General features: G+C 57.5%; 1 protein-coding gene across 17 annotated transcripts; it reads right to left on the bottom strand.

Moving 5' to 3' along the window:
* Window positions 1–30,581: 30,581 nt before the first annotated feature.
* PTPRS (protein tyrosine phosphatase receptor type S) lies at window positions 30,582–124,482 on the bottom strand. 17 transcript variants are annotated; one of them, XM_013045363.2, is made up of 39 exons: window positions 95,154–95,245; window positions 88,067–88,268; window positions 82,330–82,475; window positions 81,640–81,781; window positions 76,489–76,677; window positions 74,683–74,691; window positions 73,029–73,046; window positions 70,721–70,831; window positions 68,821–68,832; window positions 59,455–59,724; window positions 58,019–58,600; window positions 57,021–57,154; window positions 56,564–56,708; window positions 52,058–52,116; window positions 51,811–51,925; window positions 50,322–50,515; window positions 50,143–50,169; window positions 47,798–47,915; window positions 45,775–46,380; window positions 45,225–45,322; window positions 44,383–44,636; window positions 43,668–43,761; window positions 43,349–43,564; window positions 42,690–42,847; window positions 42,253–42,264; window positions 41,868–41,980; window positions 40,229–40,276; window positions 39,138–39,235; window positions 38,930–39,053; window positions 38,199–38,374; window positions 37,986–38,105; window positions 36,382–36,536; window positions 36,022–36,307; window positions 35,683–35,861; window positions 34,844–34,970; window positions 34,516–34,641; window positions 32,698–32,852; window positions 32,393–32,528; window positions 30,582–31,908 (listed from the first exon to the last, which is right to left on the bottom strand). In XM_013045363.2, the coding sequence occupies exons 2-39, from the start codon at window positions 88,155–88,157 to the stop codon at window positions 31,840–31,842; spliced, it is 5,712 nt and encodes a 1,903-aa protein (XP_012900817.2). In that variant the 5' UTR covers window positions 88,158–88,268; window positions 95,154–95,245; the 3' UTR covers window positions 30,582–31,839. The 17 variants fall into 17 exon arrangements, with proteins under 17 accessions (XP_012900817.2, XP_044941948.1, XP_004771554.2 ...); XM_045086013.1 differs by lacking the exon at window positions 95,154–95,245 and adding an exon at window positions 124,281–124,482 and having other exon boundaries at window positions 51,811–52,116; XM_004771497.3 differs by having other exon boundaries at window positions 51,811–52,116.
* Between the last annotated feature and the right edge of the window lie 15,916 nt (window positions 124,483–140,398).

The raw sequence follows: 140,398 nt of genomic DNA, 5'->3' as shown, positions 1-140,398 counted from the left end.
ATTGGAGGGAAGTTTTTAAATTTCCTGCTGAAAGGGACAGTCAGGGCTGGCTGGTGCTGCCCCCTTTTGCATTCTTCTCTCCTCCTCCCAAACCAAATGTGGGTGTGATGGCTGGAGCCACAGCAGCTCTTTTGCAATCACCAGAGAGAGGCTGAGAGATGTCCCCAACATCATTCACTCATTCGTTGGATTAGTGTTTGCCTAATTCTGTGGTGTGAAAATCCCCCTGTGGCCCATTTCAAGCTACCAACCGGATGTCACTGAATGCAGAGTTGGAAAGAGACGCAGAGTAGCACCCCATTATATAAGGTTTTCATCAAACAGATATAATTATTAAAAAAAACCAACAACCTCCAGAGCATAGATGGTAGCAAAATGCAGTAAAATAATAAGTCTATTGCTTTAGTTTTAATATAACGTATGTCATTGTAAGTTTGTATAATTTTATTTTTCATGGTGGCTGTTCCTGGCAACCCGTTCACGGAATTCCTGAAAATTCACGGATTGACTCTTGCAGGCGGGATGAGCTAGTTCCCCAAAGCACAGGTGACCCCCCGCCAGCTTCTGTGTGGGCCCCACGATGCAGAAAGATGCTTCCCCCCTCCTGTCTCTGGCAACCAAATCTACCAGCTTGATACCAGAACTGCATTATTTTGCCCAAGTTCAAGAGGGGGATAAACACCTCTGGTTAAGCACAGAGTGCCTTAGGACCGCTATGATGGGACACACACCAGGGGGCTTATAAGCAGCACATTTATTTCTCTTGGTTCTGGAGGCCGGAGGGTCCAAGATCAAGGGGCCAAAGAGTCTGGGGCTGGTGAGGGCTGCTTCCTGGTTCGTAGCCCAGTGTCTCTTGCTGTGTCCTCTCCTAGCAAAAGGGGTGCAGGATCTTCTTGGGGTCTCTTTCAGAAAAGCACCAGGCCCATTCAGGGGAGCGGCACCCTCAGGACCTGGTCACCCCCCAAGGCCCCGCCTCCTCACACCACCGCCTTGGGGGTAGGACTGAAACACATTTCGGGAGGACACACACGTTCAGTCCATGGCAAAGCTCCATAGTCTGTGCGATTGGGACGTCATCTGCTTGTCGCTGTTGACCCGACGCTGGACATTTATCATATCATTAAATATTCATAGCCCACATTTTAATATCTATCAAGTATTGTAATGTTTTATTTGGCCATAGCTGACCTTTCCTAGACACTCATGAGGTCGCACAGCTCCATAAGTCCGGCAAATACATACCCTTGAGTAACCACCACCCAGCACTGAACCTTCCAGAATATTCCCTCTCTAACCCTCCATGCTCAGAGGTAACCACTGATCTATTTTCTGTTCCTATAGACTAAGGTTGCCTCTTCTAGAAGCTTCTGAACATGGAATCGTGGAGAACACAAGCTTCTCCCCGCCGCACAAAGCATCCGGGGATTACCCACATTGTCGCATATTCCCGTGGCGCGGTCCTTTTGCACGGCCGTGTCGTACTCCACGGCGTGGCTGGACCACCGTCCGCTTGCAACCCTGGTGGGCGCTTGGCGATGGCCAACGAAGCCATGAAGGCTTTGTGAACTCATTCACACCTGTCGCTATTTGTAGATACTTTGTGAGAATGTATCCTTGGGTTTCGCTCCCTCTCGCTGGAACTTCTCCCGCGGGGGGACACTCAAGGCGGTTCCCAGCATGGGACGCTCCGAAAGAATGTTGCAGAGATGGTCCTTGTGCGTGATCGCAGAGCGGAGAGGGGACAGTGCCGGGGGTGCGCGGTGAGGGGCGCTAATGGCCACCAGGGTCCGGGAGCAGAGGGGGCGACGGGAGCCCACGGCCCAGGGAGAGGGTGGCGTTCGGTGGCCGAGCAGTGGCGCCACTGGGAGGATTCAGAACAAGGAAACGGCAGGACTGGCCCAGGGTCTGTTGCAGGGGACGGGAGTGGAGGTCAGGAGACCCTCGAGCAGCTCCTGAAGGGTCCCCTTTAGGACGGGCTGAAGAACGAATGGGGGCGCGGGCAGCCCTCGAACCCGCGCCTCCGCTGGGAGAAGCGCCGCGGACACCAGGGCCACGACCATCTGATAACAGGATCTGTTCCGAACAGCTGCCTGGTGACAAGTATAATAAAGCGTATTAATGAGGCCATTATTACTCCCTAATTAAAAGCTAATAACTAAGAGTTAATTGCCTTTAAAAGATGAAGCAAGGATGCGCTGGGATTTATCTCTGTTTGCCTTCGCTTGCCTGGATGGGCTGATATTTGGGAACTAATTAATTGAATCAAATCTTAAGAAAACGAATAATCTCCTCGTGCCGTGGGGGCTGTGAATTGAAAGGTATTTGTGGTGTGGTGGAGCGTCGGCCTCTCCAGGAGTCCCCCATCCTCCGTCCCCACAGCGGGGAGCCCAGGGGCTCCCAGGGCCGCTGGTCCTCGCGGTGCTTCTGCGCCCTCAGCCGGTTGGGGCTCCGCGTCCCCGCCGCGGGGAGACCAGGCGGCCCGGCCCAGCCCGCCACCCGCCTCCGGAGCCCGGAGCCCTGACCTTCCCTGTGGAACCAGCTTCCTGCGTCCCAGGAAGGGGCCAAGAGTACTGCACGGACGGACGGACGGACTGTGCCCGCTTCCCCCGGCCGCCACCCCACCCCGAAAATGTCATTTACCCCGACCTCCTGCTTTGTCAGAATCAGGAAGGAAATTAAGAGAATAAGATCAACGTGGACCAACCAGCCTTCTGCAGACCTCGCCAGGCTTCGCTTGTTATTTTGTGTTTTTATTATTTATTTATTTATTTATTTTATTTTTAAAGACTTTATTTATTTATTTGACAGACAGAGATCACAAGTAGGCAGAGAGGCAGGCAGAGAGAGAGGAGGAAGCAGGCTCCCCGCCGAGCAGAGAGCCCGATGCGGGGCTCAATCCCAGGACCCTGAGATCATGACCTGAGCTGAAGGCAGAGGCTTTAACCCACTGAGCCACCCAGGCCCTCCAAGCTTTTACATTTTTAAATAGGGTTGTTTTTTTTTTTTTTTTTTTTTTTTTTAGCTGAAAGAAGATGAGTATCTCACCACACACAATTGCACGAAATTCCAATTTCCGTGCTGCCAGCAGACGTTTTGGGGGACGCAGCCGCGCCCGCTCACCTCCACACTGTCCGGTGCGGGATTCTCGGCGGACGTGGTCTTTTCCTTCCAGGACGCCGCCCGGATCGCTGCCGGCCGGAGGGGGGTCCTTCGTCATCTCGGGGGTCCCCTGCACGTGGCTTGTGTCTCCGGCAGTCAGGGTCCCCCCTAGGGGCGTGGCCTGGGCCGGAGCCCTGGGGTGGGGGAGGGGGCGCTCGCTCCGAGGCAGGTGTGACTGAAGGGCGGGGCCTGCCCGTGGCCGCCCAGGTGCGCCCGCTCGGGCCTGCGGGGCAGGTGGGGCAGGTGGGGCCGGCGCCTCCCTCCGGCCGCCCTCGGGCTGGCGGATCCGCTGCGGCCTCTGGGCTGGGGCACAGGCCGGGCTCCAGGGTCCAGGTCCGGCGGCTCCCTGGCCGTGGGAGCCAGCTGCTGGGCACGACTCCTGCTCCGGGCCAGGTAGGGACTCCTGCCAGGTGGGAACACCGGGCGCTCTCCCTCCTCGGCCACAGTCCTGTTGCCCTGGGTCAAGCCCCAGAGCCCCCCACCCCCCGCACACCCCAAGGGGCGAGACCAGAGCAGGGGCTTCTTACGAAGCGACGAGGGGAGCTGGGTGCGCACCCCGCCTCCCCCCAGGCCGCTGCGGGTGCAGGACGGGCCCTGCTGCTGCCGCTCTGCCAGCCTGGGGAGGGGCAGCGGGGGTCCGTGTGGTGTAGGGGTGCTGCGGCCTCATCCCTGCGTTCTAGGATTTTCTCTGGTGCTGTCTTGTCCGTGAGTCATTGGTCCTTGTTCTTGTGTGGGAGCCAAGTCAGCAATGACCTATGTCCCACCTTTTCATGTTTAGTGGTTTTTTTGTTTTTTTAAAAATTTTCTTTATTTGAGAGGGAGAGCGAGCACGAGCAGGGGGAGCAGCTGAGGGAGAGGGAGAAGCAGACTAACTGCTGGGCAGGGAGCCTGACCCGGGGTTCGGGACTTGATCCCAGGACCCAGGGATCAGGACCTGAGCAGAAAGCAGACGCTTCAGCGACTGAGGCCCCCAGCGCCCCGACCCCTGTCCCATCTTGGTGGCCTCCCCCGTTGGATTCTCGCAGCTTCCCTCACTCCCCTCCCCCAGGGCTCTTTGCCTGCAACACCCGCCCCTTCGCCTCTCCCCCTTCTCTTTACCCGTGGGCTCTCCATTTGGATGTCCCCTCCTCCAGGAAGACTTCCCGCTACCTGAGGACAGCGGAGCCCCATGCCCGGCCCTCGGGCTGTGGGCGTGATTTCGAGGGTGCCCGAGTAGCGTGAACTCACTAGAGTTTCCACGAAGAGAAGGAGATGTGTTTGCAGACTGGGGTGAAATCCCGAAAGGGCGTGGCAGAGTGTGTGTGTTGGGGGGAGGGGGGACGGGCCTAAGCAACGCCCGGAAGCAGGACTTTGCCAGAATCGGCCTCCCGGGGAGGAGTGGGTCCGGCGCCCGTGGACTCATCAGGACGCTTGGGCACCAGTGGGCACCACCTACCAGGTCCCCGAGCGCAGCAAGGACAGTTAGCGAGTGACGGACCGCGCTTCTGTGGGTCTCGCTGTTGTCCAGGCTAATTGTTGAAAGGAAGCTTCTCCCCTGTCACGGGCAGCGAAGGGCGCGGTGTTTCCCGACTCCCGGCCCCACGGAGTTCACGGCGGCCCGTCCCCGCGGGTGCAACGCGAGCCCTGCCGAGTTGTCCCCCCCCCCCCCCCCCGAGCGGGCTCCGTCCTCCCCGGAAATCACGCGATCGGATCTGCGCGTGCGTCTTTGAGGCTGGGCGCTTTGTCCGGTCTGAGACCACAGACTTCGGTCTTTTTTTTTTTCTAACTTTTTATTTTGAAACGATTCTGGAGCGATCGGAAGTGGCAAAGTCAGTACAGAGAGCAGCTCGAGGCGTCCCTCCTCCAGGGACTTACTCTTACCTAACGAGCTGCAGCCACCAGGAAGCTGGCCTGGGTAGGGCGGGTCTCATTCTGGACCCTGCGAGCCCCTCCCCATGCAGGTCGCGGATATGTTCCGTCCCCTCTGCAGCCGGTCCCCGTGCTCCTGACCCCTGCGACCGCTGCCGCCTTCTCCACCTCCACGATCTGGGTTCTTTCAAGACTGTTCCATAAAGAGATCGGCACAAGCACGTTGCCCTCTGAGATCAGCTTTTTTTACGCCAAGGGATGCCCTTGAACTTCCCCGGAGTGTCCTGGGAGTGAGTGGCTTGTCTCTTTTCATTACTGAGTACTATTCCGCGGCACCGAGGCCCGGGGGCCCGGCGGGTCTGTTTAGCTCCTTCCCCCCGTGGCTTCCGCCTGCCGGCACGTAAGCTGCATCAAGCAATCGTGTCCAGGCTTTTTTGCACGGACACACGTCCCCATTTCTCTGGGAGCGATGCCCAGGAGCCCAATTGCTGGACGGTATGGGAAGCGTTGCGTGTTCTAAGAAACTGCCGCGCTGTTTCCCAGAGGGGCTGCACCATTTTACATTCCCACCAGCAAAGCAGGCCAGCACGCTTACCCCCCTCAGGCTTGTCCCGAAAGGCCCACGCCCCTGACTCTTGGAAGGGGGGGGGCATTCCCGGGCCCCTGGGGGAGGCCTTGGAAGAGGAGAAAACGGGGACTGGTGATTCTGCTGTAAGAGGTTGTCTTAGCCTTCGCTCTCCCTGTGCGCCGACTGTGGGCATCACCCTCAGGGCCCCGCACGGGAGGGGTATTAGGAGGTGAGGCCTTTGAGAGGTAGCTGGGTTTGGAGGGGGTCAGGAGGGTGGACCCCCCCAGGAGGGCATTAGTGCCCTTGGAAGGAGATGAGGGGACCAGAGCACTCTCTTTCTGGGCCACGCGGTCATGCAGCAAGAAGGGGCACCTGAAGACCAGGGGGTAGGCAGAGCCCGACCTCGCCGGCACCCCGACCCGGAACGGCTAGGCTCCCTCCAGAACTGGGGGAAAGAACAGCCTGTTGTTAAGCTGCCCAGTGTGGCTGTGGGGTCCGAGCCAGTGACGACAGCTGGGAAGCTCCCGGCCCCGCGGTGCCAGGCATCCCAGATGCTCCCCGACCACCAGACGGGAAACCCACCCAAGTCAGGCGCCGGAATCCCGAGCGAGAGTTGGAGGGTTCGGTGGGATTTCTCCTGAGAGATAAACTCTGAGATTGGCTTTATTTGATTCTGTGAGCCCAACGGTTTTTACAATCGCGACTGTGTGTGAATCCTTGAAATAAACAAACACACGGTCACGTGTTTGCCGCAATCTGGGCGTCTTTTAGGCCTCCCCAGATCACACCCGACGATGACACATCTCTCTCCCTCTCCCTCTGCCCCTTGGAGTCTGCAGCACAGTCACGGGGCCATTTCTGGGGAAGGAAAAAAAATCCGTTAGTTTCTCCAGGAGTCTCTTAATCCTGTGCTAATCGGATGTTTCTCTTTTGGCTCTTTAACCTTTTCTTCGGAAGTAACGGCAGACTTCCAGAAAGTGGCAAAAATAGGACAAGGAGTCCCGTGCCGCCTCCTGCAGCGGTGACCTCTTCGGTGGCCTGGCCGGCGGGGGGTTCCGTGCGGTTCATTCCACGTGTAGATTTGTGGCCCGTCCCCACCAAGACGGAACCGCTGGGCCTCCTGGAGTGACTCCATGGGGCCATCCCTCTGTGGGAGCCCCACCTCCCTCCCCTGCCCTCAGGAAACCGCAGATCCGCTCTCTGCCTCTCTGGCTTTGCCGTGCTTCGAGCGCCGCACATGGGAGGTCAGGCCTGTGTCACCCGAGAGCCGTGGTTCTGCCCCGCCTGCTGCCCTTGCGTCTGTCTGTCCCGGGTGCTGCCTGTCCCGGGGGGCTTTCCTCCTTCTTGTGGTCTCGTAATATCCCAAATATGGCTTTGCCAGTTTGCTCAACCATTCAATCGTCAAAGGACGTTTGGCTCCTAGTATCTTGCTGCGGCGCGCGGAGCCGCCGTGAATATCGGTGTACGCTTTTTTGCATGAACATATGCTTCCCTTTCTCTGGGATGAGCGCCCAGAGACGTATCTGTTGGGTGATGTGGCAGCTACGCGTCTCGTCTTGAACGAAACTGCTGATCTGCCTTCCAGAGTGGCTCTACCCTTCTGTATTCCTGCCAGCGACGTGGGAGACCTTCAGTTTCTCCACATCTGCTCCAGCATTTGGTGTTGTGACGACTTTGCTGTTTTTGCTCTTCTGCTAGGTGCAGAGAGGTAGGTGCATGGCCGTGGGCCTATGTAGCTCGCATCTCCCCGGAGTCTGATGATGCCGGACGTCTCTTTGGTGGTCATTGGGTGTATGATCATTCTCCTTTTTAAAGAATCGAGGCTTGGGGTGCCCAGTGGATTCGGTGGGTGCAATGTGTGAACCTTGGTCTCATGGTCATGAGTTTGGGCTCCGTGTGGGGTATGGTATGGAGCTGAAATGAACAAGTAAGTAAATTGAGGCTTCCCGCGCAGTAGCAAGTGTAAATCTTCAGCGCAGAGCTCAGTCGGTGTTTCCGAGTGCATGGAGCCTTATGACGGCCCCTCAGACCAAGACACAGACATGGCCGGAGGGCCAGCGCCTAGAGGCTTCCCTCCCTTCCCCCTCCTGGCAGATCCAGTGAGCTGATGTGGCTGGCAATGCTCCCCCACTCCACCCACCCCGGAGATGTCTGTGTCTAAGCCCTGGGACCTGGGAATGGGCTAAGTGGCAGAGCAAAGTGAAATTAATTTAAGGTCAAATTAATTAAGGTCAGTTGCCCTTAGAATGCAGGGAATATCGTGGATTTATATAGATAGACACCAGTAACCTCAGAGATTCTTAAAAGCAGAAAAAGGAGAGGGAGAGAGAACTGTGATTTCTCTCTCTGCCTCCAGATCCGGGAGAAGGTGATTGCGGATTCTGCCCTAGAGCCTCGCGGAGGTTCCACGGTTTTCACTTGTGAGAGCCGTGGGGGAACCGCTGACCTCCAGGACGGTGGGGAGGCGGGGCAGAGAGTAAATCCACGCTCGTCGAAGCCGCTCCGTTTGGGGGAGCAGTAACACCCGAGCGCGTGGCAATACATGAGCCCAATCTCGGCTCACGATTTACATCAACGCAACCACGGAGAGTGTGTCGTTCGCATCCAGGCATCACTACACGGCAACGCCGTTCAAAGTCATCCCTGCCGTGTGGGTAATTCATTCGTTTTCACTGAAAAGTGATGCCCGCTTTTTGGGCGGGCCGGCTGGCTCACGGACGGACCGAAGAGCTGTTTCCCGTTTGGGGCTATTAGAAAAAAGGCCGCCGTAAATCCTGGCGCGTGGGTCCCTGTGTGATCAGACGTTTCCGTGTCTCTCAGGGGAGTACCGGGAGCAGGAGGCACGTGTCCTGAATCCTCAGCTTCCTAAGCCTCGTCTTCCAGGATGGTTTGACCACATTCCGCACCCCCGCCCGCCCGAGCTGCGCGTCTCTGATTCTCCGCACCCTCCCGAACTCCCCACGTCAGCCTTTTTCAAGTCTTGCTGCTCCAAAGCCAGACCGTCCCGCACGGCAGCTGCTGGCCTTGTGCGGCGATTTCAGCTCAAATTAATTCAAATGCAATAAAGTGCAGAATCCTGGTCCCATGCCCATGACATTCTGCGTGTTCCTTAGCGGCACCGGCGGAGAGCGGCTCCATCCATCATCCCGGGAAGTTCGATCCAACGGCGCCGCGCGCGTGGATACGAGGAGGCATCTCGTTATGGCTTTGATTTTTCATTTCTCGGTTTCATCTCGTAAGTCTCCTTGTTTCCTCTTAAAAGCCTCCAGTGTGGGATTCTGTCTCTGTCAGTCATTCAGAAGCTCTAGCTCTCTCGGGCACGGTCCTATTTCCCTGTCTCCCCTCACTTTGGGCCACAGCCAGGATCTCGGTCTCTCTCGCCGCCCCCATAAGTCGTTCCTTACCGCATCCCACAGCCCATGACTCTCCATCCCCACAGCCCCCCGGCGCCCGGCCCCCACCTCCTCCAATACTTCCTCTGTGCAAAAGCCAGATGGAGCTTTTAAAATCTAAATCTGATTGAGTTTCTCAGTTGCTACTCTGTCAGCTTCAGGACGGTAAGGATCTTGCTCTGCTTTGATCGCTGTTGAAGGTCAGGGGCCTGGTATGTAGTAGGTCTTCAATAGATGCTCGCCAAATGAATGAATGAACAAAAAGGGCTTACAGTGGTTACCGCAGAGATCACGGCTGGCTCACCCAAAATCCGTTCCCCCTCTCTTGTCTCGTCGCGGAATCCTGTTTTTTTCTGGGGAACCCATGCCTCCTGAACTACATGTAGTCAAAAGGCTACATTTCCCAGGCTCCTTTGCAACTAGATGCAATCTTATGAGTACTTTCTGGCTGCTGAGATCCTAGCGGAGGTTTCACGAGGGATTTCTGGGGTGGGGTTTTTTGTTTTTTTTTTTTTTAAGATTTTATTTATTTATTTGACAGATCACAAGTAGGCAGAGAGGCAGGCAGTGAGAGAGGAGGAAGCAGGCTCCCCGCCGAGCAGAGAGCCCGATGCGGGACTCGATCCCAGGACCCTGGGATCATGACCTAAGCCGAAGGGAGCGGCTTAACCCACTGAGCCACCCAGGTGCCTAGGGAGGCTTTTTTAAAAGAAGCTGATTCAGGTGGAAACTGCTTCATTGTGTCCCTTCTCCCCCTCCCTCCCTCCTTTCTCCCGCCGGGTGCCTGGAATGAAGGCATGATGGCTGGGGCTCTGGCAGCCACTTTGGATTCTGCAGTGACTCTGAGAAGGGTAGAGAGAGAAGAAAGAAGCTTGGGACCTTGATGGCCACAGATATGCTAACCAGCCCAGAGTTGCTCCCCTTCAGATACCCCATTTATCTTGTTTGAGCTGCTAGCACTTCTGCAGTTGTGATCTACCCTGGACTGAACTCACCAGAAGGAGACGCAGAATTTGTGGACAAGTAGTTATCATGGGGGGAGATCCCACGAAGCCCTGGGAACGGGTGGAGAATTGAGATGGGAAAGGAAGGGAGTCAATACACAGTGTGTTTGTGGGTGGGTGACATGTGTGAGGAAACCGGGCTCCGTCCCACCAGAGCCCCTGGAGACCATATAGCGTACAACCTGAGTCGTCCACCAGAGGAGTGTCTTTGCGAGCGAGGGGTGAGTGAGGGCTGAGTGAGAGGTGAGCTTTGGGTGGGACCAGCCTATCCCCAGCGGCCCCCGCTCACCCTGCGCAGGGCTGAGTTTGCTCCCGCAGCTGGTGCAAATCCCAGGAGCAGAGTCCGGAGATTTCCAGTTGGCGGCCTTTGATGTGCTAAGAGGAGAGTGAATGTGAGGCTGGGCTGTGACTCATATCCACGGACCTCACAGTCCCTGAAGCACCTGTGTGGGCTCCCCATTGCTCTTAGGACAGACTCCTGAGCACGGGTCTCTAAGCCCCACACCCCAGGCTGCCATCTCTTGAACCTTGTTCCACGTGATGCTCCCCAATCCCCGAATGTCTGAAATGGGGCCCTTCCACCTTGCAGGCCTTTCCCCAAGCTGCTTCCCGGAGCACTTGTCACCCTTTGGGTCTTCCCTTATGGGACACCTCCTCCAGGGAGGCCGCCATCTAGCTTGAGCTCCCTGCTGCAGGCTTCCATACTTCTTGGGCTTGCCTTTGGAGAAATTCTCAGTCATATTATAGGATGACTCGTAGACGATTTAGGGGTTTGTCTCCTCTGCCCGCTCCCCCAAAAGGTACCCAGTCTAGGACCCGGTATACAGTAGGTGCTCAATATCTACCGGGAAACTCAGGTCTGCCGAGGGAGGGAGGTGTGGCCCGGATCGCACATCTGAGCCTCCTGGTATCCTTTCCTGCTGCCTCCCTGCCCCCCTGGGGGCCCCTTGGCCCTTCACTCCAGAACTCTCGTAATTGAAAGCAAATGTTCCCTCCAGAAGTTTACCGTATCTGTGTTCATCTTCTGTGTGGGCTAATTTTATTAAAGTTCCCCAAAGAGAGAATTGTAAATTCATTAGCGTGCATCTTGGACCAGACCCTCCTGTACGCCGGGTAAAAAAAGATTAGAAGTCAGCTGGGCCCAGTGATAATGAAACAGAAGATGCTCAAACATAATTCTTAATTAAACTGTAATGAGATAAGAAGTTGTCGCCGGCTTGTGGGCCTGGGCTGAGTCGTCCTCATTCTCAGCCTAACGCTGTGATTTATGATTCTCTTCCCTCATTGATGTAATTAGTTTTTCTCCCCTCTTAAAAAAAAAACCCTAAACATTGAGATCATATATATTTATATAATAAAAACAAACCCTGGGCCAAGGCTGGGAGTTGCTTTTACCCTATCGGAATATTTACTTCCACTGAGCAAAAATGAACATGGGGCGGGTGCTCCAGATGTGAAAACGGGGTACAGTAGTGCACCCAGTAGTCCCAACCAGGGGAGCCCTCACATCTCCAAATCAGGGTCACCGTGGGCCCCGTCCGTCCACCGGGGCTCAGAGCTGCCCTGTGTGAGGCGAGGGTCGCCTTGTAGCAGGTCCTAGAGCCGCAGGCAGAGCTGTCTGGTCAGGGGTCTGTCTCCCAGTCACTGAGCTCTGGGATCGGGGGTGGGGCGCTCGGAAATGCCAGGAGAATTTGGGAGCCCAGTGACAGAACCCCTTGCAGCCGTCTTGGAGGGGTTGGACTTCTGTGGCAGGATATGGACATGGGGGGTGTTTACAGAATAGAAATGACGGGACAGTTAGCGCTGTCTCCCTCCCCTCGTGTTATTGGTTCCAAAGTGCTGGGAGAAGGTGACCCAGCCTAAACCCGTGACCACACCTTGGCATGGTGTAGTGAGACGGCATCGTGACACCCTCTACCCCCGCCGCCGAAACCACAAGCAACGAGGACCTCTGTGACCCAGAACCAGGTCTGATTAAGCATGGGGGGCATGAGGCCACGGCAGAGGGCTGTCTGCTGCAGGATCTATGGCCAGCCGTTTGAAGAGGACGGCGTGTGGGGTGTCTGTGTCCCCAGCCAGGACATCTCATCGGCCCGGAGCCCAGGGTCTCGCATCCAGTTCTGCCCCCGGCTATGGTGACGGGCGTCATCAAACCCATGAGCATTTGCCGAGCCCTTTTGATGCACCTGACGCCGGGGTCAACAAGTGTATCAGTCAGTTATTGCCGCATAACAAATAGTACCCAAACTTCACAGCTCAAGGATAGAGCACTTATGGCAGGGGGTCTGCGGGCCAGGGCTGCTTGGGGCAGGGGGGGGTCCCCTGCTGGAGGGTCTCACAGGCTGTAATGAGGTGTGGGTCTGGGGCCGAGGAAAAGAACCTGCTTCCACCCTCACAACCACGGCTGTGGGACGGAGGGCGTCAGCGCCTTGCTGGCGGGTGGCTGGGGCCACACTCTGTTCCTTGCCCTGTGACAATGCCATGCGGTGGTTTGCTTCATCAGAGCGGGTGAGCAGAAGCCAGAGAGCGGGAGCAGGACGGGCGTCCCAGACGCTCACGACCTTACCCCAGCGGTGACATCTCATCACTTTGGCCTTATTCTGTTCGTGCAATGGGAGTCGGGGGTCCTGCCCCCCGCATAGAGGGCCAGGCGGCGGAGGTCCTCGGCGGCCGTGTCAGAGGCCACCTAGCTGTGCTGTGTGTGTCTTCTGTGCCCGTATCATGCACCGCGGCACCGGTCCGCCTGACACAGTGCCCGGCACGCACTAGGCGCTCCGTTAACAAACGTTTGTTGACTCGGTGGCATTTGTGAGGCTTCTGGATTCCTTCCTTCCTTCTTCTGCCTGTCCAACGAGTATGGACCCAGCGACTCCTGGATGCCAGGTCTGGGGGCTGACGCCTGGCGGTTCTCACCAGACCCCTGCCCTGGGGGACCTCACAGTCTGGTGGGGGGAATGTAATGTTTGACGAAGACCCGCACGTGGAAGTCTCGCTGGGGGGGTCAATGCTGAGATGTCCGGGCTCGGGGAGGATGTCTGGGCGGTGGACCTGGTCTGCAGGGCCCGTGACGGCTTCTGGAGGAAGCTTGAGCTGGGGTCTGAACGGCGAGGGGGAGACACAGGAGTGGCCTGGGGCGGGGGGGGAAGGCTCCAGGCAGAGGGAATGGCCTGGGCAGCGCTGTGAGGTAGGGCGGCTGGAGTGGGTGGCGGCGGCTGGAGTGCAGAGTCGGCCTTGGGAGGCCCTGAAGGTTTAAAGAGAAGTTTTCACTGAGGGAAGTTACATCGCGTAAACCCAACACATGAAAGTTTCTAACTCAGTGGTTTTCAGGAGATCCAGAGCTGTGCAAGCGTCACCACCCTCTCGTTCCAGAACATTCCATCACCCCAAGAGAAACCCTGGCCCCATCAGCCATCACCCCGGCCCTCACGAGCCCCCTTCCTGTCCGTGGAGGGGCCTGTTCTGGGCGTGTCATACTCACAGACTCACACCCCGTGTGGCCTCCTGTGTCCGGTTCCCTCCCGGGGCGTCGTGGGCTCGGGGTCCGTCCCCGGGGCCCTGCACCAGGCACCTCGCTGTTCTTGTGGCCGCGTCCTGGTCCAGCGTGTGGACGGGCCGCCTTATGTTATCCATTAGGCCTTCATGGGCATTTGGGTTTTCCGCGTTTCGGCTCTCAGAATCACGCTGTCGTGAACATTGGTGGACAAGAGAATGCCAACGTGTTTGATGGTCCAGTGATTGTGCCAACACGGGTGCCTTCTCTCGGGTGGACCCCGGGGCGCCGAGTTACTGGGTCACGTGCTGGTCCTGACGTCTGGGGACACCCCACGCGCCTCCCTCCCCGGCCGTGGGCGCGTCTAGCCAGCCTGCTGTAGGAGGCGTGGGGTCGCTGCCGGGGCTCTGGGGTAAGAGCCCTGCGGAGACCCTGCCGGACCCTTGTGGGAAGTCACCGGGGCCGGAGCTCCCGGCAGCCTGGTAAAGCCGGGGGCTCTGGGCTCAGCCGCTGCCCCGTGCCACGTCCCCCTCTCCCCCGCGTGAGGGCACCTGTGGGGCGGAAGGGAGGGGGTTAAGCCCATCCAGTCATCCCAGAACCGGGCACCATCCTCACAGGGCCCCAAGACTGGAGGAAGGTCGGCTATTCAAGACGCCCACTCAGCCGAGCCCCTTTCCGAAAGGGCCAGAGCCAGAAGAGGCGGGAAACAAAGCCCCGAGACGCGCGGGGCCTCCTGCCTTCCTTTGTAGGGTCCGGCCCGCGCTCCGGTCTGGGGGGCTGCGGGGGGCGCGGGCAGCCTCGCCTGAAGCCCTCCGGCCGCAGCCGCCCATTGTTTGCCCTCATTGAAATGCAAAGAGAAAATTAGAATTCGCCTGCTTCCTTTCCCCTTTCTTCTGGATTTTAATGAATTCAGCAGTTACAGGCTGAGCTGGAGAAAAAAAACCTGGCTTTTGAGGTTCTTTCTCTCTCTCTCTCTCTTTTTTTTTTTTTTTGGTTAAAAGAACAATTTTCATGTCGAGCCTGGTCCTCACCGTTCATTCATCATCATTCAGCAGGTCGTCCCCCCGGGGCGTTCCAAGGGCTGGGCACCCCTTAGCTGGTTCCCGGCCAGCCTGCCTCACTCGGCTCGCCTCATTTTGATTCACAATCAGACTCTATAGAGTCACAACTGGTGTCGCCTGTGTCCGTGACAGACCATCGTGAGAGTAAATACGTAGGAGAATATATTTGCAAAAGACACTTTTGATACAGGATGGCTACCCTCCCACAAGCACAAATAACTCTTTAAACTTAACCATAAGCTCCCACCAGACTCAAAACTGTGAAGGTAGGAGATCTTCCTCTAAGCTGGGGACAAAGACAATGATGCCCACTCTTCTATTCGACGTCATCCTGGAAGCCCGCGCCAGAGCTGTCAGGCTGGAAAAGAAGAGGAAACGCATCTGATTGGGACAAGAAGCCAAATTGTCTGCTTGTAGACGGCAGGATCATGCCTACAGGACCCCCACAAGCCCACCAGGAACTTGCTAGAACACAGATGGGATTCAGTAAAGATGCAGCACCCGAAGTCCGTATACACAGACCGGGTGCATTTCTGTGCACCAACAATGAACTGCTACCAGAAAGGGGTCACACAGACATCCCATGACGATAGCATCAGAAAGAATAAAATACGTAGGAATCCGTGTTACCGAGGGGGTGAAAACTGTGTGCCCTGAAAATTATATAAGGCACAGATCAAAGACACAAACAAATGGAAAGATATTCCGTATCCCCGTGGATTGCAAGAACTAACATTGTTTCAATGTCCATAGTCCCCAGAGTCATCTGTAGATTCAGTGTAATTGTCACCCAAATTCCAGTGGTGTGTTTTTGGTAGAGATAGAACAATTCGAAAATCCATATGGAGCCACTCAAGTCCCTGAGTAACAACAAAAAAGTCTTGAGGGAGAAGAACAAAGCTGGAGGCATCACCTGTCCCCGATCTCAGACGGTCCTGCAGGGCTGTAGTCCTCAAAACAGTATGGTACCGGCGGAAACACAGACACCCAGGTTGGCAGAACAGAAGAGAGAGCCCAGAAGCAGACCCACGCTTCTGCGATCGACTGGTCTTCGACAAGAGTGCCGAGAACACACAGCGGGAGGGGGAGTCTCTTCAGTAACCGGTCTTGGGGGAACAGAACAGCCAAGTGCAGGACAGGGAAATCAGACCCTTATCTGACCCCATATGCCAAAATCAACTCAAAATTCATTGAAGGTGTAAATGTGAGAACCGAAATTATAAGATGCTAGAAGAAAACAGGCGAAAACCTTCATGACATTGATCCGGGTGATGGTTTTTTCAACACGACGCCGAAAGGAAAAATGGGCAAGTGGGATTTCGCCAAACTTTTAAAAAGCTTCCGCACAGGAAAGGGAGCCATCAACAGAGTGGGGTGACCGCCTAGCGGAGGGGAGAAAATGTTTGCGACCACGACCTCTGATAAGGGGTTCCTCTCCAAAATGTAGAAGGAACACAAACAACTCAGTAACAAAAAACCCAAGTAACCCCATTTTAAAATGAGTAAAGGATCCGAATAAACATTTCTCGGAAGAAGATACACAGGTGACCAAGAGACACATGGAAAGATGTCCAGGGGCAGCCGGGGGCTCAGTCAGCTGAGCGTCTGCCTTCGGCTCAGGACCCTGAGATCCTGGGATCGAGCCCCGTGTGGGGCTCCCTGCTCGGCGGGAAGCCTGCTGCTCCCTCTGCTTGTGCTCACTCATTCTCTCTGACAAATAAGTAAAATCTTTACAAAAAAAATAAATAAATAAAACAAGAGAAGACAACAAAGACCCAGCAGTTCCGCTCCTGGTGTTGGCCCCAAGCCTGGCTCCGCATCACGGCGCCATGATAGCATCTTGCGGAACGTAGTTTTCTGAGCCGTTGTGTAAGAATGTCCGCAGCAGCTTGGGTCCCAAACTAGAAGCAAACCCACATGCTCGTCGACAGCAGGAGAAATGTCCCTGCCACAAATACGGTGGAGCAGCGGGAAAATGGGCATCACAGAAAGGGAGTGGCATGCAGTGCCACACGGCGATGTCCTCGTCCTATCATAGAGTGAATGAGGCCAGACCCTGAAGAGAACAGAGCATGTGATTTTTTTTTTTAAAGATTTTATTCATTTATTTGACACAGAGAGAGAGAGATCACAAGCAGGCAGAGAGGCAGGCAGAGAGAGAGAGGAGGAAGCAGGCTCCCTGCTGAGCAGAGAGCCCAATGCAGGGCTCGATCCCAGGACCCTGAGATCATGCCTTGAGCCGAAGGCAGAGGCTTAACCCACTGAGCCACCCAGGCGCCCCAACGTGATTTCTTTCTAGAAAGCTTGAGAATGGGCAGGACTGATTGACGGTGACAGACATCAGAACAGCGGTTGTCCCTGAGGAGGAGACCCCCCGGGATTCTCTCTCTCACTGTGGCGGGTGCGGGGGTCTGCTGCCCTGGAGCCCAGGGATTACGCAGCTTATAAATAACAGGAATATATTTCCCACAGTCCTGGAGGCTGGAAGCCCAAAATCCGGACGCTGGCAGGTTCATGGCTGGTGGGAACCCACCACCTGGTTCATAGCCAGGTCCTTCTTGCTGTGTTCTCGTGTATCATCGGAAGGACACAAGACTTTATTTTAAGACGTTATTTGTCAGAGAGAACACAAGCAGGGGGAGGGCAGGGGGAGAGGGGGAAGCAGGCTCCCCGCTGCACAGAGAGCCCGATGCAGGACTTGATCCCAGCACCCTGGGGTCATGACCCAAGTTGAAGGCAGGCACTTCTCCCACTGAGCTGCCTGTGTGTCCCTCCCTGGGGTACCGGATACGGGCACGAATTTCGTTTGCGTGGGCTCCACCTCACGCCTCGGCACCTCCCCCAAAGGCCTCCTATACCACCTCTCTGAGGGGCGGGATTTCCACACAGAATTGGCCGGGTGAGGCGGGACACCGTTCAGCCCATACCACCCAGTTTAACCCCATAGAGAGGCAGAAGGCAGATCAGGCTGGCTGGACAGCCAGGGGGAGGCGTTCCCGGGGCGCGTGGGGCGCACCCAGCCTGCCGTGGTCCCTGCCTGCGGCGGGCGCGGACTCTGGCGGGAGGGAGGGGCTGTGCAGGAGGTGGCTGGGACCGCAGGGGTCCCCCGGGCACAGCCGGCAGCCCCCCTGCTCCTCCAGTATCGGCATCCAGCTTCCCCCCTCGGCCCCGTCTGAGCTTGTGGACACAAACGCTGACCTTCAGAGGGGAACGGCCCCCCACAGTAAAAGTGAATGGGCCGGGGGGGCCGGTGACTTTATGTCTGTCCGCACGGTCCCCAGCAGCTGTGGTCCCTTGCTCACCTCTGCACGGCTGAGCCTTCCGCCCTCCACCTCCACGAGGACATTAAAATCTGCTCCCCGCATCCCTGGGGAGCCTTTCCAACCCCCTCCTGCCTACTTCCCAGCTTGCGTTCTCCGTGGCAAAATGGCACAGAAATTTAATTTGTGGGTCTGTTTCCCCCGCTTGGCACCAGACCCCATGGGGGCAGGGGCGTGGTGGTGGTCATGTGTCTTGTGCACTCTTGAATATCCAGGGCCCGACACGAGGTTTATTTGATACCAGGAACACTCTCGTGCCAGAATGTCCGGGTTCAAATCCTGCCTCTTCTATTGCCTGGCTGTGTGTTCTTGGGCAAGCTACTTAACCTCTCTGTGCCTCTGCTTTCTCATCTGCACAATGGGGATGATGACGGTACCTGATCGCAGCAGTCTGAAATACGACAATTATCACTCAAGTGGTAGTCGTTTTTTGTGATAGTGATGGGGCCCCAAGAGGAGACAACATCGTTAGCAAAGTTTTGCAGTGTCTTCAGTCTCCTGGGCTGCTGTGACGTCTTTTTTTTTTTTTTTTTTTAAAGATTATTTATTTATTTATTTATTATTTGACAGAGGGAAATTACAAGTACACTGAGAGGCAGGCAGAGAGAGAGAGAGAAGGAAGCAGGCTCCCTGCTGAGCAGAGAGCCCGATGCGGGACTCGATCCCAGGACCCTGGGATCATGACCTGAGCCGAAGGCAGCGGCTTAACCCACTGAGCCACCCAGGCGCCCCTGTGACGTCTTTAATAGGTGATAATGGTTAGAAGGGCTTTCCTTCACTTTTTGAATTCATTTTTAGTCACATCATCACCATTTTTAGTCACATTTCACCAATCAGAAATCTTGGAGCCCCTGGGTGCCTCAGTCAATGAAGACTCTGACTCGAGTTCTGCTCAGGTCATGATCTCGGGGTCATGAGATCGAGCCCTACATTGGTCTCCACGCTGGGCATGGAGCCTGCTTGAGATTCTCTCTCTCTCTCCCGCCCGCCCCCCCCATCAATAACTAACTAAGCAGAAGTCTGACTGCAAAAAGCAAAGGAACGGTCTCCCCACCTTTCATCCTGGCTGCATTCTTGCCCTCTGCTCTGGTCTGTGTTGCAAACTTCCCACGGGAAGCCCCAAGGACTCCAGAATGTTGCGGGTCGGTCGTCTGGACCACACGGGAGTGGGGGGTGGCTCGTTTCCATGGCCTGATGTTTGGTCCGCATCTAACAGGTCAGGGTTGCAGACCAGGGTGCTCACATGGGGCCTCTCCATGTGGGTGGGACTTCATAACCACATGGCGGGAGCCCAGGGGACCGTGTCCGGAGAAGGAGCTTCCAAATGAACGTCTCCGAGAACCAGGCGGAACCTCATGGTGTTTTAGGATCCCACCCTGGGGACCCCTCAGCACCACTTCCCCTGAATCCCACAAGTCCAGCTGCCGTGAGCCCACCCAGCGGCATCAAGTGTGGTCACTTTATTGTGTGACACCCCACCCCTGTCGCCCACGTCCAGAACCCTGTTTTTCTCACAGATCTGAACCCCTGTGCCTCGTCAACACTGAGGCCCCACGCCCCCCTCCACCCAGGCCCCAGCGCCCATCCCTACCACCCCGGCTCTTTGGTATTTATAACATCTCATTGGCTATTGCTGTTTTACACATAGCTGACTCTAAAAAATGATCCTGACTTTTATTTATTTATTTATTTTTAAACTTTAAAAAAAGATTTATTCATCGGGGAGGGAGTGAGGTAGGGTAGGGGAAGGGGCAGCTGGGGAGAGAGAATCCCAAGCAGACTCTCCACTGAGCACGGAGCCCAACATGGGGCTCAACCCCACAAGCCTGAGATCACGACTCGAGCTGAAACCAAGAGTTGGACCCACAAACGGCTATGCCAACCAGGTGCCCCGATCCTAACTTTTTTTTTTTTTAAAGATTTTATTTATTTATTTGTCAGAGAGAGAGAGAAAGCACAAGCAGGCAGAGTAGGAGGCAGGCTCCCTGCTGAGCAAGGAGCCCAATCTGGGACTCGATCCCAGGACTCTGGAATCATGACCTGAACGGAAGGCAGAGGATTCACCGACTGAGCCACCCAGGCGTCCCTGATCCTAACTTTTTTTTTTTAATTGTTTTTAAAATTTTTTATAAACATATATTTTTATCCCCAGGGGTACAGGTCTGTGAATCGCCAGGTTTACACACTTCACAGCATTCACCAAAGCACATACCCTCCCCAATGTCCATAACCCCACCCCCTTCTCCCAACCCCCCTCCCCCCCAGCAACCCTCAGTTTGTTTTGTGAGATTAAGAGTCACTTACGGTTTGTCTCCCTCCCAATCCCATCTTGTTTCATTGATTCTTCTCCTACCCACTTAAGCCCCCATGTTGCATCATCACTTCCTCCTATCAGGGAGATCATATGATAGTTGTCTTTCTCTGCTTGACTTATTTCGCTAAGCATGATACGCTCTAGTTCCATCCATGTTGTCGCAAATGGCAAGATTTCATTTCTTTTGATGGCTGCATAGTATTCCATTGTGTATATATACCACATCTTCTTGATCCATGCATCTGTTGATGGACATCTAGGTTCTTTCCATAGTTTGGCTATTGTGGACACTGCTGCTATAAACATTCGGGTGCACGTGCCCCTTTGGCTGATCCTAACTTTTAAACCCACATTGATACGGTCGGTTCATCTACAACAAAGGGGACAAAACCTATAGTGGGGAAAGACTCCCTCTTTAACTAATGGGGTTGGGGAGACTGGACCACTTTCCTACACCATACATGAAAATGAACTCAAAGTGGGCTAAAGGCTTGAAAGTAAGACAAGAAACCATCAAAGTCCTCAAAGAAAAGGTAGGCATTGAGCTCTCTGACATCAGCTTAGCCTTATTCTTCTGGATCTGGCCCCTTAGGCAAGGGCCACAACGGCAAAAACAAACGGACTCCATTACACTAAAAGGCTTCTGCACAGCAAAGGAAAGCACAAACGAAACGAAAAGGCAGCCTAGCGCACGGGAGAAGATACTTGTAAGTAGTATATCCGATGCGGGGTTGATACCCAAGCTATATGAAGAACTCCTACAACTTAACACAACAACAACAAAGAAACGACCGGATTAGAAACTGGGCAGAAGATCTGAACAGATGTTTTTCCAAAGAAGACATCCAGATGGCCAGCAGACACATGAAAAGATGCTCGGCGTCCCTCGTCATCAGGGACAGGCAAACCCAAACCACAGTGACATACCACCTCACACCTGTCAGAACAGCTAGAACCAAAATCGCAAGAAACAGCAAGTGTTGGTGAGCGTGTGGGGAAAGGGGAGCATCATGCATGTTGGTGAGGAGGTAAATTGGTGCAGCCTCCGTAGAAAATAGTATGGGGGTTCCTAAAAAATTAAAAATGGAACCACCATGTGACCCAGCAATCCCACTTCTCTGTGTTTGAGAACCACAAACTCTTAAGCTGACAAGAGATACGCGCCCCTGCGTCCACGGCAGTGTTATTGACAAGAGCCAAGGTCTGGGAGCGGCCGAAATGGTCCAGCGACGAGGAATGGCTATTACTCGGCCCTAAAAGGGAATGAAGTCTTGCCATTTGTGACAACGTGGATGGACCCGAGGGTATTATGCGAAGTGAAATAAGTTAGAGAAAGACAAATGCTATATGATGTCACTTATATGGGGGCTCTAAAAAAACAAAAGAGAAATAGACTCATGGAGAAAAAACTGTTGATTGCCAGAGGGGAGAGGGGTTGGGGGGGCGTGATGGGTAAAATAGGTGAAGGAGATTAAGAGGTCCAGAGTTCCAGTTATACAATAATACTGTAATAACTTTATATGGTGGGGGCACCCGGGTGGTTTAGTTGATTGAACATCCGACACTTGACTTGGGCTGAGATCATGATCTCAGGGTCCTGGGATCGAGCCCCGCATCAGGCTCTCTGCTCAGTGTAGCATCTGCTTATTCCTCTCCCTCCCCCTCTGCTCTTCCATTCAATCCCACTCTCTCTCTCTCTCTCAAATAAATAAAATTAAAAAATGTCTTTCTATGGTGATAGATGTTAATTGGACCTATCATGGTGACTATTTCATCATGTATAAAAACATCAAATCACTATTATGTATATTGGAAGCAAACTTAATATTGTATATGAATTATAATTCAGTGAAAATTATAACTGTTTATTTTGAAATGGTTTTATACCCACAAAGAAATTGCTAGAATAGTAGAGATTTCCTCTGTGTTCCTCACTCAGCCTCTCCTAATGTTAGCATCTTACATAAACCCAGAACCTCGACTGAAACCAGGAAATTAACATCGACAGACTACCAGTAACTCATCTACAGACTTTATTCAAATTTCAGTTTTGTCTCTCATGTCCTTTGTCTGGTCTAGAATTCAATCTAGAACCCCAAGTTGCATTTTGTCATGATGCTCCCTTGGTCTCTGGTTTGTGACAGATCTTCATTCTTTGGTCTTTCATAGTCTCAACACTCTACAGGGTACTGGTTGGTTTAACTTGAGTCTGCCTGGTGATTACTCATGATTCAATTGAGAAGGTGCCTTGGGCAGCAAGAATACCACAGAAACAATACCGTGTCCTTCTCAGTGCAGTGTATCAGGAGGCACGTGATGTCAGAATATCTCATTGTTGGGGAGGCGTTGACTTTGATCACTTGGTTAAAGTCTTGTTGGCCAGGCATCCTCACTGTAAAGTTCTTTCTTTTCTCTTGTAATTAAAAAGCATCTTGTGTGTAGATACTTTGAGACTCTGCAAATATCCCTTTTTACAACCATTTTTTTCACCCACTAACTTTATCATTGTTGTTGTCATTATTAATTTCCTCCCTTGCTTCCTTCTTTTTCTGAAGTTTCTATCTCATAGCTAACTTGACACCAGGTAATACTTGTGCACATCACAGTGATACAAAACAATGACTTAAAAAAAAAAAAATCCCTTCTTTCAAATAAGTACCAGAAACCCAGAGAGAGAACGCTAACTGGCTATGCAAAAAGGGTAGAGAAGAACCAGTGAGTTCTGCCTGACTTTGCAGAGAGAGTCAGGCTCAAATGCCACGTGTGGGAGCTGGGTGGACCTCTCTTTTATTTTTATAAAAATCTCTCTTATTATTTTTAAAAGATTTTATTTATTTTCATTTCATATTTTTAAATAGTATTATGCTTTTTTTAAAAAAAGATTTTTTAAAAGATTTATTTATTTGACAGAGAGAGCACAAGTAGGCAGAGAGGCAGGCAGACAGGGTTGGTGGGAAGCAGGCTCCCCGGTTGAGCAGAGAGCCTGATACAGGACTGGATCCCAGGATCCTGAGACCAGAACTTGAGCCAAAGGCAGAGGCTTAACCCACTGAGCCACCCAGGACCCCTGAAGATTTTATTTATTTATTTGAGAAAGAGGGAGGGAGCCAGAGCACAAGCTAGGGGAGAGAGGAGGCTCTTCACTGAGCAGGGAGCCCAACAATGTGGGGCTCGATCCCAAGACCCTGAGATCATGACCTGAGCTGAAGGCAGAGGCTTAACTGACTGAGCCACCCAGGCGCCTCTGGGCCTTTCTTTTGCATGGAAAATTACTTTCTTCTGGCCTGTGGGCAAATGGTCACAAAGGTCTAAATATGAGCATGCTGAGCAGCTGATAAGAAATTGGATCAGAGGGCACCTGCATGGCTCAGTGGGTTAAGCATCTGTCTTCAGCTCAGGCCATGATCCTGGGGTCCTGGGATCGAGCCCTGCATAGGGCTCTCTGCTCAGTGATGAGCTTGCTTCCTCCTATCTCTCTGCCTACTCTCTCTGTCAAATAAATAAAATCCTAAAAAAAAAAAAAAAAAAAAGAAAGAAAGAAAGAAATTGGATCAGAGCTATCCATGGCTGGAATGTTCTTGGTTGAGCAGCATCAGCTTTAGAAATAGGCCAGTGACTTTTTATGGTGGCTTCATAATCGGTATTTTGCTGGATTTCCTTATTACTTCTAATACAATTTAAGATGATTTGTTGGAGTTGTCTAGGTAGGCAATATTCAAAGCTTTGTCTTTGTCTTTTTTACGCATGTACCTCATTTCTTGTTCTTATCTTATTGCATTGGCTGGTGTCTCTAGTATTACATGAAAGGGTTGTTATGATAATAGATATTCCTTGTCTCATTTCTGAATACAATGGACATGTTTGTAAATTAGGGATTGACATGTGTGTAAATCATGGCCTGGGGGCCAAAGCCAAGCTCTTGTCCATTTTTCTAAATCATATTTTATTGGAACACGGCCATGCCCATTTGTTTTATCTGGAACTGCTTCAGTGACATAGCACCCCAGCCGACTGGTTACACCCAGACCTTCTAGTCTGCAAAGGCTGAAATATTTCTAAGTGGTTCTTTTTTTTTTTTTTTTTTAAAGATTTATTTATTTATTTGACAGAGAGAGATTACAAGTAGGCAGAGAGGCAGGCGGAGAGAGAGAGGAGGAAGCAGGCTCCCTGCTGAGCAGAGAGCCCGATGCGGGACTCGATCCCAGGACCCTGAGATCATGACCCGAGCCGAAGGCAGCGGCCCAACCCACTGAGCCACCCAGGCGCCCTCTAAGTGGTTCTTTACCAACATACTTTGCCAACACTTCTTCTAAAATTTCAACATTACCAAGGAATAAAGTTAAAGAAATTGTTTATTTATTTATTTATTGCTTTTTAATGAAGATTATTTATTTGTTTATTTGATAGACAGAGATCACAAGTAGGCAGAGAGGCAGGCGGGGGAGGAGGGAGAAGCAGGCTCCCCGCTGAGCCAAAAGCCTGATACAGGGCTCAATCCCAGGATCCTGAGACCAGGACTTGAGCAGAAGGCAGAGGCTTAACCCACTGAGCCACCCAGGACCCCCAAAGATTTTATTTATTTATTTGAGAAAGAGGGAGGGAGCCAGAGCATGAGCTAGGGGAGAGAGAAGGAGGCTCTTCACTGAGCAGGGAGCCCAACGATGTGGGGCTCAATCCCAGGACTCTGAGATCATGACCCGAGCTGAAGGCAGAGGCTTAACCCACTGAGCCACCCAGGCGTCCAAGTTGTTTATTTTTTAAAATCAGGTGATATCTCTTCCTTTTCCCATTGATAGATTTATTATTCTGTATTCCTGATGCACAAAAATAATATAATAGCATATCCTCACCTCCTAACTTAAAAAAGTAAAACACTATACATAGTTGGATATACCTGTATACCCTTTTCCTGAATTTTTTTTTTTTAGCCAAAAGGGAGCAATTATCCTGAATTTGCTTATCAACGAGATTTTCTTTTCTTTTTTTTTTTTTTTTAAGATTTTATTTATTTATTTGACAGAGAGAGATCACAAGTAGGCAGAGAGGCAGGCAGAGAGACAGAGGAGGAAGCAGGCTCCCTGCTGAGCAGAGAGCCCAATGTGGGACTCGATCCCAGGACCCTGAGATCATGACCTGAGCTGAAGGCAGTGGCTTAACCCACTGAGCCACCCAGGCGCCCCTGAACAAGTTTTTCTAAGAGTTTCATAGTTTACCTCTAAGTAAGGTCTTTGAGCCATTTGAGTTCATTTTTCGATATGGTGTGAGGTAGAGACTCAATTTCATTCTGTTGTATGTGGATTTCCAGTTGTCCCCGCACCATTTGTTTAAGACTGTTCGTTCTTTGGGGCACCTGGGTGGCACGGTTGGTTAAGCGACCGACTCTTGGGTTCGGCTCCAATTGTGAGATCGAGACCCACTTTGGGCTCTGCTCTCACTGCAGAGTCTGCTTCAGATTCTCTCTCCCTCTTCCTCTGCCCTCCGTGCTCCCCCCTTCTCTTTCTCTCTCTAAAAAGATAAATAACAGAGAACTGTTCATTCCTCATTGAATGGCGTTGACACCCCTGTAGAAAATCTATTGGTCATAGATGTATGGGTTTTCTGGATTCTCGGTTCTATTCCGCTGATTTATAGGTCTGTGCTTATGCCAATCTCACGGTATTTTGATTAGTCTAAGTTTTGAAATCAGGAAGCGTGAGTCCTCTGAGTTTATTGCTCTATTTCAAGATTGTGTTGTCTTTTCCAAGCCCTTTGCAATTTCAAAAGAAAATGAGATTTGACGTTGCTATTCCTGCAAAAAAAAGATCTTCAGGATTTTTATACGGATTGCATTGAATCAGTAGATTGTTTGGGGGTAGGTTTGCCATATAGATGAGTTTTTTGGGTTAATATTTTATTTATTCAAGGGAGGGGAGAGGGAGAGCCTAAGGCAGGACTCTGCCCCAGGACCCCGGGATCATGACCTGACCTCAAGCCAGATGCGTAACTGACCAAGCCATGCAGGCATCCCAAGTAAATAAAATCTTTACAAATAAATACACTCTCACTACAGCTGTACCTGTACATGCCTCCTCAGGCCCCCGCTACAGTGTCTGCAAGATACCATCCAGGTTTCTGGGTCGAGGTAATGTCCACCTTCCACTTGATACCGTCAAATTGTTCTCCGAGGCAGCACCGGTACTCGCTGTGGTTGGAGTAGATTTTGTCTTTCCCTGCTGACCCATAACATCCTGTTCTGTTAAAGAGATGCTCAGTTGGCCAGTATTTTCTTAGCATTTTGGCCTCTGGGCACATTGGCAGGATGTCCTGTTGTTTTTCCTTAGGTATTGTTATAGCTTGAGTGCTGTGTTTCTAACAGCTGACGCAGTTTATAAAAGATGCAAGTCTTCTCTTCTTTTTTTTTTTTTTAAAGAATTTATTTATTTATTTGACAGACAGAGATCACAAGTAGGCAGAGAGGCAGGCAGAGAGAGAGAGAGGAGGAAGCAGGCTCCCTGCTGAGCAGAGAGCCCGATGCGGGACTCCATCCCAGGACCCTGGGATCATGACCTGAGCCAAAGGCAGTGGCTCAACCCACTGAGCCCCCCAGGCACCCAAGTCTTCTCTTCCTGAAGATTTGGGAAAACTCACTCACCTGAAGAACCATCTGGGACGGCACCTTGTGAGGGGAATAGATGTTCCACCATCATTTCAGTATTTCCGAAGGTGACTCACTTTTTTGTGGCTTCGTTCTCATTTTGGTGTTTATTAACTTGGGTTCTTTCGACCATTTCATGCATTTAGTGGCATAGAGTTGTACATTCGTGGTGTATGCTCATCCTTTAAAATGTCTCTCCTGCAAGAGGTGTCGGTCCCCTGCCACCCCTAACACCGCCCCTAATGTTTATTTGTACCGTCTTTCTGCCGCAGGTCTGCCTCTTGTTATAGGTGTTTCCAAAGATTCAGCTTTTTATATTATTTTGTGTCTGTTGCTGCTGTAGTTCCCCATTTCTTAATTTGATTTTTTAAAAAGATTTTAGGGAGAGAGAGCTCGTGAGTGGGGGGAGGAGCAGAAGGGGAGGGAGCAGCCCCCCACCCCCGATCCTAGGACCCTGACATCATGACCCGAGCCCAAACCGGGAGTCAGACGCGTACCTGACTGAGCCACCCGGCTGCCCCTAATTCCTGATTTTCTTAATATTTTCCCTAGAATTTCCTTGGGTTGGTCTTTTTTGGGTAGATGCTCGAGGTGAAATCTTAGTTTATTTTCAGTTATCTTCCTTCCTAGTTGAGATAAAGGCTACGTATTTCCCTCTGAGCCCTTCTTTGGCTGCTTATTTCAGTGAGCTCCCTCCCCCCACAAATGCGTTTAAGACGTCAAAATGACCTCAGAGTCCAGTTTGGATTTTCATTAGCAATGGACTTGCCACCCTGCCCTAAACATCTTGTACTTCAGGTACGATTTGCCTTCCAGTCGTGTTTAAGCTCTTCCAACCCCGCGGACCCGAGCAACTTCGGATCGACACCGATTCATCATGTTTATCGTGTTGGGGCTACTGCGTGAAGTCTCAATGTTTGCCGTTATGGCCTCCCACGGGGTCTGGTTCTGGGACGGCTCCAAGCGTTCGGACAGAACGTACCTTCCTGGTTCCGTGCGGCTCTGATCATGTTGGCTGTTGTGTCATCTCCTCAGGATCCTGTTTTGACAGTTTGGTCTTTGCATTCCCAAGTGAGGATCGGTCTCCTGTCCTGCTGTGGTTCGACTGACTTCTTTCTCGGGGGCATCTTTGCTTTAAACACGTTAAGGGGCTGCTGTTTAGGACAGCGTGCATTGTCCCCGGCCCCCCCGAGCCCTAAATGCTTTGGCCCCTCGGTGACGGGCTTGCTGATGGCTCCTGCTCTAGCCTCTGTCCCTTCCAGCCCGCGGCTGCCCTGTGTGGGCGAGGCTGGCCACAGGCAGGTGGACCAGCCTCACGGTGGCTGTGGGAAATGGGCAGACCCGGCTCTTCGTCCAGGTTTCACCACCCGCCGACCCTGGGTGAGGCACCTGATTTGCTGGAGCCTCAGTTTCCTTATCTGTCCGCCGGTGCACCGTTGAAGGATTAAATGAGACTCCATGAGCCGGGCATACGGTACGTGCTCCGTGAAGGGCGGCGGATGCTATGGTAGCCTGTGGGAAGGGCCCAGGCGACTGGAGATGCCGTCTTGGTGATCATGTCTGTGGGTTGAGGCCATCCCCTAAGGTCCTCAGTTGCCCGGAAGCCTTCAGATCCATCGCGCCGTCTCCTACCCCCACAAGCAGGAGCATCTCAAGGGCTGAGCCCACGAGCTGAGGATCATACACATTCACTTCCCCCCCAAAGATGCTCCTTGTGTGGTTCCCAGGAAGGATGGGGAGGCCCAATTTAGACTCTGCTTCAATGGCTCGGGAGACCACAGAAGGGAAGGAGATGCTTCCTTAGAGGGGCTCTGAAGGCTGGGCTTCCTTTGAGGGCACAGCAGTCTCAGTCAAATCCTGCATGATTCAGGTAAGACCAGGCTTGGGTTAGAATCTGACTGTTTGGGGGGCACCTGGGTGGCTCAGTCGGTTAAGCGTCTGCCTCAGCTCAATCCCAGGGTCCTGGGATCGAGCCCCGCATCGGGCTCCCCGCTCAGTGGGGGAGTCTGCTTCCCCCTCTCCTTCTGTTCCCCAACTCGTGTTCTCTCGCTGGCTCACTCTCTCAAATACATAAAATCTTGAAAAAAAGGCATCTGACAGTTCGGTCCCTTTTGTCTCACAACCTGTTACTAGGAAGATCCTCCTTCCCACCCGTCAGAGCTCAGGAACGGCTCCGCGTCCCGCACGCTGCTTCACCTTCCTTCCTTCATGGTCTGTCCTCCCCCCGCCCCCCCATCCTGCAGTCCCGCAGCTGGACAGGGACCCCCCCACGCCGCCTCTGTCACCCCCTCCCCAGCACCTCTGCTTCTCCTTGACTCCCCTGATACGTTTCACAATTAAAAAAAAAAAATGCTGGGCGCCTGGGTGGCTCAGTGGCTTAAGCCACTGCCTTCAGCTCAGGTCATGATCTCAGGATCCTGGGATCGAGTCCCGCATCGGGCTCTCCTGCTCAGCGGGGAGCCTGCTTCCCCCTCTCTCTCTGCCTGCCTCTCTACCTACTTGTGATCTCTCTCTGTCAAATAAATAAATAAAATCTTAAAAAAAAAAAAAAAGCTTCAGTCTGTAGTTAATTCTCAACCTTCCCGGTTCCTCTCATTTCTTGAGTGTACGTGACCTACGACGGATCTCCCTTCGGTGTTTTTAAAAAGTTTTTCGTCTTGTTAATGCAAAAGAAGAAGCATCCCATTTGTCCAGGGTTCGATCCAACTTTTAACTTTCTTTTCTATTTAGATCGATTCTGTTCTTTTCCAGTTATGGGCACTGAAAGCGGCTTCGTTTATTTCTTAAGCTCCCTTCGTTTTTCAGAATTCCTTGTTGCCAGCGTGTCCGAGGCCGCACGTGTTCCTCTGGGGAGCCCTTGCGTGGCCCCGATTTCACGGTGTGCGGTACTCCCGGAACCAGTCACTCAAAGGCTTTGCACTTTCTATGCTGATTCCTGCTCTCCACTTACACCTTATTCAGAAATGCGCTTCCCAGGTGGGGCTAACTTTGTCACGGCATCAACCGACTCCTTGGAGCCAAGGTCTGGTTCCCTGATCTGTTTGTTTCTCGGGATCTGTGGGGATCTCCACTGCTGATCTGCATAAATGTTCCGTGCGTGTTCGAGAATCACGGGGATGGGGGACTGACGACCGGATCAATCTGTTTCATGAAGCTTGTTCATGGCACTGGCCTTAGTGACACCTTTTATATATTCCAACCGCTGGATCCGATGGTTTCTCCAATGGCGCGACCTCCCCTTCCCACGCTGAGTCCCCGCCCTCACAGAGACGTCCCTGTCGTGTCCCCGGAGCTTCTCTGTGACCTCTGGATCCACTCACCGGGTGACCGCCAGCGTGGGAAGACTAGGGGCTCCAACCCCAGGCTCCCCTCCAGGGACCCCACTCCGTCACTGACCCCCGGCCATGGAGGAGACTGACCAGGGCACGACTCCCAGCCCTGCTTCAAACCCACCGTGTGACTGTGGGTTGACGTCCGTCCCTCTCTGAGCTGGTTTCCTTATCTGTAAATCAGGCTGATGACTCCCCCAGTGGACCTCAGAGAGCCCAGCCATGGTCACGATGACCACTGAGGACATGAAGCGGCCGCGGAGGACCAGAGCCTGGGTTCTGGGCTCCAGTCCCACGATGGCCCCTCAGGCCCTGAGTGATCTCGGACAAGCAGCGCTACCTCTCGGGGCTGCCTTCCTTACCAGACTGTTCACGTGACAGAATGAGGACGCATGGGGCCTGCAGGCACCCGACCGCGGGGACAGACGGGGGGCATGACAAACACTCCACCACCGGCCGGGGTCAGACGATCTTCCTTTAATACAAAGTCGATATATCTACATACGCAGAGGTGGGAAAACCACCCGGCTGCTTCCGTTTGAATAAACAGTGTTGAAAGCAACGGCAGATCCGCTCTTGTACAAAGAGAAAAACTCACTTGCTCAGGGGTGGGGGGTGGGGAACCCATCCTTCTGCTTCTGCCCCATAGTCCCAGGGGGAAAGGGTCCCCGATCCAGGCAGAACATGGCCTCTCTCTCCCGGAAGAAGCGGGACCCCCCCCCCCATTTTGTTCAGTCTTCCTCCTCAGGGGCAGGAGACGGGGGAGGGGGTTCAGGCGGCAGGGGTGGGGGTCACTGCCCTCTCCTCGGTGGCAGCACCCACCCCGGTGGGTTTCTGAACCTGACGCTGGTGGGCCGAAGCCCCCTACTCCCCCCACCCCCCCCCATCAGACCGGTCTTTGATATGTTTCAGAATTAAAAAAGAAAAAAAGAAGAAAAATGCAAAAAAAAAAAAAAAAAAAAAAAAGGAAAAAAAGGAAGAAACCAGGAGCACAAGGGCCCCCTGTCCTTGAGCGAGGCACTCCTTCCCGAGGGCAGCGCCGATGGGAGGAGGAAGCCAGGTGCCCCGGGGGCGGGTCTTGGGGGGTCCCCCTCCCCCGCACCTACGAATGGGGTCATCACACAAAAACGTTCTCTACGGTGAAAAAATAGACTAGTCTGTGAATGGAACAGGAATAAGCAAAGTTCTTTTTAAATCTGTTGACTGGCGAGTCTTTTTTTTTCCTTTTTCTGTTTGTTTCTTCTTAAAAAAAAAAAAAAAAAAAAAAAATACACTATTTAAAAAAAGAAATGTCACTGGATACGGTTACACAGAGTCTGAAAAGAAAGCTGAATTTTGCACCCCCCCGGCCCGGCGGCGCCCCCAGGCTGCAGGGCAGGAGGGCCCCCCGGCAGACCAGGGCTCCAGCGCACGGCCCCGCCCGCCTCTGGGTCAGGGGAGAGCCCCTGCTTGCTCCCTGCCCCCCACCCCCCCAGGAATCTCTCGTTCGGAATCGGAAGGAAATGAGGAATGTGCCAAGTATCGGAAGGCGGCGGCCGGTGCCGGGGGGCTGCTGGGCACCGCGCGGGGGGCTGGGGCGCCACGGCACTCCTGGACCGCGCAGACACGTGGCCGCTGCTTCCTCCCGCCCTGGCCGCCGGGGGTCCAGGCCTTCGGGGGCCCACCCGGCGGGGGCGGAGGCATCCAGGCCGTTGGAGTCTGGCCGGCGGCGGCCATGGCTTTAGGTTGCATAGTGGTCAAAGCTCCCGAGGTACTCCAGCGCCGCCTGGTAACAGAACTGGTACTCATCCTGCAGGGGGAGGCGAGGGCGGGCTCGGTCAGGCCCCCAGCTGCGGCTCCCCCATTGCCCTTGGGAGTCAGCCTCCTGCGGGACAGTGTCCCACGGGGCTGGGCTCTGACCCTAGAAGGGCCTCCTTCTACCTGCCTGGAGCCCCTCCCCCTGCAGCAGGGTGCTCGGGGCTGGGGGTCCGACGCTGGGGTTCCGGAACTCCGGCCCGTCTGGGGTTCCCAGCTGAGCCCTGAACCTGCTGTGACTTTGGAACCGGGGCGGACACTTCTCTGCCCACTCTGGGGGCTGCGTCTCGGGTCTGGATTTCAGTCTACTCTTGTGTCATAAGGTCGGACTCCTCCCCTGCGGGCCCCCCCCGGCTGTCGAGGAACTTGTGCCCACAACAATCCAGAGTGAAGACTGACTGTGCGCACCCATCTCATGGAAGAGGACACAAGGCGGGGGGAGGGGCGCTGGCCGCAGAGGCCCTGCCCGCGGTGCTCACCTCCGTCTGCACCATGGCCGGCCTCTGGGTCCGCAGCATCTTCACGGTCTGGAAGATGTCCACGACGCCCTCATACCGCATGCGCTCCAGCACGATGCTGAGCGTGATGAACACACCGGTCCTGCCCACGCCGGCACTGGTGGGGGCGAGCACAGCCGTTCAGGGCCGGGTGCCCCGCGGGCCCACACGCCGCTGCCCGATTCCTGGGGCCCGGAGAGAGCCCCAACCCGCGAGCCCGGGCGAGGCTCGAGGCGGCGCTTGCTGGGCCTCAGTTTCCCCGGTGGGGCGCGCACGGGACGGCTCACCTGCAGTGGACGGAGATGGGACCGTCCTGGCCGAACTGTTCCTTGGTCTTGTGCACTTGGCCGATGAAGTCAATGAAGCCCTCCCCCGACTTTGGCACGCCCTGCTCCGGCCAGTCTGTGAACTGGAACTGCCGGACCGTCCGGGACTGGCCGTCCTGGAATGAGGTCAGCGACCGTGTGGCTGGCTTCCCGCCGGCGGGCCTCCCATGCCCCATCCCGCCGCCTGCGCTGGGGGCTCGCTGTCCGACAGCATCTAAGGATGCCGACGCAGCGCTCCTCGCCATCCGCCGACCCCCCGACGATGTCCTCTCCTATGTCACCGCCCGCCAATCCACAGCTCCGGTGCCATCTGCCCAGCCAAAGTGGCATCCAAGGCCACCGTTGGCTGCCGCCCCCTGGTGCACCCGACACCTGCCTCCCCCAGTCCCGGCCGCCGCCTCCGTGCTCTACGGGGCATCTCCCCCCTTCGCCACCCAGCACCGCGCCACTGTCCGCCCAACACTCCCTCGCGTCTGTCCCTTAAAAAGCATCACCCGGCACCATCACCCCACCTCTTGCCACCCAGGGCTGGTAACTCCTCATCCGTGGCCTCCACCCCCCCTTCCCTGCACTTTCTCTGCCCGCCCCTCCCCCCAACTCTCCAGCAGGGCCAGCCAACACCGTCCCTCTCTGCTGGCCTCCAGCCACGGTGACCCAATGGCCCTTTTTCCCACAGGTCACCATCCGCGGGCGCCATCTTCCGCGGACCTCCTCCGCCTCTCCCTCGCCATCTGCGCTCCCGATCACGTGCTCTCCCCCAAAGGGTGCCGTCCAGCGAGACCCGACCCTGACGGCCTCCGTTCCCACCTTCCTCGCTCTTGTACCGTCAGTGGCAGAGGTGGCGTTGGTCAGCCAGCGTCCATCATTCTTCGCGACCCAACGTCGTTTTCCACGGTTTCCTCCACCCCCGCGGGACCAAGGCTTGCCCTTCTCCCAGCTTCTCTCCCTACCGCGTGGCTGAGAACAGCTCCGCCTCGGCCCACTGGGGGGACCCCGTTCTGGGACCTGCGCTCACTCTCCAACCCGCCTGCCTCCCACCCAACCCCGTCCGAGCTTGTCTCCCTCCGCCACGTCCCCCAGCCCCACCCGCGGGTTCTCCAGCCCCACGTCCCACCGATCCCACGGCACCGGCTCGCACCACCCAAGTGCCATGGGCCGACCACACCGGCCGCTCACTGGGCTTTACCACCCACTGGCAAGGTCGGGACCGACCCGCACCATCACCCCCCCCCCCCACCGCGGAGGAATCCCCCGTCTCCCCACAGGGCTCCCTGCCTCTGCCAGTCTCTACGGGTCTCTACGGGTCTCTACGGGCCGCCGGCAAGCCCCGCTTCCCCACGTCATTCTTACCCACCAACTCCCCCACCCGGCGCAGTGCTGAGACCCAGCCCCGCCGGTCATGACCCTCTTCTGGTCTGGGGCTCCCCGGCCCACCGCCCTGCACCGTCACGTCTCTCCCACCACGCTGGGAGCACTGCCACGCCGTCCTCCAAGGGGAGCAGCCCGCTCTCGCCCCCCTACACCATACCCTTGGGCCCTGCTCCCTGGTGAGTGGCGCTGCGCATGCTCCGAGGGAGACACTGTGGGGTCGGCACCGCGACTCGGCGCTCTCTCCTACCTGTTTGGTGCTGGGACCGACTGGTCTTCTCAGTAGCCCAACCCCCAGGGCCTGGTTCTACCCCCGGGCCTTTGCTTCTACCCTCAACTAGGGAAGCTCCCTCCAGACCTGTGCAGCAGACGGGATTCCAGCGTCTGCCAGCTATTCCTCCCCACACTCACCCGGGCATCCGTGACCTTGAACTCCCGCAGGATATACTGAGGCATGTTGTATTCAGCCATCGGGTCCACTACGAAGTACTGATAGCGGGCGGAGCGCTCGGCTGGCCAGTACTGGTGACATTTTTCCTGTGGAGGGGACGGCAGCTGTGGTCAGCCCGGCCTGAGGCCCGCCCCCAGTCCGTGGTCACCTCCCTCCCCACTCCGGTCTGTGGCTCACCAGGTCCCCCCTGCACTCCCTGTCCGTGGCTCACCCCCCACCCCTGGTCCAGGGCTCACCCCTGGCCCCCGCCCCGCCTGCGGCTCATCCCCGCCCCCATCCGTGGCTCACCCGGCCCATCTCCCGCAGCTTGGTCAGCATCACCACGATGGTAGAGTTGTTCTCCCACAGCATGCGCCAGAAGTCTTCCGTGGTTTCTGCCAGCGGCCCCTGCGTCGCGATGTAGGCCTTCTGCTGCCTGCGGTGTGGGGCGTGTGAGACCAGGGCCAGCGGTGAGATGCAGGCCCAGGCTGGGGACCGGCCTGATGCCCATGCCAGCGGGTCCCACCTGCCACGCCCCTGCCTCCCCAGGAGCTGCCGGCCAGAGCCCCTCCCCCACCCCACCTCCCCAAGCCTCCCCATAACCCTGTTTTGCACCTGGGAAGCCCTCAGCCTCAGGGTAAGTTCTAGTGCCACAAAGAGGCAGCAGGACGCCTGCTAACCTCTCCTGCCCCCCCCTCCACCCCCTGGAGGACCAGCCAACTCCTTCCAGGAGTCTGAATGTGCTAGGATTTCGGTCACCCTGCAGCCTCTGTGTCCGCAGGACCTTCTCCAACACCGTCCCTTAGCCAGGAATTCTCAACCTTGGCACCGACATTCAGGATCATTCTCTGGGATGGGCACTGTGGGGTGCTGAGTAGCGCCCCGGCCTCCCCCCCCCTCCTGTTATGACTAACAAAATGTCACCAGACACAGCCCCATTTCCCTTGGGTGGCAGAACTGCCCAGACCGAGAACCACCGCTGTACAAAGGACACAAAGAACCACATCACAGACAGCAGCCATCCCTTAAATACACAGCTCCAGGCTTCCTCCCCCTCAGCCGCGACCCGCGGAGGCCAGCAGGGTGTCCAGCTCCGTCTCCCACGTGGAGCTGGAGACCCCTGGGCGGAGGGGGCAGAGCGCAGGCACCTGTAGCCGTCGATGAAGCTGGCGTTGATGTAGTCGGAGCCCTCCACCCCGCGGATGGGCTGCAGACAGACCCGCGTGCTCTCGTAGGGCATGATGTTCACCAGGCGGTTCTTGAACTTGTTACAAGGCAGATTGGCACTGATGAAGCGGGACGTGTGGGCTTTGGAGTTGGCCAGGCGCTGTGGGGACGGCGGAGGGCAGGGGTCACCAGCAGCACGCTGGGGCTGCGTGTTTTCCCAGCAGCAGCGCTAGGGTGGAGTGTGGGGCGGGGACGAGACAGCCCCGCCCCTGCCGAGGCCCCGCCCCTGCCGAGGCCCCGCCCCACCCCGCCCCTCTCACCTTGAACTCGAGCTCCATGCCAGTGACGTGCTCGCCGGGCTCCACCTGTGCCAGCTTCTGGATGTAGGCGTAGAGGCTGCGGGCCGGCACCTCCGTGTTGCCGCAGCCCACGGCCTCCAGCAGGGCCTCGTGGATGAAGCTGTACTGGTCCTCCGTCTGCACCATGTAGTTGCGCTGCGAGCGCATGAGCGTCACGTGGCCGTACACGTCCACCGTCTTCTCGGGCTTGATCCGCTCCAGCATGGCGTCGATGACGATGAAGCAGCCGGTGCGGCCCACGCCGGCACTGCGGGGACGGGCACGGCGGTCAGGGCCCCCGCGGGAGGCCCCGGGGCGGGAGCGGGGGGCGGCCAGCGGTACCTGCAGTGCACGACCACGGGGCCCGCGTCCGGCGGGTTACAGGTCTTCACCCTCCGCAGGAAAGCCAGGAACGGCGTCGGGTACTCGGGCACCCCGTGGTCGGGCCATGCCGTGAACTGGAACTGGCGGACCTCCCGTTTCTCGCTGGAGCCGTTCTGGGGGGCCACAGGGACACCGCGGTCACAGCAGCCCTCCGTGCGCGGACAGAGGACGCCAAATTCACACCCGGGGGGCCCAGGTGCCTCATGTACTGGTGGGGGGGAGGACCCCACCGATGTGTCCCAGCATAGCCAACATCATGCCCGACTTTCTCCCCAAATCCACCCCCATCTCAGCTGGGGGTGGCTCCATCCCACCAGGGGTTCTGGCCAGAACCCAGGAGTCCCCCTTGACTCACTGGCCCTCCCACATCCAACTGGCTAGGCCTCCCTCTGTCCCAAACCCGCCTGCTTCTCACCCACTCCGTGGCGCCCTTCCTGGTCCAGACCCCTCTGCCCTGGACCCCCTCCTCTAGCTCTTGCCCGAACAGTCCGCCCTCCCCCACAGTGGCCACCAGGGGGCGCCGGTGAGCACCTGAAGTCACATTTGCCCCACCCCCGCAGAGCATCCACCTGAGAACTCCACCCTGAGTTAACCCATCCACCTGAGGGTTAAAGCCCAAGTCCTCACAGAGACCCTCCCCTCCTCCTCTCTCCCCCTCATACATTCTGCTACAACCATAACACAGGCTGCCTCATGGTTTCTCCATCATGCCAGGCATGGTCCTGCCCCAGGACCTTTGTACAGGCTGAGCCTCTGCCAGAATATTCTTTCCCCGGATCTCATGGCTCCTTTCCTCATCATCTCCAGGTCCCCTGACACAGACTTTTTTTCCCCCTTTCTACATATAAGATTTGTCATTTTACATGTTACTGTCAATGCCTTGTCAACCAGACTAAGCTCTAAAAGGGCAAGACATTTTGTCTGTCTTGGTCTTTGCTGTGTCTTGGTGCCCAAATCAGGGCCTGACGCACAGTGAGTGCTTACTGTTGACAGAGGACCTGGCTGGAGTCTGGGGAACATTGTGGTGTCAGCTGTCCTCTCTGCCCCATAATAACAATGAAAAAATGTCCTCCAGATAGCAAACAGCCTCACAGTTGAGAACCAGTGAAGTAGAAGACACATGGAACCATGTAACTGACAGGAACCATCAGTTAAATGCATGTCTAAAGTTCCCTCTGCCCCAGGCCTGACTGCCCAGGCTAGCAGGGACTCTCTAGCTTTGTCTCCTACCCACCATGGGCCTTGGCTCGGTGAGGCCAGAGGGCAAGCAGGGAGGGAAGGCCTGGGGACATAACTGATGGCAAGGGGACGACAGGCTCACTGCTATGTTGGGTTCTGCTGGTTTTGTCCTCCTACTGTGGCTTGGCACAGCAAGTCCCTCCTCTGAGTCTCACCTTCCCCATCTACGCGACAGGCTTCGAAAGAATGTGGTCAGCCAGGGCCCACACGCTTGCTTTTCTCTGTCTGATGGGAGCTCCCGGGACAGAAGCTGGAGCCTTCTGACTATCTCTTCCCCACCTCCATCACCCCCTCCCAGGCACCAGGCCTAGCCTGGGCTCTACCTTGTGCAAAGAGAATGTCCGGACACAGAACGTGGCCAGCTCGATGGTGTCCAGCAGCGTGACCTGGATGAAACCGTAGGTCTCTGTGCCCCTGTTGGGCCAGTACTGATCGCATTTGATCTGCAGAAGGCGAGAGAATGGAGGTGAGCGCGGGCTCGCGCTGGCCGGGGGGCGCTGGCCGGGGGCACTGGGGCTGCAGGGTCCGGGCCCCACCCGTGATTTCTCCTCTAGCCGTGTCATCATGACGATGGTCGCTGAACGCTGTTCCCACACCATACGCCAGAAGTCGCCGAAGGTCTCCGGCAGCGGCCCCTGCGTGGCGATGTACGCGTTCTGCCGCCGGTAGCCGTCCACGTAGTTGGCGTTGATGTAATCGCTGCCCACGATGCCTACAGCCGGGGCAGAAGCCAGAGATCAGAGGGGGGTCCTGCGGTCTCCTACACGGATTCCGTCTGGCCTACCACCTCCTGGGAGCCCTCCTGGACCGCCCCAAGCTGTCCCCCAAGGAACCGTGCAGCCCAAATGTGGAGGTTTCTCCACCTCCACCCTACTGTCCTGGGGGCCAGACTGTTCTCTGGGGGGGGGGGACTGTCCTGTGCACGGCAGGGTCTGAGCCGCCTCTCAGACCTTTAGATGCCACTAGCTTCCTCTCCCCCGGAACGTGAACACAGAAATGTCCTCGGACCTTCCAAACGTTCCCTGGGCACTGAGAACCGCTGATGCAGAGGGACAGATGGAAACAGCTTACGGACAGCAGCCATCAGTTAACTCCATTCCAAAAACTCCCAGGAGCTTCTGGCTGGAGTTGGACCAGGCCTGCGGCCAGCATCAGGCCTCAGTTTCCCTAATCTGTGCCCGTGTTCGTCCACGTGGCCATGTGGAGGCCCAGTGTCCGCGTGCTGTCCCTGACACGGGCAAGGGCGGGAGGGGGCCCGGGCTGCTACCTTCGATGGGCTGGAGGATGACGCGGGAATGGTCGTACGCGATGACGTTGGCGTAGCGGTTCTTGGGCTTGTTCACTTCCAGGTTGGAATGCTCCCACGTGAACTGCTGGCCGGGGTCGATGGACTGCAGGGGAAGGTGAGTGGGGGAGGCATCAGGGTGCGGCACTGGGGGGCCGGGTGGGGGCGGGAGGCGGGGGCGCCGGCTCACCTCGTACTCCTGGGAGAGTTTGAGGCTGTCGTTGGCCTTGAGGCGCTCCGTGTGCTCGGCCATGTCTGCGATGGGGATCGGGGGGTGGCTGAGCATGCCTGCGAGGGGGGAAAGCAGACCCCGCGGTGCGGGCCGGTCACGAGGCGGCCAGCCTCAGGGTCGGGGGGCGGGGACACTCTACAGTGTGAGTCTGTGATGGACGCGCTGTGGTTAGAGCGAGTGGCGGGGGAGGGAAGGGTTCAGGATGGCCCACGCTGGGGCCGGGAGCCCAGGCCTGCGGGGCTGTCTGCCTGCGGTTGGGGCGTTCAAGGAGCAGCTCCCAGCTGAGCCCGACAACCCAGCTGCAGATGCAGGGGAAGGGTCGCCCTGGAAGATTCCAAGCTCCTTGTGCCTCGTGGCAAGAACCGGGCAAGTGACAGAGAAATGGAGAAGCAGACGCAGCTGGCTGGGCCTCTGGAAACCTCACTCCCCAGGGCACGGGCTGGAGATGGACACCCCTGTCTGCCTCTCTGGGATCAGAATGACTGTGAGGTCTGCTGCCAGGGAGCGCTAAGGCACTGGGGAGGGGAGACGGTGTGCACTGGGCAGGGGGTCCCCATCTCTCTGTGTGCCTGCATGGGGCAGGTGCAGGGAGCCCCTGACCTCTGAGGCCTCTGAGGGCTCCTTTCCCCGTCTGGTGCATGGGACGGTAGGGGGATGGGCTCGGCTCATTCTCCCCAGTGTCTGGGTCTGCAAAACTGGCCTCCGCTCCTGGGGTCTGGCGGGCTGAGCTACGTGCCGGCCCAGAGGTACAACCCAGCCAGGCCGGCTGGTAAACACCAGAATCCCCAGCCCCCCCCCCCCGGGTGCTCTCCAAAAGCCCTTCGCTGAGGAGTAAAGCTGGGGTCCTGCCGCACACCCCCACCTACACGCAGTCACGACCAGCGACCTAAGGGCCCAACAGACCAGACCCCCGACTCCCTGGAGAAGCCAGTGCAGGACAGGTGGACAGAGATCAGGAGGCGGGAGGGAGAACCAAAGATGGAAACGAACAGGGAGTGTGGGGGTGGGGCGCGAAAGGAAGCCGAGAACAGAGAGACACAGGAACTAACTTTCAAAGTGAAACCCCGGATCCCTGAGGGGGCTGCTGAGGCCCGAATCTGCAGAAACAGCAAACAATAAATAAATGAAAACACACGGGGGCCCCCGCCTCCCCCATCCCCCGCTGGAGGCACGCACAATGGCCGGGCCACAGACAAAGGGCAGAGCGACTTCAACAGGGGACGCACGCTGCCCGGCGCCGCCCCCCTCCCCGGCACCCAGGACCTGCGGGAGCTGCTGGGAGTCGCTCCGACCAGACTGCAGCCAGTCCTGGTTCTCAGCCGGGACTTCGGAAAGATCCCAAAGCTCTCGGCCTTTTGTCAACATGTCTGCCCCCAACCCCCCTGACCAACCTGGCCTTAGGTCCCCTGCTGGGGTCAGCTGAGGAGATTTCAGATAAGGTGCAGGATGGTGAGGGTGAAACTTGGGGGCGGGGGAAGGGCCTATGGGCCCATGCCATGAGCTTTAAGAAGGACAGCAACTATCAGTTAAATATGGGTGTTAAAAATCCTCACTTGGATGGAAATAGAACTGACATGACCTAGTCCAGAGACAGAAGAGAGAAAGGAGTACATGAGGGGTGCCACATGGGACCTTTTGTGATCCCTTATGGCAGACTGCAGCCATCAGTTACACTTGATCTTAGGCAGAAGGCAGAGAAGCGACAGTAGCCATCAATTAAATATAAGTGATCAAAATCCTCCTTTGAATAACAACAGAGCTGATGTGAGACAGTTTAACAGCAGAAAAGAGAAAGGAGTATATTAAGAACAGCATGTGAGGTCATGCATGAGCCCTTGAGGAGGACTGCAGCCATCAGTAACACAAATGTTTAAAATCTCTGGTTTGAAACAGTTATGAGACAGAAAATAGACAGGAAGCTCAGAGACAAGAAGTAGAGACTGGGTGCAGGGGGAGGGACAGATGTAACCATGCTGTGACCTCATAAGGAGAACAGCAGCCATCAGTTAAATGGAAATCTCCTTATTTGGTTAGAAGCAGTTGGCATGAGCCTGTTAAGAGGAAAAGGATGAGAATGTGTGGGGATCACAGTACAGAGGATGATCAAGGACAAGACCCTGGTTCATTCAGTTCTCCCTCCAGGCAGGGCAGGTGACCTGAGCAGACCTGTGTGACTCCACAGGGAACTGTGGAGAGCCAGGAGAGCATGAGCATCTGTGGACGAGAGACGTGCAGGGCACACGGGAGGCACAATCTCTGTACCTCGCCAGGGGGACATCCCACAGGAGCGTGGACAAAGGCCAAGGAAAAACCCAAACGCCCACCCGAGTGTCCCTAAGACCAGAATTGGGAGCCAGAAGCAAAGCTCTTTCCGTCAGAAGAAAGGACAGTTCTTGAGCCCATTTAGTTTTTGAGGGGCCCTTTCTGCTCCCAGAGACAACCCCAACCACCAGTGGAACGCAGCTTTGCAAAAGCCACACTTGGTCATGACCGGACCCCATCCCTGAAACCCCCAAGCCCGGATCCACTCAGGATCTGGGAAGCGGGCATCTCACTGCGCCAAACCGCTCGGCCGGGGGCCGAAGGGGCTCCGCCGCGGAAGGGGCTCTGCCGAGGGGCCCACTCCGTCGTCTGTCACGCTACCTCCCCCCGGCAGTGTGGATCCTGGCACCTAGCCCACGCACGTACCTGGCGTCTGGAAGTTAATGCGTCTCATTTCCACAGGGTCCTTGGGGTGGTGGGGGGCCAGGTCGGCGTTGTTCAGGAGGCATTTGGTGCGGGGCTCTGAGTCCTTGCGTTTACTTTGTGGGAGCAAGCAGAAGACTCCCTGAACACCGACCGGCACATGCCCCCAAACGCACGCGAATTCGCGGGAACATCCGGTACCAGGAGCGCAGCGACCCGGCCGGCGGGCAGGGGGCCGCGTACATGCACAGCTGGGGTCCCCAGGACGGCACGTGGACGCGCCTGCAGCCTGCCGGCACCCCCCCTCGCCTCACGGACACAGCACCACCCAGATCCCCCTCCTTGGTCTCTTGCCCAAGGCCTCCCAAGGACGGGGCTCGGTCCTTACCTGTCGGGCTTGCTGCTCCCGAAAGCAGACACGGATTGGAAGGAGGGAAAAGAAGACAGGTGAGGGCTACCAAGCACCTGTTCTGTGATGGTGGGCGGCTTTCCTAACCTCCCAGAGCCTTGGGCTCCTCTGGAACACGGGGTGCATCCTTCCTGCTTGGGGCCCCACCATGACAAGGGACGGCTCAGCCTTCCCTTTCTAAGGCGAGACACGTCCCGCGAGGCCTGGCAGGAATCAAGTCACTGGCCTGGTCTGAACCCAGGCTGTGTGACTTTGATCCAGTGCCTTAACCTCTCTGAGCCAGGGTTTTCTAGCCGTATGGCGGAGGACCTCTGTGATCACTCCGTGCGACTGGCCTTCCCCAGACCTTGCAGATTCTCCTTCCTCTTGCAGGGAGCCCTCCCTCCTGCCCAGTGGGGGAGTGCAAAAGAGCTCACTTCTTGTAGAGCAGGATGGCAATGACGATGCAGATGATGAAGACCACGGCTAGCACGGGCCCGATCACCCAGATGAGCCCCTCCTCGCCGTCCACGATGGGCTGCGGGTCCGGGTTATCCAGCTGGAAGGGATCTGAGAAGGGGCTGGCCGCAAACGTCTGTGGGACCAGGGCAGGAGGGGCCTCCATCAGGGTCTGTCTTACCCGGTGGTCAGAGTGGTCTTCTTCCAACAAACCTACGTCCCTCCCCGACTCCAAACCCTCCTCCGATGCTTCCTAAGAACCCTGACCCCTGGCCTGGCCCTTTGCCAATCTCTGCTCTCCCCATCGCCTCCCTCGGCCTCAGCCACTCCGAAGTCCTTCTCGTTGCTCGTGCCCCTCCAGACCTCCCTCCAACGTGTGCAAATCCTGACGACATCTTGTCTTGGTGGAACTCCTACACAGCCACCGGAGGCCTAGGTCCCAAGTCCCTTCCTCTAAAAAGCCTTCCCCTTGGAGTACCCCCAACCTCAAGTCCTTCCCTCCGCCCAGCCCTGGTTATGGGAAGCCGGAAGGGCCTGTGTCTAGGTCTGAGGTCGGGGCCCTGGGGGCTGAGGCCACGTCGGGGCCTGTGCACTCGGGGGCCGGGGCTGGAGTGGGCAGACACCGTCTGCGACTCACAGGCTCGCTCTTCTGCAGCACGGCAAGCACAAAGAGGACATATCGGTGGCCGGGCTCCAAGCCCCTGTTGTCGAAGCCGCCGTACTGCTTCTGGTCCCCAGGGTGGAATGTGGGCGGCAGCATCGAGAAACGGGCAGCAATGTAGGGGCGCGGCGCATCCAGCTGGCGCGAGTGCCTCAGGCTGCGCCTCTGCAGCCGCGCGATGTCCTGGATGAGCTGTGGGAACAGGGGCGTGGGGTGCTCAGAGGCCGGCCAGCAGCAACAGGGCTTCCAGAGGTCAGGACAGGCCTGGGCCTGGCAGGTCCGAGCCCCACCTCACCTCCTCCAGATCCATGTCTTCTGGGCTCCCCAGAGGGGTCAGGAACTGGCCACCACGAGACTTGCGCAGCGGCACCATCACAATGAAGTAGTTCCTGTAAGGAGACGAAGGGTCGGGGGCCAAGTCCGATGAATGCCTTCTGGCGGTGGGGGGCGGGGGGTGGGGAGTCCCTGCGCTCCGAATCTTCCCTTCTGCTTCTATGCCCCTAGAACCCCAGCCACACAGGACTATATAGTTCCTCATTCAAGCCTCCAGGTTTTTGAGTATGTGGTTCCTTCTGCTTCAGGGAGTCTACCCCAATTCTAGCTCTTGAACTCCTACACATCCTTCAAAGCCCCAGCTTCCATACCCACATCTTCTCATAATCCTTAATTCTTCTCTGCTCCCCAGGCAGAGTCCTCGTCTCTCCACTGGGGACTCTCAACCCTGGTGTCTCTAACACACCATGGGTCTAAAAGTGTCTGCTTCGCAGTTCTGTCTCCCCACCAATCTGGGAAACCAGAAGCCGAAGGTCAGGCACACAGAACTATCAGGAATGATGGAGGAGAAGACATAGGCCACATGTAGCGACAGTGCTCATGAAATGCCTCTGGGCAACCACACGGGCTGGGGCTGACATGACCCACGTGTCAGGGCAGGTGGCTCGGCCCAGTCACAAAGCTGGCTAATGAGGGGGTGAGGAATCCTTGGGGGTAGTGGGCAGTTGTGATCATACTGGACAGGCACGGGGCTCTGGCCGTCGGGCAGGTACACCATGATGAAGCCATCGGAGTCGGGCTTGGGGGCCACGCTGGGCTTGGCACTGAGCAGGTTAAAGGCGGTCCAGGCCGTGACGGTCTGCTGAAGGCCACCCAGGCTGCTGCCACGGTTGGTCAACACAAAGTTGTAGAAGGTGTTGGGCTTGAGGTGCGTGATGAGCTTTTTGGTGGTGCGGCCGTCCACGTCCAGTGTGAGCCCATTGTACTGGATCTGTGGGCCAGGGCCGGCTCAGTGCGGGGGGGTCTGTGCTGAGCCCCCGGCCCTGACTGAGCCTTGATCCCAGGCTCCGCCTCAACCCCACAGATCTGTGATCCCCAAAGGAGCCCCAGCCCCGGTTCTAAGCCCAGTGTTGACTAAAACGTAATTCCAGAATAAGCCTCAACCGTAGGCTAACTCATGACCCTAAGCAGATCCTCAATCCCGGCTGAGTCCCAACTCTAACTGAGCCCTAATCACAGACTGAGTCCCAACCCGGACTGAGCTCCGACCTCAGACTGAGCCTGGATCCTAGGCTATATCGCCTGCAAGGCAGATCCTCAATCCCAGTTGAGCCCGCACCCGACTGCCAACCAACCTCGAATGAGCCCCAATCCTTATTCAGCCCTAATCGCAAACTGAGCCCTGACCCAAACTGAGCCTCAATCCCAGGTTAAGTCTTGACCACAGACTGAGTCTCAGTCTCAGCTGAGCCCTGATCCCACTCAGCCCTGAGTCCAGCTGAATCCCAACCCTGGTCAAGTCCCAGCCCTTAACCTGGCCCGCCTGCTCCCGGGGCTGGGGGCGGCGGGCGGTCTGCACCTTGTAGGGTGTGGGTGAGTTGTAGTTGTCGGGAAACTCCCAGCTGAGCAGAACGGACGTCTTCATGATCATCTTCACCTTGAAGTTCTTGGGTGAGACTGTGCCGGGCAGCGGCCGAGTGGGAGAGAGAAGAGAGGCCCCGTGAGTGCGGGCGGGAGGGCGGGGTGGGCCGGTGGGGTGGGGTGGGGGGGCGGCCCAGGCGCTCCCTGTCATCCGCTGTGCCTGTGCCCACAGCCTTACTGCCTGGCCCTGCCTGGCCCTGTCCCAAGTCCCTGCCGGGGAGGGGGGAGACGGCGCTGCTGCAGAGAGAAGACGGAGCAGGAGGGGGAGAGGGAGGGTGCGGGGGGAGGGGGTCGGTGGGGGCGGCGGTGCCACCTAGGCACGTCCCACCTTTGCCAACGCCGGAGCCTCGGGGTCCGGACTCGCCTCGAGTGTCCACAAGGAAGCAGAAAAGTGATCACTTACCTGGGTGGGGGAGAGGGAGGGGGCTGGGGTGGGGGTGGGCACGAGGCCCGGTCCGGCTCTGGTGCGGGGATCGCCGCGCGCCTACCTTGGTCCCGCAGGAACGTCCGGTAGCGGACGGGGGGGCTGTAGGGGCCGGGGCCCTGGCGCGTGTGGGCCCGCACTTGGAGGTCATACGCCGTGTCGGGCTTGAGGCCCCGCAGCGTGAGCACGTTCTCGGCGCCCGGCTCGGCCGCGGCCGGCAGCTCAGTCTCTCGGGCGGGGCCCAGGGCTCCGGCCTCCCGCACGGCCACCGTGTACTTGATTATGGTCCCGCTGCGCTCGGCGGGCACGGGCGGCAGCCAGCGGAGCAAGACAGTGCCCGTGGAGGCGTTCCCAGCTGCCTCGAGGATCTGTGGGTGGCCGCGGGGAGTGTCCTCGGGGATGCTCAGGACCTCGGCCGCCTCCTCGCCCAGGCCTCCTCGGCTCCGGGCCGCCAGCCGAAACACATACGTGGCCCCCTTATGCACACCCAACGCCGTATAGTGGTCCTCAGTGGGTGGGAACTCCAGCGTGGCCAGGGGCGAGTCCTCACGGCCGAACTGCAGGCGGTAGCCCAGCACCTGGTCCTCGGCGGTGCCGGCTGGGGGCTCCCAGTGTGCCAGCAGGCTGCCCTCGGGGGTCTGCTGCACCGACAGGGTGGGGCGGCCCAGCACTGCAGGGACGGGGAGACAGGGGGCATGTCAGGGCCATGTGGCCCGTCAGAGTCAGGAAGTCTAGAAGTCATGAAGCAAGGGGCAGGGCTGCAAGTTTTAAAAGGGGTCTCAGGGAGGCCCCGCTCTGTTCCAGGCAAGGGAACGGCCTATGCAAAGGCCCTGCGGTGGCACTGAGCTGGGTTAAGTGGAAAGAACAGTGAGGCGGCCGGGAGCTCAGAACCCAACGAAGGAAAACGTCTCCAGATGCCAGAGCAGGCCCGTGTATGTTTACCTCTTCTCGTTCAAAAGTCACTCAGCTCCTGCCTCACTGATGTGCCCCCTGCCTCCCGCCAGCATATGATTAAATACTCATGGGACACAGGAACGTTTCAAAACCTTGCCCTTGCCCCATGGTTCTCATGGTCTCGGTAATAATCAATGTGCCAAGGTTCTCGTAAGTCTGGCAGGAGAGAAGGTCTACAAATAAAACCAGTCTTCTCCTCCTGCAGGACTTATCAGGACCTTTCAGACAGAACATGCAGTGGGTCTGCTTGACAAACACAGCTGTCATGCAAGATCCCTGACAGAAGATGCACAATCAGGGGAGGCTTCTTGAAGGAGGTAATGCGTATGCTGGATACCGCAGGATAGAGACTAGGCAGATGGAGGGAACAGCATGGACACGGACCGGCGGCGGCATGGGGAGGGGCTGTGTCCAGCTAGCCAGGAATGTCGGGCTCTGTGGGCTGAGGGAGGGGCCCTGGCGAAGGGGTGGGTGCAGGATGTGAGGTGGAGGGCCTGGAGCCTAGCATTCCTGAAACACAACAAACTGTTGCCTACGCCACACCTTGGCCTGGGCTGTGCCATCTGCCCACAACCTCCTCCCCTTACATTTTCACGGCAACCTCACCTTCTCCTCCTCAACGTTGGCTGGAGGAAAAAAAATAGTCCCTTGGGAGTGATGGTAGGGGCCTGGTGGGGCCAGAAAGGGAAACTGAGGCAGTGCCGCTAAGAGAAGAGGTTTCACGGTGCAGTGTGGGTGATGGCACACGACCTCTGCACAACCTACCCAGGGTGATCAGAGTTGTGATGAGGGAAGGCGGGGGCGAAGGGGGGCGCCAGGATGCCCACAGGGAGCACTGGACCAAGACTGTGGGCAGGGGGCAGGCCGGGGAAGGGTCTCCAGGCGGAAGGAACAGCCCTGGTGAAGCCGGAATGGGACAGAGGCCTGGCTGTGGTTCCCACCCGTCTGCAGCTAAGCAGGCGGGGAAGCCAGTGAGGAGGAGAAGGTGGGGCTGGCCAGCCTCCTGAGCTGCCCCCGTGTCTCTGCTCTCACTGGCTCGCTGCCCAGTGCTCTCTCCCTGCGTGAGCTCAAGAACACCATGGGGTGCTCTAGGGGGCAACAGGGCCATGGTGGGGGTTGGAGGGCTCTCTCACCTGCTCCCTTGGTCACAACCACCTTGGGTTTGCTGCGAGCACCGTCGCCTTTCATGGTGTAGGCGGCTACGGTGATGGAGTAGGCGGTCTCTGGCTGCAGGTTTGTGATGACCATCTCCTGCGGGCAGGGGTGGCGGTCAGCCGCGCCACCGGGCTTGAGACCGGCCCTGCCCACCCCCCTCCCCGGGCTGGGGTCAAGCAAGGCGGATGTGGGGCCTAGTCTGCGGGTGGAGGCGTGCATCCGAGCTCATGCACAGACCCCAACACACAGCACGTCCATGCGAAATTGGGCACACGCAGCCTGATACCCCAACATCTTCCACCCGGACCAGCGCTCTCCCCACCGCCTTTGCCCCCAGGCTGTCCTCCCTGCACCGGCCACAAGAGGGCGCCTGTGAGCACCACAGTCACGACCTGCCCTCCTACGCCCATAGCCCTCCAGGGCTCCCACCTCCCATAGGGGTAAAAGCCCAAATCCTTCACTGCCTGTCCCGGCCTCCTCCCACTGCCCCCACTCCCCCCCACTCCCCCTGCTCCAGCCACTGGGCGTCCTCACTCCTCCGGGATGCCAGGCTTGCGCCCACCCTAGGGCCTTTGCCTGGGCTGTGCCCGCTGCCTCCACGACACCCACTCGTGCGCTGGAGAGGCACCATCAGGCCACGAGAGCCAACTGTTACATTCTCAGGAATTTTGTAAGCCCGAATTAAACACAGCCATTATCAGAAAGTAACTTACGTACATAAGAACAAAAGTAGTGAATACTCAAAACCCACCCTCTCCTTGTCTTACTACATTTCGCGACCATCAAGGCCCTCGGGGTGATTCTGTCTCGTGTCTGCAGCAGGAAGCTACAGGTGATAAGCTACAGATCGGGACTGCCCACCCCCCAAGCCCAGAGAGTGCCATCAGTAAATCTTTGCAGCCCCTCTAGACCCTGCCCCCACCGGAGCCATCACTAGACACAGACAGTTGACCTTGGACAACGTGGGGATAGGGGTGCTGACCCCCGTGCAGCATAAAATCTGCATGGCACTTCTGACTGCCCCCCGACCCCACCCCCTGAATTCAGCTACTATTACCTTCCTGTTGCGCAGAAGCCTTATAGATAAATGTAACTGACGAAAACATCATTTGCGCATTATACGTATCAGATACCGTATTCTTACGCTAAAGCAGCTAAAGGACAAAGAGGAGGTCACACTGTACTGCGTTTCTCAAAAACAAACTGGCCGGTAAGTGGACCTCCGCAGCTCAAACCCGTTGTGTCCAAGGGCCAAGTGTATTTGTGTCTTGTTACAGTGGGCCGTCCTCTCCCACACTGGACTGGGACCCCCAGGAGGGCGGGCTCAGGTCTGTCCTGGTCACTGCTCAGGAAATTATGGCTTGTCCTGCAAACGTTCGAGCTGCCGCCTGACCTTGCACACATACCCTCACAGTCATACGTGTGTCCACGTCCCCACGCATGCACACCCACAAACACGGTCTAGCATGCCTGGGTGTAGGGGGCGGGTGGCCCCAGGTCAGGTGCATGTGGAGGGGGACAGGGATGGATGAAGAGAGGGTCTCCCACCCCTGGGCCTCACATTCATCCCTCCCAGGGTCTTGGTGGATGGGAGGGGCTGAGGTGGAGGCCTTGGAGGGAACTCACCCCTCCTTGGAGGGAACTCACCCCTCGGCCGGCCTAGGGGTAGGGAAGAGGCAAAGCCTCTGGGCGTGGCGGGGGGGCGGCTGGTGTCAATTTAACACGAGACCTGGGGCTTTCAGAAGACTGTGTCCTGCGGGCCTCTCCCCTCCCCACCCTGCCGGGGCCCACTGACCCTCTCACCACCCAAGGGCCGCAATGAAGCAGATGCTTTGGCCAGATAGAGAAACCCGGAGGTCAGAGAAGGCTGAGCCAGGTGACAAAAGAGTCTGGCTGGGTTGGAAACTGGCCCCCACTTTGGATCTGCCAGCCCTAGGTCCAGCAGGGGAGGCGGTGGGGTGCAGGGGTGAGGCAGGGCTGCAGAAAAAGCTTGAGCAAAGGTGTGGCGGTGAAAAACCACGGCAGGAGCAAGGCTGGGCGCTGTGCAGGAGGGGCACTGTGTGAGTCCGGTGGGTCTAGGGGCCATCCAGGTAAGAGGGCTAACGTATACCCTGAGTCCAGGACCCCAGTAGGGCTCCTAGGGCCATCTGCCTGATTGAAAATTGAGGCTACACACTCCACATTACCAGTAGGCATCTGGGGCCCAGGGGAGAAGATCCTCTTACAAAAGACGTGCAGGGGGAGTGTGTGGGGGGGTGGGGTGTCACATCACTGCACGGCCCGCGGGAGAACACTGCAATGGCCGGGCAGGGGTGCTACTTACATATTCGGCTGTGTCGTCCGTCTCCCACTGAGTGTGGGAGGAGGCGGCAGGGGAGAGAGGAGGAGGTGAGCAGGTGGCCAAAGAGAGAGAAGCAGGGAGAAGGCAGGCGCGCAGGGTCTGGGGGCCGCCCCGCCCACCCAGGCCCCGCCCACCAGAGCCCCGCCCAGAGCCCCGCCCACCTGGGCATCAGCCAGCATGATGTCCTTGATGCGCGGTGGCCCGCGGGCCTCGGCGCCCTCCATGCGTACGTAGTGGACCTGGTAGCCGCGGATCTGGCCGTGCTGCCGGCCGGGCGCGGGCGAGCGCCACAGCACGCGGATGGCCGTGGCGTTGAGCGCCTCCGCCTCCACCTTCCGCGGCGGCGCGCTGGGCACTGGCGGGGGCAGGGGAGGGGCGGGCAGGGCCGTTACTGGGGCGCCTGGCCCTGCCCCGGGGCAGCACTGCTGCCGGATGCCAGGGTGCCAAGTGGCTGCTGGTTAACCTGGTCTGAGCGCTCACCACCAGCTGGGAGGGCATCCCTCCTTCACGGCTCCCACAGCCCGGAGGTGGGGTGGGGAGGGGGCCCAATGGTGTGCCCCACTTACAGATGGGCCACTGAGGTCCCCCAGAGCCTAAGACATCTGCCCAGGGCCACATGACACGAGTGAGCCCTGCACGCCCCGTTCCTCGGTCGTTACCCACCTGCCTCCATCCTAACAGCATCCCTTCTGGGCAGGGGCTCTTACTCCAATTTTATAGATGGGGAAACTGGGACCCGTAAGTCCGGCCCTTGACTGCAGCGTTAGTAAGAAGCAAAGGCCGGGCTGGAACCCAGGCTGTCCAGCTGCAGGCTCCCATGCACCCCAGTACGCAGCCAGCCCCAAGGATCACGGTCCTTCCTATCCAGCCACACCCCATGGTGTGGCAGAAACAACCAACCCGTCCATCTCTTCCCCGCTCTTCCCACCTAATGGCACGGCTGCCGACCGGACCTTTCTGGCCATGGCTCGGAAGCCCGGCCAGGTTCCCAACACCAAGGACCTGCAGCTTTACTGGAGAAGCTGCCTGCTTGCACTTCTCCCCACGCCTCAGCTTCTACCAGTGGACCCCAGACCAGAGCCTCCTCTCACTTTGCAGTCAAAACGTTCTGGCTGGAAAGTCAGCCACGGCACTCGAGAGCCTCACACTGCAGAAAACCGGCCATTGCTAGAAATCAGGCTCTGTGCCCCAGAAACTGTTAACCATCCGCACCCTAGAAGCTGTTAACCAGCCTACCTACTTGCCAGATAGGACGGCTCGGACCGAGGACGCTCCAGATCCCGGCTTATCCCAGGAGTCTAAAAGCTAGGTTTCTGGGGTTACGGACGCTAAGTCTGTCGCAAGTGCTGCTGGCCGTTCCCCACACTGTTTCTGTAACTTTCCACCATCGGACCAAAAAAAACAATACAGGTCTGTCCACTTAACCTCCCAGGCACAAGGCTCGGGAGGAAATACCACCCGGAGGGTCTAGAACGGAGCGTTCCAGGATCAAGGAGCCCAGATGCCGTGGGGAGGCTGCTTGCTTCTGGTCTCGCCCTCAAGACTGTGCCTTCTACCTTTGGACCACCAGCCAGCCCCGTTCTGCAGAGCCCGAAGGTGCCGAGGCGCGGGACGGGCTGGGGCCTGCGGGGGTCCCCGGCCGGTGCTTACCGTCCTCGTCGGTGCGGATGACCACGGGCGAGCTCTCGGGCCCTGGTCCCACCTCTGTGTGAGCGACAGTCGTGATGCGGTACTCGGTCCACTTGTCCAGCGCCTCCAGCAGGATCTGAGTGGTGGTCGGGGGGATGCCGTTCACCTCCTTGGGCTGTGGATCCTCGGAGCCCAGTGGTCGGTAGTGGACGCTATAGCTCACCAGGGCCCCGTTGTGCGTTTCCGGCGGCGGTGGGCGCCAACTTACCAAAATGGCCGTGGAGCGCGTGCTGACACATTTAACGTCTTGAGGGGGGCGGACGGGTTCTATTGGAGGGGGGGGGAGAACGTGGGGGTGGGGAGGGGAGGCGGGATGGGCGGGGAGGGGGCGGGGAAACAAAAGATGGGAAAGAGAAAATAAAACAGAAGATGATAACAAACAAAACAGAACCAAACCAAAGGGAAGTCGAACCCAAAAGAAGCGGGTGTCAACCAAAGGTGAGATGGACAGGTGGGCATGGGGGCCGGGAGGGCTGGCCAAGAACACGGGCTCGGCGCCGGGGGCTGCACCTGCCCGGCATGCAGGGGGGTCCTGGGGAACAGCAGGAACATCCCCCTTCAGGAGAGCTATCGTGGGCTCGGCACGGTGCTAGGGGCGTCACGGACTAACGGAAGAAGCATCCGTTTGCTGAACCCCTACTATGTATGTGCCAAGCACCACGCCAGGTAATTACATGAAAAGCCCCATCTATCAGGCACCTACTGTGTGCTAGGCATGGCACTGAGCTTTATAGGATAACAGTAAATGCATTTATTTGCTGAACACCTACTGTGTGCCAGGGGAGTAGGGCTGCCAGGGTAAAAGCAGCAAAAGTCCCATTTATTGGGCACCTACTGTGTGTCAGACACAGTGTCAGAGCTTTACAGGTTGACAGCAAAAGCATCTGTGTACTCAACACCTGTTCTCTCAGGGGTCCTGGAGGCTACCCCGTGGCTTACTTCAGCTAGGACCACCCTCTCAGGCTCACCTGGGAGAAAAAATAATGTCCACGTCTTGAGCACCTACTGTGTGCCAAGGTCTTTACAGATCATTGTTCTTCCAGCACCACACCATGGCCATCACAGATTAATGGCCAAGTCTTATTTATTAAGGACCTACTATGGGCTGGGCATCGCTAGCCCTTCGAAGAGAAAAACACCAGTTGCCATTTACACAGAACCTTTCCACACTAGGCACTTTATCAGCTAACAGCAGTAGTCCCCACGGAATGAGGACCTACTACGTGCCAGGCCTTACTGAAAAAAGCCCCTACGTAATAAACACCTACCATGTGCTAGGCCCTGTGCTAAGGGCCTTGTAGCACATTAATAGTCCCCACTTCTTAAGCACCTACTGTGTGCCGAGGACTGTGCTAAGGGCCTTCTATGTAAACGGTAACAGTTTTCACTTCTTGGGCACCTACTATTTGCACACGCAGGGCCAAAGGCTTTGCAGATGACGACATCATGTTCTGAGCAAAACCTGTGTATATGAAACCACGCTAGGCCCCCTTAGACGGACAACGGCTCTTATCTGAGCACCTACTATGTGCCTAAAGCCAGGCCGACCTCCTTCAAGAAAGCACCACCTACAGAGCACTTACTGTATACCAGCTGTTCTATCAAGGGCTTCACAGAACAGCCGCAGCCCCCGTGTTCCGGGTACCAGGAAGCTTCTTATAAACAACTGATGGCTTCCGTTCATCGTGTGCCAATTACGTGCTCAGAATTAAAAGAGCATTTATGAAGCACCTACTGTGTGCCAGGCAGTGTGCTAAGTGCTTTGTTAAATAGCAGCGATAGCTCACACACATAAAGCACCTACTGTGCGTATTCGGGGCTTTATGAAAATAACATTAAGCCCCCATCTGCTCCGCACCTACTAGGAGACTGTATTAAAGCCATTCACCCTGTGCACACCCCATAACCTAGCCCTTTACACTCAGCATGTGTCCCCTCATGGTATGTCATTTAATTCTTAAGATGCATAAATGGCCAGAACTATCACCCCTCCAGCCTCACTCCACATTACCCGCGGGGAAATCAATTTCAAAGCCCAGCTGCCTGGTCTTCTATGATCATTGCTTGTAGACCTACTGGTCTACCGGTCTACTGGGTACCAAACCCCATCTACCCTGGGTGCTTTTTGCACATCACCTTCCACTTCACAGAGGAAGAAAACGGAGGCCAGAAACAGCAAAGCTGCCTTGCCAAGGGCATGGGACTAGAGCCAGGATTTGAACCCAAGCTCAGCTGTTGTCCAGGGGCCGTCTTGATTTGAGAATGGGGACTTAGACCTCAGCCTCGGTCCAGCTGAGAATGGCTGGAGCCATGTGACTTCAACTGCCCGTGGCTCCTGAATTTTTCTTGCCTGCAGGGAGGTCCAGGGAGGCCACTGGCTTTGCTTCAAGGCAAGCCACACAGAACACATGTGGCCTATGTCACACATAGTGCCTATGTCAAGGCAGACAGAACCCCTACTACCATGGCAGCCCATTTGTTCAGTGAGCACATGTCTAGAGAGTACTTGTACGTGCATACTGCCTGCCAGGGCCACCAGAGGAGAAACAGAGGGTCCTATTCTATCAGAGACCTCAGACTACCAGACACCTCAGAGGCCTCTCCAACGGCTTACTTCAACTAGAATGACCCTCCGGCCTCACTTAAAGTGAAATGCCGACATCCCCTCCTCTGATACCAGACAAGTGGGGCCCTCTCTCCCATTTCTTGACCAGCCACCCCAACCAAAAGTGCCTGGGGGAATCAGGCAGGAGTGGGAAAACCAACCAAAGAATGTGCCGGAAGGAATGGATTTGCTGAGAAAGGGGGAGAAAAAATAAAATCAAAACCATAATAAAATAAGAAACAACGGTGATGGTGATGATGATGAGAAAAACCATAATAAAAGAAAGAAAGACGCCTTCCAGAAAACTCCCAGTCTGGTTACCTACCTTCCACTCTTCAACTGCTAACTTAAAAGACTTTCTTACGAGGGAGGGAGTGGCTGAGTGTTGAGCTATAAGGCCAGACCGAGCTCTGGGTGGGTCTCTGGACGCAAGCGGGCCCAAGCCCTGCTCCGGCCCCCAGCGTGGGTACGCTGCAGTTCCAGACTGGCGCCGACGAGGCGGGAAGGTGAGACGGTGTGGGGAGACCCACGGCTGAGTGGTCTGGCCTCCACCTACCCTTGAGTTCAGCCTAAGAAGCCCGCCGTCCCCAGGGGGATATGCCTGGCCCTGAGTCTTGCTGCCAGTTCTCTCGGGCCCCACCCGTCCTGGGATGAGAAGTGGGGAGTACCTTCTCCCCCACTCCCTGTCCTGGGCCGCCCCGGAGGTTCACGTGGCTGGGCCAAAGCCGCTTTCTTGACGACCGTGGAGGCCGCCTCCTTCACAATCCGGCCCAACCTGCGTGACATCTTGGGGAGGTGGGGGAGGGTGACAGACCCACGGACAGGCACTGGGGGCCCACCCTGCCAGCTTCCCCACTTCTGGGCAGGCGTGGCTCTTGGCCATGGTGTAGAAAGCTTGCGGAGTGTGGGGGGGCGTCTCGATTTGGGCTCTGGAGTCCGTGTGGCCTAGAGCTACTAGGGCACAGGCTGGTGGTGGGGGGCACGCAGGGTGAGCCGTTTTTGTGAACCTGCTTGAGACCAGCGCGTACTCACCTTCGCGGCACTTGTGCCCATCTCTCTCACGTGGCCGCCCGAGCCACAGGACACCCTCACTGATCGCCTCACGCACAAACACGCCCAGACGCCGGGGAGCTGCAGAGCGCTCCGCTTGGCACAGGGGAGTAGGGAGGAGGGAAGGGGGCTGGGGGTGGCAGAGGTGCTGTGTCTCCGAGGCCCCTGATCCCAGCGGCTCAGACCCCCAGGCCCAAGCTGCCGTCACTCGCAACTGACCCGTGCCCCCCCCCACCGTGTGCACACACCCGGGGGGGGGGATGTGAAGGTCTGAACACCAAGGCTGCTTCCGGAACAAGGCCTGCGCTGTGACTGACTGAGAAGGGGGAGGGGAGGCGGGGAGGGCCACGGCAGTGGAGGCCACACTGGGCTAGGCTGAGCGCAGAAGAGGGACAGAGGGAGGAGGGGAGGCAGGGAGACAGCGGGGTCAGCGGCCTGCCTCGGCCCTGAGCGCAGAGCAGGCAAGCAGGGCGGCGTCGGGGGCCACCATGCGGCCCGGAGCCAGCTGCCGGCTGCAGTGTTCTGGCCAAAAGGTGACTTATCTGTGACAGGGAGGCAGGGTGGGCACAGCAAAGAGCTCCAGGGACTCGAGAGCCTGTCCTGGGACCTGCACCCCCTCCCCTCCTGCTCCTGCGCCTGGCAATGGCGGACCAGGGGGCCAAGCCACCTGGGGAGGCGGCGGGTCTCTGTACACCCATGAGGTCTGGGAATGACCGCGTGTGAGCTGGGACAGCCCCGAGGAGCCCTCCCGAGGCCTAGGAGTGGGCACAGCGTGGCTGTTCCATGAGCCCCAGATATAGGGCAGTAGGGGGGTGGGGGCGGGGAGGAGAGAGAAGGTGCCGTCCACACCTGGCCCCGACGTAGGGGGCGCACCTCGACCCCCCCAGGGCTCTACGCCCTGGGAGCCCGGGTGGGGGGAGGCGGGGCCTGCGGGAACCCCCAGCGCAGCGTGGGCGGGCACGTCGGAGGCCGGGCGCCCCCCACCCGCGGCGGCGCGGCCAGGGTCAGCGTGCGCCGGGGCCCCCCCGCAGGGAAGGGCGGGGTCCGCGAGACACCTACTGGACTGCAGTGTGCGCTGCCGCACCACCGAGGTGAAGGCGCCCAGGCCCTGCACAGAGCGGGCCGCCAGACGGAAGGCGTACTCCGTGTTGGGCTTGAGGTCGTCCACCACGAAGGCCGTGGCCGGGTCGAAGGTCCTCCCCACCTGGGTGCGGGGCGGGGCGATGGAGACAGGCAGAGGCAGAGACAGACCCACGGACAGAGACAGACAGATGGTGAAAGAGACACAAGAGCAGGAGAGACAAACGGAGACACGGAGACAGAGACAGCGAGAAAGGGCCGGAGACACGGGAGGGATGGAGAGATGCGCAGTCCGCCGCAGGCCGGGCAGGGGGAAGAGAGACATCCGGGCACCGAGTCAGCAAGTCCGGAGGGCTGCCGCCCGGCCCCCTCCCGCCCTGCCCCCCCCCCACCCGCACCCCTGTACCGTGTTCTCCCCCAGCCCCCGGCCCCGTACCTCTCTGCCGTGGTCGCCCTCCCGGAACAGGAGCTCGTACTTAATGATGCTCTCCTGCCGCGGGGGGCTCCACGAGAGCCCGATGCTCGTCTCCGACTTGGCCTCGGCCCTGAAGTTCATGGGCTGGCCTGGTACTGTGGGGGAGGGGAGAGGAGGAGAAATGGGGATCGCCGCGGAGAGGTCCCCTCCTGGGGCGCCCAACGTGCCAGGGGTCCCCAGAGCCCCAGGAAGCTCAGCAACTGCCGTGAAGGCGAGGCTGCTCGTTCCCGAATGTTCTCCACTGTGCTTCTCTTCTTTGCCCCGGGGACCCACCGCAACTCCCCTATGCTCTCTGCTTCCCCCAAACTGAACGACAGAGAGACTGCAGGGGTGATGTCTCAAAACACGGAGTCCCCGTCCTGCGTGTCCTCTAGCAGCACAATTCTGACCCTTTCGCCCTTTATTTTGAGCAGCTGCTGAGCCTTCTCGGCTTTGAGGTTCTGAAGCCTGAGCCGGACCAGAAAAGAAGGGAAACCCACAAAGAGCCGGGGCCCCACGCACCTAAATGCCCAACCCTCCAACCCTGCCCCTCGACCTGATCAGCCAGGTGGCCAGCCCACTGCCTTTGGGCGGACACCCTTTCCCTTTATAATTTCAAAGCAGGTGGCATCCGTCTCTCGGATGGGAACAGAGTAGGGTCTCTCAACCTCAGACACAGCCGCCAGGACCCGTCTGCACGTCCCACCGTAGCCCTGTGGCCTTGCCAAATCCAGTTTCCCAAGAGAAGACAGAAATGGGAGACTTCTGGGACAACTTCCTGCGTCCGAAACGCTAGCAGGAAAGTATTTCAAAGCATCCATGCAGGATGAAAAACCCACCTTGGGGCCTGTAGGCAAGATGAGCCCGCTGGAGGCTCGGAGGTACCTGACTGCCCGCCCCCGCCCCGCCCCTGCCCCGCCCCCTCCTCTCTGTTTCCACCACCGGATTCCTGCTGTCTGCCCCTCCCACGGGCACCTCACCTCCCTGCTGTGTCTTGACCTGGATGGGGTCCGAGAGGGGCCCGTCGCCCACAGAGGTAAAGGCCAGCACGCGCACGGTGTACGTCTCGTCCTCCAGCAGGCTGCCCACGGTGGTCAGCAGGCTGTCGTCCACGTTGTGTTTCTGCCAGTTGCCTACGGGGTGCTCGGGCTCCATGGTGTAGTAGATGCGATAACCCCGGATCAGGCCATTGGGCTCCACGGGCTCTTCCCACTGGATGATCATGGTGGTGGCACTGAGCATGCGGGCCTGCACGTTCCGGGGGGCGCTCGCTGGGGCCTGTTCGCCTGTGCGGGTGACCACCGACTCACTGGGGGGCCCCTGGCCAATGGAGTTGACAGCGGACACCCAGATCTCGTACTCCGAGTTGGGGCTCAGGCCACCAATGCTGTAACGCGTCGTGGTGATGTCCTCCTTGATCTGGTAGGGCCCGTCTTGGCTCTTGGATTTATATTCGATGACGTAGTAGGACACCGGGTCTGGGTTGCCGGAGTCCCATGTGATGGTGATGCTGGTGGCTGTGTTCTCGGTCACCACGGGAGTCCCCGGGGCCTTGGGGAGAGCTGTGGGTGGGAAGCACGGTCAGGGACGCGGGCTGCAGACCCCGAAGGCCGCGTGACTTTCAGCCAAACAACCAACCTCGCTGCACCTTGACTTCCTCGGCAGTGACCACAGGCCTCATGACCTGCCCATCCCATCTCCCATAGCGGGGTTTGGTGAACTCTGCCACAAAGGGCCCCACAGTAACTATTTTCAGCTTTGTAGACCAGGGAGTCTTTTGTTGAGACTATTCAGCTCTGCCCTTGTGGCCCCAAAGCTGCCATAGACAAGACACAGGTGAATGGGTGTGACTGTGTGCCAATAAAACTTTATTTATAAAAACAAGTGAAGGGCCAGATGCAGTCTGCAGGCTATCTGTTTGCTGCCCCTGTTCTAAAGCTAGAAGAATATTTGGGTCACCTCCCTCTGAATTTCACCATGAACCCGAGACACCAGGAGAACCTACAGTCCTCCAGCCCAGCCCCACCTCTCTGAGTCAGCACAGTCCATTTCCTTCCCTTAGAAGCATTCTCCATCTTCTCTGGCTTGTTCCTACTCAACTCTAGATCTTTCTCTGACCAACTTTCCTGGGAGGTGAGACCTTTACTCTAGGGGTCTGAACAGTGCCACGGGATCCCCGTCACAAGCCCAGGGAGGCTCCATCACATCTGCCTGACTACGTGGCCGTCTCCCACGCTGGACTCTACGCTCGGCAGAACGAGACCGTGCCTCGCTCCAAAGGGCTGGGCCCAGAAAAACACCCAACCAACAAATATCTGTTCATGAGACAACGGTCCCCTCCACAGCCACGAATGACCACGAATGGGAACTCAGCGCTTTCCCACCTGTTCCGCCCAACCCCACGGGCCCCACTTACATTTCACTGTGATCTGAGCCACGGCCTCAATGACGCCCAGGCTGGACATGGCCACGCACGTGTAGTTGGCGGAGTCCTTGACGTCCGTGAGCTCCAGCACGTTCCGACCCACGGGCATGTCGTCCTCGGGCGTCAGGTCTTCGGCCCCCTGCATCCACTTGACGTACGGCATGGGTGAGCCCACGGCCACGCAGGTGATGTTCACGTTGCCACCTGGCATGATCTCGTGGCTCATGGGCAAGATGGAGAATCGTGGAGCCACGCGACGGACTGGGGGTGGGTGGCGGCGGGGAGTGGGGAGGGGTGTAGGGGGGGGGGTCGGGGAGACAGGATGCAGAGAGGACAAAGAAAGAGAACAGGAAGGAAGAAAGAAAGAAAGGAAGGAAAGAAAGAACAAAAAGGAAAAAAAAAGTGGAAAACAATTTAAATATAAACAGGGCTGTTTCCTTCCCCCCAGCTGAAATTTTTTTTCTTCCAAATGAAAAGGAAACAAAAAACCAAATTAAAAAAATCAAATTCCAACACAAAGAAACCAAAACTTCAAAGGAAGGTACTTCACAAACAATATATAGAGAGATATATCGATATATAATAAAAAGAGACATGAAGCATTATTTCATAGCAACAGGGTTTCAGAGACCAGAGTGGCTGGTCACAGCACAGTTACGAACACAAAAATTTATCAGCTGTTTCTCATCTTTGCTGACAGACGTGGCCTTGGGGAGCAGCCCCTCCGCCCACTCTCCCAAGTGGGGAGCTTCGGAAGATTCTGGCTGCCAGTGTCTGGGGTGGGGGGCGCTGGGGGGGGTGCTCTGGGGAAGCTGGACGGGGAGCATCCCGGAATCCGACGGCACCGGGAGGCAGAGGGGGCCGGGACCTCGGTCCCCCAACCTTGTCCCCTCTGGGGACTCAGGGGGCCCTGCCCACTTCCCGGGGGCCCTCGAGGAAAAGATGAGAAACTCTAATGAAATTTTTGTGGTTTTGGGGTTTAGAAACCCTTCTAAAAGCTTCTGTCGGATCTGACAAGTTTCCATTGATAGATGCAGCTCTCAGAATCACAAACAGCATGCAAGAGAGGTTGGTTGAGAAAGAGAGCGAGGCAGAAGGAGGGAGAGAGAGAGAGAGAGAGAGGGAGAGAGAGAGAGGTAATGCAAGGGAAGAGGCCTGGGTTTCAGGAGCCTTCAGTGCACCCTCGTGGGAGCCAGAGAAGAGAGAGGAGCCACAGGAGAGACAGAACAGGAAGACAGGCCCAGAGAGAGGAGGGAGCAGAGACAGAGGAGGAGGGAGGAGGGGCCCACTTCAGTGCTGCATATTAATTCTAGCGGATGTGACCCAATGTGACACATCACATTGTCACATCACAGCCCTGGCAGAATCATAAATAGGATATCAATTAATAATAACAATAATAATAATAATAATAATAATAATAATAAAACGAGGGAATGAGCTTGAACGTTGAGAAAACAGGGACATGTTCTGTGCATTTCTCAGCGGGGAAGCGGGTGCAGCCTTCTGTCCCAATCTCGCAGACCGTGAAGGCGGCAGGAGGCATTTCGGGGGCTCCCTTTTCGGAAGCTGGATGGGTTTCGGGGTCGGGGGAAGGGGCGGACGCTAACGGCACCTGAACTCCCACAAGGCACGGCTGCCCACTGATGTTTAACTGCAGCAGGAGGGAATTGGGGGGACCTAGTAGATCCTTTGAGCCCGAAAGAGGGTGTCCCTGGCTAAAACCTTGGGGGCCATGAGAAGTCACGTGGGTGGGTCCCCAGCTTTGGGCGGGTCAGGGAGTCTTGTCTCGAACTACAGAGATGAGACTGGAGATTGAACAAGGCTCAAGAGGGCCACAAAATGGCTTGTGGCACCCTGACCTGCCTCGGATTCCACACGGTATGGGTTGGGGGGGGCGTGGCTGTCGGGGGTCTGGCTTGCCTTACAGAGTGGGGGCTCCAGGGGTCAAAGAGAAGCAGCCTGGCTCCTGAGCTAGAAATCCCAACCCCTGCTCCCTGAATCCGGATGGCTGGAGGCAAAGAGGAGGGGGCAGGACCGTGGGGGTTGGGGGGCGCAGGGCAAAGCAGCGGCAGCCCTTCGGAAAAGGAAGCCCCACGAAAAGTCCAGTGTCACGTTGGAGACGGGATGGAGGAAGTGGAAGGTATCGCTGAAGGGGAGGAGTGGGGGTGCGGGGTGGGGGAGACAGAGGGGCCATGCAGACAGACTGGGGGTGAGGGGCAGGGCAGGGCACCGGGATGGGGGGCGGCTCTCTGGCAGGGCTGGGTGGAGGGTGGGGGGAGTTGGGGGAGAATGGGGTCTGGCCAGCCAGCGGACACGGTCCAGGCCAGCCGCCGGCATCCACAGCGAGGCAGGAGTGGGATGCCCGACGCTGCGTTGTCATGGAAACAGAACACGATGGGGATGAGCGTGGGGGAGCTAATTAATCAAGGACAGAAAACGGCATCGACGTCCAAAACAAAACCAGGAGGAACAAATGAAAAAACAAAGTGGAAAAAAAGAGGAAAAATCCGAAAAAAAAACCCCAACCAAACAAAAACCCCCTCTGTAACTCAACACCCAAAAGCAAAAAAAGGGGAAAAAAACCAAACCAAAACCAAAACAAAAACAAAACCGAAAAAAACCAAAACAAAACAAGAAGACATGGAATGTGTGGGGCTGAAAATCGGGGTCTGAAAGGGAGGAGGGCTGTGACTTCCCCAGGGAGGTGCCCCCCCGCCCGCGGCAGAACACAGGGTCCAGCCTCCTTGCCCAGCACTCCAGAACCCAGGCTGCGGGTTCGAGGTGGCCATGGAGGGGAGATCCTCAAAGAAGAACCTTCGGGACAAACCAGCCCAGTCCTCGTCTCAGACAAGCTGAGCACACAGCCAGGCAATTCTTCCCAACCTCAGAGTCTCACAGAAAACCTCTCCAGGCAGAGGTGGGCGAGCTGATGTAGTTGAATAAGCCCGATGGGCCTTGGGGAGGTCCTTCGGGTGCCTCGATTTCTTCATCTGTGAAATGGAGCTAACTGGAGACATGCTCAGAAGGCCATTAAGTCAACTGAGGAAAAGCCCAGCACACAGAGGGTACTCAGCCTGGGCATGGGGCCAGCAACATTTCCTTCTGGCCTTCCAGGGTTGGGCAGAGGGGGAAGAATCAGCTAGATTCTCTACCTTAAGGGAGTCTGGGATGAATTCGTTAAAAAGGAAGCAGAATTCCTGTAGACTCCCCATGTCTCTTTATCCCTTCCGACGTGGTGTGGCAGGAATCTCTAGTGCCCATTTCGTGGATGAGGCAGGGGAGGCTCAGAGAAGTGATAGAGCCGGCTGGCAGACACCAAGAAACTGGTGGGGCCAGAGCTCAAAGCCAGGACTGCCCGGTCCCTGAGTCATCTCTCGCCATGGCAAGTAGCAAGAATTACAGCCAAGTGTCTCTTCTTGGCACCTGGCTCTTGCAAATTCATGTGTCTTTACCTTCTGGGGACAGCAAAGAGTGCAAAAGTACCCCATCATCTATATATAACTATCAACTGAATAATAACCAGGGACCACCAGTTGAATACTATCCAGCAGTCATTACAACAAATGTCCAGAAGCCATTAGTAAGATACTCAGACAGAAAGGGATTATTGGAATATCAAAAAGAGTAAGGGCTAGCTTTAGGATTTGAAGGTTAACGATGAGCCAAATTTATCCCCGTGTAATAAGGCTCAACATCTTGGCCCACAGATCCCAGTCACATCTGAACTTATCTTAAAATATCTGGAATATACCTCTAGCTTTTTTCAGAAGCAGGGACAAGCATCTATCTTGAACACATAAAAGACCTGAGGTATAGGATTGCTAATTCTAAGTCTACTAAATGTGGAAGGGCATCTATCAACAACCGTCATTTTAGTGCTCACAATCCTGAACATGGCCAGCAGCCACCAGTTAAATGGATCTGTCAATAGGATGTAAAAGCTGACAAACTCTGCCTACGGCTTTCTCATTCACCTTATCTGCTTTGAAGGGTAGACTGTAGGAGGAGGGCTGGTTTGCCACAAGTTTGGGGGGATCACGTCCATCGGCACTAGGTGGCTCAGAACCCCCTTGGGGGTTGCATTAAGCCTCCGGGCAACCTTCCAGGCAGCAAGGGCGGGTGGCTGACCGCTGTGTTCTGCCCAGTTTGGTGCTGACACCCACCCACGACATCTTTCCACCCCTGGCTGCAAGCTTGAGGTGCGGGTTAGAAAGTAAGGTGGGCACAGAGCCCACAGGACGGAGTGGCCCCACGGGACCCCCGCCCCCAATTACCGACCTGAATGGAGGGTCCAGGCAGGTTATAAGGGGACCACACCAGCCTTGGTCCTCAGCACGCTCCAGCTGGCTCTCGTTTCCAGCTCTTCTCGTCACCGAGTAGCCGGGGGTCCCAGCGGGGAGGACCCGCATGGGTGAGGGGGTCAGGAGGGTGGGCGGTGGGGGGGTGGCAGGTTGGGGGGGGTGGGTCGCTTCAAACCCCGATTCACATGGAAAAACAACTCAAAAACCGTCAAAGCAACCGGGAGACGACCCCTCCCCCAGGCAGGAAGAGGCAGAAACTCAAAAACCAAAGGGGGTGGGGTTCGGGGGAGACAGGTTGGGGAGGGTGAGGGAAAACTCAAAAGTGAGGTGGTCTGGTGGAAGCACTAGGTAGGGAACCCGACAGTGTCAGACATCTCAACGATTCGGCAAGCCGCAGCTCCAGGGAGGGAGGGGGAGCTCTGCCTGGCATTTTGGGGTGAGGGGAGTTGCGGGTACCCCTCCAAACCCCAAAATGAGGATGCGGGTTGGGAGGGGGAGAGATGCCAAGAAGTTCCGCAGCCCCCACAGGCTCACCGAAGCTTAGATTACACCGGTCCTGGGAAGGGAGGGGGGTCCGGGCCTGATTCCGAAGCCCGGTTCTCAGCCCCTCTGTCGAACCCCAGCCTGTGGCCCGGGGGGCGGGGCGGGGGGGCGAGTACAGCCCCGTGGCCTGCCTTGGGCATCTTCCTGCTCCTGCCCCCTTTCCGCCATCCTGCCGCCTCCTCCCTCCCACGGCCAGCTCCCTCCGCCGTCAAGATAGCGTGCAAGGCCTGGAGGGACCTGGCTGGAGCCGGGCCCACGGGCTGACCAGCAGCCTCGGCAAGCTGTTCGCATTTTTAGCTGGACGTTTTGCTACCACTGTCGACACTGATTTTATTTTCCTTTTTTTTGGTACCCTCTCCCTTGCCCCACTTTTTTGGGGGGGAGGATTCTAGCAGAAGAATGGGATTGACATCTTGCCAATTGAATGACTTTCTCACGCCCCCCTCCCCTTCACTGCGGCCGCCAGAGACGTGGGGCTTTCCAAATGACAAGGTGTAATCTAATGTTCCCCTCACTCCCCCCCAGAACACAGGAAAGAGCAATGCAAAGGGTGTGAGGCAGGCAGCAGGCGAGAGGGTCTAGAGCTCAGTGTTCCTGCAGAACGCCCCCTCCCGGCCGCCCCACCCTGGAGCCCCCTCTCCCCTTGGGATGACGGTGGGATGAGGAGAAGGGCTGGGTCCTATCAGGGTCCTGTCCGGGGTCTTGGGGGCGGGCAGGGGGAGGCGCGGCCAGGCGTGATCAGCAGGAACTGGGGAGCTCACCAACATACCCCAGTGCAAGCCTTTCTGGAGCTACGGGAGGGGGGGGGGAGGGGCGTGGCCGGAAGTCAGGAAAACACCTAGAGGTCCTACCCACCCGTCTGACATGGCTCCGGGGCCAGAGGTTTAATTTTCAAAACCACCTGTCCTGGGGTGTCTGGGTGGCTCAGTTGTTAAGCGTCTGCTTTCGGCTCAGGTCATGATCCCAAGGTGCTGGGATCGAGCCCCCACATCGGGCTCCCTGCTCAGCGGGGAGCCTGTTTCTCCCTGTCCCTCTGCCTGCTGCTCTGCCTACTTGTGCTCTCTCTCTCTCTCTCTCTGTCAAATAAATAAATAAATAAAATCTTAAAAAAAAAAAAGGACGGGTCACAGAGAGAGCTCTGGGGACTACCCGGAAATTGGGGCAGGCTAAACCCACTGGGCATTCAGTCTGGTTCCTGGGCTCAGAAGTCAAGACCTGTCACTGAAATGTCCCAGCCCCACCTGACCTCCTCCCAAATCCTAAAGGTATCCTGAGTCCCTGGAAGGCGGACCGCTCTTCCCCATGCCCCCAGCTCGCTGCAAGTTCTCCAGGCCGGCTCTCACGCCGTCAGGCTCACCAGTTAACTGGGTCCCGCGCGCCATGGTTCAACGACGCTACGTCGCTAGACCAAGGGGTAAAGACACCACCTTTGGCCACTAAAGTGAGATCCTAAAGCTTTACAATGTTGAAGAGACAAACAAGAAAATTAACAGCCAGGGAGAATGAAAGTGCACCCCCTTCCCACCTTGTCAAAAGCCTGAGCTGCATCTTCCCCAGGGGAGTTCTGGAAGTAGAATGAAAAACTGGGGCTCGGTTTGGACATCGTGGTGGGCCTTTGCATCACAGAGATCCGTTTCCAGAGGGGAAGGGCCCCATCTGAACATCCTGCCCCTGGAACCAGCCAGCAGGATCAGCAGAAGTGAAGCTGGGTGACGGGGAGTTAGAGTTCAGCTGGGGGCAGGGACTCCGGGCAGCCCCCGCTGCGGCTCAGGCTGCCCTAGCAACTATGCAAACGCTTGTAGCTTTCAGTGCGGAACAGGGCAGGTGGCCCCCCTCTTCCGGCAGGGCTGGTGCTTCTTAGCAAGGTAGCTCAGCACCTGAACTGGGCCTGGTTTTTTTTTTTCTTTTTTTTTTTTTTGGCCTCTTGGACTCTCTGGCCACCGAACTCTCTGGCAGAGTGACAGGGGGCTCTTGGATGGCCACTGATCTCACAGAAATTGGGTTGGAACCAGGAGAAAATGAAGTCACAGTATGGGTTCAGAAAAAAGCACCAGCAAAAAATGAGATCTGAGCACATGAATTCGCTTCGGCCCTACAATTCTTTTCAGAGCGGTTTGCCGTAGCCGTCTTACTCCAACAGCGGATCTGCAAGGTACAGCATGGGCCAGATGAAGTCCCCAAAGGAGGGAAGGGACTGCTTGACCTCTTCCCTTCTCTGCTCTCCAATAATCCCAGCAGCGATCTGTTAGGCGTCGTGCACTACACAGGGCACTTGAGCGTTAATTAGCTCAACAGAATCCTCCCAACTCCCCTATGAGCTAGTGCAGGGATGACCCTTCTTGAGCAGATGAGAAAACGGGACCCTGAGGTATCTGGTGTCTAGCCCAAGGTCACACGGTCCAGGGAGGGGCAGAGGCGGGGTCTGAATCCAGGCGGGCCAGAGCCCAAGACCCTCGGTAAGCTCTCAGCTCTAATTCTCTGGGACCAAGCTTTGCCGGAAGGGCTCAGAGACCCTCTCCTCTATTTTTTGGAGCTCTTCTGTGGGCTAGCCTGGCAGCTCTCATCCTGGGTTCAAAAGGAGACAGGAGAAATCAATCTCTTCTTACTGCATCTAAGTCCTCTTGCCCTGGACTTCCCAGTAAGTGGGAGAGATTAGGGAAGGAAGGTGAGCGACAAGAGGGTCCCGGGAAACGGTGGCCCCAGTAGCCTGGCCTCGTCTCTCAACTTTCACCTATGTTGGTTAGTCAGCTGAGGGGTCAGGGGCTAGAAGTTTAAATTTTTTTTCTTTTTTTAATTTGGGGTTGGAGTGGTTATGCTCGAGGGCTCGCCTTTCTTCAGGGAGGGAGAAGATGGGAGTCAGCATCTCCGAATCTCCAAAGGTTTGCAGGACAGAGATGCTCTGGTAGGGGTGGGGAAGGGAGGGTGGAGACAGAGAGAGACAGAGACAGAGAGAGGGAGAGAAAGAGAGTGTGAAAGCGAGGGAGAGGCAGGCAGTTGGAGAGCTGGGGAGGCAGAGAGAGAAGGGGGAGAGGCTAGGTCCAAAGTTCCCCTGGGTTTTCTCCAGAATTCCACAGTTCTGATGCTCGGGTACTCAGAAAGTGACCGTGCTGTGTTGCTGGACAAGACTCCCGTGATTGGGGCCGAAGCCCGTGAGGAGGTGGAGGGAGCGGCCAACGTCGCCTGCGAGGCGAAGGCATAGCACTGACGGCGGGATAACAGCCTGTGCCTTTCTCCCGAAGTCGGTCATGCTACATTTCCTGACAGACGGTTCTGGGTTTGTGCCCACGCCAGCTGCCATCTTGAGTGCGGCCGATGAGCCAAGCATGCATTGTTATGAGAGGATGACCCAATGTCAGGCAGCCACTTCCCACGTCTGGACTGCCGCTCTGGTGAACAGGGACTCGAAATGCTGGTTGCCCACTTAGCTGCGCTTCAAAGGCCTGTTTTCTGGGTCATTTGGGAGAGAGGGAGGCAGTCTCAAGCCGAGGCGGAAAGGCGGGAATGTGTCTGCTTCAGCCCCCTTCCAACATGGCTACCCTGGGAGGCTGAGGTGTCGGCTCTGGGGCAAAGGGGCCTGGCCAGCGAGGCCAGGCAAATGGGGCTGCTCTCCCCACACACCCCACCATCTGTCTACGTCACCTGCCTTGTGCCCTTGAGCCCGGGCGGTCACTTTCTGCCCCAGCATCCCAGCTGTGGGACCCCTACCGCCCCCCCCCGGATGGTAGCTGGGACAGGAACACTGGCTTTTAAGTCACAATGCGTTTGGAGAACAACCACAGAACAGCTCAGCCCAAGGAACGGAAACCAAATAGCACGTAAACACGAGACAGAACCAAAGACGAAACGCTCTGGGGGAGAAGGGGACCAGGGTGAACGGGGATGGGAGGGGGAAAAAAAACGAACGGATCGGTTTTTCCCCCCCAAAAACAAAACAAAACAAAACAAAAAACCAAAAAGAATCGTAATAATAATTAAATGAAAGAAAGAAATACGAAGGAAACCAAAGGAGAAAAACGGAACAGGAGACGAGAAAACACTCCAACAGAAGGCGCTGGGAATTCACCAAACCAAACCGACAAGAGTGGCATGCAGAGAAATTGTTACATTCTCCCGGCATGCATCAGGCCCAAGTTACCATGACGACGAGGAGTGCAAAAAACTTAGCAACAACATTACCAACGGATGCATAGAGGCGACCACAATGCAAGCATCGCATGTGTGCGGCCGGCCCTAGGCCGGGCTGGGCGCGGCTGAAATTTTCGTGTCTTTCTGGGTTTTTGCTCTCGCTTGGCGGTTTTTTGTTTTGTTTTGTTTTGTTTTGTCCGCTTCGTGCTTACTACTCGTATTCCGTCATTTACTGACTTGTTAGCTCTCTGGCTCTCGTTTTCCGTGTGTGTGTCGGCGTGCGTGCGCGCGTGTGCGTGTCTGTGTGCGTGTCGTGTGTGTGCGTGTCACTTTCGGAATGTAAAAATGTGGGTAAAGAAAGTAAAAAAGAAAAAAACACACCAACCTTCTCGAAGCTCTGAGGGAGGTTATGGGGGTTGGATGCAGAACACAATGACATGGGGAGAAGAGAAAAAATAGGGGAGATACAGAGAGTAAAAAGAGGACTTCCCAAGGCTAAAAGCTGCAATAGTTTGTAGTTTTTTCTTTAAACCAAAAAAAAAAATTAAAATTAAAAAATAAAAAAGAACAGCAATGACCTTTTTTTTCTTTTCTTGACATATTACATTCGTCTTCCACGATTTTTTTTTTTTTTTTTAAATTCATTTCTGGAGCGTCTGAGACCCAGGCAAAGATTGGGAGGCTGGACCCCCCAAAAGATCAGGGGCTCATGCTGGGGGACCCCACCTCCAGGGGAATGAGGACATGGGGGGTCCCCCTCCCTTGCTGCACCCTCGCTAGAGGCCTCCCCCCCACCCCATGCCTGCTGTCCACGCGCTCTCCTCGAACCCTGCCAGACTTACACACCCCCATCCCAGGTGTTTGCAGAGAAATAAGCAGGTTAGACGAAGACCAGTCAGCGGGAGCCGTGGACGCGCTAAAACTCACCAGCGGTGCCACAGCAGTGGGTCGGTGTCTGCCCCCTGCCCACCCCTGCGCCCACACCCCCGTCCCCTCCCCGCCATGAGGCCTCCTCCTCAGAGACAGATGTCAAACCCAAGGTGCAGAACCAAGGAGCTGCTTTGGGGGGGGCCTGGTGGGGCTGTGCTCGGTGGGGACCAAACGGGGAGAGTCTGTAGTGGGGGATGGGGAGGAGCTTCCCGCCTCCCAGCTGGAGAATGGCGGGGGGCTTGGTGCCTCGTGTGGGGGAAACTGAGGCCCGGAGACGTGTGGGTGCGGTCAAGGACACAGGGCCCATCAGGGCAGTCCCGGGGCTCGAAGGGGGGCCCTGTTTCCTGGCGGCAGAAGCTGTTTCTGCCACGGATCTGATCAGAAACAGCCACGGGGAGGCGGGAGAGAGAGGAAAGCAAAGGGAGGAGGAGGAGGCAGGTCACAGTTTCTGGAAGACCCGAAGAGAACCAACACAGGGCTAAGAGGGGTTGACCCAGGCCTCTGGGGACAAGGGGAGGCTCCCCCCGCCTCCGGCGCCTCTGAAGGGACACCAAGGGTCTGAGAAGGAAGTCCGTGTAGACGCTCCCCAGGGCCGCCTTGGGGGATGGGGGTGGGGCGCTGGGACAAGGACCCGGTCTCCCGGGCATGACGAGAGCGACCAGCCTCGCTGGCGTGCCGTGCCGGCCGCGGCCTGACGGGGTGCCGAGCCCCAGGCCCGCGTGCCTGCCATGGCCCCGGCCTCGCTCGGGCCGACACGAGTCCTGTCCTGAGGGCGACCAGGAGACAAAGAGCACCGGGCTCTGGGACAGCCGAAGGTGCAGGGGCCGGCGGGGGGCGGCCTCAGAGACGCCCCCCCCAGCTCCCGGATCGAGGGCGCTGGGGGGGGGGTGAAGCGGGGAGCTACGAGAGGCCACGGAGTCTGGAGAAGCGAAGCAAGCACACAGCAAAGGGGGGGCACGGCACGACACACCACAGAAGCCGACTCGGATGGGCGGGCGGGGGCGGGGTGGGGCGGAGGCCTGCAGGCTCCCCCAGCCCTGTGGGCCCCAGACTGACCCCCTTGGCCCTGCCCCGTTCCCTCCTGCCTCCCCGCCAAGTCCTACAGCCCCTGGGGTGTCCGTCCCAGGCACGGGGGTGGTGGGGGTAAGCAGCCCCCATTGTAGAGGTCAAGAAACTGAGGCCCAGAGATGGACGCCGCCTCACCCAAGGTCCTGCTGGGACCAGGGGGTGGGGGGGGGGCCCTCCTGCTCGGGTCTGCAGGGAACAGGGGAGCCCGGAGGCTGTGAGCCCAAGGAGGGAGGGGGGAACGGGACAGGACGGGTCCCTGCCTTCGACCTGGACACGGCGTTCCCTACCTCGTACGTAGAGGTTGGCGGGGGAGGAGTAGCGCACGCCGGCGCTGTTGGTCGCCACGCACTCATATTTGCCTTGGTCCGTCTCCTCGCTGCTCTCGATCTGCAGGGCCCCTGGGGGGAGAGGGGAGAAAGCCTGGCCAGTCAGGGAGGGCCTGGGCCTGGGCCGGGCAGGCTGTCCCAGAGCCCCGCGCCACCTGTCTCTTGTTCAGTCTAGGCCAGAGAGGGGCAGATGAAAGAGATGAGTCAGCCTGGAACCCCCGGCTGGGCTGCGGGTCCCCTGGCTCGTCTCCCCACCGCCCCGCACTCCAAGCCTCGCCCAGCACCAGCCTAAACGCACTGCAGTGTCCCGCCAAGCCCTCCGTGCTCACTGGGAAACCAGGCGGAGCGCCCGGCTGGTGTTTTAGAAATGACCGCCAGGTTTAACTGCGGAGCTGGCGAGGCACGTGGGCCCTCCAGGCAAAGGGGACTGAGTCGGCCTTCATAAGCCTCAGCAGTCATCCGCGAGACCCTGGGGCCTCGGGGTGGCCCCAAGAGACGTGCAAGTTCAGGAAGCTGGGGGTTGTCCCCCTGGTTTCAGCCGGTGCCCATGTGTAAATGAACACGGCCTGGGCTCCTCGAGTGCGTGTGCAATGACAGATCTCAAAGCCGGCAGCGCCCATAAAGAGATGAGGTTGCCTTTCTTTAAGCCTAACTGAAACGTCAGGACTGGGCTCCCTCTCACGTTAGCTAAGGTGAAGGATGTTGAGATGACACACATCAGGTGTGTTTGAAATCAAAAACTTGGACTAAAGCCTCCTGCCCCTGAAACGGATTGAAGAGGAACTTAAATTTCCCCCTGGATTCCCCCAATGTCATCTAAGCAAGTCCGAATCCACCCACCTGCGCTAGAACCACGGGCCTGGATTCAGGATCCTGGTGCTGAGGAGTAATCAAACGAACTTCCTCGAGAGTGTTTGCGACTACGGTCCTACACCCAGGGCCATGGCACTCCCGGGTTAATGGGGGAGACTCTGCGAGTGTTTGAAACCAGCGATCTGAATGAAAACCTCGAATACCCAACAAGCCAGGATCAAAGAATCCGATGGTCGTGAGCAAATAAAACTTTAAAGAAGAAGCCAATTGCCTCAAGTACCCTAAAAGTCACGGGCCCCAATCAAAGGTCTTAATGCCTCTGAGTATATGAAATTAGGGCTGATTTCCCCCCTCTCTGTTTGAAACCACAGGCCCAGATCAAATAGGTTCCTTCCCACGAACACAGAAAAAGGAACGAACCTTCTCCAGACTGTGTGAAGGCACGGGCCTTGAGCAAACATCGCCGTGCCCATGAGTCAATGAGAAGGAAGCTAACATTTCCCCAGGGATTTCGGAGACCACACGTCTGGAACAAATACTCATTTTCACAAGTAAATGAAGCGTACTGAACCTCCTTAAGGATGTTTAAAATCAAAGACCTCAGAAAAGACTCGAACACCCACGAGTAAGTAAATATGAGGCCAATGCTTCCGCAAGTATGTTTGAAATCAAAGGCCTGGGTCACGGTTCTCGTTTTCATAACCAAGGAAAACGGAATCTGAATCCCAGGTATCAGAGTTCCCGGCACCAGGAGTCCGAAAATCCAGTCCAGGCTCCCAAGAAGTCCCCCTTCCCAGCTGTTCGTGGCCGTCCCACGGCAATGACGTGGACCCACAAACGAGGGTCCTGGATCAGTTTCTTCGGGGACTACGGAGGCAGGCTCCTCCCCCACTTCCCCACGTTTCTTCCTTTCCCCCCACCTCAAGGCTCTGAGGAGCAGCAGGCAGCCATTACTGTGACGGCCCAGAGAGGGCCGGGAGCCTGCTCTAGGTCACACAGCATTCCATGGCAAAGCCAGGACTAGACACGGACTCTTCCCTAGGGCTCCCACCCAGGCCTACTCCAGTCTATTTTTCAGCACAGGTGGGGTTGGCCTTTGAGACTGCCTGTCTCTGCTCCATCGGGCTGGACCCTCAGATCTGCAGCATGGGAAGACTGAGGCTGGAGAGAAACAAGTCTGTGCACAGAGCAGCAATCAGCGTCTGGCCCCCAGTGCTCTGGGGGGACATGGGACGTACAGCCCCTCCCCTGAGGCCAGGTGGCCGGCAGGGCAGCCATGGTCACACTCGGCCCTTCGGCCACACACAGCGACAGAGACACAGAACTGGACAGACACTGGGCAGGGTGGCAAGGGGGAACTACGTGGTGCAGCCCCCCGTGGAGCCTGGGGGGGGGCCGGGGGGGGGCAGCGAGAGAGAACGTGTGTGGGCAGGAGGGTGAGGAGAGAGCCTCTTACCTCGGATCGGAGTGCTTTCTGTAAGGGAAGCAGAGAGAGTCAGGTGAATTTCAGAAGGCAGTCCTGGGGGGCCGGGGGGCCCCAGGAAGGCCAGGCTGGGCCTCAAGCCAGGCCTGTCCACTCTGCCCCCAGGGGTGGGGGCCTGAGCCAGCCCTGAGGGCTTGTCAGTCAGGAAGACTTCCCCCAGGAGGCGGCAGTCTCCTGGGGAAGGAGGGACTGAGTCCAGAAGGCCGTCTAGGCTGGACTTAGGGCTGTCCCTACGGCCCAGGGAGGTCTATGGCCTGGTCCGGCCCAGCCGGCTGCCTTTCTTCTGGGCTGAGCGAAGGAGGTCGCGGACCTCCCTTTCTTCTTTCCTTCTTGGAAGGGACAGGGAGCCAGGGAGGTCTCGGGAGTCTTGTTAGAGACGGGGGGGGAGAGGGGTTAGTGCCCCAGGGCTGGGCATTCATAAAGCAGAGGGAAGGCGTTACAGAGGGACAGGGGAGAGCAGCGAGAGAGGAGCAAGGGCGGGGGCGGGGGCCTCCCGTCTCCGGAACCTCCAAAAGGAAAAGAGGAAAAGACAGTCTGCAGGTGAACCTGGGCACTGGGGCCGGGCACACCTCCAGACCCACAAAGAAGGCGGTCCTGGCTTGGAGATCGTACGCCCAGCTCGCCCAGCTCACCGTCCTGGGAGAGATCCGGCCCCTTTCTCTCTGCTGATGGACAGCGGAGAACCCCGCCCACAACAAGTGGAGCCCGGGGACCCAGAGGCCAGGGCAGAGCGGGAGAGAACACAGCTCCTTCCGCCCGGTGCAGGCAAACTGATGGGCGAACGGGTGCCCGGAGGGGCCAGCAAACTGTCATGCTGTGAGTCAGAGGCAGGGGTGGGCTGTGAGCCCAGCTCTCGGGCCTCCCATACTTCTGTATTACCTCTTCGGGAATCTGCAACCCAACAACCCAACGAGACCCCTTTCTCCTCTTTACTTGGGAGGAAATGGGAATTTGCCTAAGGCGGCAAAGACTAGGTGGGGCAGGAATCCAGAGGCCACAGAACAGGACCTCCCAAGATGGCCAAACAGCCCAAGGCCACCATACTGAGAGGAGAGGATATACCTCTGGGGTATTAAAAGTGGTTCTGCTGCTTAACCTGCGGAAGAGAAGGAACTTTCATGGGACTAGAGCAGTCACTCTCATTCTAGTAAGAATTAGCCCAGCATTCAGTCTCAGGGCATTCAGGCTGGATGTAGACAAAAGAGGAAGTGCCCCATGCCAGCCCAGCTGGGAAGTCCTCTCTCCCCCTCAGACCCAGCTCCCAAACTTCTGTAAGTTCCCCATTTTCCAGCAGTGTCAAGGCTGGGGGATTGTTAGGTGCAAAACTTCACTAGCCCGAGGATTCCACTCATTTTTCCTTAGTCCCCATTCTGGGGTCTGACTGGCCTCTTGTGGCCTTGTGTTTTTTCCTCTTTTCCCTTTGGTCTCTTCTCTCTGCAGCCCCCTGGTGCCTGACGGGGGAAGGCCACGGGTGGCTGGTGGGGGAGGGGGTCGTTAGTAAACATGCCACGTGGAGTGGGTCACCGTTACTGTCACAGTGGCTGTTAGTCTGGGGGGAGGGGGCGGGGGAGGAAGGGAAGAAAGAGGGGAACGTTAGTTGTTGACGTGGCGAACAAATGAGACTTACCAAAGGTTTCTGAACGTTTACAACAGAGGGACAAGAAAAGAGAACAGGATCGTTAACGGGCGTTGTGCAAAAGCCTGTATCCTCACCGGGACGGGGGCAGGGAGGGGAGGGTAATCATCAGATGTTTTATGATCAATAAAGCAGCGGACGTTCGTTGAGCACCTAGTCTGTGCCAGGCATCTGGTCACCAGCCCCAGCGAGGAGGCGCATCTCAAGGCCGCGAGACCCAGAGAAAGAGACCTGCTCTAGGACACAGCGGATGCTGGCTCAGGAGCTGGGCCCCGGGGTCCGTGCTCTTCCCTCTACTGGGGGCCCTGAGGGCAGAAGCCAGCAGCGAAACAACCGGATCCTCAGGCTGCCATCAGCCCGCAGCTGAACCCCTCAAGCTGCAAGTATCCTCAAACAGATGGGAGGGGGGAAGGCTGTCTACCCCCACCCCCCTGCACCCAGGGCAAGGCCCAGGTCTCTCCAGGGAAGAAACCCTACGCTTAACATCTTCCCCTTCTCAGAGCTTGGGGAGAAGCAGAAAGCAGAGGATGGGCAGATGGACCCTCGGCGGATGCTGATGGGACCCAGGCAATAAACGGGGGTGCGAAGAACCACCGGGAGGCCTTCAGGCAGGGCTGGCTCCAGGGCAAGGGGTTGTCCTCAGAGGAAGGGTGGGGAGGAGAAAGCAAAGTGGTATACCCCAACATGTGTAATCACAGCGGACGGAAACACCCAGGAGGGCATGCGGGCACATCCCTATCACGTGTCTGCACACGTGGGGACGGGGGGGCATGGCTGGGAGGGACAGTAACGTGGGTGCGAGTGCAGGAGGGAGAAGGCGAACCCACAGGCAGGTGGCAGGGCCTGCATGGGCCTCCCGCGGGAAGGTCAGGCTGCCGGCACCGGGAGCCCAGACACAGACACGTGGACTCGTCACGAGATAGTGCGACAACTGACACCACAATACACACACAGCACCCGCCCCCCGACGGACAGACTCACAGAAGGGGCACGCGGGCATTACACCGAGACACAACCATGAAAGCACCCATCCCAAAGGTGACCAAGGCCTTGTGCTCTTCCGACCCGACCGGGACCTGGACACACAAGCTGGACTGCCTCCCTGTGCCCGACAGTCTCAGAGACACTCTCGCCCTGCAGCTCTCTATGGCTCCCCGCTACCTTACCTAAGGCCTCCCGCCGCCTCTGGAGATTCTCACTGCAAATTCTCTCTTGCCTTTGCCTTAGACATCTCTCCTCTCCCCTGGCCTGTCAGGGCCCCACCACATCCTCACTGGACAGGCCCACGGCTCAGGAGAGAAGACACTCTCCCTCTGCAACCCTCCATGCCTCCCCACTATCTTGCCTGTCTGTGTCCCATCACAGACCCAGTGGTTAGGCTCCCTCGCCACTCTCCACGGCGCCCCTCGCCTCTGCCTGTCTGGACCACACCGTGTCCCCACTGCTGGGGCTTTCCATCACTCGGAACATCTGTGCCTCCTTAGGACTGTGCTGCTTGGGGACTGAAGACCCTCTGCCCCTGTGGTGTCTGTAGCTCCCTATCACTGTGCACACTGGGGTCGGTTATCACCCCACTCAGGCACGGACACACTCCCCTCCTATTATCTGCTGTAGCTCCCCATTACCCCTGCCTGTCCATGCTCCATTATATCCCTGCTGGCTCAGCTCTGAAGACAATCTCCCCACCCTAACCCCCTCCTCGTGGCTACACGTCTCCTCTGCCTTTCTGTCTCCCCTTAGGCCGCCGCCCTCCCGCGCCGCCCCCGAGGCCGCACCCTCCCAGCCCCCTGCGCTCACCTGATCGCAGCTGCTTTATGCGCCCGTTGCTGGCACTGGGGTCCACAGGCAGGAAGTCCTTGAACCAGGTGATCTCGGGGTCGGGGTTGCCGCTGGCGGCACAGAGCATGGTAGCCGTGCGCGTCCGCTCCACCACCTTCAGCTGGGGGCCCATGTCGATGTTGGGGAATCCAGGGGGCAGTTGGTCCTCTGAGGGTGGAGACGGGGGAAGAACAGGGCAGGGGGCCGGTTGCCACGTGGCCGACACTGCCAGGGGGCAGGGGACCCAAGTTCAGCCCCTGCCTCGATGGGGCAGCTTCTAGTAGCCACTTGCCACGTGGGGGATGGGTCCCCTGGGAGGGAGTGCCAGGGGCAATGGGGGAAGGGGGGCAGGGGACAGAGTGCACAGGGCCAGTCTGCAGCTTCTGGCTCGGGGCCACTCCACCACCAAGGGGATGACTGGAGAGGTCTGGGGTGCGGGGGATTCTGAAGGTCACACTTGGGGTGGGGCCCTAGAATGTCACTCCACACCCCATAATGTCCAGGACACCCCCCCTACCCGAGAGTGATCCAGCCCGTGTCAGCAGTGACACAGGAAAGACTCGCCCGGCAGAGAAGATGCTGGGTCCTTTAGAGCATCCAGAGCTCGTTTTAAAAACATAAACTCAGGCGCCGGGGAGGGGGGCGGGGCCAAGTCAGTGAAGAGTCCACCTCCCGATATCGGCTCAAGTCATGATCTCAGGGCCATGGGATCAAGCCCCTTGTGGGGCGTCTGCTTGAGATTCTCGCTCTCCCGCGCCCTCTGCCCCTCACCCCATTTTAAAAAAAACAAGAAGCAAATACAGACATCCGTAAAGGGAAGCCCACTACGCTTGCGTCGTATGCCTTTCCGGTACGGTCCTCACCTCCTGGGGGGACCCAGATCCTGGCCCACACTGCCCCACCAGCCTCGGCGGCCCCGTTCCGAGCCACCTTCACACTCTCTCTGTCCAGCCACACACACCTCACTGCTCCTCAGAGAGGTCAAGCTCCCTCCTGCATCCCCCTCGGCCTCGATCTCTGCACCCAGGTGCCCTCAGGCTGGCATACAGCAGAGCCACACACCTCCCGGACCCCAGCATATCTGAGGCCAATTCTATCCTGTTGTGCCTATGTCACCCCCACACCCCCACGGCCCAACTCCGGGCCTGGCATACAGTAGGCGCTCAATAAATGCATGAAAAGCTCAGTTCCGGTTGCTGTTAACCCACCAGAGTCCCCACGCCTCCAGGCCTCAGTGCCCCCAGGCGCTGGCCAGGGTCTGGCTTCCCTCCGTGGTAAAGGGGGTGGGAGGACCACCAGAAGGAGAAAATGCCCCTTGTGTCTGGTGCCCGGCAGGAACGTGGTCACTGGCATGCCTGAGAACCTCACCAGACTCCATGACCTAATTGAGCTGGCGTCACGCCAGGGAAGGGAAGCAGCTCAGGGGGCCACCTGCTCCCCCACCCCCACACTCCCCCTCCAGCACCTGACTCCGGGTGCCTTATGTTCTGATCCGGAACACCCCTAGGTCCACTGTGGCCCTGGGACGAGGCTCCTTGGTGCGAATGTAAACACCCACTGGCTCCATCACAGGCCAAAAGGAGCCCCCCCTCCCCCAGCAAATTCACACTGAAGCCTGAACCCCAGGACCTCACGGACTTTAAAGGGGGTGATTAAATTACAATGAGGCCACTGGGGTGGGTCCTAATCCAATCTGACGGGTGTCCTTGCAAGGAGGGGAGACGGGGACACAGACGTGCCGAGGGACAAGCACATGAGGACAGGGGGAGAAGACAGCTGCCCACATGCCTAGGAGAGAGGCCCCAGGAGGGACTGGCCCAGCCAACACCCCAGCCTCAGACTTCCAGCCCCCCAGGACCAGGAGAGAATATGTCATTTAAGCTGCCAGATGGTTGGACTCGGTTACAGCAGCCCTGGCAAACCCATGTGATTCCCACCCCGATCCTGATGGCCAAGTGACAGCAAAACTGATCACGGGTGCGGGCTGGTGAAACTGAAGGTGAACACACAGGAACGTGGGGGGGTACAAAGCCTATGAGGCGGGGTGCCCCGTGGCCACCCTCCAGAGACCCCTGACCCTCAGCTCCGCATCTATGGTTTCCATGCACCATGCCCTAGAGGAGGAATGTGGAGTGGCTCAGAGCAGCATGGGGCTGGCGCCAACTTAACCAGCTATCAACAGGGCCACATCATCTACACGCTGGGCCACCCACGGGAACCAAAACAAAGTCCAGACACACTGCTACGTGCACAGGTTGAGAGTGAAAGACGGTATAGATGAAAGGTCAAAAACTACTGTCCCGAGGCCAAACCCGGCCCTTGGCTTGTTTTTGTCAATAAAGTTTTACTGGCACATGGCCACGTCCCTGTGTCCATGTGATCTACAGCAGCTTTCCGGCTACAACGGCAGAGCTGAGAAGCTGGGACAGAGACTCGGCTGCGGAGTCAAACACATTTCCTCCCTGGTGTTTTACAGAAAAAGCTGGCTGTCTTCTGGACCAGACGACGCTTACCCGCGTGCAGGGAAACGACACACAGAGGTCCAGAAGGAGCAGGGGTCTTGGTGGGTGCTCTGGGGCATGGGACTGGGGGACTGACGAAGAGGTGGGCGAGAGACCACCATGCGAGAGAGATCGGAACTCCGGGCACACCATTGGGGGAGGAGTGCTTGGAGGGCCAAGTCCCGGTCCCAAGTCCTGAGCACTTTGTACCAAGCACTCTAAAGGCAAGTTGCCATGCCCTCCTCCAAGATGGGACCTGTTTCAGAGGGGGAAACTGAGGCTCAGTTGCAGCGGCTCTAGCGCATACAGCCAGACACGGACAGGCTGTGATTCATACCCAGGCCTGGCTAAGCCCAGAGGAAGCTGGGCCGGACCAGCTTGGGCAGCTCCCACCCCCAATCTGGGGACTGGACCTACTCAAGTCTGAGGAAGAGGGGCTGGACCCTGTCCCAGGTGGGTCAGGCCCTGATTGTCCTTCCTGGGCCTGAGGCCTGAAGCCCACAGGTGGTTCTGATTGGCTACCCATGACGTCACTGGAGGTTAAGGCCAGAACAACCGGGCCTGGCTTCTCCGTGCTCCAGGCCTGCATGTGCGCGCCTGCTCACCCCAGAACGCGGCCACGCCCCACGCGAGTTCACACGTGAGCACTTACCCTGCGTGCCTGCGGCCCCGGGGGGCCCCACCACTGCGCGCGTGGGTGGCAGCCAGCGGGGGGGGGGGGGGGGCGCTGGGTACCGAGAGCTCCTAATTAAACAAAAATGTTCATTGCGTACCACATTGTGCCCGATTCCTCGGAGTTTAATTAAAACAACAGCAAGGGAGGCGTGAGCAGGGTCCACAATCAGAGGGCGGGGGAGGGAGGCAGGCAGAGCTGGGCCCAGAGCTGGGCCAACGGTACGGAGAGCCCTGGGACTCAGGGCCGCGGGAGGACAGGCGCTCCTGGGTCAAAGGCCCGGGGCTGGGCATCCAGCCCAAGCACCACGTCCTCCAGGCGGCCAGAGAACAGAGCAAAGCCAAGGAGGCCTTGATGGGGGCGGGGGTGGGGGGGGGGGGGGCGTTGCAGGGAGCACAGACGGCTCTTTCCCAGACTCCCAGCCACTGGGCGGTTAATAGATTCACAGCATGTCCTTTCAACTCTCTGAGCGCTCACAATGGAGGCTGGCACGGGGGAGCGGGAGGCAGGCTGTTCCGTCTGTGCCCGGGAAAGGTCAGGGCAAGCCTATCTGCTGGGAAGAGGCAAGGCGAGGCGGGGCGGGCCAGGCCCGGGGCGAGCAAGCTCCCTGCCCCTCTCCTCCCCGCAGCCGGACAGGCTCCAGGACCCACGCGGAGGAAACTATGGGGCCTCTTGTTAAGCAGCCTGGATGCGCAGAGCGCTCAGAGGGAGGGAGCCCGTGCAGGCTGCACCCCAGGTCCAAGAAGAAGTGCCCTGGGGGCCAAGGTTCCGCCCACCCAGCCTGTGTTGCCCTGGAGAGGCTTTAGCATGCTAGCCCGGGTGCCCCAGAAGGGCTGGTGGCAGCCGCCCCCATAAACTTGGAGTATGGACAGTGACGCTTGGGGAGCTGGAGTCAGCCAAGAGCTGGGTCCCTGCGGGAGGGCGGGGTGTGGGGGGGGCGCAGCCTCTCCCGCGCATGCGCCACCTCCCTGGACCACGTGGCGCCCCCTCGCGGTGAGCCTCATTATTCCCCACCCCGGAGGTCAGGGAGGTGAGGGGCCGCAGCTCCCAGGGGCTTCTTAACTTGCCCAGGGTCCCAGAGCTAGAGAGGCTCACACCCCCTTGTCACAGAGCAGGCCGGAGGGAGCAGCGGTGGGGGGGGGGCGGGGGCTGTGGCGAGGCTGTCTGAAGGGTGCAGTTTTACAAGGAGAACGCAATATCCTGATGCCCCCCACCCCCAGGGCTAGCCAGCAGCCCAGCAGTGTTCCCGAAGGATCTGGGTGAATGCATGGGAGGTGGTGGGCAGCTGTCTGTGCCTGTCCAACATCTATTCCTCCTTTGTCCCTTTGGCAGACCCGCCCCTTGCTGATCCTGTCCGTGTGGGCTGACACACCCCTGACTCCAGGAAGGGCTCTGCCAATGGGAGCATTTGTTCCTTCGGCCACAGTAACTGGCTCATGGATGGCTATCTAACCCAGCTCAGGCAAGGAGCCATCGTCCCAGGCCACCTGGTCCTCTCTTTGGGGTAGGGGCCTGGGAGCCTGTAGCTACTGGGGTCATCCCACTGAGGACAGTCACTTACAGAAGAAAACAAACCCAGAGGCAGAGAGACGGTGAGACCTAAAAACACTGCGTGAGTTCCTGGATCTAGCCGAACCTGAAGCTGCTGCCTCCACGGGCAGTCTCATTACAGAGATCAATGAATTTTCTTTCTTATGTGAACCAGTTTGAGGTGGATCAGTCTCTTGGAATCAGAGCAGCATGATTAAGATGATAAATGGGAATGACACTAGTCACTCAACACCGCTCTTTCCTGTAAAAGCTCAACAAATCCCCACTGGCAGGCTCTGGGCCACACTGGGCGTAACAGGCTGGGGAAGCGAGATCAAGGTTCCCCAAGGAGAAAATCCAACATTTTCAATGATTCAAAAGCCCAGGGCCTGGTTCCTCCCCCACCCATCTGAAGGAGCCCAGTACCTCGGAGGACAGTGAGCTTGGCGTGGACCGTGACCTCCCCGACGGAGTTCTGGGCCACGCACTCATACACATTCTCATCCCGGGGTGTCCGTAGTGGCTGGATCCTCAGCACGGCCCCCGCGCTCTGGTCGAACTCGATGGTCTGTCATGGGCAGGGGAGAGGGAACAAGAGGAGGCTGAGGTCTCCGGGGAGGCGGGCAGAGGAGCTGGGGGCTGGACCGTCCCTGCACACAGGCGTCCCGTGCAAACCGGAACCCGGGCCCGGGTCTACACAAGCAGAAGGGCCTGCGTGTACGTGGGTATGTGAGGAGCACAGGCCGGTGGGTGTGGCAGGCGGGATGAGGCCTGTCGGCTGCAGAAGCGTGTGCGTCTGATTGTGTGTGTGTTACAGGGTGGTGCATGAGGCTCCGTGTGCGAGATGGGAAAGAGAGAGCGTAGCCTTGCTCAAGGCCACACAGTACTCAGCCGGCAACGGAAGCCAGCCTGGCTGGACCCTCACTCAGCAGGCAGACGGGGGCCTGGCCGGGAAGCGGGGAGCGCTGCCGGAGGCCACAGAGGGTGGCTGCCCGGCCTGGCTGCCCGTGTTACATCTGGGAGATGTATCTGGGACACCCGTGTCTGAGCATGGCTGAGCCACCGCCTTGGGAGAGGGCGCCGGCTCCAGACTGTCCCTCCTCAGCCCCGACTCACCTCAAAGCGCTGGGAATTGACCTTCTTGCCTTTCTTGTTCCAGGTCACCCGTGGCTTGGGGTCGCCCGTGGCCTGACACACGAAGGAGGCCACACCCCCTGACACACCAATCTGGTCCTTGGGTTCTTTGATGAACCTGGGGGGCTCTGGAGACAGAGGAGGAGGAGGAAAGGTCTGGTGGGCCCAGGCATGAGCCCAGGAGCCCACGGGGCCATGCAAACCCGCCCTCCCTCCTCACGCGCACCCCAGAGCCCACAGCCACACACGCTCACATTTACTTCCAACCTCACGTGGGCCCCAGAGGATGGTGGAGGGGGAGCCCTCCCTCCCCCAAGACTCTGGGGACCTCAGATTTAGCACCTGGAAGTCCTGTGTGGGGTGCCCAGCCAACCCTGGAGGATCCCTGGCCTGAAAAAGACTTGCAAGGAGATAATCCCCTGGTGGGGCACGTGGGGAAACTGAGGCATCAAACGGGGAAGCAAGGGATGACCAAGGGATGTGAGGACACAGCTGGCACTGGAACCCAGGGCTCCAGCCTCTCAATCCGTGGGAGGCGTCCAGACACCGGCCAGCACTAGAAGCAGGAGCTCAGAAAGGCTGATCCGGTTTCCGAGGCATAAGATGCTAACAACCAGGAGAGCAAGTGCTTGCTGAGCGCCTAGTGTATGCAGCGGTGTAGTTCAGTAAGACCCAGCTTCGAGGACGATGAGCAAAGCCTTCGCTTGGACACACACAGCCACCACTGGCCCGGTAGGGATTTGAACCCGGCTGGCTCCATAGGCCACATTCCTGGCCCCTCCAGGAGATCTGATGTATGAACTCTCTCCTGGCGAGTCTCCAGTGGGGCCTGCGGGGTCTTTAACCCCCAGCAGCCTCCACGCCGCGCGTGGACAGGCCACTGCATCCTGTGAAAGTACTTCCCGTCGCATTCTCCGTTCTGACTCTGCACGGTAACCGCGGGACGGCCCAAGGCGATCCTGCCTCGCCACTTGCTGTTGGCATTGCTACAGCGGAGCGCAGGAAGGGAACTCAGCGACTCCTGAGGTTTTTTGAGCGACAGATTCAAGGGCTGCGGTGGGTTGGCGAGGCCCTCCGGGAAGCCACCTCGCTATCCGACAAAAGGGGACGGACTACGTGTCCTCGGGGCCGCCCCGAAGTGGGACGCTGGGCAGCACCAAGGGGCGAGGGGGCTTTCCTAACTCCTAGGGCAGAACAGCAAGACCGCAACAGCGAGGGTCTGAGAGTGCAGCGGATGTTACTATTTGCACTAAAAGAAAACTCAAGAGGGTGGGCAGAAAACCTGGGGGGGGGGGGGGGGGGGCGGGGTGTGTGTGCGCGCGCGCGCACATGCGCACTCGTGAAGGCTGCCCCAGGAGAGAAACCAGGTGGCTAGACACCGGGAGGGGGAGAGAGGCTTCCTGCTTGGTACCTTTTTGAGATTTACAGCTGTTTAAAGATAAACGGAAATTATTTCTTCAAATCATTCTTTGAACAAAACGGGGTGCCCATCCCAGCGGCCTGGGCGGCCTCCCCTCCCTTCCTTGAGGCTGCGCTCCCACTGATGCGACCGCGCGCGGCTTTACGGGCGATCCCTGTCTTCCAAAATCCACAGGCCCTGCGCGCAGGCATGTGCGGCCTCAGACAGCTCCTCGGCACCCCTGCGAAGCCGTGGTGGTGAACCACGCGTGGACTCCAGGTGGAGAAGCTTGCGTGAGGCCACCCTGCCCAGGGGGACAGCGCCCGTATTTGGACCTGGGTCTTTCTGTCCACGGGCGCGAGTCTTGGGTTCCCATCGCCTCCAGGGCTCCAGCCTGATCAGGATGTTTTGCTGAGCCCTGGGCTCTGCCTGCCCTGGTGGCTCCTCCTCCAAGCCTCAGGAATGGTGACTGGGGCCCTGCGTGTCCCCAGCTGAAGTCACAGAGGAAAGTCACTGTGGCCGGGTCAGGAATCTTACTTGGGGGAAATCCTCTCTTGGGAGCCCCTGGAAGGAAGGGCAGAAGTGAGCTCCAGGAGGCATCCAGCTGCCTGTTTATGACTCCGAGCTGGGACACACCCCCAGCAGCCTGGTGGGGGGGGGGCGTAGAGGGGGGACAAGAGCAGGGAGCCCCTGCTGTTCTTTCTCCCTTCATCTGGCAGCTTCTACCTCAGCTAGGCCAGCACCTCCCCCAGGGAGCCTTCTCAGATTACCGCAGGCTGGGTCAGGAGCTCCTCTGCCCCCACCTATGCCTGGAAATCCCCCATCACAGCCTTGGGCATGGTGTGCCAAAATTGCTTGTTATCCCTGGTGGGCATGGGGTGGGCATGGGGTCATGGGGTCTCTGGGACGCCACTGATCTGGTGGTCACCTCTCTGGTGACCCGTGACGGCCACTGAACACTGGACCCCATGTAACAGCCCACTCGCTTCCCCCCTCTCAGCCCATCTCCAGGAGGCTCTGGGGTCACAGAGAGCCTAGAAGAGCCCTATCCGCTCACTGCACCCCGATTAGAAAATTTCCTATAGACGCTTGGATTCTCTCCGTTGGATGAACCCTCCCCTCCTCTTTTTGGCAAAGGGGCCCCTGACACAAGACAGATATGCCCTGGGGTATGGCAGCCACAGTGGGGTCCTGGGCCAGGTGGCACTCAGCGCTGGTCTTGTACCCGGGACACAGAGAAGCAAAACTGGGGATCAGGGAAGATGAGAGACGTGCACAGGGTCACTCAGTTCGTGGTGGACGGGAGCTGGGATTAGTCCACCGGGGGTCTAAACCAGGGACCTACCCCAGCAAGGACACGTTTGATAAATAGGGTTGTGGGTCCTCATCCCTGGCAGCATATCCCAGGTGTCCCCCTGTCTTCACTCAGAGCGGTGACACCCCCAGCACAGAGGCTGGGAGAGAGCCCAAACTCTGTTTTCCACTCCGGACTCTAGAGAGGAGAATCCCAAGCCGGCGCGGAAGACCCACCCACCCGCCTGTCCCCTACAACCCTGCCTGGGCCAGCCCCACAGCATCCTGGGAAGGCCCCATGGGACCTGAGGCCCTTTCTAGAGCAGCAGTCGCTCCTCTTGGCGCTGGCTGCTGGTTTCGGCTGCCCACGTAGGCTCTCTGTGGCCTGACGGCCCCTACCCTCCGTGGCTCCCCAGGGGCCTGGGCCATTCCCTGAAGCTGGCTGTGCAAACCACGGTGGGTCCCAGAGGACGGAGCTCCTGTGACACAGACCCGCCCCTGGAGGCAAGATGCCTCGGCCTTGGAGACGCAGACCTGGGCTTGAGTGTAAGGCAGTACAGGACACCTAAAGTAACACAGTAACAATGCCTGGGCTGAGGGGACACCCACCGGACCTGCTTCCGATGCACAGCAGGTGCTAACATCCTGGGTCACCTCCCTCTCACTGCTTGCCTGAACCAGCGTCTTCACCTCCCGCCCTGCTCCCCCAGCTCAGGCCCTCAACCCCCTGGCAGTACCACCACCAAGCCACAACTGACAATGCTCCTCACAATGACCACCAGAGGGCGCTGGTGAGCAGGTAAATCTCCGTTCTACCCTCCTTGGCCTACTGCCCCACTAGGGCTCCAACCTCTGGGGAATAGAAGCCCAAGCCTCCTCTGAAGCCCCCAGGCCCTGCAAGACCTGCTCTGGCCCCTCCCTACCCCTTCCTCCTCCCTCTCTCCCCCTCATCCTCTCTGCTCCAGCCACATGGGCCCCCTGGCTGTTCTTCCAACACCCCGGGTCCTGCCCCAGGCCCTTTGCACATACTGCTCTCTCTGCTTGGAAGTTTCCCCCACACATGCATAGGGTGCACTTCTCAGCTCCTTTAGGTCTCTGCTCAGAGGCCACCTCACTGAGACCTTCCTTCATGTTCTCCTGCGCCGTTAAGATGCAGCCCCCAACCCTCACCTCACACCCACATCCCCAGCATGTCCGCCATCCAACACACTTAGTGCTTCTCCCTTGCAAGATTATGAGCTCCGTAAAGGGGTGGGATGTCTGCTTCGTCTCCAGTGGCTAAACCAGCGCCTGGCACACAGTAGGTCCTTATTAAAGACACACTGAATGAATGTGACCACAGGTCGCATGGTCACACAACAGAGCCAGGATTTAAACCCAGGCCAGGGCAGTCTCCAAATCCTGCAGCCTCCCTCAACCACAGTGGGCTTCTGGCTCTGGCAGCCTCAGTTTCTCCAAGGCCAGTAATTATCCCTGGAGCAAGCATCAAAGAAGTAAACTTATTATTTGTTCAACCAGTGTAAGTTAAACCAGTGATTTTCACCCAGGGCGGTGGAGGCGGGGATGGATAGTGAGACACTGCCTACAGACGTCTGTGGTCACGGTCGTCAGGACTGGGGGTGTTCCTGGCATGGAATGGGGGGGTCAGGAATGCTGCTTGACGCCCCCCAACACACAGTGCCTGGGATGCCTTGCCCCCAGGAACAACCTGACCCTGCCTTAAATGAATGAACAAAATGCTAAAATGCTTGTGGTCTTCGACTTGCTGTTCCCACTGTGGGGAACAGAGCCCAGGAATGCACGGGCCCTACAAAGTGACCAGACAGTTCCCAGCCCAGTTGCGGCTTGTGGCTACTTCCTGGCTGTCATGAAACCTCGCCATGGCTCAATTTCCCCATCTGTACAATGGGAACGATGAGACCCGTATTTATCCCATCAGGCTGATCTGAATGTGTTAGGCATCCACTAAAAAAACAACACGAGAACAGGAAAAGGCACATATCGCTGAGGCAAGTGTGCGAGTCTCTGGTGTTCTTGTCCAGTGGTCGAAATTATTGGGCTCGTGGGAGCATGGGATTGTGCGCCTACTACGCGCCAGGCCACATTCTCATGTGTCTTTGCCACGGGAATGCTGAGGTGTGGATCTGTTCTGAGTCTCATTCAGTCAAGGCGGAAATGGCAGCTGAGAGAGGTTGAGTCACTAGCTCAAGGTCACACATCAGGTTGAAGGCAGAGCCAGGATTCAAACCCAGACTAACTACAGATGCCACTTTCTTTCCTGCTGGCCTGACCTTGTGTGTCCCCATGGGCCTGAGTGATACCACCTCCAGGCCCCCCGTGGTAAGTTCGTTCTTGGTGTCGGGACCAGGATGAGGGAAGGGACCCTCATCCTTTCCATGCTACATTCAGAAACAAAGCCTTGCCCACCCCAAACTACACTAAGCCCTTTCTTCACCTCCAGGACTTTCTGTGGGCTACCACCTTCTCCGGTAATGCCCTTTCCGCCAGCAAACTCCTACACAGCCACAAAGCCCCAGCTCCAATGCCCTCTTTCCCAAGAAGCCTCTCCTGGCTCCACCTGGGAAGGTTTGGTTGCCTGTGTATCTGCCACCTGCAGGCCTGGTGTTTCTATGTGGGGCAAGGGAAGGTGAACCCTGTGGCTTCAAATAAGTCCCCCTGAGCCTCAGTTTCTTTCACTGCAAAATGGGGGGGGGGGGATGGAACCATCTGGCTGGAGGGAGGTGAAAGAGGTCAAGTCTGTACTTGGCCATGCCTGTGGTACGGAGCTAACGCTGGGGAAATGGCTATCATCGTCTTTACCATTACTGCTTTTAATACCATCATGATTATTGGCCTCTGAGCCTCCCAGGACTGGCACCCAGCAGGCACTTCGCTCAGCCTCCTTCATGGGGCACACAGGCGCTGCGTGGCCACACTTGGGGCCCTGGGGAGGAGGTGGGACACAGGCACTCACACGCCCAGACACGGACTCGGACGCCCACACGTCCCGCACCACCAGACTCTTACCTTCCGCTGCGCAGCCTCCGACCAGCAGGACCACGAGGAGGCCCACGGGACCAACCACAGATGCCACGCCGGGGCCCCAGGCAGGCGCCATGCTTGGTAGCTACCTGCAGCCTCCGGCCTCCGCCCTAGAGGGGGACGGTGCCCCCCCCCCGTCCCTCACAAAGAGGCCTCGAGCCAAGCCGAGCGTCAGACGGGGCAGCGTCTGCAGAGACAACGGAGGCACAGTGAGAGGGGAAAGAGGAGAAGCAATCCAGGGGGCCTTCATGGAGGCAGCAGCGGGAGGATCAGAGAGGGACGGGGTGGGGGGAAAGGGTTGCAGGACAATGAGGGGGTTCGCAGGGCGATGATGGGGCAGAAGGAAAGGGCTGAGCTCGGGCTGAAGGTCTGTGTCCCCCACATCCCTACAGTGAGCCCCACCCTCCCTGGGACAGTGCCAGGAGCCTGGGCCTTCGGGAGGGGATTCGGCTACAAGGGTGCGACCCTCAGGAATGGGCGCAGTGACTTGTGAAAGAGACGCCTCGGGGCTCCCTTACCCCCTCTGCCTCACGAACACAGGGCGACAAGAGGGCCGGCTGGGAAGCAGGGAGCGGCCCTCACCAGACCCCAGCTCTTCGGGCACCTTGATCTTGGACTTCCGCCTCCAGCCCCCGAGAGACAGCCACGTCTGCTCTCGGGAAGCCACCCCTATGGTATTTCGGTCAGCAGCCCCAGTGGACGGAGACAGCCCCCAGCCACCCGCTGACGGCTGACTGCAGGTAAGCCTCCGCTCTGAGGGAGTCGGGACCTCAGACCCCCACCGAGCGCCCAACCAGGACTGGGCACCATTTCCGGGGTCCTGAGTACCTGCTGCCACCCTCCCGAGCTGGGCCTCTGGAAGGACAAGGCTCCAGCGACCGCTGCCGGCTGTCTCTGCACCCCACCTCGGCCCCTGCTCAGCCCACGGACGGATCTGCCCCCCGACACACCTGTCAGGCCCTGCCCCCTGCCCTGTTCCAAAGCCTCTGTGGCTCCCGCTGCCCCCAGAGGAAGCCACTCCTGCTGATCTCACTTCCTCCTCTCCTGGAGGGGTAGCTGGGCAGCCTGAGCTCAGTCCTGCCTGCCGGCCTCTGCCCCTGCTGGGCCTTCTGCCGGGACTGCTGTGCCCCCACCACCTGTGATGGCTCTCAGTTGTCACTTCCTCCGGTAGCGCTCCCGCCCCCCACCCCCGCGCCCCAGTCCGCATCCCACAGCCTCAGTCATGAGTAAGGCCATCATCCTCCCCACTTTAGCCGAGTTTGCAAATTACATGCGAATGTTAATCACTCTGCGTCTGCTTCTCCCACCAGCATCTAAACTCTTGTGGGATAGAAGACTCCCTCCTCACCGGGGCCAAAGCCCCTCCCCGGCCTCCACTGTGGCCAGAGCCGGGTAGAGACACGGCCTCCACGGCCCCGGTCAGCCCCACACCCATCCCAGGCCGTGCCCCGGGCGGGCCCCGGCCACGACCACAGGGATGGGTGCCATATAATGATGGGGCGGCCCCTGTGATTCTGGCTCCCAAAATACCCAGCTGCGGTCACCTCGCCCAGCCCCAGAGAGGCCCCAGGAGGAGGCTGGGCTGCTGGCGGCCTGGTCATGGCTCGGGGATGGGGGTGGGGAGGCCGGGAAGGGAGAGAGAGGGTTACAGCAGGGGCAGGACTCAACCTGCACATAGTCAGACCACAAGCACAGGCAGATCAGAGAACACGTGGGTCCACGCAGAGGCCACGGGTAAACAGCATGACCAGATACGTGCACAGGGTCACGGTCGGGCAGACGACACACACATCCGGTTGGGCTACAGGCAAACAGAACCACGGAGGCCAATCAGAGGTCTGTGGTACGCAGACGCGTAACCAGGACTCATGGACCTCAGACTCAGATGTGTGCACGCAGCCAGGCCACGGGGACCGTGGCCGTGGAGGCGGCACGGAGCCAGGCCATGGAAATGGGCCGTGGAGGCTGCACGCGTGGCTTGCGTGAGCCAGACTGTAAACAGAGGGGCTCAAGCCAGACCCCTTGTCTAAGGACAACAGCCCACAAGTTGCAATCCTGGACACACTTAGACGTAACCAGCTGGGAACCAGGCAGGTGGAAAAGAGAAGCCTAGGGCACAGCCCCTTCACTCCATCAACCGTGCCCCAAGAGGAAGGTGGAGGCCCCAGATGGGAAAAAGAGCCCACAGGCCATTGGCGCCAGGGTGACCACGGCAGCTGGCCCCACCCACGGACACACGTCTGGGGGGGCACATCAGAGCAGTGGGCTTTGGCCCAGACCACTTGGGTCAGCTGGGCTGGCCCTCAGAGGGCCTCCGGGGAAACTGAGGCCACAAAGGAAGCCCGCAGCTCAGGGGAGCTCACACTCAGGACCGCTAGGCCCACCATGGACCCCCAAGAAGGGGACCTCCTGCTCGACTTCATTGTCCTCCCACAGAATGCGGGCCTCGGAAGGGGCCACCTGCACAGAGGTGACCTCCTGCTCCAGCCACAGCCCCCCCGCTCCCCACACCCCAAGAGAGCCGGGGCAGCTGCCTTCAGAACAGAGCAGCCCTGAATTACCCTGGGGCTCAGAGCCCCCGCCTCGCAGGGCCCACGCCTTCTGGATGTCTGGGCAGGACGGGGCTGATCCGGGCGTGGGCTTCTCCAAATCTGCCACGCCAGCCTGCTGCAGGAGGGGGGCCCTGCGCTGGGGGCTGCCGGGGCCTGGACCATCCCATGGGAACGGTGGGGGCAGACTGGCGGAGGAGAGGGCCGTGCACCGCACGGAAGAGAAAAAGTGCCGAGGTCTCTCAGGACCCTGTCCTCCCCAAGGAACTGGCCATGCTGGCGGCAGTGCTCCCCTCCACCCCATCCTCTTGTCCCTCCCTCTCCCTGGAGGACTCTGGGTGGCGTCTCCCACCCAGGGCCAAGGCAAGTGGTCTCAGCTCTGCCCGGATCCGTCCCATTTCCCGCCCCTTCTTCCACCTCCACCTGGGTGCAGCCCCGCCGTTGCCCATCCGGACCAATGCACCATCGCCTGCAATCGCCCCCACGATCTGTCCTCCCCCTGAAGGCAGAAGGTGTCTGAGTCAGGTCCCGCCCTCCTCTGCCCACAGCCCTCCAGGGCTCCCACCTCCCTGGGGTAAAAGCCCACGTCCTCCCCTGACCCCCTAGACCCTGCACAATCTTCCCCATTCCCTCCCTGCCTTTCCCTCCCTCCCTCTGCTCCAACCACACAACCCTCACTCTTCCTGCCCCAGGGCCTTTGCACGTGCTATGCCCATTGCCCAGATTTGATATTATTTAGCTGGGAACGAAAGGGTGAATGGGAACAGGAAGGGTGTCCCCACACAAGGAGCAGCATGAAGAAAGGCAAGAAGCAGAACCCAGAGACCCTAGAAGAGAGATCAGGGCAGAGAGGTAGATACGGGCTGGACCCACACGGCGTCAAGGAGCCCCTGGCAGCTCTGGGCTGGGAGGGACGTGCCTGGGTTGGCCCTGGCCAAGCCCCCTCCCTGCCCCTACTTGCAGCAAAGCAGCCTGGGCCACTACCACTACCCCTGCCACTGCCAAGAAAAGGAAACTGAGGCAGGTGCCTTGGGGCCACATGATGCCTCAATCCCTGAGTTCCTAGACGATGGTGTGGCTGCTGACAGGGGAGCAGTCCCCTGTGGGAGTCACAGAGAATAACCTGGGTGGTAAATGAGTCTGGGCTTCAGGGAGGGTGGAAAATGGCCCGTGGGCCTGGAACTGAGGGCCAGGGAGGGACTCCGCCCCTCGCCCCCGCCCCCTACCTGGCCACCGGTGACCCAGCTTCCTCTGGGGCCGGTGCAGAACTATCCGTCTGCTCTTGGCAGCCGGCCGGAGGCAGGTGCTCCCTTTCACAGAGCGCAACACTGAGGCTCACAGAAGAGCCCCAGGCCCCGACTGGGTGGGACCCTGGGCCCAGAGCCCACTTTTCATCCCATGGCCGTGTCCTTCCCCAGCCTCTGTGTGACCTCAGCAAAGTGGACGACCCTTTCTGAGCCCAATACAGACTGCTGGGCAGCCTCTGGGGGCTCAGAGCCTTGGTAACAGGGGGTGGAAAGATACCCATGCTTGCTGGTCGCCAGGGCGTGGGTCACGAGATCCTGGAGCCAGCCTTGTGTACCCACGCGGAGTAGGGAGCATAAAGGGGCAATTATGACCCAGGACGGGGAGGCAAATAGGCTCTGTGTCACCCGCACGAGATGCAGTCTCCTGAGGCTCGAGGACACCCCAGTGCCTCTCCCTGCCTGCACCTCAGAGTCTGTCCTATCCTGGAGGGGGGTACCCAAGGGTTCCTATGCACAACCCAATCCTCAGCGGGCTGGCACGGCCCCAGGCCGGGGAAGGTGACCCTGGCAGTGGGGCATGGGGGGGAGCACCCCCAACCCCGATCCTGCATGACCCCCCCCCCCCGCACTCCCTCCCTTCTGGGCCTGCAGACTGGCCTGCTGCCTGGAATGGCTTTTCCGAGGCAGACCCTCAAGGGTAGGACCCGGGCTTCCAGCCTTCCTGGATCACTGTGTCCCCAAAGTGTCCAGGAGGGTCTGACCTTCAGCTCTGTGGTCACTGGTGGGCTCGAAGTGGCTCCAGCCAAGCCCCCCTCCCTCTCGGGGCCTCAGTGTCCCCTCCCCCACCCCCCAAACAGGAAAAGGGCTCAGGGTGGGGCCGGGCGGGGCCAGCCCTGCCAACCTTCCGAGAATGGGCTAACACCGGCCAAGGGATCCGCCTTTCATTAACCATAGATTTGGATCGGGTGCTGTCCCCAAGGGTCACTGCAGCCAGGAAGGTGTGGATGAGAAAGGAGCCAGGCCCAGTCCCAGAGGGAGGAAACGGTCACGCCAGCCAGGTGCCCCCGCCACGTGCTAAGCCCTCTTCTCTGCTCCCCACGCGTCCCTCCACTAGACAGATGAGGACTTGAGCTTGAAGAGGGATAACCGCCCGGTGAGGGGCAGGCAGCACGGGGAGACGGGGCTAGGCTGAGATTTGAGGCCAGAGACCAGCTCTCAGTCAACCTCCCAGGTGCCTGGGCCACCAGGCTTGCCCCTGGCCCTGTGTCCGCCCCACCAGCTCCTTACAGAAGCCCAAGCTGCTAAGATCTGCACCTGCCTGCCCCACTCATTCCCACCAGGGCTCCCAGCTCCTGTGCTCTCGGCGTTCTGGACCCTGAAGGATGTAACCTGGGCCCACCCGCTGCCTCTTCCCATAGGTTCTTGCGGTTCCCAAGATGCACTGGGCTGCTTCTGCCCTCTGGGCCTTTCTTTCTTTCTTTCCTTTTTTTTTTTTTTTTTAAAGATTTTATTTATTTATTTGACAGAGAGAGATCACAAGTAGGCAGGCAGAGAGAGAGGAGGAAGCAGGCTCCCCGCCGAGCAGAAAGCCTGATGCAGGGCTCGATCCCAGGACTCTGGGATCATGACCTGAGCAGAAGGCAGAGGCTATAACCCACTGAGCCACCCAGGCGCCCCTTCCGGGCCTTTCTTAACATGGGTGCGCAGACCAGGTACATCCATCCTCTGCTGGCCGCCCTGTGGCTTCCTCCTCCAACACACGGCAACAGATCTCCCCACCCTAGACTGAATCTTGACCCTTCCTGACTCCATCTCAGGACCCTGCCTTCACCCAGCCCTGACCTGCCACTCTGGGGCCGGGAGTGGCCGCGTGATTCTGTCCCTCCTCTGCTCTCAAACATTCCGTAGCTCCCACCAACATCGTTAAAATCCAGATTCCTAACCTCAGCCTTCGGAACTGCTGACCCCGCACCAGGGTGCAGCCCCAGCGCCTGTGCTGCCCTGTGGGTGCCCCCACTCACGGCCCTCGGGCTCACAAAGGGGTATGGGAACACGCTATCCCTTCTACCCAGCCCTCCCTTCCTCCTTCCCCACGAAACTTCGGCCTTCACACTCCTCCGCAGTTCTCTTCCGAGCTGTTATCTCTTCCAAGAAGCACCCCTGAGGCCTCAGGCTGCATCAGGGCCCCCCTCTGTGGCTACCCCCACACCCCGTGTGTCTCCCACCATAGGCCTGTCATCCTTCAAGATGGTAGCTTCCTCCCCACCCTGGGAACATGGCAAGGCCCCACCGACCATGCCCAGCCCCACTTGACCCTTTACCCACATCATTCTGGGGGTCACATTTATTGCAGAGGGGGAAACTGAGGCCAGAGGGAGAGACACCACGGGCCGGGGAGGCCAGCAAGGGCACAACCTCGAGCTGGGACTTAGGTAGGCTCTGAGGGGCTGCTGGAGCCTTTAAGGGATGGAGATGAGGCTCAGGACCGAGCAGGGGGACTTGGAGGGCTGGGACCCCATGCTGGGAAGTCACAGGAAGACCCTCTGTGTTGTTGCCCGAGACTCTGAGAAGGAATCCTGGGAAGCAGGACTCTGAAGGCAGCAGCAGGGGGTGCTCAGGTATGGGTCTGGTGGGCAAGGATGGGGGACAGAGGCGTGGAGCTTAAGGACAGGAACAGGAAGTGGAAAGGGGGGGCTGAATACACTTGTCCTGACACCCCCCCCCCCCGGTTTATTAAACCTCCAACAAGGTACAGCACTAACCTGGAGTCCACAGACCTGAGGGGTACAAGAATAAAGAGGGGAACGTTCTCTGAGTTTGGGGGGAGGGGTGGCTAAGAATAGGAATCCCAACCCCAACCCCACAGTCGGGGTTCCCAGCGGAAGGATCCGGAGCCCCCTATCAGAGCGCCCCTGGGTTGGCAGAAGGCTGCCCGGAGCCTGGCTCCGCCCCCGGGAGGTGGGGGAGGAGGACGGGCTGGGGGCCAGGCGGGGGAGGGGACCCCGCAGAGCATAACGGTCCGGAGTTTTCCCAAGTTCCAGCGACCGATCTGAATGGCTCTGAATGGCGTGTGGGAGGCGGGGGCGCGGACGCCAGGCAGAAGCGGGCTGGAGCTGTCCCTGGAGGGTGGCTGGACTGGCCCGAGAGGAGCGCGGGTGGGGGAGAACGCAGGGGTACCCCCCTCCACGGGGGCCTCGAGGGGGGCAAGGAGGGGGACAAACCCCAGGGTACCCCGGGCCTCGGGGCAGAAGGGGATCCGGACGCACTCGCACTCACCCCGCGGATCTCAGCTTGGAGATCGGGCCCGGGCCCCTCAGGCCGGGCCCGCTGCTGCCCGTCCCTCGGTCCGCCTGGAGCGCGGCGCGCAGCGAGGACTCGGGAGAGGCCAAGGCCCAGCGAGCTCGGCCTGGGGGCGGGGCCGGAGGCGGGGCCTATGGGCGGGGCAGCCAGGGGGCGGGCCGGGGAGGGGGCTCCGAAGCGGGGCGGGGTCCTGGCCGGAAGTCGGGCGGAGGGGGGGCAGACCAGGGGGAGCTCCATGGGGGTACTGGAAGCCCACATGGGGGTCCAGTAGGGGGAGGCCTCCAAGGGGGTGGCTGTGTTCCCCCAATTGCACACACATGAGGGGGTACCCCAAGAGGCAGAGCCCAAGACTCCCCCCCTTTGTAAGCCTGAACCCAGAGGGAGCCCCCACCCCACTCCCCTTTCTCTTCCACGAGCTGATCGTGGCCATGGCAACGGATGAAGGGGCTGGATGCCGGACACGGAGGCAGAGAGCTCCCCAAACACACCCAAATACAGGAGGTCGGAGAAGGGGCAGCAAGATTCCCTCCCGGTCCGGGTTGGATGACAGAGGCCGCGCCCCCTACACACAGCCCCCGAGGTGGGGGCGGGGTGCAGGCACAAAGAAGCTTCCCTCCCGCTGCGAGTCCGGTAGGGGTCTGGGAGGATGAATGGGAGACACCAAGGCCGAGGCCCCCACGATAGCCACAACCCTGAGGAGGGGGCGGAGAGCACACACAGGGCCAGATTGGAAACAGATGGGGCCACCGTGCCAGGTCCCAGACACCCCGGGGGGGGTTGGGGGGAAGGCTGGAGAGGAACGCGAGAAGGAGGGGCAGCCCCACGCAGGCAGCCAATCCCGGCCAGCGCTGCGGCCCCGAGCGGGTTTGAAAACTCCGGAGAGGCAGGGAAGGCGGAGGCCCAGCGGGTCCCCGGAGCTCGGGGAAGCGGTCAAGGAGGGCCAGGGACCCTGATGGAGGCCCGGGAGCCGCCGCAGGGGGCCCGGCTTCCCCATCTGCTCCTATCCTGGGTGAAAATGGTTCCAGTTCTCCCATGAGGGCTTAGGATGAATCCCACAGCCCATACGGAGTGGGCTCTTATGCACATCACGCGCCAAACATCCCGGAGCCCCCACCATGAGCCCCCACTTAAAGTTAGAAGAGGAAGAAGAGAGAAAAAGCACTTGCTCAAGGTCAGAAAGAACAGAGATTCGAACCAAGGTTTGGGTCCAGAGGCTGAGCCCTTACCCACAATGCTGCAGGAGGCCTGGAGCCCAAAAATAACAAACCACTACGATTTTAAGCCCCTGGGGATAAGGCCCGTGCAGGAGAGACAGGCCCCGCCCCGGAGAAGCTCCCTGCCCAGTGGAGTGAAGGGGACGGGCTCAGAGGAGGGACACAGGGCCAGCTGGAGGGGCCCAGGCAGGACCTACACGTGCACTCCCCACCCCTCTCCCCTGCGTCCTTGCTTTCCAAGTTCTGTGCCTCAGTTACTCCCGCCACAGAATGGAGCACAGAATCCCACCCCTCTAGTATTGGGGAGGCCTGCACTGGAGCCCCCAAAGTACTGGGCACCCAGTAGGTGCTTTGTGAACTGAGACACCTGGCACCCCAGCATGTCATGGGACACACAGGAGACAGGGGTCATGTAGACCTTGGTTTGAATCTAGGCACTTCCCAGGTGATCTCAAGCAAGAACCTGCCCCTCTCCGGGCCTCAGTTTCCCCATCTGTAACACAAGTTGCACATCAGGCACTCGATAAATCCAGTGTCAGGACGCCCAGGGCTGTGTGACCTGGGGCAAAAGTGCCTGAGGACGGGACACCCTCCTCCCCAACTGGCCCTGCCCCATCTGGGCCTCTTGCCCGTATCTCCCTGGAGACAACCTCTTGCCTCCAGGCCATGGTGGTGATCACAGCCGCCCCCCCAACCATGGCCGGGGTGGGGAGACCTGGGGCAGGAGGGAGGCCCGTCTCTTGCCCCTCCCAGCTGAGTGGCCCATTTGCACAGAGTCCTATAAATCCCACATAACCTGGTCACCTCACCTGCTACCTGCCTGGTCACGGGGCCGCCCCTCCCACCAGACTGGGACCTCAGGGGGCAGGGCTGGAACTGGCCCAGTCTGGAGCAGAGCCCACTTTGGGCACCAGGCCTGATAGCACATGGTAAGTTCTCAGCAAACGTTTACATAAATAGCCAGGACCCTCCTCACCCAGGACAGCCCTCTCCAACCTTACTCTCCTCCAAAGGCCACACTGTGGAGCATGGCACTCTTGTGACCCAGCAATTTCCACCCACTTTTTTTTTAAACGTTTGTGAACACCTACTGTGTGCCGGGCCCGGTTGAGGCAGGGGGGGACAAAGCAGCAACGAACTGACAAAAGATCCCTGCGCTTACGGAGCCGACACTCCGGTGCAGGCAACAGACAGGAAACAAATGAAACAAAACTCACTGTGGGTCAGTTGCTGGTAAGTGCTACAAAGACGAACCAAATATGTGTGGACATGTTCATTGACGTGGGATGGAGTATTTAAAACAGGGTGTGGGGGGGTGAGGAGGTGACATTTGAGCTGAAACTTGAAAGGGCCAAAAGAATACAAAGCAGGTATGGATGGCTGGGAGGAACAGTCCAGGCAGAATGAACAGCCAGTGCAAAGGTCCTGAGGCAGGACTGTGTCTGGGATGATGGAGAAACAGTGAGGAGGCCTGTGTGGCTGGAGCAGAATGAACGAGGGGGATAGAGGGAGGAGGGGAGGGCAGAGAGAGAGAGAGAGAGAGAGAGAGAAGCCAGGGCAGGTGAAGCAGGACCTGGGGGGGACGGCAGGGGAGGTAGGAGCCCTGGAGGGTGTGGGCAGAAGACAGGCCCTGACCCTGGTGCTCACAGGCACCCTCTGGTGGCTACTGCGAGGACAGACGGGGGGGAGGGGGCAGGAGCTGGGGACCAGAGAGAGGAGGAGGTGACTGCACTGGCTCAGCCCAGGAGGAAGCAGAAAAACAGGGCAAGGATGACTCCAGAGTTTTTAGCCTGGTCACCTTGAAGGTCGGAGCAGCCAACTCCTAGAATCTTCCCCCACCCTGCACCCTTGAGGGCTAACTCTGGAAGCCCCCCAGTGCTCAGTGGATGTGTCCTCTGTATACACCCAGAAGGCAGCTGCCCTTGGGGAGGAGCGTGGGGCTAGATCACGTCAGCTCCCACAGCTGGGACATTTGGGGGTAATTTTTTTCAAAATAACTTTTTTTCTAATTATAAAATAGGCGCGTGCAGCAGAAAATTAGGGAAAATCAGCATAAAGAAGAAAATAAAAATTGCCCACAATCCACCCCTCGCCTGGAGAGAGACCGTCAGCATGTGGTCATTTTCATTCACTCAGTCTACGAGCACTTATTGAGCACCTACTGTGTGCTGGGTTGAAGGCACAGCGGTGGGCATGACAGAGACAGCTCGCCTACCCTCACGGGGCTCACAGACAAGTGGGGGAGACGGACACCCACAGGGAAACAAACATTGCCAATAACATAATGCCAGGCAGCTATAAAAGACATCGAAAAGAAAATAAGATTCCCTGTAAGGCTCTGAAAGCCTGGAGAGGTCTGCGGGGATCTCTCAGATGGTCTGGATGAAGTAAGCAAATGAGACAAACACCTACGGGAACAGAGCTGCAGGCAGGAGGAAGAGCAAGTACAAAGGTTCTGAGGTTGATTGTCCTATGTGTGAGCAAGTGGGCACTTTCCTTTTTTTCCTTTGATTATTTATTCATTTATTTGAGAGAGGGAGAGGGAGAGCATGAGAGGGGAGAAGGTCAGAGGGAGAAGCAGACTCCCCGTGGAGCTGGGAGCCCGATGCGGGACTCGATCCCGGGACTCCGGATCATGACCTGAGCCGAAGGCAGTCGCTGAACCAACTGAGCCACCCAGGTGCCCAGCACTTTCCTTTTTCAAGTGGGGATCAATAGTATGAGGCCTTTTGCCCACCGGGTTTCTTCAGTCCCAGCTTGATCTCCTTTATAAACAACAAGGAGAGGGGACATCCTCAGATGGTGCTGGGGCGGGGCGGGCTCATCGTTTCCTGCTCATGACCCTGTCGAGAGGTTCTCAAGCCTCTGAAACACGCCCTGATACGGATGCAGATACTGCACCCTGGACAAGTCTCCCCAGTCCCAGCCCCCCCCCCCCCCACGCCGTCCCACTTTCCTCACATTTGTTAAATCTGCCAAAATTCCGAAAAGTTTCATTTAGGGGCAATCACCAAGCGCCACATCCTTCGCTTCCAGGGCAAGAGAGAAACTGGTTGGGCAGCTTTCTCCTTTCTCTAAGCCCCAGGACTCCTCTGCCACAGCCCCCCCACCCCAACATTGCCCAACAGCTCCTCCCACCCAGCCTGGCATTCATGACCCGGGGCAACGAGCATGTGCCGACCAGCCAGAAGCCCGCCTCACCCACACTCACATCACGCTCCTGGCGCCGAGTTTGCTGCTGACTAAACCGCAGCCAGAGGGCTGCCCGCCCTGGCTCCTCCTCTGCCTTTTTCACCTGCTGGTCCCCCTGGGCTTATACTTTCCTTCCCTTCTGGACAAATCTGGGACGCCTTCAGGTGTGGCTGGATCCAGCAAATCTGCTTTCCTATGTCCTTTCCTTATCAGCTGATGACAGCTCCATCCTTCCATGGGCTTCCGCTAGAAGCCTTACGTTGGAAGCCTTGACTGTCCTTCTTCCCTCACCCCCACATACTGCCACTCTGGAAACACTCCCAAGTTCCCCTCCTAAATTTCTTGTGTACTTGTCCACCTTTCTCTGCACCCTTCCCACCCTGCCCCCATTACTGCCCTCCTGGACCCTCGGGGCAGTGACCTGTATCCTGATCCCCCAGCTCCCGCCTTCACTCCCCACAACGTTCACCAGAGGGCGCTCATGAACACCTGTGTCCTAATTGGGTTCAAAAGCACCCCCTCCAACACTCCAGGCCCAGTCCTACCACAGGGTCTTTGCACATGTCCATGCCATCTGAAACACCTTCCCCAGGTTTTCACGGCTGTTTATTTCTCACCATTGAGGTCTCCCACAAACATCACCTCCTCAGAGCCACGCCCTGGCTAATCACACCAGCTCTGGGGTACCCCTGTCATCCTTGATCACACATTCCTCTATTTTCTCTCTCCTTTTTTGGCTTATTTTCATCTGAAAGTATCACTTGTTTACTGTCTGTATCTCCGCTCTCTAACATGGGAACCACTACCCAAATGTGACTTGTTAAACTGAAATGAAATGCAGTTAAAACTCTGAATTCAGCTCCTTGGTCACACTGGTGACCACTGGTCACACTTGGTCACACTGGCTCACAGCCACGGTACCAAGGTGTGCAAACAGCACACCGGTCTATCACCGCAGGAGGTTCTGCAGGGCTCTGCAGGGGACCGTAGGGGTGGGGAAACCAGCACTGGGTCAGTTCTGTTCGCTGCTGGGTCCTGGTGTTGGGCACACAGTAGACACTCAATAAATGCTTTCTAAATGAGTGACTGAACTAATGAATGGTTGAAGAGGCTCCATGAGGCCCGGAGGGGCTGGTTGGCAGGGTAGGGCAGAGGTCAGCCGACACCATCTATAGCCCAACAAGCCCACACAACTTTGCTTTGAACTTGGGTCTTCTTGGCTCACAAGCCAGGCACCAGCTAAGGGCCGCTGCTCCACCCCAGAGGGCAGAAACGTGTGGAAAGCGGCCCCAACCGCAGCTAGCCTCCACTCCATGTTGGGGCGCCAGGGTGCTGACTCAGCTAGAAGGCTGCAGAAGGAGTGGGCACCCCATGCCCCGCCCCCCGCCAGCCCATGCCTCCTGGCTGCCCCCACCCCACCCCCCACCAGGCACGCCATCTCCCACCTTAAACCCTCTGGGACTACCTCAACGGATCTGGCCGCATCTTCTCTGTGAGATGCCTCCCCACTCACCAGGTCCCCCATGAGGACGTGCCTGGTGTTTCCCCCCCAAATCCTCCCTCCTTGTTCATTTCTGCCACATCCCCAAATCCCTCATTAAATCTTTCATTCAACTGGCTCATGCCTTTCCCTTAAACTAATTTACTTTAGAAACTAACTCTCTAATGCAGGGCTCTAACTGCCAAGCCTTGAAAGTCGCCAGAAAAAAAAAATGTTACAATGAAAATATGTACCCTGTTCTTCCATTTTCCCTGGATACTGTTGCTAAAGCCAGCAGCCCATCGGTTATAAAGAGACCGGCAGGTGTTGGTGTTAAAGATCACCCCGCACCCAGCTGAGCTTTTCTCCTTGAACTGTTACGAAATGAAAGGGGAGTCAATGCTGGTCTGTGATGCTGGATGCCTCCTCCATAACCGCCCCCCCTCCCAACACAGCCTCCCCCTCAGGGTGTGTGCCTGGAGTTCTATGTGGTCCTGAACAAGTCCTTGGCATTCTCTGGGCCTCAGTTTTCCCACCTGTGCAAGGCACACAACCTCCCAGGATTTTCTTCTTGGGAGGGAAGAGTGATAAAAGGCAGCCATGCCAAGATGGGAGTAAAGAGGAAGTTCTGGGCAGCGGGCACAGCATGTGCAAAGGCCCCGAGGTAGAAGGGAATGCACTAAGCTCTAGGGAAAGAGGGGGCTGGTACAGCTGGGAGACAGAGTCTTTGGGGCACGGGGTGGGGCATGTCATGTAAAGACTGAACACACTAGAGGAGAGAACAATCATCACAGTCCAGTAACAACCATCCTTTTACACACACACCTGCACTTAGAGAGGACCTCCTCTATACCCGGCTCCAGGCAGAGCACTAGGGAGGGGCCACAGGGGGACCCAGGCAGCCCCTGCCCAAACTCAGGGAGTTCACCTGTGGAGGAGGCAGGCTTCAGGGAGGAGGTGGCACCTGGGGGTGCTGGCAAGAGGAGGAGGAGATGGCAAGGAAGAGGAAAAACCAGGAGAGGAAGCGTAAGCAGTACTGAATGGAACAGAAGAGGTGAGGTGGGAAGAGAAACTCTGGGTCAAGTCCCAGCCCACAGGGGAGAAGCTGGAAGGACCAGGCACCTGGGGATGGGGAGGCAGGGCTGGCTCTCTGCTGGGGGACTTCAAGGGCTCGCACAACCTTTCTGGGCAGCTCCTGAAGTTCTCACCTGCTGGGTTACCAGGAGAAGGGGACATCTTTGGACAGGGGTTGGATTTGGACCCAACCCCATCTCCCCCAAGACCTACAAATGCTCGGTAAGCACTTAGTACATGCGAAGCCCTCAGGGCTGAGTCAGGCACAGAGTAGATACCCGATGAGCTCACTGCCCACTACTCCTGGCTTCTGCTACAGGCCGAGCATACACAGCTCCTTGAATTCCCTCAAAGACTGGTTTTATTATTCTCCCGCTTTTCAGTTGGGGAAACTGAGGCACAGGAGTGGGGCCCAAATTCTCACTGCCAGCGACCGGCAGAGCTGGGACTTGAACCCGGTCTGGTTCTCAACTTCTCCCGCCACCCATCGGGGTGTCAGGTTCCCCTCCCCAGCCCTTGCTCTCCTGCCCCAGCTAGAAGTCACACAGTGCTGGGATCCACGGCACGTCTAGCGGGGCCCATCTGTGACTGAGCCGCCACCACATGGGCAGGGGCTGGCTGTCACTTGGAGGCATAAAGACAGACCACTGTATTAGTATTAGTATTATTAGTTATTAATTATTCCCCAGCCACTGTCTCTGGCAAGCAGTGCTCATGGGGAGCGGTGACGGTGGGGACACGGGCCTGGGGACGGACGGCGGCCTGGACTCAGCAAGTGCCTAGGGAGGTCTCACCGCTTGGCCTTTTCGTTCTCTGACCACCCACCGGAATGCTCTTCGCCCAGAAATCTCCCTGGCTTCCTCCCTCCCCACCTCTGTTCAAACAAGGACTTCCCAGCCCCTTATTTAAAATCCTGCCCCACTCTGGCGCTCCCCCATTCCCTTTTTCTGAATTTTTTTTTTTTTTCCTAGAGCATCACAACACCCCCTGACATCTGATGTGGGTTTTTTGGTTTTTTTTTTTTTTTTCTTTCTGTGCTTTGTTTATTCTCTTCATGTCCCCAACGGGAGTGCTAGCTCCAAGAGGGCAGGAAATTTGTTTTTTCAGAATTCTTCCTGCCTGGAACAGAGAGCAGCTGGCACACCGTAGACACATTTGTGGAAGGGAGGGAGAGTCCCTCTTCTCTGCCCCTAGAAGCCACCCCTTGTTTTGTGCCAGTCTCGGCCACAAAGTCACAGACCAGAGGTAACTCTCGAATGGGGTCAAACTCTACTAGCCTGTCTGGGTCACGGTCCCAGTAGACGCCTCTTCCACAGGGCACTGTTATCTCCTAAGCCCACACATCCCCAGACTCTTTTTTTTTTCCTCCACCTGCTGCATCACCTTCCCTCACAAGGCTGCGTCCCATTATCCCCATCCCCTGGTGATGGACACTTAGGTTGGCTCAGTGGTGAATCCATGCCAATGACTCCCAAGCCCTCAGGGGCGCCTGTCTCTTTCTCGATGCTGAGGGGGACGTTGAGAATCGGGATGGGGTTGTGCATGCCCTCTGGGCCTGCCAACTCGGCCTCCAGGAATTGATCTGATATTTACAACCCCTTGTCACCATCACTCATCAGTAGGGATCAGTTAACTATGTATCAGTTCAAGGACCCGAAGAGGATATACAAGTTCCGTATCCCTCAGTCTTAGGACATTAGTACAGCAGCTGTGAAACGGAACGGGGAAGCCAGATGTACAATTATGAAATTACTTCGAAGATGCTATATTTTTAAGTGGCGGGGTGGGGGTAGGGCAGAGAAAACACACACACCCAAGGTACAGAAGAACCTCGTGTAAAACATGCTCCCGTTTGGTTAGACAAAAGGATCTGAATCTCCCCGCCCACAAAAGGCTCCCAGATCTCCGGCACTGTCCATAACGGTAGCCATCAGCTGCCTGTGACTGCTCACATTTAAATGGAATAAAATGTAAAATTCCTGTCCTCTGTTACACAAGCCACATTTTATCTGCTCACATTTCAATAGCCACAGGGCTTAGTGGCTCTTTCATTAGAAAATGCAGGCAGGGAACATTGCTATCATCCCACAAGGTCTACTGGACGGTTGCCGCCGGGGCTGAGGAGGGGAGGGGGCAACCTACGGCCCGGCAGGCTACATGGGGCCCTCCAGCTGTTTGTATAAATAAAGCTTTATTGGCACACAGCCACCCCTATTCATTCACCTGTTGAGTCTGGCTGCCTTCTGGCTACAAAAGCAGGGCTGAGTAGTACCAACAGAGAGAGACCTCCAACCCCCAGAGCTCAGATGATTTCCTATGTGGCCCTTTGCAAAACCTCCACCTACCAACCCCTGTCCTCAAAGGAAGCAGGTGGCTGCTTCCAGGGAAGGAAGCTGAGGGGAACTGAGAGCCTGGGGGGAGGGGTACAGAGACTCCCCACTGTGCATTCTTCCCGCGAGTTCCTCAATGGTGTCCCCCATGTAGGCGCTATCTGGCCAGAAAAATAAATTAAAAATAAAAGACGTTTCAAAGCGGTGATGCTTCTGCATTCTCCTGCTGGTGGCAGGAGGACACATGCCCAGAGGGCACAGTCACTCTGGTCCCTCGGCTGCTGCCGCTCTGCGTATCACAAAAGCTTCGGACATCTTTGCCACGTGAATGAACAAGAAAGGGCGAATCTTCAAAATGAGGGTAAGTGCGTGTCCACTCGTCAGCTGTGAGCCCCCAGACTCTGAAGGAGTAGCGTTCACTTCAGAACCCCCCCTGGACATCCCTGCCACCCACAGCACCCGTGTGCGGCCACGCAAACAGTGGGAGCCCAATAAAGAACTGAGGGAACTACGCCCAGGGCCACAAAGCATCACAAGGCCTGGGTCACTGGGGATGGCGGTGGGCATCGAATGCCGAGTCAAGCTACCCGGAGGCAGTGTTGTCCATGGACGCGTGCCCCACGGACAGCCTTGGGAGAGGGCAAGGGTCCTGCCGCCACAGTGGAGGGGGAGACTGCGGGCTCCAGGCCCAGGAGAAGGATTATATATTCATCAGAACCTTAAACAAAAGCCCCGCAGCCGCCTGTCAGCCAGGCTCTGGCTTTTATGGTAATCGGCGATGAATTACCCACAATGCCCGGCCAAGCGCAAGTGGTTCTTGGCCCAGATCCTAAACTAATTTTTATATGTTCGTGTGTATATAATTTTGCTTGCTCCCTCCCATTCCTCGTCCATCATTAGCAAGAGCGTGGGGGGAGGGGTGGGGGCAGGGGCAGAGGAAACCCTGGGTAGAAAAGGGAGGAACCCTGCTCCCCAAGACCCCTGTCCCGCGCCCGCCTGGCGCCGGGCCCCAAGTGCGTGGAGGCAGGAGGTGAGTGCCAAGCTGAGGCCTGGGGGAGCCTGGAAACCACCAAGAACTGAAGCTGGCAGCCCCTGGGGATGGAAAACACATGAAGGGAAAGGGGAAGAGAAAGGAGCAAGCCGAGAGGGGCGCGGGCCCACCAGTGGGGTCCTGACTCTGCCATGTGCTCTGGGCACCCTCAAGCAAGCACCTCAACTTCTCTGGGCTCTAGCCTCCTGCTCTGCAGCGCAGGCCCCCTTCAGATCCTCCCCCGACAGGCCTCCAGCACATTTCAAAATGCCCCCCATGCGTCGTGGGCCCCTGTGCTAAGCGCTCTGTGCCAAAAGGTGGAACAGAACATGGGCCTTCCCGAGCAGGGAGCCACCACCTCCAGGAGGCCCGCTAGAGCGCCTCCAGGAAGAGGCGGCCCCGTTGCCTTCTGTGAACTTTGCTGGTGTTGGGTAACCGTAGGGGTCCCACGCTGGTCCCTCCTGTCCCCGTGGGTGTTCCGGTGGGAAAACGAGCCATCGCCTTGGCTTTCGCTCAATCCCACCCAGCAGCCAAGGCACGGCCAGGTCCACGGGTTCTTCTAAAAACCCTTCCAAGAATCCGCCCACCCTTCCACCCTCCTCTCCGTCTGGGTCTGGTCCGGGGCCCATGGCCGCTCACCCGGACAAACGCCGCCACCCTTCCCCCCACAGCCACCACCAGAGGGCTCCCGTGGGCTCCGGAGTCAGGGCCAGCCTCTGCCTACAGCCCTCCAGGGCTCCCACCTCCCTCTCCCCAAGCTCGCTCTGCTCCAACCACAGGGACCCCCTTGCTGCTCCTCCAAAGAATCAGGCCTGATTCGGTCCCAGGGCCTTTGCAAAGGCTGTTCCCCCATACCAGGAACACTTTTCCCCCAGAACTCCACACAGCTCACTCCCTTACTTCCTGCTGGTTTTACTGAAATGTCACACCTTTTCTGAGAGGCCTGCCTTGGTTCCACGTTAAAACAACCCCTACGTATCAACTCTGCCCTTCCCTGGCTCCATTTTCCTAAGTTTTTCTTTGCTTTCTTGAAAGCACGGCACCCAGAGAAATGTCCTAATTAAATCCTTTATCCATCACTTGTTTCTTGTCCTTCACGTGCTGTAGTCCAACAAGGGCGGGGCTCTGAGCTCCAGCTTCCCCACCACTCTGTGCCCAGCACATGGATCAGGGCCCAGCATACAGAAGGTGCTCAATCGATATCCACCGTCAAATGTCCTGGGGAGATCCTATGATTGTTCTCAACGCTCGAAAGCTCTTCTTGCGGGCCCGGAAGAAAGTTTCAGATTGGAAGCCAGCCCCTAGGCACCACCGGCTCCATGGGAAAAGCCAAAGAGAGAGGCCCCCCCATTCCTGTCCCACAAAGCCATTAAGGGGAAGCCTGCGTGCCAGACACCATTCAATATGCTTCACGCACACGACCTGGCCTCACTCCCTCATTCTCTCAAACTTACAGGGGAGGAAACTGAGTCGCAGAGAGGTCGGGCCCCCTGCTCAAGGTCACAGGCTGGAGGTGGCAGAGGCAGAGGACGGATGACAAAGTCGGCTAGTAGCCAAGGCCTAACACCTGGTACACAGTAGGCGCCCAATAAACGCCCTGAAAATGTCCAAGGACAAAGCCAGGAGAGGCAGGGCTGTGCCCAGGTGGAGATGGCGGGAGGTACCGAGCAGTCAGGCGGCCGACTGTGGGGGAGAAGGGGCAAGGGCTTGAGCAATCAGTGCCGACATGGAGGAAATTGGGCACCGGGGAGCGAGGCGGCTGGCTTGGAGAACAATTGGCTGCCAATCTCATTTCCTCCTGTGACAGAGCTGGGCAGGCCTGGCCGGGGCCCACGGCTGGCGCGGAGCCAGGGTCGGGAAGGACCTCCCCACCTGTCACCCATGACGTGTTCATCAAGAGCAAGGAGAACGTCATGACCATCCGGGTGGCTGGCGGGAGGGATGTGAGTGGGCGCTTCTTGGGTGGGGAGGGGAGAGCTGGCCTAAGGTCGGTGGGGTCTCTGGCAAACCTGTTCTCCTTCTCTGCCTGTCCAACCCACCACTCAGCTTGTGTTTAAGGAGAACCATGTGGTGTACGGTCCAAGACCAAGCTCTGCTCCTTGCTTACTTCAGCAAGTCATTTTCCTTCTGTGAACCTCAGTTTTCCCATCTGGGAAATGGGAATCGTCACCCGCTAGCGTGGGACAACCTTCCCAAGCCAAGGACTTTAGATTCACAGCAACGTGAGTCTGAACTGTGCCTTAACCTCCTCCTAGCTGTGTGGTCTCAGGCAAGGGGTTTAAGCCACCTGGGTCTGCTTTTTTCATCGGTTAAAGATGGCTGGTGGGAGCCTCTGGATCAAGCCATGCCTGAAGCTGTTCTAACATCAGCCTTCTCGGTAATGAGAGCCAGTCAGTTCATCTGCTTTTTTAATAACGTGCTTGACTTGAGTTTCTCCTCCTTTCAAGCTACAAGACCACTGTGCCCCCAACGATGCAGCCTCATCAGGAATGGGGCAGGAAGCTGAGGACCAGAAACCTTGAAGGTTATTCCTGCACAGCAGAAATTGGGACCTCTGGGACCCAGGTCTTCCAGAATGCAGTCACCACAAAGTGACACCCGCATGGCATCATCCAGACTGGAGACTGTGGGCAGTGCCTGTTTGCTGAGCACCTATCATGGGAGCCATCGACTAAATGCCTATGACGGACCTATTACCCTAACATCTACCATGATCTATTCAGCGAGCACCTACTATGGGCTAGGCCCGGTGCGAGGCACAAGGTGAAACTACTTACTTCACCTTAAAGGCTCACGGAAACTTTTCAACTCTGCCTGGAACATTCCTCCCTCCCTTCTACCCAGTTAACCCCTACTCGGCCTCCACGTCTTAGATCTGCCACCACTTCCTCCAGGAAGCCTTCCCTGATCTCCCCTCCCATCATTCGCTCTCAGACCCTCCTGTCCTCTCTTCCCCTCCCCTGTCCCAGCACCTGATCTGGTGATTTCTGTATTCCACCAAGTTTAAGATGCTTCGTTATTTTGCTATCCATGCAGGAAGAACATGGCACCCGCTGAACCGGAAATACCTTATCTTTTTTTTTTTTTTTAAAGATTTTATTTATTTATTTGACAGACAAGTAGGCAGAGAGGCAGGCAGAGAGAGAGAGGAGGAAGCAGGCTCCCCGCCGAGCAGAGCCCAATGTGGGGCTCGATCCCAGGACCCTGGGATCACAACCCAAGCGGAAGGCAGAGGATTTAACTCACTGAGCCACCTAGGCGCCTCTGGAAATACCTTTTTAATCACAGAGAAGTAGCTGATGGCAACTGAAAGAGCTTTTCTGTTTTTTCATTCTGAAAAGAATTTCTAAGAGCTTTCTAAACTTCATTAGACATAGACTTCGATGATATTTTTTTCTCCCAAACTAGGTACATAAGTGGTAAGTGTCAGTAAAATAAAAGGTTTAACTTGAAACTCCTCTGTGTCCCAAGTCCAGCTCTTCTGAGTTGTTTTGCTCCCCGGACCTGTCCGGTTGGGGTTTTGCACACAGCACTGGTCTCTGGGCTTCCAAGCCCAGAACCCAGCATCTTGCACGGGCGAGCCTTGGAGCAGCCGATGCCCCCTCAGTGCCCTCCTACCCGGCCTTGTGTGGCTCGAACCCTGTGCTTTGTCGCCTGACACCTTGGGGGTTACAGGGGTCAAGCAAGGCAGGAAGAACTGCTCTAAAACCGCCTGGCAGATGGCAGGCACGCACCAGGCATTACTGGTGAGCTGAGTCCGCTTTCACAAGAAATGAGTGATCAGAGAGGTCAGGCAACAACCACAAGGTCACACAGCTCGGTAAGAGGGGAGCGCGGATTCTGAACCCAGATCTATAGCTAACAGAACCCCCAGTTTCCCAGAGGCTCTCACAACTGACAGCCCTGACAAAGTATTTGCCCAAAAGGGGTGGGACAGGGACCCCCCACTCCACCCCCTAATAGCTCAACTGCAAGAACTCAAACTCACACCAGCCTTTAAACGCCTGTGAACAGATCTATAAATTAGGGAAAAGTGATGGCCAGTCAGTGCCTGGGGAAAAGGCTGCATCTCAGCCAGACCCCAGCATGGAGTCAACCCAGCAAACACACAGCTGGGCGACACTGGGGAGGTGCCTTGATGTCTCTGGGCCTCAATGTCCCCACCTGTCAAATGGCTATCGGAGTGCCTCGCAGAGCTACCGTAAAGATGAAACCTACAAAGTCTGCCTTCAAACTCTATCCCAAATCTGTCTATGCCTCCCCCCTCCTCTGTCTCTACCTGGTTCAGTCCCAGGATCTCCCTGCCTGGGCCAAGTCAACCACCACCCCTCCCAGTCCGGCCTCCCATAGCAGCCACCAGAGGGCGCCCTGAGCACCTGAGTCAGATGGTCTCTCCCTCCTCGGCCCCACAGCCCCCCAGGACTAGAGCCTCACTGGGGTAAGAGCCCAAGTCTTTCAAGGGGTCCCCAAGGCCCTCCTTTCCTCCCTCTCTCCCCAGCGCTCACGGGCTCCAGCCACATGGGCCCTCTTGCTGCTCCTCCAGTGAACGAGGACTGGTCCTGCCCCAGGGCCTTTGCATGGTAACCCCCTTCTCTAATTGCTTTCTCTTATCACCCTCTAGTGTGACAATTATTTTATTTTGCTTCTCGCGTCTCCCCATCAGACCCTGAGTCCCACAAAGGCATGCAGTTCTTCCCATGCCAGGTCGGGAGAGAGAGCGGGACCCAGGAGGGGTCCAGGAAACCAGCCCAGAGGACAGAGGGCAGAAACACAAGGTAGGCAGCCGCTAGAGCTGGGCCAGCAGCAGCGGAAGCTTCCACGCCTCCTCCCAGGGGGCCCTTCCTGTCCCCATCTCTGAGCCATCGCTGGACGCTGCCCCCCTGCCCTTTCCTGAGCCGCCAGTCCCGGTCTGTGCCATCCGGCAGCCCGACACCTGCTGAGCGAAAGCAGGAAGCAGAGGCGGCCCCCGCACTGCCCATGGCCTGGGCCACGCACGTCCCTCCGGGCCATATAATCCCGGCCCCGGTGGGCAGCGGGGCGGGGGGGGGGACCCAGGGGTGGAGCCAGGACCTCAAAGCCAGACACACAAACAGATGGACTAGAGCAGCGTCCCTCTCCCAGCCCCCAGCCGGAGCCAGCACGTGGAAGGGGCCTGATGTTTAGTGGGTAAAGGCTGTACTACCCTCCCCTGCCCCGGGCCTTCACCCTCACAGACCCATCGGGGGCTCCATAGGGCCCTGGGAGGATACGGCCATCCGCTCCCCACTTTACAGAGCAGGACACTGAGGCTGGGAGAGGCCAAGTCACAGCAAGTGCAAAACAGCTGGGCCTTGAACCCAGGCCGTCTGGTCCCAGAGTCTGGTTCTCAACCACAGGCTCCGTGGTCTCCGTCGGTGACAAGAATAAACATGGCAGGAGAGCGTCTGTGACGTCTCCAGGGCGTCTGCCGGGTACTGAGCCAGGAGGGGAAACCGTGGAGGCGGCTCCTCTCCTGGCGGCCTCCTGGCAGACATGCTGGTGAAATGGGCCCATTTTCCAGATAAGGAAAACCAAGTCCCTGGGGGAAGGAAGGGGTTTCCTGAGGGTTGCCGGAAGTGGCAGGCCCAGAGCCGGCACTAAATTCACTACATCCTGCCCTCAGAGGGATGGTGGAGGTCCTCCCAGAGGGACCGAATGGTGGAATGAGGTTGGCTCTCATCTTGAGAAAACCCAGGGGGCCAGGCCCCGGGGAGAAACCCTCAAGTGTTTCATGTGCAGATGGATAAACAGAGACTCAGAGAAATTCGGCCATCTGCCTAAGCCCCGAGACGTCCCCATGTCCCAGACAGGTAAACTGAGGCTCAGACAAGTTCTACCCTTTTTTTTTTTTTAATGATTTTATTTATTTAACAGAGAGAACAATCACAAGTAGGTAGGGGCAGGCAGAGAGAGAGAAGGGGAAACAGTTAGTTCCCCGCTGAGCAGAGAGCCAGATGTGGGACTCGACCCCAGGACCCTGAGATCACGACCTGAGCCAAAGGCAGAGGCTTTAACCCACTGAGCCACCCAGGCGCCCCAAATTCCACCCTTCTGACCAAACCCCAGATATGTCCCTTTTCCAAAAAAAGTAAACTGAGGCTCAGAGAAGTTCTACCACTTGCCTGGGCTCACACAGCCAGCAAGAGGTGGTGCTGGGACTCCAGGCCGGGGCTCTCCGGCCACACTGGGAACGGCAGTCCACACAGGGCCGCCGGGGCCGGCCGGCGTCAGTCTGCAGGGGAAGCCCCCAGCTGCCCAAACCAGACACCCCCAGGAGCCGAGGCTCAAGGGAGCATGGCCGGTGACTCGCAGCACAAACCCCGAAAGGGCGGGTGCTGGGGATAGGGAAAGCGACCTGAGGATGCCTGGGCTTCTTCAGGCATAAAATGGGGGAGGAGAAACACCTAACACCAGCTATATTTTTAAAAATCCCACAGCAATAAGGAGGCCGGCCCGTCAGCACAGCGTCACGACCGTGGGCAGGCAGAGGCCCGGGAACGCAAGGACGCGGCTATTTTAAAGGGGCTATTTCTGGAGGCGAGGTGAGAACACGGGGGCGAGAGGAAGGACCAGGAGCAGCCGCTGGGACAGACTTGCCGGCGAACTGACCGACTCTGGGGGGCGGGGATGAAAGGGGAGAGAGCCGGGGAGCCACCAGCCAGCTGGAGAACCTCGGGGTGTCGCGGAGCCTCATGTCTCCTGCTGGGAACAGAGACCTGTTTAGGCAAAACACGGGCACCGAGCCCTACTGGGCACGCACAGGTGCTTGGTGCTGCTGTGGGCACAGCAGAGGAGGCCGGCCAAAAACGCCTCCCTGGGGAGTCCCAGGCAGAGCGGGAGGCCTAGGATAAGTAAAGATGCCTACAACATGAAGCCGGGGACAGGTGCTTCACCTAAAATCAGAGCAGGGACAGGGACAGATGGGGAGTGGGGGAGAGGCGAATTTTGCCAAGTGATCATTTTACTGATTATTTTGCAAATAGTGATTTTGCAAATCTGAGTAATAGAGAGGTCAGGAAAGCCTCCCCACCCAATGAGCAGAGACCAGAAGGACAGGGTATGTCAGGAGGCATGCATACTACCGTTGTTAGGACCAAGTCGGGCTTCAGGTACCAAAAAACTCACAGGAGAGGCGTCTGAAACTCCCAGGTTGGTCTTTCAGGGCTATTTGGCCCACCTCACAGTCCTTGGGACCCAGGGGCCTTCATCTTTTTGTTCCCCCATTCTTAGCCACGATACCTGCCTCGTGGTCCAAAAGAGCTGCCTGAGTGCCTACTATCACCTCCATATTCCAGCTTCAAAGGCATTTCCAGGAAATTCTGTCATCTACCCCACTGGACAGAACTGAATCGTGGAACTCAGATGGCAGCAAAACGTACCTTAGGTTTCAAACCAGTGCATCCGAGAGGTTTTGGCCTGGGTGGACAAGAGGGAGGTCACGGGAGCCAGCGCCCTGTGTCCACAAGCAGCACGGTTTTCGCTCATCCCGGAGTCTGCCTCCCCAAAGACTCCAAGGGCAGAAACAGTGGCCAGAACCTGCATTCCATGGCTCCCCAGAAGCAGGACCCCACCCGTGGCCTGCGCTCCCCAAGCGCCAGGGCCCGAGGCACCCGGCCTCCCCCACCCCTGCCTCGTGCCTGCCTGGTGAGGCCACCTGTCCAATCCATCTCCTTCTCCTCAGTAAACAACTGTCAGGGAAAATAAATAGTTTTTAATAGGCTCATTAATTGAATTCAGGGAGAAATAACCTTCTCCCCGGGCCGCTGGGAAAGAAAACTCCGATGCCGTGGGCAAGACCAAGCACCTTGGTTGGAAGGCGGGATGCGACCCGGCGCGGCCAGGAGACCCCCACCAACGCCTCCCCGCGCGCGGGGACGCCGATGCCACCAGCAAGGGGGCCGCCCCGTCCTCCGTTCCCTCCAGCCTTCGGAAGGTTGGAAGTCTCCGGTGGTGCTAAGGCAGCTTTCATGCCTCGACACCCCCTGGCCTCAGTTTAAGCCTCTGGCGGCAGCACCATAATTTAGTGTTTAATGTCAGGTTGCGCGTGTGCGCGCGTGTGTGTGTTTTACTCTCATCCCACTTATTTTTAAGGTTCCACCTACTTACGTCAAGGACATACCAGGTCCCCCATTCATGAGAGTAAGACCAAGTTCTCTCTTTGAAGTTTAAAAGAGATCGGTTGAAAAGGAAACCATCATCAGGGGACTGGGCAGCTGGGGCTAAAGGTACACCTCACAGTGGGTGGCTGGAATTCAGGGGGTGCCGGGCGGAGCACTGGAGGCCTCCATGCAGGCCCCACAGGATGACCGAAACACAGGCCTACAAGGTCCGCACTGATCCCCCCGCCCCGGCCAAGGACTCCGGCCACGCTGGCGTGATGGGTTTGCCCCGACACGGCTCAGGGGGGCCTGGGGCAACGTCCTGACCACATCAATCACGTCTGCCCAGGGCTCAACCCCGGCTCCCGCCAGCCTGCTCTTGGCACCAGAGCGGGGAGGCTCCAGGCCTGGCTGGACACCCTTGGGAGAAGCCAGACATGGGCCCAACCACCTTCCAGCAGCCCCAGAGCCTTCATCCTCCGAGTTCTGTATGTAACCGACGCCCCCAACTTCCTCCCAGAAGGGGTTAATCACCATGGAATATTCGGTGATGTTTAGCCAAGTATGGGGGGGAGGGGGGCTTCGACACACCAGCACTTGCCAAGCACATTCAGTAGGGACCCTTTCGACCGCCCAAGAAACCGCTCACACCCATTTCACAGACAAGGAGACAGAGCCTCTGGCAGGTGAATCCACAGACCCAGAAACACACAGCTCATGAGGCCAAACCAAGACCTGACTGTGGGTTCCAAAACTCCAAATATGAGCCTCAAAAGAAAGCCTGGCCTGCTCCTGGTGGCTCCTCAGCAACGTCTCTACGCCAGAAACACAGATACCAAATGAACATCAGGGCCCGCTGAACCCGAAAGCCCCCAGCCCAGCTGTTATTCAGTTTTGGGGGTCCCCGGCCTTTGGACTTCTTTTCTCCCCAAAAGACAGGAAACCTCACAGACTATTTCAGGGTCCCTTGCCCTCCGGACACCCATGCTCAGGACCCCTGGCTCTCAACACCCTCTCGTCAGTGCTTCTGTGCCGGACATCTCAGACACGCAGAGACTCAGAGAAGGCAAGCAAGTGGCCAAGGTCACACAGCATCTCCACGAGGGAGCTGCTCTCCTGGCCTCTCTGCCCAGGGAGGTGCAGACGCAGGGCTCTCCCTGTCAGGGAAAAAACGCCGAGACACGCCGATGCTCGTGGGGGACAGCGGAGGCTCCCAGAAGCCAGACAGGCCTGTCCAGGAAAAGCCCGGTAGAACTCGCATTCTGGGAAGGGGCAGCAGAGGGGGCAGACAACAGCAACTGAGAAACGTGTAAAACAGGCATGCTGGGGACACGAGCCAGCTAGCCGGCCCGGCCAGAAGCGGAGCTCCCGTCAGAGGGGCCGGCCAGCACGGAGGCCTGGAGCAGGGGGCGAGGAGGTCCCCGCGGCTGGTGCGGAAGGAGTGCGGGGGACAGAAGCAGGAGGGGGCACAGGAGCCTGGAGGGGCTTGGCTGGCAAGAAGAGGGTCTGGGGTGCCACCCAGAGAAGTGAAGCAACTTTCCTCAAGTCACACAGCTCCTGAGAGGCCAGCACGGATCAGGACCCCAGACCGGCCAGCAGCAATGTCCCTTCCTCTGCCTCCGATCCTCAGTTTCCGGATCTGCAAGATGGGGGCAGCGGCTGGCACTGTGGGAGCTATTCTCAGGGTGCGCGGAGGAAAGGGGGCTGGAGGGCCAGGCGTGAGGCTGGGCGCCGTGATGGGGGACTTAATGCCTGTTTGGGCAATGTCCCCTCTGCGGCAGCCATCTGGGAAATTAGAGGTTGGGGGTCCTCCCCTCTCTCCAATTCCTCATGAGGATGACCCGTGGGGAGGGTACAGTCATTCAGCCCCTACGTGTGCAACCTAGCTGCCCCCGGGGGGGGGGGGTAGTCAACATGACACGGGTGGAAACTCACGACACAGCAGGCGGGATGTGTCCCCATTTGACGGATGAGAAAACCAAGGCTCTCAGTGGGGGGAGAATAACAGGGTCGCCTCACGCAGCCGGGGGTGGGGGGGGCCTGTGCCAGGATTCCCACTTCGGGTGCTCAGGCCTCCCTAAGCCCTTCCCGGTGAGGACAGAGTCCAGGCTCCCAGGGCCAGGAGGAACAGCAAGAAAAAGGTCTACACCGCAGGCAGTCCCTCCACACTCCAGACCCAGCACCGAGTTAGCAGCCCCAGCCGGCCACCCTTTCCAGAGGCCGCACTTCAGGGGCAATTACCTACTTCTGAAAATCAATTGGGCAGCGGGGGCCGGGGACAGGTGTGTGATGGGGACCCATCCGTTAGCCCTGCGTCCGCGTCCCGCACTGCCGTGTAGAGCGCGGGAGGCTCCCGGTCACGGGCAAGCCAACAGCTGTCCTGCCGCGTTTCTCTCGCGGCCACAGGTCTGGAGCGTGTGTTGGGGTTTCTAACACTCAGCACTACTGACATTTGGAGCTGGATTGTTTTGGGGGGGCATCCTGGGCGCCCATCCCTGACCCACCCACCCGGTGCCAGGAGCACCCCCAGTCCTGATGACCGCAGACGTCCCCGAACATGGTCCCGTGTCCCGGGGAGAGCCCAACTGCCCCTGGTTACAGAACCGCTGGGACAAACTCTATGGATAAGGTCCGGCCCAAGACCCAAGAGCTGTGTTCTGGAGAAGACGAGAGAGCCTGAGGGACAGGTCCTGCAGCCAGAAGATAATTCATAACCCTGCCCCTCGGGACCAGCAGGCTCCCTTCTGTGCTGCATTTCATCTAAGTCAAGTTTATCATTATGACCAATATTAATATAATCAGAGCCAGCGTTTATCGAGTGTGGACGCTGGCCCGGACTGTCCTCAGCCCTCCCCGTGAGTTATCTTGCCCAGGCCCTCTGAGTAACTCATCGGGCCAGTGAGTCTCAAACCCATCGGACAGCCCGGGAAACTGAGGCTCAGGGAGGGGCCCAGGAAGGGCTGAGGTCACACCTGGCAAAGGCAGGTGTTTTCAGGAAAAGAATGCTCCCAGGACGTAAAATGGGGCAATTTTGTGTAAAATTGGGGTTTTCTGCTTTTGCTCAGATGGGGGCTGTGGAGCCATTGGGAGCTGGCCGGCAGGATGGGTGGTGGGGGCCTAGCTGGGGCACATCACCCACAGGCATTATCAGCCCAGCCTGGATGGGCACTGAGGTTGGAGAAGGACATTCTGCCACATCCTCCTGCCTCAGTTTCCTGCCCTGAGCCGGCGGGCCTGGCAGTCGGGCGTAGCTGTGTGGTCTCGGGCTGGTTCCTCTCCCTCTCTGTGCCTTGGCCTGATGGCTGTTCCAAGTGATGTTTCCCCATCGCCCTACAGGGGTCTCTGTTTGCAACGATATTCACACCCAAGCGCGGGGCAGCGTGCTGAGGGGGTCTTCCAGCAAACTCTGGCCACATGATAAACCTTAAAGGAACAGCTCAGTGTCAGGGCCCCTGTGGTCAGCCCGCCTCACCCTGCCCCCAGAGGTCCCTCCCAGCTTTGCGCTGCTGTCCCCAGTGCCTGCATGTCTCAACACCGAGGTCAGCCCCTCAGAAAGTCCCCCGTGTCCCCACCCCCACCCATAGAACAACTACGGTGTCCTGCCAGGTCCTGCCCGCATTTCCGGTCTCGGCAGAACCCGACTGACCGTAGGCGACCCTACTTGTTTATCTATGCACTCACTGCCTCTCCCAATAACCTGCAGGGTCCAAGGAACATGGGACCGAGCCTGCCTTGTTTACCGCTGTATCCCCAGAATTTAATTCCAATTCGCTTTTATTGAAAACAAAAAACAAAAAGGAAAAAGAACATACACAGAGCTTTCCACCAGGCAGATCTGAGCTCCTAGAGCCGTCACGATACCCCTACCCAGCGCGGAGCAGTGCCGAAGCCCCCAGGTTCTAGATGAGGAAACCGAGGCTAGGGTCGGTTACAGAACTAGCCCGAGACCTCACAGCCAGTGAGCCGCAGAGCTGGATACAATTCGAACCCAGAGTGCGGCTTCCATGGTCTCTGGGGGCCCGTCATCCACAGACGCTGGCTGACTGAAGGAATGAATTGGTGAATGAATGAATGAATGGCCCAGCCCCAAGCTTGCACACGGAGCCCTTTCCGGGGCGCCTCTCTGCGGGGCTGCCGTCAAAGTGGAGACCTCCCCCTGGGAAGGGGGGGGACGCTGGCTCAGACCCACCCGGAGCCTTGGAAGCCGGGGAGCCAACCCCCCGGGGATCTTGGGGGTGCCCGAGTCTCGCGCAGCAGCTGCCTGCCCTCCCCGTCCGCCTCGCCGGGCCTCCCGTGGCTCCGATCCTGTCGCAGAAGTGGGGCGGCCTTGATTAGGCAGCCAGTGACGGGGAACGCCCCAGTTTGCAGCGGCTGAGTCATCCTGACATCCCTCCCAGGCTGGACCCCACTGGGGGGCTGCTGGGGAGCCCCTGCTGGGTGGGTCCAGCCAATGTGTCAGTGCGGCGCTCTCCCCCCAACAATGCCGTCCGAGGGGTACCACGATTCTCCATTCTGTAGACGAGAACATGGGAAGACAGAAGTGGAGCCCCTCGCCCCCATCACACAGCCGGAGTGGGGATGTGGGCCCCAGGCAGCCCAGTCCAGTGTCCACGCTCTCCCCCTCCGAGGAAGGCAGCTGGGAACCCCAGCATCCGCGCAGGGGCCCTCAGGAACCCCAGCGGGTGGACCAGCATCCAAACGACTTCTAGGACAACTGGACAGAGAGCCAGGCCCGTCCCCAGGAGTTAAGACCTCAGGTCTAGCATCCACTGCCCCCCAGGGAGGGAGACTCCTTGCTCTGTCACCTATCTGTGTGCCCTCGTGCCAGAGAAGACGGTTCCTGGGCCTCAGTCTCCCCATCTGCAAAATGGGGCTGCACGCATGACCGCCACATGGACGGTGGGGGGCAGGGCGTGAAGGTTAAACGCGACGGGAATGCTCCCTGCACAGGGCCTGGCACGGGCGCCAAGTCCAAATAAGGCGGAGTGGCTCTTCCATCTCCCCCCCACACCCCCTCATTTGCAGATCACAGGATTAATTACAAGCGGCATTAAATTATACACACACAGAGGCATCGACCTCGCCTCCCCAGAACCCCTGAATTTCCACCCACGCAACAGCATGACAATAGAGCAACTTCCCAGCCCCTGTGCACCCGGCCTGCCTCCCTCTGTCCCCGGTTCCCTGGCCTCTAAGCCTCTGGGGCTGCGGCTGGCGGGCCATGTCGGGTCTGGGTGTCGCAGGGCGCGGGCTGCCAACAGCAGTCGCATCCGACACCCGAGGGAGGTCCTGCACCAGAAGCATCTCCTGTCCTGGCTGGCTGCGAACGAGTCCTGATCTCAGAGACGAAGAAACAGAGAGGCCAACCAACCTGAGAGTTTACACAGCTCTGGCAGAGTAGGGGTGCAGAAATCAGGACCCCGAAGCCGGAGGCATGAAAACCTTGTTTTGCAGGCAAGGAGGCTCCCACACAGAGAGGGTAAGGGGCAGAGGTGAGGCCCCCCCCAGGGAGGGAGACAGAAAGGAGAAAACCTGGTGGGGGGAGGGGAGCTGGGATCTGCAGTTCTCGCAGGAGGACAGGACCCTCCTGACCTTCCTAAAAAGGGCTAAGAGCAAAGATTTTAAAAACCAAATATAAAACTCAAAAGCCGCAGACACCTCCCAGGGAGTTCGCGACAATTCTGCCCCTTCAAAAAAAAAAAAAAAAAGAAAGAAAGAAAGAAAGAAAAAGAAAAAGAAAAAAAAACTGCGATCAAGCCCCAGTTAAAGCACTTTCATGGGCGGAGGTCACTGCAATCCGGAACCCCAAGCTCCGAGACGCCCACCCCCACCCCCGCCTTTGGTGGGTGGGGGGAATCCGCGGGAGTGATCAGAGAAACACAAAAGCCAGGCAAGACCCCGGGTGTATTTTCAGGTACAGAATCCCTCTGGCCTCCGCAGGACCCAGGACACCTGGCTCCCAGGGACAGAAGAGGGGGATTCCTGGGAGCTCAGAAGAGCACCCCTACCCCCCAACATCCGGCCTGGCCAGGCCCCCAGGAGGGGCAGGGGCCCCGCCATCTCCCCTCGGAGGAGGGCAGGGAAAGGAAAGACAAAAATGAGGCAGTGCGAGAAAAGTCGGGGCCCTGTCCATGAGTCACTCCCGCCCGCTCGTTAATTTTCGCCTTTGCAGAAGTGTAAGCCGATTGATTTTTCATTTTCCCCACGCACAAGCCCCCCCCACGCTTCTGAAATATCAGCCAGAGACAAGACAGAAATGGTACGTCGGGGTTTTTTTTTTTTTTTTCCCTGAGTGTCTTTTCTTTCTTTAAAGAAAAAAAAACCCCACATAGTACACCCCATACCTGGAGCTTCTAGAAGGCTAGGAGGGTGACCCCCCCCCCCCCCGGCCCGCAGGCTTGAGAGACCCTGGTGCCAGGACCTCCCGTGCATCTCAGAGCTAGGATGGGCGGGTCTCTGGGCTGTCCCTCCTCCCTGGGACAGGGTGACAAGCCCGGGGACCTCCATGCCCAGCCACCCCCTTCTCCCTCTCCTCTGCCCTGCAGGCCAAGCCCCAGCTTTCTGGTTCCAGACCGCCGCCAGGTGAGGGGACAAAATTTTAAGAACATCTCCTTCCCCCACCCCACCCCCGTATGGGCCACAGTGTGACTCTGTCCACGGACCCATGGCAAGTTTCCCGTGGGATCAGCCTGTGGATCCCAGCCAGGCACGGTCTCGTCCCCTCCTGTCCCCACCAGAGGCTGAGCCACCCTGCCCAGCAGGCAGCTGGGGTCTCCCCAAATACCCCACCCAGGCATCTTTTGCTGTGGAGAAGGACAGAGCAAGGGCAACGTGTGGCCGCTTCGCTGGAGAGGGAGAGGGGCGGCTTCCTTCTCGCCAGTTCTGGGAAACGGGATTGGCCCCCCCCCCTCACCATGGGAGGAGATGTCAGGAGGCTGTGTTGGGAAGTTGGGGCCCCAGGCACCTCAGCACCCCTGCCTGGGCCCCCTGCCTCCCTCCAGAAGCACAAGACCTCTGGAGGGGGACCACAGCCCGCAACTCGCCCACGGAGCCCACGACACTTCAAGAACCTTCCGCTGGCACCGAATGACTTCACAAATGGAACTAATGCAGCCGGCGCGAGGGGGGGTGGGGGGACCACTCTCAGTTGAAAACATTAAGCTTTGTCAATTATCCCCCAAACCCGCTGGGTTTATAAATATCCACCTTTATTTTTAGGGTTTTCCTCCTGATCCCCAACTCTCTACACGCCCCGCTCTCTCCCCCCTACGCACGGCGGCTGTACTAAAGTCACGGGCGGCAGGTGAACGCCGCGGGGCACCTGGGTGGAAAAGTCACACTGTGCCTTGGAGCGTCAGAAACACCGCCCATCCCTCGTCCCTGGTCCCTCCCGGGCCACCTCGCTGACCATCGTTCTGGCCATTCGGCTGCTGGAGCAATCGGCAGAGCCACAGGTCTCCTGGCACCCCGCTCCAGGACGCAGTAGTCCAAGGGGAGCGCTGCACTCCAACCCCTGTGATGCGCTTCTCGGTGCTGACCCGGAAGGCAGGAGGGGAAACTGAGTCACGCCCCGGAAAGTTGAGAAGCGGAAGCCAATCCATCTCCGTCACCGGCCCCGGGTCCGGGGAGCCCCAGGCAGAGCCCCAAGCTCTGTGTGACCCAAAGAAGAAGCAAAGGGGTGAATGGTGGTGGTTCCAGAACCGTCCACGGAGACGCCACAACTAAGTCCCTCACGTCCGGGGAGCTCCTCCCCCGCCCCATACTGGCTCCTCTCACCGTCGTCCACAGCTACATTCCAGTGTTGGGAGAAAAATGTCTCAAGTCTCCAAGGGTGGCCCAGGGACCTGTGGAGACACCCGGAATCCCGGGGAAAGCAGGCAGAGAAGGGGCTCGGACTCCCGCTGGAGGGGACAGAAACAGAACTACCGGTCCCCAGGCGATGACCTATGCGGACCGCAGGCAGGTGCCTGGCTCTCGGTACCCCTCTCCCTGCAGCCAGCATCTGCCCACCTTAGGGGCCTGGAAGGAATCCTGGGGGGAGGATGGATCCCCCGGGGAGCCCAGCGACCACCCTGGGCAGCGTCCTCCAAGCCCATACCGGGCCATCACCAGAATGCCCCATCCCATCTCCTGCAGGGGGTGGGCAGTGGACCAGGCCATTGCCTCTCCCCTCAGGACAGCCACTGGCAAGACAGCACCAGCCCCCATCACCCCCCGGGGGGCCGATGTCATCGGCTGTGGCGGCGGGAACAGGAAAGCGCATGAGCTCACCAGGCAGGCCGGGTCTCCCGCGACGTTTTGTTTGCCTGAGCCCAATTATACCAAGTCTCAGGGCGATTGAGTATGGCGGGTGGCAACCCCCAGGGGGCTGTGGGGGGCCCAGGCCCCAAGCAGAAGTGCACCGTCATGGTGAAGGTGCCCCCAGGCCCAGGGGATGGGGCAGGACGAAGCTTTCTGGAGAAGAATGGAGACACACGCAGACCGCAGGCAGCAAGAAGCGCTGCGCCGAGGGCACTGTCGGGGGCAGGGGGCTGCCGCCGGAGACTCAGGTCCAAGTCGGTGGGCTCTGGGATGTGGGGGTGGGAAGCAGCCGCCCCAGCCCCAGCTGTCTGCCTTCCGCAGCCAAAGTATCAGCTGGCAGAGGAAGAAGAGAGCTGAGGGACAGAAGGCGGGCAAGATTGGCAGGAGGAGGGGGGCACAAAGGAAGGGACCCTGGGAGGGGGAGGGGAGCTATGCAAATGGCAGAATCGACCGAATCCCTCGGCCATTAATAAAAGCTCCAGCAGCAGCAGCGGGAGTAGAGGCGCGGACTGGCTCTCTCTTCTCAAGGGAGGTGGGAGGCAGCTCTGAGGGGGAAGCGGGGTGCCCCAAACAAAAGGAGCCCTTGCCCCCCGCACCCCAGGAACAGTACTGATGGGGGGACATGGAGGGAAAGCTAGGATCCCAGCAGCCAAAGTCTGGGTGGAGGCCACTGGGGGCTCAGAGCAGGTGGGTCCCTGTCCCTGGGACTCCCGGGGACCCTCCAGCTTTGTCCGAGCTTCTTGGAGTGCTAATACACACCCGGACACCATCCCCCTCTCTTTGCTAGCTCTGTCGGCCAGGCTGGTTTTTCAGGGGTTGGGCCAGTGACAGAAGGGCCCCACGCTCAGAACAGGGACTCCCCCAGACTGAGATGGGGGAACAGGGGAATCCCAGTGGAGCCTTAGAAAGGGGAGGGGAGGTGTCCCCCAGTTGGAGGCGCTGGGGAGGTTTCTTAATTTGGGAGTTGAGGTCCCTAGGGGGTTACTAAATTTGAGGAAGGGACATTCTCAAAAGCTGCCCATTTACAGGGCTACCCGAGGAGAATCTGAGATGGGGGAAGGGTCACTGAGGAGGAGGTTCTAGATGAGGGTGGGTGGGTAGTGCGGACCGAGGCTGAAAAAAAAATCCCAGTTTGCAGAAGGGCTCCCTGATTTGAGAATTCTGGAGAAAAGCAGCTGAAGGGGAGTTCTCCGATTTAGGAGGTTTCGCGGAGGGAAGTGTCCAGGACTTGAGGGGGTGTTAAGGGGGATCCTAAATTTGGGAGAAATTTCCATAAGGAGCAGTGAACTTGGCCGCAACCCGGCCGAAACCCATGCGTCCAGGGCTCCGGCTCCCTAACTCCGGGGGGCTCTCCTCAGGGCACGCCCCCCCCAGCGCCCCCTTCACCGGGTTCCGACGGCTCCGCCCCCCTGGATGACGTCACCTCCCCTCCCCCCCCGCCCCTAAGGGGGCTCCCGGGGCGCGCAAAACCCCCGGGGCTGCTGGCTCAAGGGGCGGCTTCCCCTCTCCCGGGATCCCCAAGGGGCCCCCAGCGCCGAGGAGAGGTCGGGTGCCCGGTGCGCGCGTCCGTCTGTCCGCCGGAGTCCCTGGGGCTGGGGGTTGAGCCTCGCCCCGCCTGGGGGGCTGGGAGGGGGCGCCGGGGCCGCAGAAGGGTGGGGCAAGGCCAGGGTGCCGGAGCTGCGGCCCCTTTCCCCAGGGATGGACGAGGCCGGGAGGGCGCTAGGGCGAGACACCGTTGAGCCGGAGGTCTCGGGGGGAAGACAACTGGAGAGCGAAGGCGGCGGGCAGAGCAGCCGCCCTGGGCGCACCGGCCGGTCTGCCCTCGCTCCCACCTGGAGCCACCGGTCCCGGGCTGGTCTCCACTCCGGGGCGCCCGCGAGCCCCCCTCCCCCAGCACAGCGCCCCCTGCCTCCAGGACCCGCCCGGGGAGCCTGGCCGGGAGCCGCCGGGGCCAGCAGCCCCTCCGCACACACGCGCGTCCCCCCTCCGCGCTTCTGCCCCGCCCGCAGCCCCGGGTGGTGCAGCCAGCGGCGCTGGGCAGCTTCCAACGCCGCGCTCCGGGCGATTCCAGCCCAGCCCCCTCCCCCCGCCGCGGCGAAGCCCCCCCCAGCCCCGCCCGCAGAGCCCTCCCCGCAGCCCCTGCCCGCCCCGGCCCAGCCCCTCGGGGCATTGTTCGGACGCCGCTAGCCAGGCGCCGCGGCTGGGCGTGCAGCCGGCTGCAGCCGGGCACCCTCCGAGCACAATGGCCGTGCAGGCTTTCCCGGCACAAAGCCGGCGCGCTGCCCACTCCGCTGCCTCCGAGACCCCCACTGGAGCGCCTGCAATTTTATTTTAATCGAATTCACGGTTCCCCCCCGCCCTTTACCTGGAGGCTGGCTGGGCTGGGCTCCCCCGGCTCTGCCCCGCTTCACATCCTGGCTGTTGCATGGGATTCGAGCGGAGCCCGAGCGCCAGCGGCTCGCGGCGTGCGCGCGCCGGCCGGGCTGCCGGGCGGGCGGCGCGAGGACACTCACTGCGGCTCGCGCTCCCCTCGCGCCGGATCGCGCGCCCCCCCAGCCGGTGACGTCATCCCTTCCGCCAGCGCCGCCGCCGCCGCCGCCGCCGCCGCCGCCGCCGCCGCCGGCCGGGGGCGGGGCCGGGGCGGGGCCGGCCCGCGCGCGTCACTGCGCAGCCGCGCGGCAGCCACGCCCCCCCCGGCCAATGAGACGGCGCGGGTTGGTCAGGTGGCCCCGGGGCGTTTAAAGGGCCGCGAGAGCACGTGGGGCGCGGGGCTCTGGGCTACGCGGGACGCGTGGGCGGTGGCGTCAGCGCGAGGGACTCCTCCGGCCTCGCTTGCGGGACCCGGGACGCTCGGCGCCTAGGGCGTGGTGCCCGCCGGGCCCTGCATTCGGTCCTGCTCCAGCTCCCCCGGCGCCCTTCGAATGCGTCCATGTTCGCACCCACTGCTGGCCCGCGGGTGCCCACGCCGCACCCGGCCGGCTCGTGACGGTGCCGCCGCCCGCCCCTCCTCACCCGGGGCCCTCGGCTCTGCCCGTCCTTCGCCTGGAATAATGCTCCCCCGGGATCTTTCCCTTGTCCCTAAGATTCCTGCTCCAGCCGCAGCTTCTGGGGAAAGCGCTCCCGGCCCCCGCCGCCAGCCGCCCTCCAACCCGTCGTGCGGTTTTTATCCGGGTCCCCCCAGCTGTGTGTGACTCCCGACGGCCCGGGGTCCCCGTGTGGGGAGCGAACGGATGAGGAAGCATTTCCCTCCGAGCGAGCACTCTGCAGACGCCCCACCTCATTGCCGATACCGCTGGCTGGAGTCCGGGCGCATCACCCCAGGAACCCCAGCTCAGGCGCTGACGCGCGGGGCAGGACCCTGAGCCTCAGTTTCCCCACCTGCAAAAGGGGCTTGCCCCTTGGGGGCTCAGTGTCCTGTCTGTGAAAGGGAGCAAGATAAAGAGTGTAAGGGTGACCTGTTGAGGATACGCTAGCCTGTCGTTGGTGCTTGAAAACGAGAAGAGAAGAAAGAAATGAAGGGGAGGCTTGCCATAGGAGGTCGGAGGGCGCAAAGACCCCGCAAGACCGCACACTTCCGGATGAGTTCTGAACACGCTGGAGGTGTTTTATTTCTCCAAGGTATGTGTTTGGAGACGGCCTTGTGCCCACAAAAGGACACAAGTTTAGAATTTGGGGTTTTTCCTCCAAAATCGTTGATTCATTCATTCCAGGCCAAAGATGCAGATATAAACAAAAGGCATTAACCCCGGGAACAAAATGAGAAGGCGGAAGTCATAAATAGGAGAAGAGAGAGGAGAGAATGAATAATTAAACAAGGAACCTAAATTAAGCTCGGAGTTTCCCAGCGGCCAGTGCAGCGGCCAGGTTCGAGGAGCCTGTTTGGTTCTCCTTCCTGGCTGCGTGACCCTGACCTAACCATTGACAGTCTGGCCTTCGTTGTCTCATCCATGCAATGAAGACCCAACCCCATCTTGGTGATGGTTTCTCATACACAGTGGGTACTCCAGCCCTGTGTGCCTGATGAAGGCGGAACGAAATGTGGTTGCCAGTTCTGGAAGGTTAGATATGGCAGGAGCCCCAGCGTTGCCACCTATTAGGGAAGGGACTTTGAACAAGCCACTTGGCCTCTCTGTTGTCATCTGCAAAAGGGGCAACCACATTTACCTCTGAGAGTTCTTGCTACCAACAGAGGCAAGGGCATAAGAGCCAGAGCAGCCTATGCCCAGGAAACCCATCCATTCGGCCCTTCCCTCTGTGTGCGGTGCTAAGCGATGAAGATACAGAAGTGGACAAAACAGGTTAGAAAAATGTTCATGCCTTCCAAGAGTTAACAATCCAGTGAAGGAGATAGATAATATCTCACTTGGGGGGGAAAAAACCCAAGTTCTCCCCGCAGTCTACAAGGTCCTTAATGACCTGCCCCGTCACCTCCCTGTTCTCACCTCTGCCTGTTCCCCTCGCTCACTCCAGTCCGCCCACACCACCTTTTCACTGTTCTTTGCAAATGGCACAGTCCAGCCTCAAGGCCTTTGCACTGGCTGTTCCCTCTGCCTAGGACACTGTTCCTCCACCTCTTCCCAAGGTTGGATCCCCTCATCTTTCAATTCTCCTAGAGACCCTCCCCACCCCCTGCTCAAGTTCATCATCGTCAGGGTACCAGGTGATTTATTAAAGTTTGGACTGACTTTACATTTTAGTCAGCTTGCTTATCTTTTTCTGTCTCCCCATGTGACCTGTGCCTCCAATTGGCCATCTGTAAATGGGGGACAGGAGTAGCCTCCACCTCCTAGGGTCATTAGGAGGGAAAAATTAGTTACAGCGTGTCAAACACCCGGCACCTTATCTCGAAGAGGGTTTCTTGATAAACGGGGCCATTGTAGATGGGGAAACCAGGGTAGCTAGTTAGATGTCCAGAAAAATCAATAGACCAGGCGAACAGAACACTCTAGTCTGATTCTGTCCCAGCTTTCTGGCAGCTGCAGGAGCTTGACAAGTGTCAGGAAGTTGTTAAGGATTCAGTAACACCAAACCAAGACTTCCCATAAGCCAAAGCTCCAAGAGAACCAGGAGGGAATATTCTCCCCAGCGGCACAGCTTAAGTCTCAAAGCTCCACACTGTGGAAAGCAGTGGGATCGGAGGTGGGGCCTGGCAGGCCCTGGGTCTCTTTCGTGTCTGCGGACCCCAGCACCTGGCACGCTGTGGGTGTGACTCATTGGGTGAAAAGTTCAGCCCATGAGCACTTCCATCTTCTGCCAGCCCAACCTCCACCCCAGCGTCTCCCAGAACCTGGTAATTAGCTCCACCATGTTTTTGTCGAGGCAACTGTAAGAGAACCGTCAGCTGTCCGTTACTGTAGATAAACAGGACTCTTGGTGCCAAAATCAGGATTGTCTGCACAGAACCCTGCCTCAAACCCCTGCAAGACAGGTCCAAAACATCTCCCCAGCAATGTCGCCCCTATGCCAACAATTTCACCATGATGATACAACTCCTCCAATTAAACACTGTGCACATGTATGCCCCGCCCCTCTCTCTCTCTCTCTTTCTCTGTAGATTTACTTCAAGTGCCAGAGAGAAAAAAGGGGCAGATGGAGACACCCCATTTGCTGACCACCTGCTCTTCACTGGGCTCCATGTGGGGCTCCTTTGGGGGTCCACGAATTTAGTATATCAGGTAAACACAGGCGCTCTGGATTCAGAGAAACATAGCTTCGAATCCTGGCTGTGGCATTTGACAAAATTCAACATCTCTGCGTGATAAAAAACACTCAAGGCATAGAAGGCACTTCCTCAGCCTGACAAAGCGTCTCTTAGCTAACATCATGACTCAATGGCAAAGGCAGGATCTCTTCCCCCCAAGATCAAGAACAAGGCGAGGACGCCTGCTCTCACCATTTCCACCAAGCATGTTACTGGAGGTGAGAACCTGGCGATCAAGCAAGAAACTGAAATCAGACGCACTTGGATTAGAAAGGAAGGAGTAAAACTAGCTCTATGGCACGTTGTATTTAGAAAATCTTAAGGAATCCACTAAGAAAGTATTAAAACTGGTAAACCCATTCCTTGGGGCTGCAGGACATCGGATCAATACACGAAAATCCATTGTACTTCCTACGCATTAGCAATGAACAAACAAAACGTAGTTAAGAAACCGATTCCGTTTACAACTGATCAAAAAGAATAGAATATGTAAGAATACATTTACCAAAAGAGATGCAAAACTTATACTCTAAAAACAATGAAGGGTTGCTGAAAGAAATTAAAGGGGACCTAAATAAATGAAAGACAGCTCATTTGTGGATGGGACTTAATATTGTGAAAATGGCAATATTCCTCAAATTGAACTTGGATCTCATCCCTATCAAAATCCCAGCTGGCCTCTTTGCAGAAATTGACAAGGTGATCCTAAAATTCATATGAGGAATTCAAAGGACCCAGAATAACCAAAACAATCTTGAAAAAGAACAAAAGCAGGGGCTCACACACCCCAGTCTCCCAATGGTATTACAAAGCAGCAGTCACTGGGGGCTCCTGGGTGGTTCAATCAGTTGGGCATCTGAGTCCATCTTGGCTTAGGTCCTAATCTCAGGGTCATGAGTCCAAGCCCCGTGTTGGACTCCACAGTGGGCATGAAGCCTACTTAACAAACAGAAAACAAATCTACAGTCCTCAAGACATTATGATCCCAGCATAAGAATAGACAAGCAGGTCAATGAAATAGAATTGAGAGCTCAGAATAAACATGTAGGGTCAACTGATTTTCTTTTTCTTTGTTTTTTAGAGGTTTATTTATTTCCTTGAGAGGGAGTGATGGGGGAAAGGCAGAGGCAGAGGGAGAGGGAATCCCAAGCAGAGTCCCCGCTGAGCTGGGAGACTGACCCTGAGATAATGACAAGAGCCAAACTCAAGAATCAGTCATTTAACCACTGAACCACCCAAGTGCCCCAGGGCCAATTGATTTTCAATGAGGCTGTCAACTTAGTGAGGGACAGAATGGTCTTTTCAGCAAGTGGTCCTGGGAAAGTAGAATATCTACACACAGAAGAATGAATTTGGACCCCTCCCTCATACCATATATAAAAATACACTCAGAATGGATCATAGACCTAAATATTAGAGCTAAAACTCTTGGGTGAAAACATAGGCATAGATTATGATCTTTGTTGGACAATGAGTTCTTTCCGAGTTTCTTTTGGGGTGATGAAAATATTCTAAAATTAGATTGTGAGTGGTTGGTGATGATGATGGTTTGTTAATATACTGAAAATGATCAAACTAATACACTTCAAATGGGTGAATGATTTGGTGGGTAAATTATATCTTTATGAAACTGTCATGAAAATTCTTGGCTGTGCCACTTTTGTGTCATATGACCCTGAACAAATGACACGTTTGTCCCTTTTTAGCCTCAGTTTCTTGGCCTTAAAATTAGGTATAATTGAAGGGATCTCGCTTGGTCTTTTTGCAAAGATCCCCAGAGCTGTGACACGGGATTATTTGGGGAAGTGTAAAGAAATAATTGAACCTAAATATCCTAGAGGAGAGAACAGGCAGAATTAACCAGGTACAACCACATGGTGGAGTAGTATACAGCTGTGAAAAGGGGTTGAGCGCATAGACCCATGGGGAAGACTCTCCAGGATACTTTGTTAGTGAAAGATGCAAATGGAGAGTTTTGACAATCATGTTCTACCTTTTATCGAAGTTGTCAGCTTATTTTTTATTATTTTAATGGGAGCAAATGCATATATTTACATGTTAATAAACCCAGGTCAGTACCACTATCTGCACTGAACAGGGGTAGAACTGATGGGTCCTTCAAGCAATTCTTTCTTAAAATGGCATCTCTCTGTCTTTGCGGTGACACAGTTGTGGATCTCCATGATGGTCACGGTCACGTGAAGCTGACCATGCGATGAAATGGTAAAGATTGACACGCACGCACACACGCACGCACACACGCACACACGCATGCACGCACACATGCAGACGGCGCACACATGCAGACGGCCACCTTCTCCTCCCTGGACCACTCATACCACTTTCCTCTGTGCCTGTCCCTCTCCGTGTCCGGATTGCCACTTTCCATGAGAACACCATACTGGATTCGGGCTCACGCGCACGACTGCATTTTAATTTAATGATTTCCTGAAAAGAAATGATTTCCCAATAAGATCACATTCTGAAGCCCCAGGGGTGAAGGGTGGAGGGGGTTAGGACTCCAGTGTATTTCTTTCAGGGGGGGACAATTCAACCTGTAACGGAAACTTGCCCAGAAGGTGACCCAGCTGAAACTCATCCAGCACTTTGCTACTCCTGGATAATTAAGGGGGTTGGCATCCCCAAGTCACACTACTTGGAGACGCCAGACCCCGGACCATAAATCACCAGCACCTAACGCCGTGAGATCCAGGGTTTGGGGCTTTGGGGGAGGCTGGGGTACCCCCTACCTGCCGGGCACATGGAGAGACCTAGGGGCTTTAGGGCACCACCTCCCTGGGGACCCAAAGACAGTCTTCGAAACTGGCCTCAGTCCTGTCCTACCAGCTACAGGAGCAGACGGGCGTCCTGTCTCTCCTGCTCTTTTCCATGGGGTGGGGTGTGGTGGGCAGCTGCTGCCCTAGGTGTTGCCACCAGGGTCCAAGGGACACACCTGGACTTGCCATCCAGGCGCCAAGCCAGGGGCCTCCCCCCCCCCACACTTCTATCACAGGTCCCATGCTTGGCACCTGAACCTCAGGGTGATGTAGGTGAGTCACACGGAGCGTGGAAAACCGCGGAATCACTGACTGCCAGGGCTAATCCCTTGTATTTTCCTTCCAGGAGGAAGTCTTAGACCAGTGCGAGGAGGGTCCTGAATGCTTACCAGCTAATGTTTGCTCAATACTTTTCCCAAGAAGGAGAGCACCGTCCCCGGGAGTCTCTCTGCAGGAGAACACAGGAAGCTGCTCCAATCTGATAATTTCTTTTTTTTTTTTTCCAATCTGGTAATTTCTTTTCTTTCTTTTTTTTTTTTTTCCAATCTGATAATTTCTTTTCTTTTTTCTTTTTTTTTAAGATATTTATTTATTTATTTGACAGACAGAGATCACAAGCAGGCAGAGAGGCAGGCAGAGAGAGAGGGAGAAGCAGACTTCCCACGGAGCAGAGAGCCCAATGCGGGGCTCGATCCCAGGACCCTGAGATCATGACCTGAGCTGAAGGCAGAGGCTTTAACCCACTGAGCCACCCAGGCGCCCAGATCTGATAATTTCTACCTGAACGTTTGTTAATTTCCCGGCTGGGCCCCTCATTGTTTGTCTCTGTAAACGGTAGCCTGACTCCTTTAACTTGTTATTTTTACTTGCCTTGGTGTATCCCTTCCCTAGGGAGAGGTGTGACCTCATAGTTTCTTTTTACGAAAGAAGTTTACTTATGGGGAAGCAGGTGGATTTAGGAAAATACTAAGTAACCAGTGGTCAAGCACTACCCAGAGACTGCTTTTTTATTTTTTTAAGATTTTATTTATTTATTTGACAGAGAGAGAGATCATAAGCAGGCAGAGAGAGAGGGAAACGGGCTCCCTGCCAAGCAGAGAGCCCGACGCAGGGCTCAACCCCAGGATCCCGAGATCATGACTTGAGCCGGAAGGCAGAGGCCCAACCCACTGAGCCACCCAGGCACCCGGAGACTGTTGTTTGAGGAGCGCTCAAGTCCAAATACAGCTTGAATTATCTTGTGGAAACTTGGTGATGCCCAGGCAGGATGGACCTTCCTGAGACCCATTTTACAGATAAGGAAACTGAGGCTTCAGGAGGTGACATCATGGGCTCAGGGACACAATTGGAACAAAGACCACCCTGACTGCAGAAACCATAACCTTTTCTTCCCTGATGGTCCTGCCTCTGGACGTTTTGCCTCCTGTACCTGCTGCCAGGTTAGCCCTCCTGACCCTTCCAGCCGTAGCCACGTCACTGTGAAAGCTGGGTGGGGGGTTGGGGGGGCTCATCTATCCATCCCACAGAGCCAAGCACACCATGGGGGTAGCTTAACGCCTGCCTGAGTGTGTGGGACCTCCTCTTTGTGTGAAAGGGTTAACTCACTTCATTTGCATACCATGCCCAGGTGCATCTTGGGAATAGACCGCAGCCGGCTGCAATGGGATAGGGGCTAGCCTTGGGGCACCCCGACAGGTAGATGAAGGGGAAAGGGTTTTTTTCTGACCAGAGAGACAAGGCTCTGAGCTGGGGCATGTGGCAGGATGAGTCACAGATCACCCTTACTACTGGGGGGTTGGTCAGGGTGACATCCCTTGTCATCCCACAAGAAGCCAATCAAAGAGCACTTAGAAGTCTATTTTTCCCCCTGAAGACTATGAAGCCATCCTCAGTCTGCAGTTTGGGTACAGGCACTGTCCTTCCAGAAGTTGGGTGGCAAGGGACTCAGTCCATCCTGTGTAGACAGGTGGGTGGTCCACACTGTGCTTGTCACTGGGTTAGTTTAGTCACCTGTCACTAGGTTGGCTTAATCATGTGCATTTTAGGGCAGTGCTTGGCACAAAGTAGGCATTTGTACTGTTGTCTCACACCTCCAAAGGAAATCTTCTTTGGGGAGAAGGGATGTGGCTTGGCCAGGACATGCAGTGGTTAGGGGATGTCTCGGCAGGGGCTGGGCGTCCCTCCCCTGCCACCCTCTCAAGTTCCCACCCGACCATGCGGCTGCGAGTGGGATCGTCCTGGCAGCGGAGATGTCGCGCAAGATAAAACGGGAAGTGCTAAATAAATCCGCTCGCCTGGCGTCCCAGTTCCCCAGCGGCTCCTCTCCTGGTGCCTGGCACTCTGGGGCCCTTGAGGGGGGCGCTTTTCCTGTGCCCGAGAGACTCAGGGCTGAGACATTTCAGACGCTGCACAGGGGCCCCCAGCCTATGGCCGCTATCCTCATCCCCCAATATGGTCATGACTTCCCTTAGAACAGGGAAAAACTGAAATATTGGGACCTTCCTGAGCTGGGAGCAGGTGGCCCAGGGAAAGGGGAAGGTCATGACAATAGAAACTTTCATCTGATGAGCACCTGGCTGGCGGACTGATGACTTCTGTCCCCTTTAAAAGCACAGCAAACCGAGACTCAAAACAGAGGGGAGGCCCTGACACATGGCTTGGGAGGGTCAGGGCTGGGCTTTGGGCCCCAGATCTGACATTGCTCCTTCCTTGATTTATCCATGCTTCTGACAGATACTTACTGGGCACCTACTGCATGCCAGGCCCTGGGGACACAACAGGGAACAAAATAGGCAACAATTTCTGGCTGACTTGTTAATAGAGACAGACAGGAAATCAGACACATAAATCTATGGTGGGAAGTGCTAGGGCAGAAAATGAAGCAGGAAAGGGGAAAGGCTGGGGGTGTGCTTTTAAAATAGGGTGGTTAGGAAAGGCCTCACTATGATGTGTGAACAAAAGGCCTGAAGTGGATGGACAACATCCCAGGTGGTGGGTGCCGCATGCAAAGGTCCTGGGGCAGGGCGGGGTCTAGCATGTTGGAGGAGAAGGCCCCTGTCTGTCGCCAAGTGAGGGAAGGGAAGAGGAGGAGGAGGGGAGGGCAGGGAGGGAACAGGGAGAGTCCCACAGGACCTTGTGGGGTTTTACTTCATACTTTCACCCCAGAGAGGAGGGACCCTTGGAGGGCACAGGGCCAGGGAGGGCGGCTCCTGATTCAGGTGCTCCCAGGCGCCCTCTGGCTGCTGAGGGGAGGATGACGGGGCGGAGGAGGGAGAGTGGGAGCTGATCCAGATGGAGGAGGACAGAGGTCCAGGGGCTAGGAGTCAAGGTTGAGGTGTGTGAGCCCCCCCACTCCAGGCAGGACCCCATGAGCCCCATGACTCCGTGAAGGGGCGCCCAGTGCACACTGGGCATTGGAGCAGGGGTCCCCAGAGGGCTGAGCTGGAGACACAGATGTCATCACTCCTAGTGACCTGACAGACACTGCCGGGTGCTCCCAGTGTGTGCCAGGCCCCGCCACAGCCCCAGTGACAACCACAGCCCCACTGATGCTGAGTTAGAGACCTCACCAGAAGTTACCTCTCCTGAGGGCACTCTCTGTTCCAGACACTGTTCCTGGTGCTTCCAGAGGACTCTCTGCTGCCCTGGGAGGTCCGGACTGCTACGACCCCCTTTTGCAGGTGATGCACAGACAGGTTGAGGACCAGCCCAGGCCCGCACAGCAGAGCCGGAATTGGAAACTGAGTCTTGGTGACACTGAGTAGAGGGAAGCCGAGGTTGCTTGTTGGGGCCCATCTGCCTTCCCATCACAGGTTCCCAGAGAGTGAAGGGGTCCTAGGAGGACAGTGGATTTCCCAGAGCAGAAATCCCTCTCTGACACAGGCTGACCTTGCACACCTCCAGGGATGGAACCCTCACTCCCCATCTGGGAGAGCCACCTTTGTTTGGGGCATGGCTAAGAGCTATTTTCCTTTAATCTGGCTGGTCTACATGTTCTCCCCACCCCTGGTCCTGCTGCCCGGAGGGTGCTCAGAAAGTCTCCCTCCTTCCCTAATTCCTCTTTTCCTCTCCCCTCCTCCCTCCTCTTCCTTTCTCTCCTCCTCCAGGCAGCCTTCCAGGTCTTTTTCCAAGGAGCAGGATTGGAGACCGGATGAATCCCAGGGTTTGGAGTCACACACCTGCCACTTGGCAGCTCTGTGGCCCCGCGCAATCCATGTCATCTCTCTGAGCCTCAATTTCCCCATCTGTTAAAAAGAGGAAATATTCCCTGTCCTGGTTGCCCCTGGGACCTCTGCACCCAGCTGGCACAACAGATGCTCAGTCTGTGTTTGTCAAATGTTTTCCCTTTCAAGTGTTGGTCCATTGATTATTTCTCGTATACGTCACACCTGACCCTTCTCAAGAGCATCCCAGGGCTCCACGGGTGACTCTCCATCCCCCGGACCCACGGACCCTTTCAAGTGTTGGTCCATTGATTATTTCTCGTATACGTCACACCTGACCCTTCTCAAGAGCATCCCAGGGCTCCACGGGTGACTCTCCATCCCCCGGACCCACGGGGCCCAGCCGACCTCTCTGCTCTGACTTCTCCTTCTCCACCGTGAGCTCCTTCCTGGCTCACAACCTTTGCACATGCTGTTCCCTCTGCTAGGAATGCTCTTCCCAGGCACTAGGTCCCCCCACCCTTTATCCGGTAGCTAAGAAGTCAGACGCCGTCTTCCTCCCTGGCTCCGGCCTCCTGCAGCAGTCTGTGTTTAAATCATGAACTGTGATAGTTAATTGTGTAATTAACTGAGTAACATCTGTCTTCGCACACATTCTGTGTGCCACGAGGGCAGGGTTTTTTATCTGCTTGTTCCCACTTGTATCCCCGGCACCTCGGACTGCACCTGACACAAATTAAGTGCTCAGTAAATGCTCGCAAATGGAAAAATGAAAGACACGTGTTATATACCCAATTCCTCCCGCTTCTTCCCGATGCGCCAGTTTATTGGAGTTTTCTGAATTAAATACACTCCTCCTCATGAGGTTCTAAGCAGAGAACGTGGCACAATCACCTCCCTACTTTTACACGCTATACTCCTGTTAATACAATCAAATTGTTTTCACTCTCCACCCCGCACCCCCCTTTTCCTGCCTTTCTCATTCAGCAGAGGAAAACGTTAAAATGTGTTGATGTAGTCAGAAGTGTTTTAAGCCTTCAGACAATTCAGACTTGAGAATCAAGTGATGGCGGAAGAGCTAAAAAAAAAAAAATACATTCTCGTTTATTAGGAGGAGAAAGAAAATGCCATTTCAATGAGACCGAGGCTCAGTTAATGCCGGAATATAAAGATAGACACTTCCTGTCCTCCACACGCAAACTTCACCCGCAGCTGCGGGTGCCAGGCCCTGGAGGGAGGCTGGGACAGGGCAACCACAAAGAGAATGTAATTGCTCCGGAGTTAAAGCCCTACGTGTTCGTGTTCGCGGAGCCATGCCAAGACTGAATGAAGGTCACAGAGGATGTGAGACGCTGTGGGGAGGGAATCGTCCTTGGGAGGAAGAGAGGAAGGGCAGGGCCACACCCCTCAGGAGAAGGGATTCTTGTGTCCTGTAGCCAGTCGTGTGTGGGGTCTTGTGTCTGTCTGGTCTTGTGCGGTTGTTTATCCTCCTGGGGAGGGAGGTTTCTAGTGAAAACTGAAGTACTTACCGTGTGAGCCTGGGCACACTGCATTCCTTCCCTGTGCCTCAGTTTCCCCACCTGCCACATGTGGCTAATACTTAATATTAAAATTTTAACATTAGCTACAATTACTCACCATTATCATTTGCTCTACTTACTGTTTATTATGTAAAGATTTTATTTATTTATTTGACAGAGAGAGAGATCACAAGCAGGCAGAGAGGCAGAGAGAGAGGGGGAAAGCAGGCTCCCCACTGAGCAGAGAGCCCGATGTGGAGCTCGATCCCAGGACCCTGGGACCACGACCCGAGCCGAAGGCAGAGGCTTTTAACCCACTAGCCACCCAGGCACCCCTACTTACTGTTTTATTGCTGCTTTTATAACACCTTTTCTGGGGTGTCTGCCCAGCGCATGGGCTTTTCCTAAGAATTGCCGGTGACCCTCTGCCCCATTAACACAGTGCTCCCGGCCTCGAGCACAGTGTGACCCCACCCTCCTGTCTTAACAGATGGGACCAGGGCCACAGGTTGAACCAACCAGATTATTTGCTCTGGGGGTTTAGAGAGAGGACCCCAAAGTGCCAAATGCACATTCCAGAGCCCGCACACCACACCCTGCCTCGTAGGAGGGACAAGCAAATGGAAGAACAAAGATGATAATTGCAGATCACAACGATTGTTCCAAAGAAACAAAAGCATGGTAGCACAAGGAGTGGGAGGTGTTGGGGAGCCATTAGCCTGGGCGTGGTTGGAGGCAGAAGATCTCCCTGAATAGCTAAGAGATGCCTCAGTGGGCAGAGCAAAGAGCAATGGCAAAGGGAGGGCCAGGAGTTTGGATTTCATCCTTGGGGCAACAAAAAGAAACCGAAGGGCTTTTTTCACAGGGAAAGGAGTACATTTGTGACTTAAAAATGTCATTCTGGAAGATGGAGGAGCAGAGTTTCCTGAAAAGAGAAGTCAGCCTGTGTTTACCCCACAACTCCAACTGCACACCTGCTCATTGATGGGAAGTGGCTGCTTGGGGGCTGTGTTGAGAAAGATGCTGAGCCGGTGTCCCAGTTCTGGCTTGAAAAGAGATGCTGCAATCCATTAGTGATGCCTGGATCCTGTCTCCTGGGAAAGAGTTCTGTTGTTGATTAGTGATGCCTGTCATGAACAGCGGAATAGACTGTCTGGGTCTGTATGTTGCATGTGTGCCATTCCAGAGTGAAGGGGTGCTTCTGCCCATAGAAAATCCTCCACAGGGGTGCCTGGGTGGCTCAGTGGGTTAAGCCCCTGCCTTCGGCTCGGGTCATGATCTCAGGGTCCTGGGACGGAGTCCCGCATCGGGCTCTCTGCTCGGCAGGGAGCCTGCTTCCCTTCCTTTCTCTCTCTGCCTGCCTCTCTGTCTACTTGTGATCTCTCTCTCTGTCAAATAAATAAATAAATAAATATAAAAATTAAAAAAAAAAAAAGAAAAAGAAAGAAAGAAAATCCTCCACATCCGTCCAGCAATGACAACAGGACAGATCCTGGACTCGACAGATCAGAGTTCAAATCTTGGCTGGACTGCTTCTTCCTTGGGTTGACTTTAGTTAAGTTGCTGCCTGCCACAGAGCATTCCCTCCTCTGCAAAGAAGGAACAGAAATCTTGCCCTCGAGGAGTTCTTCTGTGGACGGTGTGACGTGGTATGTGTCACCTGCCCAGCGGTGACAGTAGTAGGGCTCGGCCGTGGTGGATGTCGGCCTCCCCGGGCTCTCCTTGCTGCACCCCAGGGTCTGAGACCAAATTGGTTTTATCTCTAGACCCAGCTCCAGGGTTGGTTCCAACTCTGCCCTCCAGACCTGGCAGATCCCCTCGGCTGTATCTTGCACCTGGGTTCTGTCCCCAGAACTGCCAGAGCCTTGGCATCCACCATCTACCATCATGCCCCCACCTGGTGGTGGTGTAGATAGAACAAAGTGGACACAGGGACAGATGGGCCTTGGACTCTACTGAGTGTGTGTGTGTGTGCGCGCGTGTGTGTGTGTGCGCGCGTGCATTGGGGGGATGTCTCACACCTGGCCTTCACTCGCTTCCCCCTACCTGGGCCTGCCAAGGAGGGTGCTCCTTGCCAACCCGAGTGGGGACTGTCCCTCTGCCCGACCGCCCCCCTGCTCTTGGCCTGCCGTGCCATCATCAATGTTGATGTCTGCAGGTGGCCGGGCCCCGTCGCCTCCTCTGTTATTTGGCATGGACCGCAGGGATCTTGGAGGCCTGTGAAGAGGCGACATCTTGTTGGTGTCTGACCCAGGGGCGACTTTGGAAAGCATTGCGTGTGGAGGACGGCACAGAGCTGAAGCAGTCTGGGGACCAGAAGGCAGAGGTGGCCTCTCCCAGCTTCCCCAGGTCCTGCCCGGCCCTTCGGCTCCCACTCTCACCTCCCACGTCGACACCCTATCCTCCATTCAACAGCCACGGGGAAAATTTCAAAGCACAAAGGCTATTCTGTCCCTAGGCTGCCTGGTTCCATCTGTGGCCACTCTTGTCCCCAGGCTAAATCCAGGATTTCACGCTGCCTAAGGGGCACCCCCGGTCCCTGAGCCATCCCCTTCCTCCTCCTTCCACTGCCCCACCCTGCCTGGCCCTCTTTCTGCCCTGAGCTCCAGACTCCGCACACCCACTTCATGTGCTCACATGGGCCATCTTGGATCTCCCCTCCAGACCTTTGCATATGCTGTTCCTTCTGCTCCAATGCTCTTCCTTCCCCCTCCCACCTGGCCGACACTTCAACTTTCAGGTCTCAGCCCTGATGTCACCTCTCCAAGGAAGCCCTGCTGGTACCATCCCCCCTCCCTCGGGTGAGTCCAGTGCCCTTGCCCCGGGCTCCTACCACTGCCTTGTGGCTGCCATCTAAGCTCTCACTGCCTGTTGTGCTCCCCGCTCACGTGCGTCTCTGCAATGACATTCCTGTCACACTAAGCAATTGCTTTCCTGGGGGTCCCCATGATTCAGATGCAGACCTGGGGCTGAAGGAAGCTGCTAGGATGCAGGTCTGCCTGCCGGCCTGGGTTCAAATCCTGACTGGGCCAGCCGCATGCCGCTTGACTTTGGATCTGGGGTTCCAGCTCTCTCGGATTGTTTCCTTGTCTGTAGATGGGGGCTACACGCGAGGCTTGTTCAGCGAATGACTGCAGAGTGAATGGGCGAATGAATGAATGAACAAATGTCAGCCCGTTTTGCACATGGAAGCCAGAGTTTCTTTAAAACTTGGCTCAGGGGGTGCCTGGGTGGCTCAGTGGGTTAAAGCCTCTGCCTTCGGCTCGGGTCGTAATCTCAGGGTCCTGGGATCGAGCCCTGCATCGGGCTCTCTGCTCGGTGGGGAGCCTGCTTCCTTCTCTCTCTCTCTGCCTCTCTGCCTACTTGTGATCTCTGTCAAACAAATAAATAAAATATTAAAAAAAAAAAAAAAAACTTGGCTCAGTTGATTAAGTCGCTACTGAACCAAACTTTTTCATAGGTCTCTGGTGCTCTCAATCAAATCTGCATTCCTCCCTGCCCGCCCACACGGCCCTGCACGACCTGCCTTGTCCCTTTCCTGACCTCACCTCCTACCTCTCTCCCCTTGCCCACTGTTCCAGCTACTCAAGCCTCCTCACTGCTTCTGCAACATACCAGGCATGGTCGTGCCCCAGGACCATTGCATGTGCTGTGTCAGGCTGACACAGTTTCCCAAAGTCTTGGCTGAAGTCCCAGCTTTCCCTTTATCACTGAGCCCTAAGCCTAAATGTCACCTCCCCTAGAAGACTTCCCTGATCACCCGGAGAACTTGTCCGATTGTTCTCTGTCCCTTTTCATTTCCTTCTTAGCTCCAAACGCCCTTTTTGGTAAAAATCCCTGCATTTGCCATGGATTATTTACCTCTTCGATCTCCACCTCTCCTGCTAGAGCTGTGTCACCTGCCCTCCTTTGAACCTCAGTTTGTTGATTGGTCAAGATGGGGAGGGTATGAGCCACCAGACGCTGAGCCCACAATTGGCCCCCTTGTTTTGTGCTGTGTCCCAGAACCTAGAACAGCGTCTGTCACACAGTAGCCGCCCAGCACATGAAAGGATAAATGAACAAGCAGACCAACCGGGCGGCCCAGTTTCATCCTGCTGGGCTCCTCTGGCGCCTCTCCGAGCTCTGTCTCCCTGGGGCTGAGCAAGGGGGCACAGGGGAAAGGCTGTGGCATCTGTGCCCCCCATGTGTGTCCTTGCTCCGGCCTGTGAGCAGAGGTAGGTGGATCCCATGATGTCTGGGGACTCCCTGCATGCACACATGCCTTGCCCACCCATCCAAGGGCACACGTGGGAGCAGATGGGACTGGTCCCTCCAGTGTG

The sequence above is a fragment of the Mustela putorius genome, unplaced genomic scaffold (genome assembly GCF_011764305.1).
Source record: "Mustela putorius furo isolate JIRA1106 unplaced genomic scaffold, ASM1176430v1.1 tig00000095_pilon_pilon_pilon, whole genome shotgun sequence".
NCBI classification, from domain to species: Eukaryota; Metazoa; Chordata; class Mammalia; order Carnivora; family Mustelidae; genus Mustela; species Mustela putorius.
Note: the sequence above shows the minus strand (reverse complement) of the source record. Positions and strands in the feature narration are given on the sequence as shown.

Excerpts from the sequence above, each read along its gene's own strand:
- PTPRS (XM_045086013.1), bottom strand. The coding sequence starts at position 88,157 with ATGGCGCCTGCCTGGGGCCCCGGCGTGGCATCTGTGGTTGGTCCCGTG. Across the intron at positions 52,117-56,563 it reads GCAGCGCACACTGCAGTCCA|AACCCGTCCGCCCCCCTCAA; the intron begins GTAGGTGTCTCG and ends CCCCTCCAATAG. Across the intron at positions 38,375-38,929 it reads CATCCTCCAGCCCATCGAAG|GCATCGTGGGCAGCGATTAC; the intron begins GTAGCAGCCCGG and ends CCCCGGCTGTAG.